The sequence below is a fragment of the Dipteris shenzhenensis genome, chromosome 25, assembly GCF_047967505.1.
Source record: "Dipteris shenzhenensis isolate YYH24624 ecotype China chromosome 25, Dip_SZ_1.0, whole genome shotgun sequence".
Lineage (NCBI taxonomy): Eukaryota > Viridiplantae > Streptophyta > Polypodiopsida > Gleicheniales > Dipteridaceae > Dipteris > Dipteris shenzhenensis.
The window spans coordinates 51,921,245-52,065,423 of NC_141620.1; the positions used below are offsets into that span (position 1 = coordinate 51,921,245).

At 44.5% G+C, this 144,179-nt stretch overlaps 2 protein-coding genes across 2 annotated transcripts in view; one reads left to right on the top strand and one right to left on the bottom strand.

Annotated features, from left to right (window-relative positions):
- Positions 1-11,341: 11,341 nt before the first annotated feature.
- On the top strand, positions 11,342-111,163 carry LOC147886038 (DUF21 domain-containing protein At1g55930, chloroplastic-like). The gene is made up of 14 exons (XM_087396308.1): positions 11,342-12,259; positions 20,631-20,728; positions 20,844-20,937; positions 21,146-21,223; positions 40,365-40,468; positions 41,161-41,242; positions 48,047-48,186; positions 48,299-48,377; positions 48,699-48,762; positions 55,229-55,320; positions 64,419-64,484; positions 88,626-88,742; positions 88,819-89,001; positions 109,910-111,163. Exons 1-14 carry the CDS (start codon positions 11,531-11,533, stop codon positions 110,558-110,560), a joined length of 2,577 nt encoding a protein of 858 aa, XP_087252434.1. The 5' UTR covers positions 11,342-11,530; the 3' UTR covers positions 110,561-111,163.
- A 32,372-nt stretch (positions 111,164-143,535) lies between these two features.
- The window catches only part of LOC147886039 (SIN-like family protein), a 33,575-nt gene continuing 32,931 nt past the window's right edge, over positions 143,536-144,179 (bottom strand). Inside the window, exon 13 of the mRNA XM_087396738.1 lies at positions 143,536-144,179. This exon is cut by the window's right edge and continues 542 nt beyond it. The gene's annotated coding sequence lies outside the window, so the exon portion shown is untranslated.

Genomic DNA, 144,179 nt, shown 5'->3' on the forward strand with positions numbered 1-144,179 from the left:
AAAGAGCAACTATGGGTTGCTTCTTGCTGACCCATGACACAACTCCAGATCTAAGTGAGAAACAGTAACCTGTCACTGATCTCCTGCTATCCACGTCTCCTGCCCAATCCGAGTCACAGAATCCGGTCAAGATGTTGCCCTTGGTATAGGTGATGCCATAATCAAGTGTGCCTTTAATGTATTTCAACACCCACATCCCTGCCCTCCAATGGTTCTCCCGGGGCTTATTGGAAAACCTGCTTAGTACACCAGTTGCAAAACTGATGTCCGGGCGCGTGTTGCACAAGTAAATCAAGCTGCCCACAAGCCTTCTGTACTTCGCTTCGTCCACCAGTGGTGATGAATCCTCATTTTAGAGCTTCACATCAACCTCCATAGGGGTACCAACTGCAGCCATGCCAAATGCCTTCAGTATCTCTCCAACATACTTTAGTTGTGAAATGAAGATCTGTTTCAGGTTTTTTTGTATGTGTGTGGTTAATAAAGTTCTCTGCCTTGGGATGTCCCCCTCAAATGATTGTTAGTCTTATGTGAGTTTTACCTTGTTAGAGCTATGGGGACTTCCCATGCATAGTCATCGTCCAGTCTTCCAAATTGTAAACCAAGAGACCAAAGTTAGAGTGAGATCATGTTGGGGTGAGGATGCCCAAATGAGTCTACTGCTAATGCATCTAGAGTGAGTACCAAGTTGTGGATCATGTGTGTTGCCACTGGAGGTGGGCAAGCCATGAAGTTTCCCATGGACTACTGCTAGGGTTTAGGTCATCAATTTGTGGGAGGGTATGAAGGACAAATTGATGTAATGGATCATACCAAGGTCTATGGTTGTGAGTGATCATGCACATGTGTGTGTAGGTGTGCCTAAGCTAAGTGTGACTGACGATGTGTCAGTTAGTAGGTGTGATTGAGTGAACATAGGAGTGTGGTGTGTGATTGAGAGATTATAGGAGACATTGTCTTCTTGATTGAGATAATTGTGGATCTAGATTCCACCTACTCATGGGTAGTTGCTTATATGTACTCCATTCTATGAATGAATCAATTGCTCATTGCCTTCATACTTGTGCCATTGTCTCTACCTCTTGTCTATCTCCATCATGCTTCCATGCTTGCACCAATAGTGATCATGTCCTTCAACTCGTTCTTTGCATTGCCATAAGGTGGAATTGGGAATGCTTGATAAATGTGCTGAATTAGATTATAGTCAAAGGAATTGGTCTAAAAACCGATGGAACCATCTATGTTTGAGTTGGTACTCCTGTTTGAAGGGCTATTGCACCTGAACCTACCATTGAAAGCACAAGAGGAGCTAAAGGAGGACATGATGGTTATGATTAGGTTAGATTCAGTGAAGTATTTCCCACCTCATGCTTTTTCCATCTCTTGCTCCTGACTCCTTTATTTGCTTGACCAGTCTGTATACGTTCAAAAAGTGGTGTTCACTTATCTATATTTTCGGTGGTTGGCATAGCCTCTACCTATGATAGCCATTCTCAAAGATATGTAATGGATTTAGAAATGATGCTCTCCTATCTCCAAATATGTATGAATCAACCTCTCCAAAGTCATGTCTCTCAAAAGTCTTGGGTCCACTCTTTATTGTTCATGTTGAATCCTACATTAGGTTTGAGGGTCTATCTCATTATCACACTCTTTCCCTCTTTTTTGACCCATGATTCCTTCTATAAGAGTCTTAAAATAATTGAATGCCAAATTATGGTGAGACTTCACCACATTAATAGAAGTGAGTGTACATAGCAACAAAAGCAAGGAGCTCAAGTAGAAGAAGTAGAAATGGGTTAGCTTTTAAAGTTTTCATGGTAGATCAACGAATGTGATGTTGAAGGGGATGATTAAGGATGTATTCATTACGATAAGTGGCACTTATCCCATGGTAACATTCGCTAGCTGGAAAGTTAGGAATACGGGTAGAAGAGATGGGTCCTTTGTGTGATGGAGATATGGCTTCAACCAATCAATTACTCCAGTGATAGGCAAGGTGCGGATGCATATTCATAGCTACATGGTCACAAAAGAGTTCTATATTATGCCATTGAATGGTTGTGATGTGTTACTATGGATACTTTTCGCGTTGGGCCTATTTAGGATACAAAGAATAAAACAATCACAATCACTCACCTTGGCAAGACCCACGTTTTGGATGCTAAATTGAAGGGAGAATCCATCCTTGTTGTATTTGCTTCTGTTATTGGCAACGTAATGAAAAAGCATCTTTCAACGCACTTAGTTTCCCGTCTCATTGTGGTCATGATGGTAAATGTTTGTTGTAACTTCCAAGCCCCTAGCATGATGGAGTTTTGTCTATAACATGCATAGATTGACATTCAAATGCTTAAGATGATGTGTGAAACCTTGGGGGAGAAAAAGTTGTAGTGGAAGTTCCAAGAGGAGAAAAGGAAGAAGCCATTTCCTATGTAATCCAAAGGGAGGATGAAGCAAACCAAGAAATTAATTAGCTTAAGGGGAAGTTGGACAAGTAGGGCAAGTGAACAGAAGGAGGATGAATAGGGTGAGGCAACAATCAAACACATGGGCCAATCAACAAGGAGAAGTTTGACTTCAAAGGTCAAGTGAAAGTTTTGATGCCTAGGTAGATGCAACCACAAACAAATTCCCATCTCCTAGTCCAAGCTAAAAGAAGTGTAGACCAAGTTCACTAATGATGAATTTGCAATCTTTAAAAAGCATTTAATAGCAAAGGGATAAGCTCCAAACCAATGTGGAGGATCTATTTTAGCTAAATATCAAATATTCTAATCCCTCTCGAATTGATGTTCAATGAAAGGATGATCAACATGTGGACATGGAAATTGAAGGGGCAATTATCAACTATGACACTGGGCACTTCTATAGTGAAAACTAAACCAACCCCAACAACAAACAGCTAACTCAAAGGGGGAATCCCATAACTACTCCCATTGGATAAAGAAAGCAACATATCCAACAACCAATATAGAGATGGAGCAACAATGCATCATCGAAACTATATGAATAGGATGCCAATTAGGTAAGTGATCTCCCCCAATGTGAGCCTGAGACTGAAATCAAAGATGACTATGAAGTCAACCCAAATGATCAACCTACTGTAACTCACACGATGTAGCAGGCCTTGATGGCAACCCATCAATCAGGGAACTTAGAGCTCAAATGAGGGAGTTGGTATCTCCAATCACGTTGAGTGGACAACAATGAAGGGCCAATGAAACAAAGCACTAATTAACCAAATGTAGAACAAGGAAACCCATTTTGCAAATGTATGAGTCTTTTAGATCAATCCACGATGAGGAGGGCATGATACCATAAAAAGGGACCTTAGGAATCACACTACATATTTTCGTGGAAGTCTGGCCCAAGTCTTAGGGAAATCTATCATAATGGTGAAAATACTAAAATGGTGTGCACACCAAGCATCAATGGCAATAACTATACAAGAAGTCTGATTCCATTTTAGATAAGGGGGATAGTTACAATTGCCATTCCACTTTCTAGACTCAAGTTGTGATATTGTGAGATCATTGAGTAGCTATTGAAATCGCTAGTTGTGAGATTATGGATCGTTGAGTAGCTGTTGACATTGCTAGTTGTATGGGTTGTGGCATTGCCACATACGGTTGAGGACAAGCATTGGTACTTGGTAGATGATGAGATGAGAGTGTATCTACTAAGGCTCTTTGTACTATGCACACAGTTGATATAATTAATATAACACCCTTTTCTTCAAGGATTGTGCTAGCAACCTTTGGGAACTAATGCATTGTCTACTTGCATACTGATTCACATTCATCCATCATTCTTCCTTACTATGAATGGGTATGGAGGAGGAGCATGCCAAGTGCATCTCCCTATAACCTTTTTCTTCCTTTTGCAATTTGGAAATAGGAATACTACATCCACAAAAGCCTGTAGATGCACATTCTACATGCCTGTCAAAAGAAAATGCATCCTACATGCTAGTAGCTGATTCATAACTAACAAAGAGAACGTTGTACTAAGAAAATCAACACAAGAAGAAGTAGAGGAAGTCACAAAACAAGATGATCAACACAAATTAATATATTGATGCAGTCTTATGTGACTTCCTCTATTGGCATAATCATTATCTATATCGATGTATTCTTATGTGACTTCCTCTATGTTTTATGCCAAACTATTCTCTGGTTTTGATAATATGTCAACACTCGGTTAGCTGCATTCTAATGTGTTTATTGTGGATTTGCCATAAACTGAGTTGAAGTGTTGGTTGCATAATAAATGTCTAGCTTTGTGACTATAAGATAGATCAATGAACCAATGCATTGCCTATATTGCCTATCATTGACTATATGTTTCCTTCTTTTTTTGGTTAACCTTAAATTTTTTTCCATAGGTGTCATTGCAATCTTGCAAGCTTGGATTTGGAATTTCTTCACTAGAGTATCTACATATTTGTCCTAACTAATGCAGGTAAAATTTGCATCTCTCTAAACTTTTAGCGTTTGGATTTGTTATGTAGAGTATCCACATATTTATACTAACTCATGAGGTGAATTTTTACAACTTGCATTTCGAATTTCTTTAGTAGAGTATGTACGTATTTTTACTAATTCATGAAGGCGATCTTTCCATCTCTCCAAAATTCTTCATAAGACCAAGATATTTAATTTTAAAGAGCTCCAAATAGACCTTGCTTCATTTTTTAAAGGCTTTTGATTACTTCCTTTGACTATCATATCATCTACATACAATAGTGCAATGTGGTCTATACCCTTGCAGGAGATTTTTGGTATCCAATATTAGTAAAGTATTTGTCAATTCAACTGTACTAGCTTCTTGGTGCTTACTTCAATCCATAGAGGCTCTTCTTTAGTCTGCATACTTAATTTGCTTTTCTAGTTTCAATATATCCATAAGGTTGTTGCATGTAAACTTCTTCATCCAAATATTCATCGAGAAATGCATCCTTGACATCTAGCTGATGCATGCTCCATTTGCTGATGGTTGTTAATTATAAGAAAACAATACAACGTCTGTGCTCAACAGATAACAGGATCTCGTACGCAAGAGAGAAAACAGATAGTATGGAGAATCAAAAAATTTGATTACTGTAAAACTGATACAATAGATGGCGCTGCCTCCCAGCCATGCGCTCCTGTGAGAGAAGCTTCGATGGTGTGCTCGAAACAGTAGAGGACAGAGGCTGGATGCTAAGGAATCAAGGTTGCTGTAGCCAGTGATGAAATGGGCTTGCTCTTAAATAGCCACTAGTCGTAGTCAGTTAGACCCAATTGGGTGACCGACCCAGTCCACCCAAAACGGCGACTGGGGGTCGGTCCCAAAATAGACCACCGACCACACGATAGAACCGGCGCGCAAAATAGAGCAACTATCCTACTGTCTCCCTTCGGCCCAGAGCCCCCAGAGCCATCCGGGATCATCTGAGGCTCCAAACGGGCCCCGCAACCCAAGAGTGGGCTACCGTGGGAAATGCTCTACCCTCAGTGCGGTCAGTCATGGGATGCCTTCCCGCACTTGCATGTAGCCTAGTTGGCAGTGTGCCAACTCTATCTGAAGTCGTCCAGCCATCAGGCCACACATGGCCCCCATCTGGTGTCCAAACCAAGATCTACCGGATAACCGAGCTACTCAAATGCCTTCTCCTCATATGGGGGGCTTACAAGTAGAGTTAGCTGGTTCCCACGTAGTTACACAAGAGTGGAGCATTGATATCTAACACCCCCCCTCAATGTCCATCTGCAAGTGAACTTACTTTTTCGGCCCAATGCCAAGTCGATGAAGATGCCTCTCCAGCAAGTCTCTTCCAAGAGCCTTCGTGAAGATGTCTGCAGCATTCTCTGTAGTCGAATAGTACACCAAGTCGACCTCTCCATCCATGATGAGCTCGCATACAAAGTGATATTGAATCTCAATGTGTTTTGTGCGAGCGTGGAACACAGGGTTCTTTGCAATCACCATGCAACTCTGATTGTCACGTGATAACTGCGTAGGCTTGTTCTGCACTGCACCCATGTCCCCAAAAATCCTCCTCAACCATACTGCCTCACAAGAAGCAAAGCATGTTGATTTGTACTCAACCTCAATAGAAGAAAGGGCAACCGTGGGTTGCTTCTTGCTGACCCATGGCACACCTCCAGATCCAAGTGAGAAACAGTAACCTGTCACTAATCTCCTGCCCAATCCGAGTCACAGAATCCAATCAAGATGATGTTGCCCTTGGTATAGGTGATGCCATAATCAAGTGTGCCTTTGATGTATTTCAGCACCCGCATCCCTGCCCTCCAATGGTTCTCCCGGGGCTTATTGGAAAACCTGCTTAGTACACCAATCGCAAAATTGATGTCCGGCCGCGTGTTGCACAGGTAAATAAAGCTGCCCACAAGCCTTCTGTACTTTGCTTCGTCCACCAGTGGTGATGAATCCTCGTTTGAGAGGTTCACGTCAACCTCCATAGGGATACCAACTGTCTTGCACTCAACCATGCCAAATGCCTTCAGTATCTCTCCAGCATACTTTAGCTGTGAAATGAAGATCTGTTTCGGTTCTTGCCAAACTTCAATCCCCAAACAGAAATGCATCAGTCTGAGGTCTGTCATTTCAAACTCTCTTCCTAGCAAATGCTTTGTCTGTGAGGTCTTCTCTTCATGGTTTCCTATTATGACAAGGTCATCCACATAAAGGACCACGATCATACACTTGCCTCCTTCTCTGAAGATATACAAATTTGCATCAGATGGGCTCCTCCTAAACCTGTTTTGTAGAAAGTAGGCATCAATCCGTTGGTACCACGCTCGTGGGGCCTGTTTCAGCCCGTAAAGTGCCTTCTTCAGTTTACAGACTTTACCTTTTAAACCAGGGATCACAAAACCTGGTGGTTGTTGCACGTATACCTCCTCCTTGAGATCTCCATTCAAAAAGGCGGATTTTACATCCATCTAAAACACGGGCCAACTTCCCTGGGCTGCTAAAGCCAAAACACTACGAATTGTGGTTAGTCGAGCTGTGGGAGCAAAAGTATCATGATAATCAAAACCATGTACCTGTGCGAATCCTTTTGCCACAAGCCAAGCCTTGTACTTATCCAACGTGTCGTTGGACTTGTACTTGGTCTTGTATACCCACTTGGTGCGATTACCTTGCGTTCTGGTGGACGATCCACAAGGTCCGAAGTGTTGTTCTTCATTATGGAGCCATACTTCGACTGCATAGCCTCCATCCACCTATCATCACCCTGTGCCTCTTCAAGACACTTGGGTTCATCAGCACGGATCACTTCTATCATCAAAGCATAGTTGATCAAGTGTTCCTGCACCCTTCTTTGCTCCTCTAATATCTTGGACCGGCGGTGTTCGGATGGTTCCTCCTCAATGGCTAGAGGTTCTCTGCTGTCCAAAAGCTGCTTTACCCACTTTAGGAATGGCTGTTGCCGTTGTGGTTCTACAGGCTCTTCTTTCTCTTCTTTATCTTGAATCCTCCCAAGCACTGTTGGGGGAGTTCGGTCTGCTATTAGTGGTGGTACTGGATGGATATCCTGGTCCTGGTTGTCTGGGAAGGAAGCATCCTCCTCCAATTGATGCGGTTGTTCTGAGAAGACCACATCGTGACTTACTATTACCTTCTTGGTAACAGGGTTATAGAGACGGTAACCCTTCGCCTCTTCACTGTAGCCCAAGAAAATACACTTCCGGCTCTTCGGTTCCCATATGGTCCTGTTAGCATCAGGGACATGCACAAAACAGTCACATCCAAAAACTCTAAAATGTGTAGCTGAAGGTTTTTACCAGAAAAGGCTTGCAGTGGAGTCATCCCATTCATAGCCTTCATGTAGCTACGATTCAGAATGTAAACTGCCGTGTTACATGCTTCAGCCCAGAAAGTCTTTGGCAAATCTTTCCCTTTCATCATACTCCTGTCCATTTCACAGATGACGTGCATCTTGCGTTCTGCTACTCCATTTTGCTGTGATGTATGTGGCGGGGGTTTCTGCCTCTTGATCCCGTGACTTTTGCAGTAACTTTCGAATTCAGTTGATGTGAACTCTCCACCTCTGTCTGATCTCAATTTCTTCACCTTCCTTCCATTATATGCCATTCCTTGAACTTACTAAAAGCCTCGTCTTTAGTCTTCAGGAAGTATATCCATATCCTTCTATTGTAGTCGTCGATCAGCGTCATGAAGTAGTAGGAACCACCCAAAGCTTCCGTCTCCCTTTTTCCACAGAGGTTCGTGTAAACGAGCTCTAGAGGAGCCTTTGCCCTGCTGGCCTCTTCAGGAAAGGGCTGCTGATGATGCTTGCCCATCATGCAAGCTTCACATACATCGGGCAGATCTGTAATTTTTGGTAGGTCTGCAATCATTTCACTTTTATGCATCTCCTTTAAGGAACTAAGGTTTAGATGACCAAACCTCTCATGCCACAGCTTAGTGTTCTTCACATTGGCTCAAGCATTGAAAGCTGAGAGTTCGTAGATGTTGTTGCGCCGTTACCTTTACCAACGACCTTCCCTTGAAGATCCAAAATCTGTGCGCCATTCTTATCGAAGTGAACTTTGAGGTCCCGATCCGTGATCGCAGAAACGGACAACAAGTTCCTCTTGATATCTGGCACATAAAGAACATCGGACAACTATTTCACAACTCCATCTGACTTGAGAGCAATTGTACCTTTTCCTTTTGTTGGACATTTTGCATCATTGCCGCCTGCTACCAAGATGTCATTCCCTACCGTAGTCATCTGATCACGCAGATTCCAAGATGTCATTCCCTACCGTAGTGATGGTGATGCCAATCGTAGTCATCTGATCACGCAGATTCTTCACCCTGGTGATGAACTTCTCTGCCGCTTCACACTTAAACAATTTCTCGTTCGTGAGTTGAGTCTCCAGATTCTGAATTCGCGTCTGATTTGTGGTCTCGTACTGATTTTTCAAGACCGTCCATGCCTCCTCCGCTGTGGTGACATGTTGAATTAATGCCATGACGGAATCACTTACACTGCAGACAATAGAACACAGTGCATCTACATTTCTTCTTGTCCACGCGAGAATCTCATCTGCAGTTGGTATTATCTGTTGTCCTGCATTGGCCGGATCCGGTCTCCGGCTTGACGTCCACCCCAGTAGTAGTATCCCAAAGCTCGTATGCACTTAGGATGGTCTTCATCTTGAACTTCCATAGTGGATAGTTAGAGCCATCCAACTTTCCACTTTCGCCGAACGGTGGGATTCGCAGTCTTGCGGGCTGGGCCATCTCTTACAATCTGCTCGCAAACAGAAACACACTACCAAATCTTCTTGCTAGAGTCCAAGCTCTAATACCATGTAAGAAAACAATACAATGTCTATGCTCAATAGATAACATGATCTCGTACGCAAGAGAGAAAACAGATAGTATGGAGAATCAAAAAATTTAATTACTGTAAAACTGATACAATAGATGGCACTGCCTCCCAGCCGTGCGCTCCTATGAGAGAAGCTTCAATGGCGTGCTGGAAATAGTAGAGAACAGAGGCTGGATGCTAAGGAATCAAGGTTGTTATAGCCTGTGATGAAATGGGCTTCACGGGCTTGCTCTTATATAGCCACCAGTCGTAGTCGGTTACACCCAATTGGGTGACCGACCAAGTCCGCCCAAAACGGCCAACTGGGGGTCGGTCCCAAAATAGACCACTGACCACACGATAGAACCGGTGCACAAAATAGAGCAACTAACCTACGGTCTCCGTTCCCATCCAGGATCATCTGAGGATTCAAACGGGCCCCGCAACCCAAGAGTGGGCTACCCCAGGAAATGCTCCGTCTACCCTCTGTGCGGTTAGTCATGGGATGCCTTCCCACACTTGCATGTAGCCTAGTTGGCGGTGTGCCAACTCTATCTGAAGTCATCCAGCCATCAGGCCACACATGGCCCCCATCTGGTGTCCAAACCAAGACCTACCGGATAATCGAGCTACTCAAATGCTTTCTCCTCATATGGGGGGCTTACAAGTAGAGTTAGCTAGTTCCCGCATAGTTACACGAGAGTGGAGCATTGATATTTAACACCAATGACTCCAAATATATGATAGAATCCATTTTGGCTACTAGAGAATAGGTTTCTTGAGAGTCTTATCCTTTGTCTACTAGAGAATAGCTTTCTTCGTAGTCTTATCTAAATTATTGTGCAAATACTTTTGCAACAAGTCTTGTATTGTGTCCTTTAATGCTAGCATTCGGATTGTACTTATCCTTGTGAACCCATTTCTTTACAGTTGCCTTCTTTTCTTACAGGATACATGGTTAGAGAATCCTCTAGATTGAGCTACATGAGGCAACCCCAATGGCTTGAGATCATCCCCTCTCCTCTCTAGAGGATCATGTTTGGGAGACAATGGCCAGCATTACTGGAACATCTGGGTTGCCTATTGTAGTCTGGTGATGGGCGACCACTTTGTTCCACCCACGACCACTTTAGTTGCCATTTGGTAGAATATCATCACACTGCATGCCACATGGGAGCGTAGGACAACAAGATCTAGAGCTATTGAAAGGCAAAAGCATTTTTGCAAGGCTTGACCTATAGGCATATTGTATAGTTTTACTCTATGAGGGATTTGTTGGTTGTATACTCCTCCTCCCTGATTGTTAGAACCTATTTCAAAGATTCCCGAGGTAGTGAGCTGGATTCCCTAAATTAGTGGGTCTCCCTTTCAACCAATTTCTTTGCAATTTTGATCAACCTCATGTCAAAAGTGTTTTGCAAGAATAGTCAACAACAACTTTGTGATGGATGTTCAAAGAGTTCTGCCAACCATGGTGAAGTTTTTATGATATGCCTATGGAAGAATGCAATGGTACACTGAAGATTGTATTAAAGCTTGATGAAAGTGAGGTGTTCAAAGGTTAAAAATTAGAAAGAGTTAGTTTGACAATGATGAATAGAATACTGGACCCTTGAGGTTGAGCTTGATGATGCAAGACAGTTCATTGAGCAATCAAAACAGCAGATTTGGTGGTACGATGGAAATTTGAATTTTAATGCAATAATGTAAAAAGATTTAGAATATTTTGAAATAACATGTGATTTGTTTTTGTAGGTGTCGAATGAGTCACATTCAATTTTGAAGTTGCCTCCGCGCAACTTATGTCGGACTCTTCATTATTGTATGCCTTCAATGGAGTACCTCGAGAGATTGGCCGATGAATGAAGAGGTCATAAATATGGGATGAAGGGATGGTGCATGATGGTGGTGATTGCGGTGCCACGTCATGGGGGGCGCCACGTCAAGCAGGGCTGCCATGTCAGCGTCTCTCTCACACCTCACCCTCACCCTCACCCTCCGAAACAAAAAAACTAACACCCTCCATTGCTTTGCTCCTGGCGTCTTCCACAGCGATGTTTTAGCCCTAGTTCAGCCATCTTTCTTCTTCATCCTTTCAGAATCACCTTTTCCTCTCGCTTCTATGAACGCCTCCGACCTCCTTTCCTGACCACCCCAGCGATGGGAGACGCGATTTTTGCCTAGTCTCAGCATAGCATGGAGCACTCCTGGAGCCCAGCTCCTGGCAGCTTTCCGTCGAGTCTCTCTCGCTGGAACGCTCGCAGTGTCGTGGAATGCGCGCTCGGTGTCAGAGAATTGAGTCCGCTCGGGCCAGATTGGAGTCGCGTGCCCTCCACTTCCAGTCTTTACCGGCGTCATAATTCCTTTTGCGGAGTTTCGGCTTTGTATTGCAACTCGAATCGTGGGAAACATGGCGATTACGGAAGAGCTGTCGTGCTTTCTTCTACGAGAAGTGGACGTGTCGAGAGACCGCCATGGCAGCAGCTCATGATATACAGGTGCCTTAGGGAGGATCGGGAACGGCGTTGGAATATTGGTATTTTGTGTATGAAAGGAGGCGTTCGCCCGGGTAGCGCTATTCATCTGCAGTCGTTAAAATGCCAATCTTTGGATGGAGGAGGACGGTGCCATGAAAGAGGTGAACTCAGAACAGGAGTGGGTCGAGCCATAGTGCATGCAGTACTGCTTGCTGTGGCATTTGCCAGCCTATTTTCCAGACGGTTAGCATATGCTGGCGATCCCGGAATTATGCGCTTTCCTTCAGTGCTCCAGCAATGCAAGGACGCGTTTGCCTTGTTTTGGCCTAAAACTATTCAAGTTCTGGGAGTTTTCAGGGACCAAGGATTGTTGTTATCGTTACTATTGGGATTATCTGCATTCTTTTCAATGGCAGAAACTTCCATTACTACTCTTTGGCCATGGAAGGTTTGTGCCTGCAAGTTGCTCTCTGTTCGTTGCATTATTCGTTATGAGCTAATGCAAATATATATTTTGTTAGACCGCCTATTGATTTAATGATTACATGCTTGCTTTTGTTGTCATCAATATGCTTATTGTCTTTTTCCTCCACTCATTGGACGCCATATATCGTGCTTCAGTAAGTCTTTTTTTTTGTGTGGGGGTTGAATCGTATATAATAGGTGCAGCTCAACAATATTTTTCAACATATGTAACTCGTTATTCAGAAAAAGACTCTTGAATTTGAAGCCAAACGATCCATTGAACTCGCTTTACTCTAAGCTCTATGTTCACAAGAAATAGACTCACGAATTTGCCATACAATCCATTGAACTCCCTTTACTCTAAGCTCTGAATAAATGCACAGATGGCTTCCTTCCATCTTCTCAAGCCCTTTCCCTTTCAAAGGGAAATTGAATGTGGCAGTTTTCATGAAGATCATCATGTTGGTTGTGTCCAATTCACTCTATGGTAGTCTCCACTCTGTGTTTCAGGGCTTCCTCCGCCATGTCAGCGCCATCTTCAGCTCCTTTCAGTCACGTGTGCATCACCGTACTGGGCCGTACAACGCTGCCGCTTGTCTCGGTCTGGTTGACGCTGTTGTCCTCCATAGTGGCTCCTCACTGCCCATGTGGCAGCCCCCTCCCTCTTTCTTTTATGGATAGCTCTAGGTCTCCCTCCACCACACTCTCCTCATTTGAGGGCTTGCAGATGGGGAGGTGACCTTTCCAACACCCCCTTTCATTGACACATCTCGGCCCAATGCCAACACGTCGATGACGTTGCCCCAACAGCTCCCGTGATGGAACCCTTGAACAATTCGGTGTCGAGTCCGGTTCCTGGCTTTTCAACCTGTGGCTCCTGCTCCTCCAGGTCCGCCGGTCTTGCACAAACAAACCGTCCCGGTACACAGGTCTATCCAAGGTAGCACCAAATGGCACCACAACCTTTAGTCTCATTCTCGCCTTCGAACTCGAGCAATCTAGATGCCAACATCATCCAGCTGTCTTTCTCATAATGAGTGAACAACCTGGAGTCTTCCAGGCACCATACTCTCAGGGTTTGTTTCAGCCCGTCCTTCCTCTGGCAAGGTCCACAACAAAAGAACCGTCTCAAGAAAAGAAATCTCAAGAATATCTTTGGATAACCTGGCCCATGAACTCTCACTAAGTCCTTAAGCAAGTACTCTTATGGCTTCAGTACACCTTGTCCATAAACACTTTCCAGCAATTTGCGTCCGAGATTTGAAGAAACACCCACACTTCCCCTTCTGCCTTTGAAGAAGGCATATTCCTTCCAATCTCACATTGCTTGAGACATACGAAGAGCAGATTCTCTCCATAGCATGCGATAAAGGCTCAAATTAATGACATCAAATACATACCAGAATGTCGCATTGCCTGTATGCTTGCTCTGAAAGCAAACCATGCACCTCATGGAGGCACATACCAATTACCTGTGTAATCGTGTAATGCCTCCTTTTGAATAACAGCATCTATCTGAACTTGAAACCCTAGAGCATTCCATGGAATCCACCCTCGTGTCAGTATGAACAGCCATGCACCTGGAAGAGTCCGAGCACTCCTTGCTGTCCTTCACCTTCACAAAGGTCTCAGACTCCCCGTTGGCCCACATCTCAATGTCAGACATCTTCACTGTGCCTTCTAGGTCGGCATATCTAACCTCAGTAACACATGGAGATGTCACCAAGAACAGTTCTTTGATTACCACATTAGCTTTAGCTTTTGTATCAACATCTGAATCTGAGTCAAACTCCTCCTCCTCCTTTTTGCAATCCTTTGCAAAATGGCTTGGCTCTTCGCAATAGAAGCACTTCTTCTTCTGCTTTCTCTTCTTGGAAGTGTCCTCTTCATCTCCAGAATCATCCGTCTTGGGCTTGCCACCACTAGGCTTGCCCTGTCCTTTGCCGGCTTTGTATATCGGAGAGAAGTTGCATGCAGGGGAGATCAGTATGATCTATGTCTCCACACATGACAATGTTGTAGATATCTGCACCAAAGCAGTTCCACGTGATCAGTATGATCTATGTCTCCACACATGACAATGTTGTAGATATCTGCACCAAATCAGTTCCACGTGAGAAGTTTGAGGCATTTCGCAATGCCCTGAACATATCTCCTTTTGGTGATTGATCTTTTCATTGTACATCATTACATTGGCACTACAGGGGGGTGTTGGAATAATCGCCAGTCAATACGTGAGTTAGGGGTACTTTTCCCTCTTTAGAGGTTTTCCCCCCTAACCACAGCTAGGATCCCTAACTACGGTTAGTGGATAGGTTTAGGTTTTGTCACTTAGACAAAACCTTCACCTCTTGTATGATTTCTTTTCTCTCTTCTATTCAGTACGTTTGGTTGCTCTCTTGCAGACAATCAACCTGAGGCCAGGCCTATAAATGGCCCCAGCCCCCATAAGTTGCTGCACTGTCCCAACCTGTCTGCAGGTCCTTCTGCTCTAGACAAGTGGTGTATTTCCTGCAATCCTGCATCACATGTCCTCCTCCCTGCGCAGACATTTGCTGCCACCCGTCCTGACTGCAGCACCTTGCAGTCGCTGCCAGGACCTGCTTGTGTGACACAACCTGACCCAAAAGTGCCACCTGGGTGCCGCATGGCAGTTTTGATGCTTCTGCCTATTTGCTGCATGCTTGTAGCTTTCCCTGACATGCAGAACACCTCCAAATAGCTCTTTCTTGCTGCACAGGTTTGCAGCTCAGTGGATGTTTCCTTCCCCTTGATCTGACCATGTGGCATCCAAATTTGATGCACACCCCGGAGAGTCTCATGCCCCCCAATCCTATGTTGGTACCATGTCCCGTGTGCTCTCCTCATGTGCGGGGTTACAGGTGGGACAATGGACTTTAATTTCCAACAGTGCAGGCTCATCTCCTAGAGTTGCAGTGGGCTGTGGAGGGGTGCTCCGTGGACACTCCTTGCTGCTGCTCTTCCTGGTGAAGACCTTTAGATGAGTGCTCCAAAAACCTTAGTGCCCAAGGGGTAGGGGCCCTTTTATAGGGCTGGAAGCCCTCCAAAGACACTGTGTAAATCTTCAGACTGGCACGACTTAATGCTGTAGACACAAGCTTGCCCAAACAGTGTGCCTTGCTGCCACATGGCAGCATGCCATTGTTGAACCTGTTGCCTATTTTGGGCCTGTCCCAACCTATCCTACAGCTCTAGTTTGCTCTAGTTTGCAGCACTGTTTGCACTTCTAAGTTGACACTGATAGTCCATGTTGACTTGTAACATGCGGGGACTAGCTGTGCGGAAAATAGATGAACATACAAGGAGAACTCAAGCACGAGAGACACAAGAGTCTTCCTAACTATAGTACACTGCTGGCATAAATGCCCTGACTACTGTTGTACATGGGTGCCAAATCGGCATACAAAATTGAGCTGTACCACTCCCCTAACTGCGACATGAAGGAGATGGAGCTATGTGGCTGAAACAGGACACCAAACCTCGACCATAGGATGGCTGAAAGGTGTTGCCGGAGGCTGGGAGCTGAGTGCTGGTTGGCTGGGCTGGTTGGGCTGATTGCTCAGCCCTAGGGGCGGACATAGAGGGGGTTGAGGCTGCCTATAAAAGGCGCCTCCCCCAGTCCACTTATTATGCTTGTTGTTGCCCTTTGGAGGCCTCAAAATCTGCCATATATGCTATGTAGGGAGCTGCGATGGCTGACAAGGCAGCCAGTTGTGTCACTGCAACCTGGGCTTGACCGTGGTGCATGTGACACTGTCTCTTCTGCTCCAGGCTGGTGCTGACATAATATCTGTCTTCTGATAGTCTTTCATGCCATCCATGCTGCCCTGCATGATGCCCATGTGGCAGCCGTGCAAATGCCTTCAGATCTAGTCCAACTCTCTGCTCACGTGGCATATTCTATGTGCTGTTGGTACACTCCCCCCATGCTCTCCTCATTTGGGGGCTCACAGGTAGGGAGGTGACCTAGATAAACCCAACACTTCTCACCAACCCACCGTGGGAGAATACGAACATGTCGATGCAAATGCTCGAGAAGCACTTTGGAACAAGTTGAAGACGTCCTCATTCATTGGTCTTTCAACTGGCAGCTCCTGATCACGAATCTACCCGTGTTTTTTAGCAATCCTGGACATTATCCTGCTGTCCCCTCAGAATCTAAGGGCAACTTGGATCCTGCCAAGCATCACGCTCTCGAGACTTGTTTCAATCCATCTTCTCCTGCCCTCTATCTGGACTCTTCTCAGCCCTAGATCTGCTCCATTCCATGCTGCAGACAGTCGCATATGATCAGCAAACATCTCGCCTCTGATCTGTGCTGATCTGGTCCTTTAGAGAGCCTCCGACATGCCAAGTACCTCTCTTTAGCACTGCCTTCAGGCAGCGCTCTAGGTACACTTTTGTTAAAAAAGTGTCCCACACACTTTGCCACGTGGCCCCCTTCTATTTTGGTTCTTTCTCTTTCCCACACACACTCACTCACACACACTTTCTTTTTTTAAGAACTCTCTCTCTCTCTCTCTCTCTCACACACACACACACACACACACACGGAGTTTGCAAATAATTCGAACTTTCCTATACACGGTTTCCATCACATGTGTTGCAAATTAATCATTTAGTCATCTTGACAATTGTTTTCCTTTGACAGAACCAACTTGAAGGCAGTGCTCACGAGTACTTGTACTCACTTGTTTGACTACTACCCACATGGCAGCCACAATGCTGCCCATGTGGCAATCTCTCAAACCCTAGGTACACCCCCCCGATGCACTCCTCGTTTGGGGGCTGGTGGGGAGATGACAAACCCTAATCCAACAGTACACCAAGAGCTGCATATCTTACTTCAGTAAGTGTTGTTACCAAGAAATGTTCCTCAGTTATTACGACATTGGCTGTTGGTTTTGACTCCTTTGACTCTTGATTGGACTTCTTTCTCTTCTGATCAACCTTCTTCTTTTGGCAATGCTTCACAAAATGTCTTGGCTGGTGGAAGGGGAAGCACTTCTTCTTCTTCTTGCTTCCATTGAATGAAGTGTCCTCATCATCATCAGTTTTGTCATTCCTTTTGTTATTGTTTCTGGGCTTGCCTTTGCCAGGCTTGCCTTTCTCGCACCTTTGCTCTTGTCTTGTGTAAGAAAGGGCTTCTCTTTGGATCCATCGTACTTTTTCTCCCGGGCGTTTCTTGTAGAAGAAGAGGCACTAGCTCCTCAAAAGTGACATTGCCGACCTTGTCCTCCAACCATGGTTGTAACAGATCCTTTATAGCTTTGGGGAGCATGCCAAGCAAAAACCTAGCAATCGCCACCAAATCCAATCTGTTGACCAATTGTTGACAATTGATCCCTAACCACCTTCATCTCGTATCTTTTCGCATGGTCCAGGCTGAAAACGCCTTGTCCGCCCGTTGTATGTGAGGGAAGACCGAGTCCATAGTCATGCCAACAATCATGGGAAGGGCCTGTATCTCGCAGTACCCAATCCCTGATTGCTACTGGATCCTCTGGTGTCACCAGTTCCCTAGCTGTAAGGCAATGTTGAACTCTGCACTGCTTGATTTGTGGCCTCCCTGCTGCTCCACCTGCAGCCTAATCTGAGGCGCAAAACCGAATATTGGAGTGCCCTATCCAGGGACGCTTTTTATTGTTGGGTTTATCTAGGTCACCTCCCCACCTGTAAGCCCAAAATGAGGAGAGCATGGGGGAGGTGTACCAACAGCACATAGGATTTGCCACGTGGGCAGAGAGTTGGACTGCCTCGGGGGAAGATCTGAAGGCATTTGCAGGGCTGCCACATGGGCAGCATGCTAGCTGCCATGTGGGCAGCATGGACAGCCTGAAAGACTGTCAGAAGACTGTGATTATGTCAGCACCATCCTGGAGCAGAAGAGACAGTGCTAGGACAGTCAACGTAGACTGTCAGGGTCAAGTTAGAAGTCTGCAACATGTGCTGCAGGCGTGCACAGCAGACAGGAGCACTCTGGAGCTGCAGGACAGGTCGGGGCAGGCTGGAAATAGGCAACAGAGAGGGGCAGCAATGTCGTGCTGCCACGTGGCAGCAAGGTGCACTGTTTGGGCAAGTTTTTGTCTGCAACGTAAAGTCAGGCCTGTCTGTAGATTTACAGACTGGGTCGTGTGTTTTTGGAGGGCTTCCAGCCCTACCCCTAGCCCTGGGGCCAAACCATTCTACCAAGCCACTAGTGCTGGCTGTCTACCAGGGCAGCAGGGAGGCTGAGGATCATACAGCAGCTGTGCATACAGTCTGCTGCCGATCACCTACAGGTTGAAGAGCAGTATCCTACACTTACGGTTTACAGGTTCTCAGGTTGGCTGCAGTTCCAGAGCAGCAAACACATCTGAGGTTTGTGAAGCACACCTCTACAAGTCTTCATCGGGAAGAGCATCAGCAAGGAGTATCCACGGAGCACCACTATGCAGCCCACTGAAGCTCTAGGAGAGAATGCAGGCTGGGAGTGTTTTGAAGGTGCCATGAGGAGGTAAGAAAACAGTTTTGGAGCACCCTCCTGCTGGATGATGGTACACTGTGCACATATTTTGTATATGGTTTTGGTCCATCTTTTGGAGAATATATGTTATTGTTTCTGCTTTGGCTGTCCACCGGAGCAGCAAGGAGGTCTGTTGGAGGGGCATCTACTCAGCCCACTAAAGCTCCATAGGAGCTCGCAGGCTAACAGAGTTTTGGAGGTGCCAAGAGAGATAGGAGAACAGTATTGTGGTGCCAGGGGTCTACATATACGCAGCACCATATCTGCTAGATGGTGGCACACTGCACACACCTTTGTATGAGGTTTTGTCCATCTATTAAAGCAATCTATTTTGCTGTTCTACTGAGTAGAGCATGGTTTGATAACTGTGTGTGCATCTATCTCTATCTACATTTACTTGAGTGCACAAAAGGAAAAGGTGTGAGATCTGAATTTAGCACTATGTTTTTCGTGGGCTACTTTCACACACAATCGTCCGCTCTATGGAGTGTTGGCTACAGCAACCAACCTGTCTCTGTGTTTTCTAACATGACTCCTATGGTCAGCCATGGTCAAGGCAGAGTCTTGTGCCTCCTCTCCTATTAGGCCTTCTCTTGATTTATGCAATAGTAGAGGCTGCCAACACAGATGGAGAACAGCTACGGCACACAAGGCGGCAGCTGGTACTGGCTGGCTGCCATGTGGCTCCCAGGTAAGTCACAACAGGCAGCAGCTGGCTGGCTGGCTGCCATGCAAGTCACAACAGCTGGAGCATCAGCATGGAGCTTAATGGGCTGCCACATAGGCTCCACATGAACACCACAATGTTTGCCAAAAATGTGAATGATGTTGACTGGAGCATGATGTGTTCCATGACCACCTCGGTTCTGAGGGTGAAAGCTGTGAGCATGATGCATAGCAAGGTTGAGAGCTCTCTGATATAATCTAATCGATGCATGAGATATAAAACATGTTTGGCCACTGCTGTGTGGAATGCCTGTCAGGAAATAACTCACATAAATTTAAGAATATGTGTGTATAATAAGAAAGAAAAGCATGATAGTATTCCATGGAAATGGTACCTGTAACAAAACTTTTTTATTACAGAAAGCACAAGAATAAATTATCTTCACTACTTGTTTACTACAACATGTGTGTTGCTTCACTACTTGTTTACTAGAACAGATTATCTTCACTACTTGTTTACTAGAACATGTGTGTTGCTTTCAATAGACGACTTCTATAAAAAATGTAAAATTTCATGTGAATGGCTTTAGTGACTAGATGTATAGGGCATCTAGGCAAAGTAATTCTTTGGCTGCAAGGTCTATTTTTTTGGTCCCTGGTGAATCAAGGTGTGGCATTGCAGGTATGCTTCTTATCCCGTGTAGCTTGCCTTGGAGGTCTTGGCATATTTAATGTATTCCTACCTTAAAGAGGAACTCTCATTATCAAATGGAACCCCGAGTTGCCAAATTATTTAAGATTAGCATGCGGTTCTGGCTGGTAAAATACTTCACAATTGTGCTTTACATCTTGCTTAATGGAAAATATTTGCTGTATAGTGCTCTTTATGAAGGCAACTTGCCATCATATAAACTCAGATCCTGTGATGGTGTATGTTAACAGCTTGAAATCATGTGCATCCTTCAAACTCTGGATAAGTCTAACACAGTCAAATTATACTAGAAATGCAAAGTATAAACAAGTTTGTTCTTTTAAGTTGTGAGATCTGGCCAATTTATATTGTAAATATGCACTTTATGATGATAATGGTTTTAATACACTACTTGCCATGGATTATTCATATCTGAGCCACTGTCTTTGTTGGGGCGTGATTGTTTTCCAGGTTCGTGAGCTAGCAGAGAAGGAGACAGAAGGAGGTGTTTTTCAAATGCTAAGAAAGGATGTTACGCGGTTTCTTACAACAATTCTTATTGGAACAACGTACTGCATGCTATTTGTTTCTTTTCATCTTGTCATCTCATGTTTAATTTTAATATGGCTGCTGAAATGGGAGTGGTTTCTATGGGAGATGAACAACTCAGTTTGATTTTCACAGGGTTGCCAACATAGCAGCAACTGCTCTAGTGACAGATGCTGCAACTGCACTGTTTGGTGAAGCAGGAATAAGTGCAGCTACTGGAGTAATGACTGTAAGTGCTTAAAAGTGCTCACTCAGTGACTCAGTCTGGTGTTTTGATGAAATGATTCTACTGTTATAACTTCATACATAGATTATGGTTGCAAAAACCTTTCTCTGCTACAGTTCCCATCTTTAGTGCCATGCTTTATGAAATTTGTTGGCTTGGCTGGTCTTGATCCTCTAAAAATGACCTTTTGTGCTATGTTTCTTTCTTCTAGGTTGTGATTCTGCTGCTGACAGAGATTACTCCAAAGAGTATCGCTGTTCATAATGCAACTGAGGTAGCACGTGTAGTGGTAAGCTAGTAACTTAGTCTGGATATTGCATCTGGTTTACTTTTCACAGATTTGGGTCATTAGGAAGTTTTGGATACATATATAGCATAAAATAAGTTTGTGACAGCCATTGTGTGCGACCTATTGCTCTAAGTTTGTACGCTGCCCGTAATCCAATATGTTGGAGCCCTAAAACCCTCATGCGGAAGATGCCACGAGGATGCACATGTGGCCACCTTGGCTCAACCGGGTGATTCTGAGCCTCGTGGCAGGAATCCTGCGTGTAATACTTCTTGAATCAGAGGTGGGATTTTTTTGGGGTTCAGGCCATGCGGCCTACATATACAAAGACATACGCCCGGATGCAGGGGGTGGTGGTTGATCACGTTTACAGGGTTGATCAGGCTTGGGTTCAGCTACAGAGAGTCCTTGATGTTCTCACACATGCTGAGTATATTCATGCAAAGCTTATGCTCTCGTGTAGAGGTGGTGTTTGCTTGTAATCTTTCTATGGGTCACGACTGCTTGCTAATAAATTAAGTTCAGCATTTTTTGGTTTTTTTTTCTTTGGTTATATAGTAATTGCATCGAGTAATCATTAGTAAAATCAAGCTTGGCAACTGAGCATGTTGTCCCTCCATACCTTTGCTCATTTTTCCCTGTAGCACGAACGAAAGGAGAGGTTGATGGACATTCTTCTCCCATGTGTGCACACAAGTGATGTCCCATGAGTGAGTAGTCAAGCATGCAACGTTGCAACATGAGAGTGCATGCTGAGAAATTAAATGCCAATGTTTGGCTATCACTTGAGGTACACCGCGATGATGTGAGTGAGGTGTGCCTGTTGGCAGGATTCATGTCGTACTTCCAAAGATTTGCACCAGTTGCAGCCATGACGCACATGTTCTCACCAATTATGCATAAGGCTGACATCGGCTTTGGATGGAGTAGTGCCAGATTGAGCATAGGCAAATGTCCGATGAGAGAGCTAAAAGGTTCCAAAGATATATAGGTCGGCGCATGGAGCTCTTGGAGCTTGGCCAAGTAGACTTGGAGGACCAAGAGTAAGAGAGATAAGAAGCTATCCAGGAACTTGGTGTAGAAGGCTCCGAGACCAACTGAATAGAAGTGACAATGGCAGTGATCCAAGTGTACTACGAGGCACATGCAGGCCTGATACGACTGTGATTGGGGTGCAATTCAGGCTACCTAGTAGACACCATGAGTGAACCAATACTTAGCTCAAGTCCAAGAAAGCACTAGGAGCCTCCACAATAAAAATTGAGAGAGCCCTCAAGAGAGCTTTGGGTAGGTGGTGTTGTGTGACAGGCAGTGAAGACGAGACTATCACAATACTCCACCCAAGAGGCTAGAATACGAAACAGCTTGAGTCACGAGCCAGGACACACAAATAGAAGACCATAAGCTCGGATAATTGAGTCAGTCTTGAACAAGTAGAGGAATGTGTCCCCGCCGAGAATCAAGGTGCCAAGATTTTCGGGGACACAAGGATGAGGCTCTGTACCGTGTAATGCTGAGGAGGATTGTCCTGTACACTCTAAGCAAGATAGCTTAGAGATGGTTCAACATATTCTCGATAGGCTATTTTGAGGGCTGTGAGCAAATGAAGGATGCATGGATGCGACGGTTTCGTCAGGAGAATCAATGAAGAAGATGTCCGAGTGTTGGAGAATAGGAGGGAATGAATCACTCAAAACTCCACCCAAGATCTCTCCAACTCTTACACACACTCAACTCAGATAGATGATCACAGATGCAACAAACACTCACTCAGAAATAACTTGGACGGAGAGAGAGAGAGAGTATATTCATCCACCGGATGGTGGGCAGAAAAAACAGCTCAGAGGGAGCAATACAAAATACAGCAAAGTGCTGGAGAATACTGAAGGACTCTCTCTCTCACAAACTGCTCCAGAACTGAGTGCACAGCACAGCCTTGGAAGGAGGCTTTCAGTCTTGCAGGAGTGGGCCTTTTATAGGCACTGCCCAGGCCCCTTGAGTTGACCGACCAGCAGGGTCGGTACCCTGTCTGGCGGCCGACCAGGTGGGCACTAGAAAACCGACCAGGGTTGGCCCTGGTCGGTGGCTCTGGTTGGGCCGACTTGGCCTGCCACAGGCCCCTATTTAAGGGAGCCCTGTGCAGCCAGTCTGCGCAGCTGCAGAAGCCTCCAAGTGAGGCCTAAGGCCCCTTATATTCCTGCTGTTGCAGGCAGCAACCAGCCCGTGTGCTGGTTGCCTATGATGCCGGCCTGAGTCTCTCTCTTTCCCCAGCCCTCCTACCTCTCACTGCCCCTTGTCCCCTCAAATCGGGGGCTCACAGGTGGGCACAGTGAGTTTCTAACACCCCACCTCAATGTGAGAATTGTGGGCCAATCCCCATTCGTTTGATGAGGTGCTCCATCTGTTCTCGAGGAAGTGCCTTCGTGAAGAGGTTGGACAAGTTGTCGGTGGTCGGGCAGTACATAAGCTCGATCACGTCGTCGATGATGAGTTCTCGAACAAAGTGGTAATGAACTTCGATGTGCTTGGTCCGCGCATGGTACACTGGATTCTTGGCAATGGCTATGCAACTCTGATTGTCGCACATCAGTAGTGTTGCGTCCTCCTGACATACATCCATGTCCTCCAGAATTCACCTCAACCACAGTGTCTCACAAGTTGTTGTACACGCGGCTCTGTACTCTGCCTCTGTAGATGAAAGGGCCACTGTGGGTTGCTTCTTACTCAGCCAAGAGATGGCAGCAGATGCAAGTAAAAAACAATACCCTGTTGTCAGCATCACCCGCCCAATCACTGTCACAGAACCCGCCTAGTTTGATGCCTTTGGTGTAGGTGATCCCATAGGTGCAAGTACCCTTTAGATACCTCAACACCCGTAAACCTGCATCCCAATGACTCTTCTTGGGAGAAGCAGAGAACTGGCATAATAGCCCAAGTGCATAGCAAATATCAGGTCGAGTATTGATAAGGTAAAGCAAACTTCCTACCAATCGTCGGTACACGGGAGTATTGACCGGCTGAGATGTGTCGTGAACACTTACCTTGAGCCCGACCTCCATGGGAGTTACTGCTGTCCCCTGCAATCCTCCATTTGAAATCTCTTCAAAAGTTCTCTGCAATATTTCTCCTGTGAAATGAAGATCGTGTCTTTGGCGTGCTTTACTTCTATCCCAAGGAAGTAGTGTAATAACCCAAGGTTAGTCATCTCAAACTCAGACATGAGTAGCTCCTTGACCTGTGAAATCTTCTTGACATGGTCACCTATCAAGATAAGATCATCAACATAGAGGATAAGTACGAGTTGCAACCCCTTCTCAATGAACAAGTAAAGGTTTGCCTTAGGAGGACTCCGACTTAGCCCTATCTTTTGAAAGAATACATCAATCCTTTGGTACCAAGATCTGGGGGCCTGTTTTAGCCCGTATAATGCCTTTTTCAACCTGCAGACCTTTAATGGGGACCTTCGATCTTGAAAGCCCAGTGGCTGCTCCACGTATACCTCCTCCTCCAGGGTTTCATTAACGAATGCAGACTTCACGTCCATTTGAAAAGTGGGCCACTGGAATTGGGCAGCAAGGGCAATTACTGTCCGGATAGTAACCATGCGAGCTGTGGGAGCAAAAGTTTCTTCAAAATCCATGCCTTCAGTTTGAGCAAAACCTTTGACCACTAACCTTGCTTTTTACTTATCCAAGCTGCCGTCTGATTTGTATTTAAGTTTGTATACCCACTTACCGATGACTTTCCGTTGCGGGGACCGGGCCACTAAGTCCCAGGTATTGTTCTTCAGTATAGCATCCATCTCTGCCTGCATGGCAGCTTGCCATTCTGGATTGTCCTTCGCCTCCTCAAAGGTCCTTGGCTCGTCAAGCTGAGCCACCAATGCAAAATTCACGGATGGGGTCTTTTGAAGACGTTGGGACCGACGCAATCCGAAACTGTGACTCTCAGGTAATTCGGTGACCCAAGAGTCTTCCAATGTCCGTAAGTACCATTGGGGCAACCTCTTCTGCTTCTCAGTGGGAGGAGGAACTGGAATTGCTTCTGGAACATCCTGCTCTTCCTTAGTACCTTGTGGAACATCAGCTTCTGATTTCGCCACCTCTTGGATGGTCAACCTGGGGCGGGGTGGGTGGGTTCGGGGGTTGAACAATCTCCTCCTCCTCAATCTGAGGCTCCTCCTGGAGTTCAAGTTCCTTTTCCTCAAAGACAACATCCCGACTGATAAGGATCTGCTTCTTTACTGGGTCGAAGAGTCGATAGGCCTTGGATTCTTCACTATACCCAACAAAGATACATTTTTTGCTCCGGGAATCAAGCTTGGTCGTGTCTTCCTTGTGCACATGCACCCATGCGTTAGAACCAAAAATGCGAAGATGAGTGATAGAGGGCTTCTTACCATAAAATGCCTCATATGGAGTCTTGTCCTTGGTAGCCTTCGTCTTGGTCCTGTTGAGAATGTGTACGGCTGTATTGATAGCTTCCCTCCAATAGGCTTTAGAAACGTTCCTCCCTCGGAGCATAGCAAGCCCTGTCTCTGTGGTGGTTCTATGCTTCCTCTCGGCTACCCCGTTTTGCTGAGAAGTATGTACTGTGGTGAGTTGTCGCTTGATCCCATGCTTGCGACAAAATGTGTTGAATTCATTTGAGGTGAATTCTTCCCCCCTGTCTGTGCGGAACGTCTTGACATCCTCCATTGTCTCCTTTTCAACTCTGGCCTTTCAGTCCTTGAACTTCTCGAAAGCCTGTGACTTTTTAGCCAAACAATATACTACAAAAAGAAGGGTTTTTGTCACTACTGCAAAAAGCCAGGTCATCACATAGCAGAATGCAGGAAAAGGATTGCAAAAGAAAAGAAAAACAGCTCAGGAATGGCTGTTTCAGATTCAGCCCCTTGTGCATCTGACAGTGGGGATGCTTCAGCCAACTTTGTTGGTCAAGATTATGCCTTTTTATCTTGCATTTCAGATTCTAGGTTGGCTGTTCCAGATGCTCGGGATAGTACAGCCTCTTGCAGTGATGATACATATGCATTTCTGACTTGCAGCTTTGACTCTTCTACAGATGCATCTGCTTTCAGTGTTAATGAAACACTAAACACATGGTATTTTGACAGCGGTGCATCCAAGCACATCACTTCTAGGAAGTGTCTTTTTAATTCCTTGCATCCACCTCCTGTTGGTAAGAAAGTCACTTGTGCCAACAACTCCTCATATTCAGTACGTGGCACAGGAGAGGTTGAGCTCACTGCAATTGATGGCTCAATTTTCAGACTTTCAGATGTCTTATATGTGCCTGGCATAACCAAAAATCTTCTTTCAGTGTCCACTCTTAACAGAGGGGGATTTCAGGTCATCTTTGAGGATGACAAATGTGCTGTCCGAGACAGGGAAGCTAACTATGCCTTAAGGTTATCTGGTACTTTGCTGCGTGGCCTTTTTCAGCTTGATATTTTTGAGAAAAGAGCAGCCCATGCTCTGGCAGTTTCTACTCCTACAGCTGCCATGCAAAATGCAGAATTATGGCATGCCAGATATGGCCACATGCATTACAACAGCTTAATGACACTTCAGAAAATTTCAATGGTTGATGCATTGCCACCTCTTGAGATACCTCCTCCACATGCCTGTGAAGGGTGCATTTTAGGTAAAATGCATAGATTTCCCTTCAAGAAGGATGGTTCAGTTAAAACTGTTCGCAAATTGCAGCTTATACACAGTGATGTCTGTGGTCCCATGAGGACTCCGTCATTGGGTGGTCATCTCTACTTTTTCACATTTATTGATGACTACTCCAATTTTACTTGGGTTTATGGGCTGAAAAAGAAATCTGAAGTGTTCACAGTGTTTAAACACTTTTCAGCCATGGTTGAAAATGAAACCGGACTCAAGATACAGACATTACGCACGGATAGAGGTGGGGAATACCTATCTGCAGAATTTGATGCTTTTCTCAAGCAAAAGGGTATTGTGCATCAGCTCACTGTCAGGCTGACCCCTCAGCAAAATGGCAAAGCTGAGAGGAAAAATAGAACCCTCATGGAAATGGACAGATGTATGCTGAAAAGCAAACACATGCCTCATAAATTTTGGCTAGAGGGTTTGATGTGTGCCAATTACATTTTGAACAGGGCTCCCACTAAGGCTTTAAAAACAAAAACTCCTTTTGAGGTTTGGAATGACAGGAAGCCTTCAGTGGATCACTTCCGAGTCTTTGGATGCCTTGCCTATGCACATGTGCCAGTTGAATTTAGACACAAATTGTCAGATAAAGTCATCAAATGCATATTTGTTGGATACAGTGCAGAAAGCAAGGGGTATCGTCCCTACAATCCTGCTACACGCAAAATCATTGTAAGTAGAGATGTGATATTTTCTGAAAATTCAGCTCACACTCGGGCTGAATTTCAAATGCCTTCATCTTCAGAGGATGTCTTTCAAGGGTTGCTACCCATTGCTTTGGGTTCCCCTGCTGATTTTTCTGATCCAAATCAGAATTTACAGCCACCTTCAAATGCTTCAGTTCCGCCACAGGATGTCTTGCCTCCTCCACAAGCAGTGGAACAGGTGGTGTAGCAAGAAATTGCAGACATACATGCAGCAAAAACAGTCCCAAATTGGCTGTTACAGACTCTCAGGGAAAGTAAACTTGATGCTCCGTTACCTGGCAGGACTCGCAGTGCAGCAAGGCACATGGAAGGTGCTAATTCAGTGGAATCAGCATATGCAGGTACTCTTCTTGATGAAGAGGAGCCTGCCACATTTGAAGAAGCAAAAGGCAATGTGCATTGGATGAATGCCATGCAAGATGAGTTGCAGTCCATTGCAAATGTTGTGGACTTGCCACAGGGTAAACATGCTATTGGCACACGATGGGTATTTAAAGTCAAACGGAAGCCAGATGGCTCCATTGACAGATATAAGGCCAGGCTGGTTGCTAAGGGCTATGCTCAGAAAAAGGGCATAGATTATGAGGAGACATTTGCTCCTACATCCCGGATGACCACCATCCGATCAGTAATTGCAATGGCTGCACATTTTGAGTGGAATGTTCATCAGTTGGACATAAAAACAGCCTTCTTAAATGGGGACTTGCTGGAAGAGATGTATGTCAAACCACCTCCGGGCTTTGAAATTACAGCAAATGCACTTCAAGTATGCAAACTCAATAAAGCTATATATGGGCTGAAACAGGCCCCTCGTGCATGGTATGCTAAGATACATGCCTTTTTGACCAGCAAGGGGCTGCACAATAGTCCTACTGAGAGCACCCTCTACATCAAGATGGATGGGGGGGAAATATTAGTCATCCTTCTTTATGTCGATGACTTACTGCTCACAGGGTCCAATGAAGAAAAAATTGCAGATTTCAAAGCTGATTTGCAGACCAACTTTGACATGTCAGATTTGGGGCTGCTTCACTTTTATTTGGGGATCCAGTTCTCTCATGAGAGACGTGGCACTGTTATGTCTCAGTCTAAGTATGTTCAGAAACTCTTGGACAGATTTAACATGCAAGAGTGTAAGCCCATAGCCACTCCTATGGAGTCGGGGCTGAAACTCACAATGCATGATGCAGGAGAATCAGTTGATGCCACACTTTACAGTCAAGCTGTTGGATGCCTCATATATCTCTGCAACACTAGACCTGATATTCAGTTTGCAGTATCTCAGGTGAGCAGGTACATGCACAGCCCCAAAACTATGCATTGGCAGGCAGTTAAGCGCATCTTCCGTTATTTGCAGGGCACCAAGTCTTTTGGCTTACTATTTCCCAGGGGGGGTGACTTGCAGATGCATGCCTACAGTGATTCAGATTGGGCTGGTGATTATGACACTAGGCAGTCCACTAGTGGCAATTGTTTCTTTTTGGGTAAATCTTGCATTTCATGGCTGAGCAAGAAGCAATCTACAGTGGCTACCTCATCATGTGAAGCTGAGTACAGGGCAGCTTTCACAGCAACAGTTGAATGTGTCTGGCTAAGACGTTTATTTGCTGATCTTCATCTGTCTTTGGAGGGTCCTTCTCCAATTCTCACTGATAGTCAGAGTGCCATTGCAGTGGCAAAGAATCCAGTGTTTCATGCTCGCACGAAGCACATTGAGGTTCACTCTCATTACGTCAGAGAGAAGTTGCATGCAGGAGAGATCAGTATGATCTTTGTGTCCACACATGACAACGTTGCAGATATTTTCACCAAAGCACTACCACGTGAAAAGTTTGAGGCATTTCGCAGTGCCTTGAACTTATATCCGTTTGGTGATTGATCAGCCTTGTACATGACATTGGCACTGCAGGGGGGTGTTAGAATTATAGATATAATTCATCAGTGACCAATGTAATATAATAAGCTTGTTAGGGGCACTTTTCCCTCTTTAAGAGGTTTTTCCCCCTAACCGCAGTTAGTTCACTAACTATGGTTAGTGACTACTAAGGTTTTGTCACTAGGACAAAACCTTATCTTTTCTCACTTTTGAGTAGTACTCTCTTGCTCTATTCTATTGCAACTACGTCTTCAGCTTCCAAGCTTCCTGCTCTCTAAATCTCTCTTGCTCTCACTCACTTCCTATTCCTTCAATCCTCTGGTATGGTCCCCTCATGCTGCTCCCTAATCTGTCGTAGCAAGGTCTCCCTGTGGCGGCGCATCTCAAGTAGATAGAGCCCAATGTAGAATTGGTCATGGAAGTGGATCAATCGCGATAGCGGGCCGAACCCACTTCCGTCCTGATAAAGATAGTGGTATCGCCCCTAGATCTGGTAGTAGGTTGGGCAGGCGCAGAGAAAATGCTCCTCTGTCTCAATCTCTCCTAGTGTGCATAACATGTAGATCCGGTGCTCTGTGGGTATATGTGCTGCTCTCCCTGTCTCAATCCTCAGTTGATGAGATGAGACTCACATCTGCCCAATGGCGATCTTCGGTGTGTGTGAGACTCCCCTATCCTCGAGGTACTGGGGTCTGACGATGAAGCCCTTCTCCGAGACTCTCAAGAAATGGTCGCGGTAGAACTGGGTCTTGGTGGGGAGCTCCTAATCTCCCCCCCAAGCCCAAGATGTATGTAGCTGGAGGAGGCCTAATTGTATGATACGGTTAATCTCATCTCGTGGAATAGACTCAGGGGGTGCATCCATACTGTACAGAAAGGGAGGGAGCCTGTCCATTTGAATCCCATGTCTCGCAAACCATGTGTCCGCCCCGCTCTCAGCTAGTCGTTTGGATGACTCCAAAGCTAGCCTCGGTAGTCTCCACTGGGATAAGTTCCAGACTCTGTGAATGAAAGTCACTGTTGGAAGATAGCATCAGTCTGTAGTGGTGTCATGGTGAACTCTCCCTGTACTATCTCATGCGGGATTGAGGGCTTGCTCCGAATCACTCTAGATCCCATAGTTACCTATAGCTGCTCAAATTTCCTCCACTCTGCTATGTGTCCCATGATTTGAAGGTCAACCTGGGTAAAACCAAGGTTATGATCTTCCATACCTCCAAAGCACTTGCACACAAAAAGCAGTTCACTTTTGACGGGGCATCAGTTGAGATCGTTTCATCGTACACATACGTGGGGGTTCTGTTCTCTGGACCTATCTTCACGATGAGACCAGCGATGCAGGCCCGCCTGAGTCCCTGCCCCGACTGGAGATTTCACACTTTCAAGACCCGTGGACCAAGGTTCTCTTCTTTTACTCCTTGGTCCGACCTGCAGGCGTGTATGGTAGCACTTGTTGGGGACCAGACTCTCCGACATAGAGTGGACTCAAGTGGAGAGATTACACTTCTCCTACTATCACAGATGATACACAGTAAGCCATTTGTCCCTAATCAGATCATTCGGGCTGAGTTTGAGGCATCCCCGCTGCATTTAGATGCATCATTCTTGACTATCACTTACCTCTACCGCGTGAGCGCTTATGGCTCATGTACCACAGGGTGACGCAGGCTACCTTGGGTGACACTGGCATCTTCTATGGCATTAGCAACTCAAGGTGACCAGAGATGTTGGTACGCTTGCACATGGGTAGTCTAAGAGATGGGGTTTTCATATAGATAGGCTACCACCCTTCCAGTACAGCATTGACACTCCATTTGTCCCATTCCAAAGCAATGAATTCAACCCAATCATCCGGGAGGACCTCCTACAGATACACACATTTAGGACCTGACTAGCACATGCAGAGCTTCTTATGAAGCTCAGTTTCTATTGAGACCACTGCTTGCACATTTCAGCAGAGGGTTTCATCATCCCACCACACAGAGTTCTTCCAGGAAGAGGAGGTTTCTCTCCGAGCCACAGATAGCAAAAGAGGTAGAGAACCTGAGACCGAGACGCAGCACACCCGAGAGAGGACAGACGCACGGATCACTCTCACTGACATCTCTATTTTCAGACCTGGAGTGTTGCCAACCAAGGTTACCGTTGCGCTCGTCAGGCGTTGGGTAGCGGCCAAGAGGGCACGACAGATTACTCACCTAGATAGCAGACAACGATCCATTATGCGCTTCCGTCCTACACTACCTAGTCCGTCATTGGGTGTATCTTGACGTTCTGTATACCTATTGTATTGTATTGGATCAGACTGTGTCTCCACATGACGATGATGACGCCAGGATGGCTGGATATGCTTATGGCCGACATGTATGATGACATCATTGACTATGTCTACATAGTTTTCTAGCATGGGTTAGGATGCTCGCTTAGTAGCTCCACCCTTTTGCTCATTGTATCAGGTTTTCTTTCAGTCTCATAAACCCATTGGTCTTTAGCAGACTTTGATAAACTTTCTTTCTTTCTTTCTTTCTTTCTTTCTTTCTCTGTCTCTCACTCAGCGACATTTCTGGGGGAGTGATATTTCAGCGACAGAGTGGAAGAGATTTGATAGGCCCTTACATCGACCCCCATAGCATCCTCCACATCGGTTTCCACATCATCACCATCACCAGTGACATCGCTCTTGTCACCTCACTCAGCCGTGGGGGGAGCAGCACCATTGTCCTTGAACTTGGTAACGCCGACATCAAAGGTGATAGCATCAATAGGGACTCCCCCATATTCCTCCTTCCTATGACCACCACCTCTCAGCCAGCCACCCTTCCCTTCATCAGCCAGTCTCACCACACCGACACTTCAGAGGCCCCATCACCCTCCTGTGTCACCTACTGCTCAACTCACCTATCCCACACTCCAGCCACCCACTATTCAGCCCCACCCCACCACATTTGTACTAGCTCCTTTTGAGTTCCAGCTACCATGGGGGCCCGGCTTTCCAAGAGCCACCCCACCCGATGCCTGGGAGAATCTCTTGGTGGAGTTACATAGTGTTCGAGCATGAGAGGTTGAGCTGACCCACTTCACTAAGGAGCAGGCCCGCTTCGCCCAGGAGTTGGCTCGCATCATGCACAAGCAAGGGGGGCTCAGACATAATATCATGCAGCTTAGAGAGGAGGTGACCACCCTCAGGGCGGCACCCCAACGACTATAGAGGCTCAGATAGCCACGATGTAGTCAGCCATCGAGGAGACATCTAGGTGAGTGGATATGGCAAAGCAAGTACTTGCAAAGGCAACCGTTTTGGCCACTATCTTGGAGCAAAAGCAGAGGGCCAATAAGGCCCTTAACCTCAAAGTATGGGGGTTCCCTCACATAGACAACATGCCCATGGATGGTGCGATTGCCTTTGTGACCACTACTTCGGGGGTCTCAGAGCAGGCAATTGATGGGGCCTGGCGAGTGGGGAGAGATCCCAATCGGGAGCAGCCACTTGTCATTCGATTCCGTAACACCCAAGAGAGACTAGCAGCACTCCGACGTAGATCAACCCTACGAGACCATCCAGAGATATCTATGGATGAGAACCTGACCAACGTGATTTGGCCTGCAAGGAGAGGAAATGGGCTGTTGTTCGTGATGGTAGATTCCTGACCGGCCACCACCGGGTACCTACCCGCTCTCTCGCATAGGGGGGCGGGGTCTATGAGAGCCAGGATATCGAGACCCTATCATGTACCATTTGGAACTATAACGGTACCTTATGGTCAGATCCAAGGAACTTCTCGGAGTCATACACAGGATGAGACATAGTCTTCTACACAGAGACACATCAGAGTCCAGAGCACTTGTTGCCAATCATCAGCGGCTACACATGGGAGTCAGCGTTCAGAGACGAAACGAGGGAGATAGGTGGAGTATGAGGGTCCGGAAGAGTGGCAAGACTTTACTTATCATCTCTCCTTGGAGTCATCTCAGTGGAGAGGAGGAATGTACACTCTAGGTTCTTATGGGTCCGGATCTGGAGTACAGATAACCTTGATCTTTATATAAGATTATGCTACTTCCCGCCTCAAACATCCCACTTTGCCAGAGGAGGGCGAGACATCGCCGTACGCATCTCTTCATCCAGACATCCTAGACTTCTCGAGCTGCGGGAAAGTCCTTCTAGTCGGGGACTTCAACCGAGGAATACCGCTTCTGGACTTCCGAGATGATGTCTTATTGCTGCCACATATTGACCTTGATGAGGCAAGTCTTGGCACGAGTATCCGCTGACAGACGGGGACCATTCACATCATTTGGTCACGCATTTTTGGATATGGGCAGGATGCACGATCTTGTCATATATAATGGTCTTAAGCTATGGCCCTCCTCTGGTGGCTTCACTTGCTTTCTCCATGGGGGAGGGTTTAGCGTTGTGGACTACGTCATGGGATCCCCTACCTTCACATCGCACATCACGGACTTCTCCGTTTCATCACCCCCCCCCCCCCCCCCCCCCCCCAAGGGCAGCATGACACCTACCTTTTGTTCAGCATCTCCACACTCTGTCTCACGGCACCATCCATCACTTCGATCACACACACCACTTATCATGATATTGGCAAGACCAAGGTTATGATCTTCAACACATTTGGAACAACCATGCACAAGGAGCAGTTCACATTTGACAGATTCCCGGTTGAGATCGTCTCCTCACATACTTACTTGGGCGTCGTCTTCTCTGGCCCAATTTTCACGATGAGACCGGCGATGCAGCCCCACTTGAGCACGGGATATGCCTCGCTTGCCCGACTGGAGAGACAGTGCTTCCACTCACACTTCCAGGACCCTGGGACCAAGGCTCTTCTCTTCTCTCTCTCTCTCTCTCTCTCTCTCTCAAGCTCTGGAGGAAGAGAAAAGAAGGAACAGCAAGGCTTTAAATGTCTTAGTCAGAGGCGTAACAGTTGGAGACACCCCCATGTCAGATGCCAAGATTTTATTCACCAAAATGGGAGTCAACCTCACATGCGAGGCAGCATGGAGGGTTGGTAAAGTTGAGGCCCCAACAAGACCCCTTGTAATGAAACTCCGAACCACTGTGGACAGATCTACTCTCATGAGTATGAGGGAAACCTTGAAGGGGACCAGAATATACTTGGATGATGACCTCACACTGCTGCAGCAGGAACATCGGAAAGAGGGAATGGTTCGGGTTATGGCAGCAAGAGATGCAGGAAAATGGGCTGCCTATAGGGATGGAAAAGTGATTATCAGAGAGAGAGCAAACAGGGGAGAAAGGGAAGGAAGAGAAGAAGGAGAAATAGACAGCACATGATGGTGTGAGACCCAGGGGAAGAGCGGAACATCGGAAAGAGGGAATGGTTCGGGTTATGGCAGCAAGAGATGCAGGAAAATGGGCTGCCTATAGGGATGGAAAAGTGATTATCAGAGAGAGAGCAAACAGGGGAGGAAGGGAAGGAAGAGAAGAAGGAGAAATAGACAGCACATGACGGTGTCAGACCCAGGGGAAGAGGGCACAAGGGGGCTTGAAAATGGCAGTTTGGAACTGCAATGGCACCCTTTGGTCCGACCCAGGAGGTTTCTCGGAGACATATGCTGACAGGGACATAGTTTTCTATACCGAGACACACGAGAGCCTAGAGAAAGGGCTGCCCACTGTGACAGGATACACATGGGAGTCTGCCCATAGAAGGGAACTCAGGAGGGATAGTGGAGTACGACGCTCTGGGGGTGTGGCTGTCCTCTTCAAATCAGCTCTCAGGCCACTCCTTTCACTGGTTAGGAAAGAGGAACATGCACGGCACATGTGGATTAGAGTTCAGATACCAGAGGCACGACCTATCTTCATTGCTTCCCTTTGGATACATCATCCTATGCACGTGAAGTTGCCACAGAAGGGAACAGCCCGTATGAGAGTAGACATGAACAGGGTGACACCCTCCTCCTTGGTGACTTCAATGCACGCACAAGGGACAACCAGGTGGGGCTACTTGACTTTGCATCCGATTCCCTCATAGTACTAGAGTTAGATGCAGCTGAGCTCGGGATAGTGAGACACTCAGCAGATGCTCCGCACGTGACAAGGTATGGGCGGCACCTACTTGCCATGGGAGCAGTATATGATCTGATCATATACAACAGCCTTCAAAGATGGCCATCATCCAGTGGACTCACTTGTTTCCCACATGGAGGGGGGACAAGCGCAGCAGACTACCTGATGGGCTCCCTTGCCTTTGCATCTCAGATTCACGACTTTGTAGTACCCCCCCTCCCACTCGGGGCTGATCACTCATACCTCACATTCTGTATTTCTGCTATCAGGTCAGTGTCAGAGAGAGTCCTCCATGTGCCCACCCGGACCCATGTTCACTTTGTCCGAACCCTCGATCCAGTTTATGTGAGTCACTTAGCTCGAGAGCTTCCGACTCTACGCGGAGGGGAGGTAGACCTTGCTCAGGTTTCAGCCACTTTGGCTTCAGTGGTACACGAGGCTGCCATCATATCTTTCCCTACAACTCGACCTACACATGCCGCGGCTGGGAAGATGCCTCAGAACCTCTGGTACGATGATCACCAGTTATACGAGGATCATGGATAGTGGGCTCTTGGGCGGGCAGGCCTCCGGAGACAGCACTCCACATTGGACCATATTTTTATGCTGAGAACCATCATCGAGGAGGCGAAGTTGAGATGCGAGAAGGTCTACACTTGCTTCGTGGACTTTCGGAAGGCTTTTGACAGAGTCCCTCATTCTTGCCTGATCAGGCGACTACAGGAGTTGCATCTCCTAGAGGTCATGATCTGGGGAGTGATGAGTCTATGCGAGTCCGTCAGAGGGCGAGTTTGCATTCCTGGGGAGCTATCAGATTGGGTTGAGAGCACCATAGGGGTGAAGCAGGGTTGCCCCCTCTCACCGACTCTCTTCAGGCTATACATTGATGAGATCACATCATTTGTTGATCGCCTAGGAGCAGAGGGCTCCCTATTAGCTGATTTGATGGTACAGATACTACTATATGCAGATGACATAGTCCTCATTTCGTCCTCAGCCGAGGGTTTGTAGAAACACTTGAGATGAAGTTGTGGCTCGCTCCTTGATCTAAGAGTGCTTTGATGCGCATGCGTGAAACCTGCAGTTGAACAAGCAACCTAGCTAGCTCCACTGTTAGCTCATCCGTTAATTGCATCTGTTCAGTCGTTGCCTTAAGTAGTGTCATTTGCTTACGCTATCGGAGCTTAGCATTACGAGCTCTGGCTTCCTCGATGGCCTAGCATTTCATCCTAGCCACCTCCGCATTGACACGGTCCCAAGAGCCCACCTCATACGGCGCCTACACGACTTGGGTTATGACCAAGAGATCATTTGGGCTGTCATGGCACTTTACGAGAGAGTTTCAGACAGAGTTCAGGCAGGATCCAGGTGGACAGACGAGATCATGAGCACCGTCATGGTCAAACAAGGGTGTCCTTTCTCGCCCACCTTGTTTGGCCTCTACATTGACGAGCTTGAGACAGTGATGCAGGCCTGACAGTCAACCTTGGGAAAACCAAGGTTATGATCTTCAACAGCACCCTTCTGGGGATGTGACCTACCCGCAAAAATCCAGTAGTGCATCTAGATGTCTCTGGAGCCCCTCAGTGGACGAGGATAAGCGCACCACATCATTAGCGTACAAAAGAACCTGGAGCAAGTAACCGACTAGAGAACAACTAGCTCCTTCTAGTGTCCTCATAAAAAATTTAAGCTCGTCTGTGTAGAGGTCAAACAAGGTCGGTGAGAGTGGACAACCTTGTTTGACCCTAATGGTGCTCATGATCTCATGTGTCCATCTGCCCCTTGTTCTAATCCTGTGAGAAACCCTCTCATAAAGTCCCATAACAGCCCAAACTATCTCCGACCCATAGCCCAGCTTCGGTAACCGTTTGATGAGGTGTGCTCGAGGTACATGCTTTGCAAAAATCCACAAAGCAGCAGTATACCCTGTGTCTCCGTGTCCTGGCCTCCTCTATGATACTCCTAAGTGTCAGGATGTGATCCATGGTCCCGTGGTCAATCGAAAGCCTACCTTTCCATGTGCTCTGAGTCCATGCATCTTTGCATAACGACTGACCTCCATATCTAGCATTGAAGCATATACCTTGCACATGGCATGCCCGATCATAATGGTCTTGTAGTTACTTGGATCCATGGGATCCCTTGCCTTGTGGATAGGTGTGAGTGTGTTGAGGGCCCAAGTGTCTCAACTATACAGGTACATGTTAGAAAGTATGTAAGTCTGCCAAATCTATTGCGATGGTTTTGTGTTTGGATATCGTATGCTATCCCGGGATGTGTAAATCATATATATATGCAACACCAATTGTGCAGTGCAAGTTGAAGCATTGTTTATGATGCTAGTGTTGCATGTATTTCTGAGACAGGATAGCATACTGCGTTCACTGCTATCGTCAAGAAGCAGGATGACCTACTTGCTAGAACAAAAATAGGAAGTGGTAAACTCCGGTCACTGCCACTTAATTCTAATGGCATTTGATGCCAAAGTGTTGGTTCACTTCGGTGAATCTTTTTGTTTTGGATTGTGAACTTTTCTGTGTTTTGTTCCTTATGTCCCACGGATTATGAACCTTCGAGACAGGCCATAAGAGGATGTGAGTTCATTTGAGAGGAACATGTCTGGAAGGAATGCATGGGATGTATGTTTGCATGCATGGATTGATTTTGTATACTCATGATGTACCAAAAGTTGTGGGTCCAGATGGATGGCCATAAAGTGGATAAATCATCTTGAGAAGTGCTTGTTTGCATGCATTGAGTGCTTGCATATGCTCTTGATGTACCTCGTGCTTTGGGTCCTATGGGATGTCCATGAGAGGATAAATCATCTATGTGGATCCTACGGGATGGCCATACGGAGCATCTTGTCTGTCTGAGCATATATATATGTTGTTTGTGTAAGGATGCTCGGTTGTGTTTTTGAACTAACTGAGGCTTTGAGCTTCTACTTGCTTTGAGACTTTGCAACAGGTTCTGATGGAACAAAGCAAAAAGTTCGGTGCAAACGGGGACGTTTGCAATTTTTCTGTCATGGGGACCGGAATTTCTAAGCTTTAGGAATTTATGGTGATTGCCCTAGCCTCCAATTGATTAAAATAGTTCAAAGGACACTTCAATGCAATTAATTCCATGGGCCAAGGCAAGGGTTTGAAGGTTAGAAAATCGCTTTAGCTAAATATACCTCCAAGAGCCACGTTTGTCAAGCTGGCTTTTGGGACAAGGCAAAAAGTCAAAATTTGCTTTGAGGCTTTTTCTGGATGACAAAAGAATAGGGAGAGGCAAGTCACAGGCTGGGAAAGTGCTCCATGGCTATTCTATCACATTGCCTTGCTGATTTTCGACTATCAGGATAGTCTGTGGGCTGTGGGTGGGCTGCCAGAAGCTCAAAAATGAAATTCGTTTTTGTGCTAGGAGGCTTCAGATCAGCTGGTTTTTGCTGCATGCTTGCTGTTCGTGCCTTCCCAGAGGCCCAAATCTGATTCGCACTTATTCTAGGAGCCTTCTAGGCCAGGTGCCTATCAAAATCGCACTTTTCAGGGCAGTTTGGAGTTTCCAGTCAATTTGCTTCCAGGCGGGAGGATTTACTGAGTCACACTTGCCAAAGTCTTTCCAGGGTTGCCAGACCCGATTTTCATGTTCCAGATCTACTCTAGGGTCACTAGACAGGGTTTTGGGGTGCCAGATTTGTACCAGATCCATTTCACATACTAGGATTGGACTGCCAGGGGCTAGAAGGGTGCCAGAAGGACATCATTTTTGTTGTTTTTCACCTCTTCTAGGGCTGTTGCTACTTATTTAAACTGCCCGATTGCATGGGAACTGCTCCAGATCAATTCGCCTACTTGCTTGCTGCTGTTCCAGGGTTCCAAAGCCTTCAGATCAGTTGATTGCTTCCCAGAAGCTTTCCTACTGCCTCAGAATCTTCAGTTCCTATTGCCTTGTTTGCAGCTAGCCTTTCTGTTTGCCAGGAACAGCCAGGATTGGTTATTTTGCTGGCCTTTGTCCTGCCGGGTTCCCTTGAAGGGTATCAAAGCTGCCAGGACAGACTTGGCTGATTTCTCTCCTGCCAGGATTCCCTTGAAAGGTATCAGAGCTGCTAGGTTAGAAATATCAGCAAGAATTGGAAGAACCACTACCATGGGATATTGCATTGGACTGGGATGCCTTTTTGAGACTGAAACTGATGCATAACAGGCCGTAAGTGCCTGTGAATGGATTATTCAGATGGCTGATTTTGGGCCGATGCACGACAGTGCTTTTCTTGTGTTTGGATGCCTTTTGAATAAATGATAAGGAAATACCGAAAGGGGCGCTAAGTTAAGGGCGAATCTGGTGTTTGGTGCAGGATAGGGGCAATCTAGCTCCTGATTTTGGTTTCTTTTATTCATATGGTTGGCTGTAATAATTCTCTAAGTGGCTGTAATCATGGTTTTTGGTTGTTATTTATTGTTCACCACCCTTTGGATTCTCCAAAGGACGGTTTCAATTGCTTACAAGCAGGCTGTAGTTTGGATGAAGAGTATGTGGTGGACTTTTTTTTCTGGTTTTTGAAAACTTAAGCCCTCATTCTGGAGTTTTGATGAAAACTTGTATATACTTGGGTATGTGAATATCCTAAATGTTTGTGTAAGGTTCAACATTCATATATACATGATCTACATGGATAACTTGGTGCTGGGGAAGTTGGTGGGGATGTCACAGCAGCTGAGTCTTGTTATGCAGACAGATTCTATCTTTTGTGGCATCATGGGATACTTCTGTACGTCAAAAGATATGCTCCAAAATTCATTTGATGTAATAATAATGTTTGATTATGTGGCAGGTGAGACCTGTAGCTTGGCTTTCATATGTTCTTTATCCTGTTGGGCGTATAGTTACTGCTATCTCAATGGGTCTGCTGAAGCTCCTTGGATTGAAGAGCAGCGGGTAATAGTGCCAACCTTGTCATCGTTTGATGCTTGTAAAGGTCATTGTTTTGTGATTGACATGTGCACATAATGTTTTCTAAGGATTCAGATTTAGCTATTATGGAAGAAAATTGTTTCTGTTAAAAGATTCTGGTTAAATTCTGCAATTTCATGCAATTCATACTTTCTGTATTCTATACATCTGTGCCCTGAGTGTTTTACTTCCTGGTGTTTAATAATGTCTCTTGTTTGAGTTTGAAGAGTGATATGAGAGTTTAATTTGTTAACATGACAAGAATGCCACGTTTATTCAATCGGAAGGAGTGCAACTCTTGCACCATCGGCACCACCTTCACTGAATAACTAAATGCATATGAAGGCCACCATATCTAATGATCCCTTGGACAATAAATATTTTTCTTATTCACTTGGCACTATGATCCCAGATCGTGCTCTTGAAGGGCTGAATTGACTGCTAGTTTTTTATGATATGTATTGTACCACACAGCACCAAATTTGGGATGTCAGAAATATTTCTGTCTGTAATTTAGGAGCTGTATACAGTTTTTGGAATGTAAAGCTCAAAATGTTGTCCCAGAACCAATTCTTGTTTCAGTATATGTGCACACTTCTGTAGACTGGAGGCTTTGAAACAAAGTTTTCTTTTTCCTTGCCTTGTCTGGCATTGACGGATGTTATGTTGGTTGAAAGTGAGCCCTTTGTTACTGAAGAGGAGCTGAAGCTGATGCTACGAGGTGCAGAATTAAGCGGATCTATAGAGGAGGAAGAGCAGGTAATATTGAGAGGCCTGAATGAGCATGTCATATGGGACATTTTGTTTTTGAGATCTCAGACTCGAAATTTTGGAAGCAACATGAGAAAACTTTAAGTTTGATTGTTGTTGGTAATTCTTTTGAGAGAATGCTTATGACCAAAATTTTAGATGAGTGCTGGTCCGATTTTCTTCTCTTTGCTTGTCTGTGATCTTTATAAAGTTTCTGTTACGTGCGATAAGGCATAACTCAAAGGTACTTGTCTTTTGTAAAGTTGACTTTGTGTAGGGTTCCTTCAATTCAGTCTTGTAAACAAAGCAAAGATTGGACAGAAGACAAGGCTACATGATGCAGAAGCACTTGAATGATACTGCAAGCATCATAAGTGTTTTGAAAGATAGATGCACCAGGAAGAAGAAAGGGGACGCCAGTCACTAGGGCTTGTGTTTTAGCAGAGTGGTCCCATACAGCATGCTGAAGGAGCAGCAAGTGTGATGAGCTGGAAGGCAATCATTAGACCAATTGGAGGCTGCTGGAACGTTGGGAGCTTCTCATGGCCCTGGCACTTGTGGAAATAGGAGGCCAAGAACTGCTTCTCAAACTGATGAAGAGGTGCAGGATGTGTGTACTCCACACTAGATCACTGGCCTCCCTACTGCTCTGGATACATCCAATGTTGAGCCACTCTCGATGCTGATCCCTGGCCTGCCTGCTGCTCTGAATGCAGCCAAATAGATGGAGTGAAAGACCCCCAGCAATGCGGCTTTATGTAAGATTGGCCCACCACATCCACAGACTGAATCTGTGCAGATACCCGACCAGTCAGCCCTACTGCCAGCTGGTCTGCCACGTGGCAGGCCCCTAATGGATCCCGGTGGACCTGAACTGCTCCTGTACTCTGCAGACTGCTGCCAACCTGTTCTTGTGGGCAGACTGCTACAGTCTGCTCGTAACTTTCTTGGTGGAGAGATGAGGAGCGGGTGTCACTATGAATAGTGATTATGGTGGGGAGCCATATAGTTGAGGATCTTTCAGAAGGTAAAGTAAGGGGCTAGCATTTAAGAGAACACGGAAGGTTGCATACTGATGGGAGAGTATCTTGAGGAGAGTAGAGGTACTCAGAGTAGAAAGAAAGAAAGAAAGAAAGTTTATTAAAGTCTTCGGAAGACCGATGGGTCTATGAGACTGTGAAAATCCTGATACAACAAGCTATGGTAGTGGAGCTACTAAACGAGCGTCCATACCAATGCAAAATGCAAAAATGCAGAATGACAGTACTAAGTCCTAAGTACAACATAGTCATGTCGATGGTGGACTATATATCAATCTCAGCATCGTCATCAATATCATCATCATCATCGGCAGCAGCAAGATATCAGGATGGATGAGGCAGTGGAGGCATGAAGTCGGCAATAGAGTGCTGGTGGCCACTCAGAGGTGCGGTCCTGGTACGTCTCCTGGTCGTAGCTCTGCGTCTGACCAGGGCTCCTGTGACCTCCGTTGGTCGGGCTCCGACTCTAAACAAGGAGGGGATGTCCCCAAGTGTGATCTGTGTGTTGACCCTGTGTCTGAGTTGTCGGGTCACAGGCTCCGGGTCTCGGTCATGTCAAGGCCTCGTCTCGTGGGAGTCCATGTGATCTAGCTGAAAGAACTCTGTGATAGAGCTCTGAGAGGGATTAGCTGAGGAAGAAGTCTGCTCCTGTCTTCGTGCTCGGAGTATCCTCTCACGGTGTCTAAGTGCCTCATGAATGAAACCTGCCAAACACCGCTGGTCTGGGTAGGAGAGAAAACATGCCAAAATCCCAAAAGTATCCATGAAGAGGCAGTGGAAACGCCCTCGGATCTCATAGTACACAGGACACCTGAAGATGAAATGCTCATGTGTCTCAACCTCCTGCATGTCACACAGTGTGCATATGCGCCTCTCCCTGGGTAGTCGCTCCGCTCTACCGCTCTCAATGCAAAGACCCTTAACTGCCCAAGAGAGATCCTCAGCGAGTGGGGTAGGTGAATCTGCGTGTATCCTGGTGGGTCAATGGAACCCTCCGTTGTGATATGTAAGAAGTGATCTCTGTAGAAGCTGAGCTTCACTGGGAGTTCACTCGGTCCCAACCAGGTACGAAATGTGTGTAGCTGTAGTAGATCCTCACGGATAACCTGGTTGACCTTGTGTGATAAGAGGGGAGAAAACGGAGCATCCATGCTGTACTGGAAGGGAGGTAGTCTATCCATGTGGAGCCCCAATCGCTCAAACCATCTCTTTGTACGTGCATACCAGCACCTCTGGTCTCCTCTTGTTGCAAGTGCCATAGAAGAGGATAGAGCTATCCATGGTAGCCTGCTACGCCTCGAGGTATAATCCCCATATTCCCTAACTCGGTACAGATACGTGATGACCTGAAATGCAGCATCTAGCTATAAAAGGGGTGACCCAAACTTAGCCTGAATGATCTGGTGAGGAACGGATGACTTAATACAAATCATCCGTGATAACATGAGAACCTGTAGCTGCTCCACATGGGCCCACTTTGTATCCGACAAGTCTGGCCCCCAACAAGGGCTGCCGTACATCCTTGTTGAGCGAACCAAGGAGTCAAAAAGCAACCCCTTGGTGCGTGGATCTTGAAAGTGCGAGCGGAAGCACTGCCTCTCTAGTCTGGTTAATGAAGCATATCCTCTACTCAAGCGTGCCTGCATCGCGGGTCTCATAGTGTAGCTGGGTCCGGAGAAGATAACCCCAAGATAAGTGTATGATGAAACTATCTCAATAGATGACCCCGCAAATGTGAACTGCTCCTGACGCATGATGGCTCGAGATGTATCGAAGATCATGACCTTGGTTTTACCCAGGTTGACCTTCAAATCATGAGACTCACGAAAGGACTGTAGTGCGTCTAGGTGTCTCTGAAGCCCCTCTGCTGAGGAAGACAAGAGAGCCACGTCATCTGCATAGAGCAAAATCTAGATGAGCGTGCCTGCAAAAGAGCAACTTACACCCCCCTGTGTCTGCATCACTGTCTCAAGCTTGACAATGTAGAGGCCAAACAAGGTTGGTGACAAAGGACACCCTTGTTTGATCCCGATGGTGCTCATGATCTCGTCTGTCCACTCGGATCCTGCCCGAACTCTGCCTGAAACTCTCTCGTAAAGTGCCATGACGGCCCAAATGATCTCCTGGTCATAACCCAAGTCTTGTAGGTGCCGTCTGAGGTGGGCTCTGGAAACCGTGCCAAATGCCTTGCGGAAATCCACAAAGCAACAATAAACCCTCTGCTTTCGTGACCTCGCTTCCTCGATGATACATCTGAGCGTGAGAGTGTGGTCCATGGTTCCATGATCACGCCGGAATGCGGCTTGTCCTGCTGCTCTAAGTCCTCGACACTCTGCAAGTGTGCTAACCTTGGAGTCAAGTAGTGATGCATAAATCTTGGACATGACATGTCCAATCATAATGGTCCTGTAGTTCTGCGGGCTCATGGTATCCCCTGCCTTGTGGATGGGTGAGATAGTGTTAATGGTCCAAGTGTGTGGAAATCCCAAACAAATAGCTTCATAAAAAAGCTTTGCTAAGATCGGGGCTAGGAGGTTAATCCCATATGCAATGAACTTAGTGCATAGCCCCTCATGATCCTTCGCTCGGTCATTATGAAGTTTCATTACGGCATCCTTTACCCCTCCTCTAGTGAAGAGGGTGCAGGATGTGGGACGAGGCATGTGTGAGAGGTTAGGGACTGGCTGATTTGGGATGTCATAAAGTGTGCGTGCATAATCAAACCAGATTTGAGTGTCGATGAGTGGCGGAGGGGATCGTCCTTCTAGAAATCTCCGCCAGAATTCCTTAGAGTTGTTACTAAACAAAATGTTCAGTAGCTCCTCCTCATTCCGACGAACGAAGTCTAGTTTCTTCCTCCGTACCAGTCTACGGTATTCGCATAGCGTATCTGGTGCGCTTGGAAGACTGTTTTTGGTTTCGAATTTGAGTTGATGGCGTAAAGCCTTACACTCATCATTGTACCAACTATTACATGGTACGGTTCCAGGGGGTGGTGGGCGGGTGGAGCAGGTGGTGTGGGGGAAAGTGTGAATGGCAGCCTCGCGTAGTGAGCAGGTGACAAGGGCAGCACGATCCTCTAAAAGGGGTAATAGGTATGAAGTCAATATAAGCGAGAAGTATGTACAGACGGCCAGAGTAAGAAGGTGAGTGATCCTGATCAAAGCGTATATCGTGGTAGGTGGAGTAAGCACTGAGCGGGTTGGAAGGTGCTGTGCGAAGGGAGGTGGAGATGCTAAGGAAAAGGTATGTATGATCAGCCCTTGGGGGGAGAGGTGCTATAGTCAAGTCAGTAATGCGAGATGTGAAGACAGGGGATCCGATGATGTAATTAACAACACTGGAGCCCCCCCCATGTGGAAAGCATGTGAAACCACTTGAAGCGGGCCATCTGTCAAGACCATTATAGATAATGAGATCATGTATCCTGCCGAGGTGTAATAGGGCCTGCCCATAAGATGAGAATGGACCTCGCTTGTCAATTGAAACCCGTAGCATACCTGCCTCCTCAAGGTCAATATTTGGTAGTAGAGTGGAATCATCTTTGAAGTCAAGAAGTGGTACTCGACGAGCCCTTGTCCTCGCATTGAAGTCCCCCACTAGGAGGACTTCTCCGCGGCTAGAGAAGTCAACGTAACCGTATGATCAGGGGTTGCTCTCGGTTGGGATCTCTCCCCACCTGCCATGCCCTCTCTATCCTGTCCTTAGCCACACCCAAGGTAGCGGCCACGAACACAGATGCACCTGCTCCTGTGCGAAGCGAGTCAGCTCCATCTCACGCTCACGGAAACTATGTATCTCCATGAGCAAGGTCTCACGGGCCTCTGGTGTATCAGCCCACCCATGTCCATGCTGAGACTGTGGTGACTGTGGCATGAAAGTGTGGGATTGAGAAACTGGATGGTGACTGGGTGAACTGGGTGAGGAACGGAGATGATAGTGGAATGGATGAGGCAGTCCCAACGGGGTGTGGGGGCGTGGGCTGACTGAGAGGGAGAGGGGAGAGTGACACCTCTGAAGTAGGGGTCATAAGCGGTGCGAGAGCTGTAACAGGAGATCAAGAAAGAAAGAAAGAAAGAAACAAAGAAAGAAAGAATGAAAGTTTTATGAACATCTGTAACACGCAAAGTGGCCTAGAAGTGGCATAACATATCCATCATGTGGCCTTAGACCCCCTTGATAAGAGAAACTAGGAGTGTCTAGAGCCTTAAAAGAACTAAGTTAGAGTGCAATAGTATGCTGAAAACCGCATGCTCATGGTGAGTGAGGTGCTGGAAACAGGCTGCTCCTGTTGCTCTACATGCTGCTGTTACCTGCTCTTCTAAGGTCAGCTGATCAGGATACACCTCCCCTCCTATAGATAGGGCTTATTTTTCCCTTTGTGTTTTATCTTCCAGGGGTGCAGTTCAGCGTTTGTTTGTATTGTTAGAATTGGTTTTTCTCAGCAGTAAAGCAGAGGTTTTCCCAACATGCCTCTTACAATCTCTTGCAGTCTGCTGTGCATCTCTCTCTCTCTCTCTCTCTCTCTCTCTCTCTCTCTCTCTCTCTTTGCATGATTCCGCTGCATGTTTGAATGATGTAAATCTAGCTCAAATCCTAGTATTCTGCTACCATGTTAGAATCTGCAGCAGAAGATCTCATTTGAGAGCTTTAGATCCTATTGTGATGTGTGCGCACACACATGTAAATGTAAACTGCACTCAGATTTGGAATAGACGGCAAGATATGGCAATCATTAAGTGAATATGAGTATCCAAAGAGAGGAACCAAAATTGTCCACCAGATCTCATTTGAGAGCTTTAGATCCTATTGTGATGTGCGCACACACATGTAGATGTAAACTGCACTCAGATTTGGAATAGACGGCAAGATATGGCAATCATTAAGTGAATATGAGTATCCAAAGAGAGGAACCAAAATTAGATACAAAAGGTGAACTCACATACCACACATTGTGTCACGGGATGTGAAAAGTCTAATGTAACTCAACCCGGGGTTAACCGTGGTTAAGTCAAGTAATAATTTGGCCATGAGGGACTGGCTAGAGGAAGTGCAAACTTCCTAGAAGCTCCTAGGGGCAAATTCTAGGTGTACCCACTAGGTCCTAGGGGCAAGGCAAAGGCATTAAAGCTGGGTTTTAAAGTTGGGCCCAAGGACAACCAACGCTGTCCTTGGTAAGGTGGGTTAGGGCTTTAATGAAGGGCCATTTGTCATGCATGTGCTTCCAACACCTACCATCTTCATCCCTCACCCTCCTGGGGCACTCCTAGCCTGCAGAAGAAGCTGGTACTGGCTTGCACACACTTCTTGCTGATTTTGACGATTTCTAGCTGTTCTTCCTCCTGTTGGCACACAATTCGAGTTGCTGGCTGTCTCTCCCACGCTCTAGGCTGCTGCACGCTCCCCAAGGCAGTCCGTACAGTGTGTATGGACTGCAGTACGATGCTTTTGAGCAAGTCAGAAGTGAATGCCTAAGATTGCCTTACCAGTTGGATCTTAGTGGTGCACTATGGAATAGATGCCCACTAAAATGCAGTTATTATGGCAATTTAATGGTTGGTGTGGAGAGTTTGTTGTTGACTGTAGCGTGTTATTCATCTGCAATTATAAAGAAGAATACAGTAGTAGAGAAAAAAGGACATAGAGATACCATTCATATTTTATTGTAAACTGCTTATTGAGCGCCTTCCTTTTTATGAGGGTGTGGAGTTTGTGGAGTTACAGAGAGATTCTCTCTATACTGTTATGAATACCGATGCATGTTTGAATACAGGACATGATTGAAAATGTGCTTGAGATTAAAGACACATATGTCCGGGAGGTGATGACACCCTTAGTTGATGTGGTGGCCATTGATGGAAGTGCTACTCTAATGGATTTTCGGAACCTATGGGTGACACATCAGTATTCAAGGTAAAGTTTTCTACTTTTTATGCTGAAGCTAGTTGGAGATGATCTCTTTTGAGAACTATGTTAAATATTTGCAACATGCATCTAAGCCTGGACTGTGGCATTGGACTCACAGGGTGCCAGTGTTTGAACGCCGTGTGGACAACATTGTTGGAATAGCATATGCCATGGATATGCTTGACTATGTGGAACAGGTAGGTGCACAGTATTTGATTTGACCTGGCATGAATTTTCAATATTGTGGTCTTCTGATCTAGATCTGTGAGTTTTCTGAGGGAGTGCCATTACCAAAGGTATTTTGAAATCAATGGTGCAAGATTTAATCTGAAGGGATAAATCTATATGAATGTTAGGAACAACTGAATTTGGAAAGAATTAAGGGACGGATATCTTTTGGTAGCCTATCTGTAGCTGACAATAATTTCTGGGCGATAACTTCATGGACAGAAACAGGGTTTGTTGGCTTTCTGTTAAGTTTAACATATTGTATTTCTATTGTGACTACTTGTTTGCAGGTTGAGTTATTGCAAAGATTGACAGTTGGCCGAATTGCTCACAAGCCTGCTTATTTTGTACCTGGTAAGCTTTATTTTCCTTTGTCCCTGAGAAGACGTTTGTTGTCAAGTAAAATTGTAAGTCTCCTTAGACTACAGAGTTTCAAGATACAATGCGAGACAGTATTCTATTTTGCTGATTTGGCTTGTCTAAAAGTCAGGGTCTTGGTCCCCGCGTCTCCCGACCCTTTTTTTTTTTTGATTTGAGAGCCGGCTCTTTGTTTAGGCACATACACCTGCTGACGAATTCTTCTGTTGGAAAGAGTATGTGATCTGTTTGGGGCTAGGGCCATGAACTTTAGTATATCTCATGAGTCTAGACTTGAGTCATGTGACCTCTTATACAAAGTGTGCATTATAACTCTGATCCTGGGTAGTCCATGTCTTTGCTTTGTTAGTGTATCCATGGGTGAAAAGGCAATGACATCTCCCTCGGATCTTGTAGGATAGCAGCACATCAAGACATGTTCCTCAGTCTCCCCCTCCACCTTAGGTGTGTCGAAAATCATTGTAGAAGGCTCTCATGGCTGTGTGAAGAAGCTACAAGAGAATTGACTTTAAAATTCATCTATCTGTGTCCGTAGCTGGGTAGACAACATTACATCAGGTATCCTCCACTGTAATATCTCTTTTGTTCATACGTGAAAGCTGGCCACACAAGCACTGTCTACAGTCTTGTAAGTATGGTGCCTACATGCATATAGCTTTTTGGTCCTTTCATTCCCAACATCACAACCAAGTAATTTGAATACTGACTTCAAACACATGACTCAGTAGCATAATTTTCAATGATTGTATCACGGTTCACTCACACCACCATAGATATCGAAGGGTTATCTCATATCGAAAGGGACCAATTTTTTGAAGCCTCCAGAAATTGTCCCCTGTTATATTGAGAAGCCTTTGTTAAAACCACAAAGTGGGGATTTGTATGTTCTTTGCAGGCTTTTGGGTCCGTGCCTTTGTGAGAGGGCACTCACGATCCTAATGAGATGTCACCGGGATGTGAAATTCTACCATGGAACTAATTCTTAAAAGGCCACTTCAAGCCTCAGCTAGGAGGGCTTCTTTCTTCATGGAATGGAAGGATTCTCCTTTCTTCTCTGAGACTCCTACAGGGTTGAGGTGGCACTTTCAGTCTCAGCCTTGGTTGTTTTCCACCTCATTCTGAGGGGGTTTATTTATCCTCATGATTTCATGATGCATTCCGCTTTGAGCTTGCTCTCGCGGGTTTTTTCTCTCACTTCAGTGCAATTAATTCCAAGGGAAAAAAAAAAGGCCACTTCAGTGCAATTAATTCCAAGGGACTGAAGGTTAGAAAGGGGTAAAAATCCCACTACTAAAGATAGCTCCATGGGCCACGTTTGGCTAGCTAGCTTGGAAAGCAAGCAGAAAAGTCGAAATTTGTTTTTAGGGCTGGTTTTTGGTCCATAGAAAGACAGAGAGAGACAGGTCACATATTGGGAAAGTGCCCCAGGGCTGTTCTAACAAACCGCCTTGTTGATTTTTGACTACCAGAGCAATCCGTGTGATGTTTGAGAGCTACCGCGGCTGCCAGAAGCTCCAAAACGAATTTGTTTTTGTGCCAGGAGCCTCCATAAGAATTCGTTTTTGTGCTAGGGAGCCTCTAGAAGAACTCGTTTTTCGATCAAGACCAGCTAGGGAATTTCGTTTTTTAGTCAAGGACTTGCCAAGGAATTTTGCTTTTCAGTCAGGGACCGGTCATGGAATTTTATTTTTCAGTTAGCGACGTGCGAGGGCAATTCGTGTTCAGATAGGGAGCAGCTAGGGTGATTTGCAATCTGTTGCAGGGTTTTGTGTAGCCAGGAAGATTCGCCATCCACAGTGAGTTATTGCTAGAAAGGATTCGCCTTCAACCAAGAGTGCTTTGGATGAATTTCGCTTACTTTGTTAGGCCAATTTATGGGTTTGTGTTGCGTGCTAGCTCCGGAAGCTTTTGCCTTGTTACTGTGTGCCAGGAATAGGCAGGGTTAGTTGTTTTTCTAGTCTCTGCCCTGCTTGGACTCTTTTAGAGTTGCCAAGACAGACTTGGTTGGTTTCTATCCTGCCAGGGCTCATTTAGAGCTGCCAGGACTGACTTGGTTGGTTTCTATCCTGCCAGGACTCTATTGGAGCTGCTAGGTTAGAATTGAACAACCAAATACTTGACAAGGGTTGCCATGGAGTTTTGCACTGGACTGGGATGCCTATATGAGACATGAACTGATTGCATAGCAAGACGGAAGTGTTATAAACATGATGTGAGTGACAAGGAAAGAAAGAAAGAAATATTAACGTCCTCGGAAGATCTCGCACCAAAAACTACAGCATCAGTTTGAGATTGAGAGTCTGTGGGGGAGTACAACAACTCAGCCCCAGATTATTATAATAGCATAACATAACTACATTCATGTATTATGTAGGAGGGATCTGAATAACATCAGTTTATGAGAGAGAAAGGCTAAGGATTGAAGAAGTGATACTCAAATGAAGACATAATGAAGGCTTTCGTTCATTCATCAAGTATGACATGACAAGTAAAGTACAAGCCTTATATAGGCTACACACTCACACTCACACACTAGCACCAAGTGCATATGGGATAAGTCCCATAGTGACATGTGGCACTCACACATGACACACACATGAACTAGTACTAGATCCCACACACTCTTTGGCTATGATATCTCCAACACCCCCCGTCAGAGCAAAGAGTGTGAGACCCAACACACAAAGAGTGGACTGATCCCCCCTCCACGGGAATACTGCAAAGAGTAAGTCCAACTATCCAACACCTCCCGCGTGATAGTGACTTCTCAATCAGCTTGCGACCGGCAAGGGAAAACCATCACTCGACACCCCCTCTTACTTTGAACTGGGTGGTCAATACCATCAAACCAAAGTAAAAGACAATACATTCATTTTTGGGGGACAACCCAGGGCAGAGAACCTCTTATTGAATCCAAATACATTTAGTTTAGAGGGACAACTCAAGGCTGAGAACCTTTATTTGACTCAACACAAAAACACATAGAGCTAAGCATCATCTACCACCTCAGAGTGGAATAGATGATGCAACATAGCAGATGAAGCTTCCTACTCAGGTCTAGTACATGTAGCATAAATGTTCTTGAGCTTGTCTAGGTTCTCCTTGGCTGAAGTAGAGAGGTCAAGTTGATGAAGCAATTTGTTGACCAATCTCACACCAATAAGCACCAGTGTTGTGTCATGGTACTACTGATCCCTAGCTGACAGTGATGCTGATGAGTCTTCACCACTAGGACTAGGCTCCATAGTGTCAAATTGAGGTAGCAAAGGCAGCAAGCTGAAATAGATAACCAGCCACTAAAGGAGCTTGTCTAGGGCTCTGAAATGAATCGGCAGCTTGAGAAAGGTGTGAATAAAGGTGTCCTGCTGCTGGTGGATGATCTCAGAGGTTCCAAAATACAAACCCTAATGGAAAAGCGGCAAGAATACTCTTCGAAATAGAGAACTGAGTGAACCCAAGTCAAATAACAGCAAGTAGATACCCTAAGGTGCAAGAATGAACCAATAGAAGAGCACTTGTGGGCGTGAAGACTGCTCTGGGTGCTGTAGCAGGTCCAAAATCCTCAAAAAGGTAACTGGAGGGGTGTCAAATGCAATGATGTAGCTCGAAATTTGTGAAGTGCTTCAGCAAACCAGCTCCGAGCTATATTGAGATGCTGTAGTAGAGGTATAGGTGAAACCAAAATGCACCAGCAGGTCACCAGGCCAAAAGTCGCGGCTATTCTAGAGGGTTGGAGGCTAGGAGCAGCCCCAAAAACGGCTCTATTGAAGTTGGTTCTTCAGCAGCAATCTCAAATCACTACAAGAGCAGCTCAAAAACTGGTCGAAAATGCCTCCAGAAGTGATGAAAACTGCAATAAATGCTCACTAATGGTCGAATTCTGCTGTAACAGCCTGCAAACCCTAAAACGGAAATGGAACAAGGCATCTCTTGGAAAATGTGTCAACCAGCAGGCTTTGGAGAGGCTAAATGGGCAGAAATGAACACAAGAAGCTGCAAAACAGAGACGAAATGAGGGTAGTAAAGAGGGCGGTTATGCAGAAAAAGGGCTTGAGCAGAATTAGAGTTTAGGGTTAGGGTTAGGTCTCTGATGATGTGGCAGGGCAGCTGTGGCAGGGTGAACCTACTCAGGTACCATGTTAGAAACATGGTGAGAGAGAGAGAGAGAGAGAGAGAGAGTGAAAAGGTGATACTCAAATGAAGACATAATGAAGGCTTTCATTCATTCATCAAGTATGACATGACAAGTGAAGTACAAGCCTTATATAGGCTACACCTCACACACTAGCACAAAGTGCATATGGGACTAGTCCCATAGTGACACGTGGCACTCACACACATGAACTAGTACTAGATCTCCTAGTACTACACACCGACACATCACATCAACACACTCTTTGGCTATTATATCTCCGAACTGGATATTCAGTTGGCTGGTTTTGGACAGCTTCAAAAGAGTGCTTTTGGTTTAATATGGTTTCCATTTGAATAAAGATAAAGAAATGTCGAAAGGGGCGCTAAGTTTTAGGGCCAATCTGATGTCCTGGCTTGACAACAGGGGCAGTCTAGCTCCTTGTGTTTCTTCTGTGATTATTTGTTTGGTTGTTATTACTTTCTGGTTGGCTGTAATAATTCTCTAAGTGGATGAAATTATGGTATTTGCCTGTTATATTAATTGTTCACTGCCCTTTGGTGTTCCCGAAGGCTGGTTTTGTGAGCCATCAATGCCTGAAGTCAAATTACCTTTTACATCTTAGCCTGGGTACTGTTTGGAAGTGTATGTCAGGGTGTTGGATTGGTCTATTATATGCCTTACAAAGAGAGAAAAGGCTATGAATAGGTAGCATCAGCATATGCTGCATTAATTTCTATATTTGAATACGGATGGAATTGGCTTGATTGGATTGGCAGGTTTGTGAAATCTGCTTCCTTGGTGTCAGTCTTTAGAGAACCAGTGTGGTAAATGTCTCTGAAATTTGAGTTCTGCAATCTGAGATTTTCAACTATGGCATATATACTCCTGCCTCCTGAAGAGTGCCCTGGTCATAGCGTTTTCAGACCTTGCATGGGTATTGTGAGAGTTAGCTAATTATAAAACCATATTCAGTTTCCTGGAAAACCCTGCTGCAAGCATTTTAATCTTGCCTTGTACACAGCTTGAGGAAAAAGTGCAGTTGTGCACATTCCTGGTTTTTCTGGAGCCAGATGATGGGCATCTGGCATTGTCGGTCTGGTTCCTATTATGTTGTTTTTTGAGCCAGAGGCTGATATGGCATTATGATTTTGTAACTTAGAATTTTAGGACCATTTTTGAGACATCAAAGATGCACCTGGTCTTTCTCATTATAAGTTAAACAAGCATGGAAGGAAAGAACTTATTGATGGAGTTGTATCAGTCCAAGCCCGTGAGTTGCATTAGCGGATCTAAATAAAGACTCAAAATTGTGGAGAGACATCAAACCAGATTTTCTGATTCACCCTGCCAACAGTGTGCCATACTGTCAGTAAGATTGCCTAAGTTGTTGGCTTGTTTGCTAGCTTGATCCTTGAACGTTAGCTTATTTTTTTCTTTCCACAAGAGAGTGTTAGCTAATTACAAAACCATATTCAGTTTCCTGGAAAACCCTGCTGCAAGCATTTTAATCTTGCCTTGTACACAGCTTGAGGAAAAAGTGCAGTTGTGCACATTCCTGGTTTTTCTGGAGCCAGATGATGGGCATCTGGCATTGTTGGTCTGGTTCCTATTATGTTGTTTTTTGAGCCAGAGGCTGATATGGCATTATGATTTTGTAACTTAGAATTTTAGGACCATTTTTGAGAGATCAAAGATGCACCCGGTCTTTCTCAATATAAGTTAAACAAGCATGGAAGGAAAGAACTTATTGATGGAGTTGTATCAGTCCAAGCCCGTGAGTTGCATTAGCGGATCTAAATAAATACTCAAGATTCAAGAGAGACATCAAACAAGATTTTCTGATTGACCCTGCCAACAGTGTGCCATACTGTCAGTAAGATTGCCTAAGTTGTTGGCATGTTTGCTAGCTTGATCCTTGAACGTTAGCTTATTTTTATCTTTCCACAAGAGAGTGCATGTGATTGTGGTCTAAAGCTATAATTTTTCGGCAAGAAATCTCACAATACTAAGCATATTTGCATGGAAAATTTTACATAGAAGTTTCCTTTTGTGACCCTGCCCTCCTCCACATGCCCTTCCCATATTTGTAATGTTCATTTTCGGAATTGAGCCATTCTGTTAAAAAGCCTTGCTGTAAAGGTTGTAAATGCTAGTTTCTGCTTCAAAGACATTTGAACTGCGTTCTTTTAGTATATAGATTTGCTTGGTTTCAAGAGCTTTGACTGCACCGATCCCACATAAATGCATTAGGAACCTTGATTGCCATTTCTCTTGCTAAAGAAAAACCATTTGGCTGTGCTTTAGCAGATTCTATGTCTGTGTGGAATCTTCTCAGAGAATTTCGAATTAGAAAAGTTCACATGGCTATTGTGCTCAATGAATATGGGGGAGCAGTAGGGGTAAGCAATGCTTTGTTCTTTTGCTTTTTTAGTGTATTCATACTTTCAGCAGTTTCTTTCTTCTAGGTATAATATTTCCTGCCGAAAAGCTGTGAAACTGTAAGGATGAATATAGCATTCCATAGCAGAGGAACGTTTCAGATTCACAATCAATGCATGGTGCTCAGGTGGATGAAATGAAATGCAACCCATTAGGGTCTTTACAACAGCCAGGGAAATTCAACAATTATTAGTATTTGTGGCCACTTATGACCTGACTCTATTCTATTCAACAAGCAGTGAATTTGGAGAGCCAACAAATCGCAAAATGCATATAAGTTATAGTGCATAGTGGACATAGCACTTTTCAACTTCAAATGTAGATGCTTCCATAACATTCTTGAAGCTTTACAAATTGTTACTCATAAATGCCTTTATAGAGGGGCCCAATATGTTTTACAAGAAAGATTATCAATTAATGGAAACATTATCATCATCTTCTTTGGGTCTTACTTCGAAGTGTTTGAACTGTCCCAAGGTCTAACATCCTGTTAGAACTTTCCAGAGTTCAGCATCTTCTTCTTGGTACTTGAGAACTCTCTTAGTGTTCTCTTTCTTCACATCATAGCCATTTCTGTTCATAAGATAAACTAAAAAGGCTCAGGAAGTTTAGAAGCATAGATATGTCTTTAAGCATGCTAGGAAAAAATCTTGCTAAGACTTTCTTAAATATATTTATATGTAAGGCAGCCCACAACTCGGTGCTCTTTACTTAATTGAAAAGCTTCGAAAGGTCTTCCTTTTCTTTGAGAGACTATTCAACATAAGAATCCTCATTTCCTCCTATCGAGTGCCTAATACCAGCCATAACGTCCTGTAGGAGAGTACATGTGTGTGCAGGAGGGTGCAGCCAGAAGAGCTCAACCTGCAGCTATTGAAGCCTGTATGAGGCTCCTTGTCTTCCTCATAAATAGGAATCCTCATGAGAAGACCTTACAACAGGAGTTTGTGTGCGTACACAAGCTCTCGCGGTTCTTTAAAATTGTTGGCTAATCTACCTGTTAGTGTAGATTGTCTTCTGGTGCATAGCTTAGTGCAAATTGACATTTGTGGATTGTTCTTTCCTAAGCTCTTGTTGCACCCACAATTGGGTGGTGCCCTGGAAATATGCTCCAATCCCCCATCTTGGGAATGAACAGGAGTCGTCAGATTAAGCTCAATTTACTGTATTCAATGAAGTCATTTCTGGACCAACAAATGCTGGTTTTTAAATTCTGACATCAATTACGCTTAGCTAGAGCAGCTTATAATTACAACGAGTTAATACTTTTTTTTGACTGGCCATGTGGTACAAGAGAAAAATTGGAAGATGCAAACTTGGTTTAGATAGTCTTGAATAAGTTGAACCATACTTTTCAACAATGTATATCAAGTCTTTGCTGCAAGAGAGAGACTACTTTCAAACCTTGAAGATAGGATATCTTCTTCAAGAGGAAAAAAGGAAACTGATGAGTGTTCAATCGGAAAGAATAAATGAAGATAGGGCTTTAGTTATGAAAGGCAAAAGCCGATGCAATTACAGAAAATCAAGGAAAGCAGAAGAAGGGACCATGCTTTTATCATGGAAAGCTAGGTCATAAGGCTTCAGAATGCTGGAAAAAGAAAGCTGAGATAGATGAAGGCCACTCTATTGGTAGTGGCAAAGGTAGAAGAAAACATGCACATAGAGTTCAAGGTAGAGTTAGAGGCTTAGAACGCAACACCCGAGAGCTACATTGCCCCGTCTTGCACCAGACACCAGACTGGCCCTAAACTTAGTGACCCTTTCGGTATTTCTTTATCTTATATTCAAAAGGCATTTAAATACAAGAAAAGCATCGTAGTGCGTCAGCGCAAAGACAACCAATTGAATAACCTTTCACAGGCACTTCTGTCTTGCTATGCAATCACAATAAGGCATCCTAGTCCAGTGCAACATCCCATGGCAGCCCTTCTTCCGTTTTTGACTGAGGGTTCTAACCTGGCAGCTTTGATACCCACTAGGAGAGTCCTAGCAGGAGAGAGATCAACCGTTTGATATATAGACGCACAATTAGACGCGGGTCTCCAGACGCGAAAATAGACGCGCAAATAGATGCGCCCGTAAGTTTTTTATTTAGTTCATGAAACGCGTCTGTGCACGTGTCTATGGGTGCTTTGTCTTGTTGTGAAGTGTAAAGGTCGGTATATACCGACTTTGTGAAGCTTTCCTATACCGACCTTTAATAGAGAGTATTTTCCCTATACTGACCTTTAACAAAAAGTGCTTTTCCATGGTAAATTTTTTTCCTTTTCATACATATTTGATCCTTTGAAAGAATAAAATACAAGAGCATGTATATCAAGTTTGAGATAAAAAAGCTTATATATTCATGTCCAAGTTTGAGATGAAAAAAATCAATCAAGAGCATTTACATCAATGGCTTCATCCTGAGCCAAGTCCTATGCACCAAACAAGTCTATCTCCAACTCTATGCCGAGTTGATCTCCTATATCATTATCATACTTTGGCATCGTATGTTCACCTAAGACTTGATCTTGTAATTTCCCTTCTCCAATAAAGTCGGGTGATTCTTGATCGTCATCTTCTAATTCCTCGATATCATGATCTCCATCTTCCTCCTATTATGTGCAAGCAATAAGATCTGAAGGTTCTGAGGCAGTAGGAAAACTTTCGGAAAGCAAACAACTGATTGGAAGGCTGGGGAAAACCCTGGAAACTTGTTGGAGGAAAATCGCCAAGCCTGGAGGCTTGCTGGAGAAATTCGCCAACCCTGGAAGTCGTGGATTGCCCTAGCAGATGATAAAACGTGAAGGCGATCTGATGGAAGTCACCGGAGCAGCCCAGGCAATTGCAAAACTGAAAACGACTGACCATAGAGGCCCTCTGGCGAATTGCAAAATCCCAGAACAGCCCTGGTAGGCTCATGCAAGTAGTGAATCTGCTAGATCAGCTTTGGAAGCAAGCTTATCAGTGAATCATCCAGTCTGGAACCTAGAAAAGTGCGCAATCAAAAAAACGCATGCCCTAGATGCACCTTGATAAATTTCGATTTCAGAAATCATATCTCAGGAAGGCTCGTGCGAATTGCAATTCATGTAGCAGCTCCCGGGAAGGGCAATTTTGCAGTCTGGGACTTGGCATAGGCTCCTGGATGATGGCAGATCAAAGAAATTGGCTCTTGGAAGGTGTGTGGATAGCTGCCTTTGCTTGCCCTACAGGTCATTGGATTTTTACCCCTCTCTAACCCTCAGATCCTTTGCCTTGGCTCATGGAATTAATTGCACTGAAGTGTCCTTAGGATTTTAATCAGTTTGAGGCTAGGTCAGTCACCGTAAATTCCTAAAAATTAGAAATTCACAGGATCCTGAGGTAGGTCACCTCCAGGGCAGACTTTCTAGGTGCATCCTCTATAGCTCTTTCTTGTCTTCTCTCCTCTCTCTTTTTGTAGGGACAGCAAGCCCTTCCTCAGCCCACGATGCATCCAATGATATTTCGGAGGGGGATCAGTTTTTCAGGCAATGGTGGCACCATCCGCAGAGGCACCCGGAATGCTAGGTAGCTTTATGGGCAGCACGTAGCTTGGAATGCAGAATTTCTAGTAACCTATGATGGGTGGAATACCCTCTGCAAATGCCAATATGTACTCGAACATTGGGATGCAGCCTGGAATGCAGACATGAATGACTAAGACAATGGGCAATACTTGGAATATGCCACGGATGCAGGGTGTGGGACCTGGAATGCCAAGCCCCACCATGGGGACGGCTGGAATGGTTCAGTATGTGGGAGCAATGATGGCCCCACCGTTTTTACAGCCCCCCGTTTATGACAATCTCACCCCTAAAGGCAAATTGAAAGATTACAAGGAGGGAGGGGCAACTGTCAAGTTTGAGAACTAGCACTTCTAGGAAGTGCCTGGAGCCATTTTTCAACTTTTTGAAAATTTTTGTACGGACTGTGCGGACGTCTGTATGGCTGTACGGAATCCGTACGGACCTGTATGGTTGCCTCCAACAGGTGCATGGGGTTGTCTTTTGCTGTGTTGGACCTTTCTGCACGTGTTTCTGGCTGCGTAGTGGCTTGTGGAGCTGTTCTGGACGAGTGCAGGTTGCAGGAGGAACTTTTCCTACCGCTTTTGGCATGCTCTCTTAGGAGGACTCGGGCACAGATCTCGAGGCAATCATTTCGGGGCGGATCTGCACCTTGCGAGGAGCCTGAACAGAGGATAGGTGCAAGGAAGGAGCTCGCCCCTCTACCACAAACAGCGGGAATCGGTTCCAGGTTCTGTTTTTCCTTGTTCTTTCTTGCTTTGCAGCTTTTTGCAGTGCATGCATGTTGTTTGCAGTCCTTTCAAGATTCCTACAGGTTCTAGCAAGCACCTAGAGGCAAGAGTGATCATGTGGTAGGCCTAAGGATAGTGTGGATGCATGTGATAGCCGTGAGGCTGCTGCCTTGAGCTGAGTTTGCAAGTGGTTGGGATGCCTGAATGCCTCTCAGTTGGGTCAGATCAGAAGTGAATGCTTGAGAATGCCTTGCCAGTGGGAATTCTAGTGGTGCACATGGATTAGATGCCTTGAAGACAGGTAGAGGATTTGCAGAGAGGAATAGTGCAGGGTTGAACCCCTATTGTAAAGCATTTCCATTCAGAAGCATTAAATAAATACTGTAAGGGGCGCCGAAGCATTTCGGGCCAGTGGGTGCACTGTGTACTATTTTCATTGAGCAGGGGCATTCTAGCCTCACCTTTGCTATTGTTGAAGTTTGTTTCTAAGTTGTGCTAAGTGATTGAAGTGACCGAAGCTTGCATTGTGGCTATTTATGAAGTTTATGACTGAGTAGAAGATCACTGTCCTTTTAGTTATTGAAGGCCGGTTTCATTGGAACACTTTTTGATTAGCCTTCTCCTTGACGTCTAGCCTTCATCATGGCTGAGTCTGCCCTTCACCTCCGAAGTGCTGACAGAAACTTAGTACAAAGACTTTGTATAAATGGATGCTCAAGTATGTGTGGGTGTGTGGATTTGTATGTGTGAGAGCATATTTTTATGCTATGGTCTACAACCACTTGGGCGTTGATTAGGTCAGTGGGGATGTCAAAATAGCTAGTCCCTGCTATGTGTGATGGAGTTTATGGTTTTCAATCTTATGAGTGACTATCGTGAGATTGAAACTGCACTATGTTCTGTTTTTAGAGGATGAGTTTGGGAATGTTCCTGGTTTCATCTAGGTATAGGGATGCGTGGAATGATGGACAATACTTGGAATATGCCACATATGCAGGGAGTGGGATTTGGAATGTTTAACCCCACCATGGGTACCGGTGGTATGGCTCAAAATGCGGGATAAATGATGACTCCGCCGTTTTTACAGCTCCCCGTTTATCATAATCTTACCCCCAAAGGCAAGTTGAAAGATTATAAGGACGAAGGGACAGTTGTGAAGTTTGAAACTTTCAATGGCGCAGGACAGAGTGAAGGCTTTGACATTTGTGCAATAGCTTGATGCCGCCTATTCAGGTGGGTATTTCATGGAGTCTTCCAAAGCTTGAAAGGCAGCCACCTTCTTGAAGGGAAATGCATCCAATGGTTGACCAATTTACTTTTGCAGGGTAGAGCAACTACTACGTGGGTTGAATTCAAATAGGAGTTCTCAGCCGCATGGTTACCCACCACTTTCGAGGTGGATATTATGACTGCTTGGTACAAGGTGGATGCGGGGAATTGTAGAAATTTGGAAGAGTACAATAAGAAGTTTTGGGAAGCCTTGTTGCCAGTGAACTCCTACAGGCATGTACCGCTATCCGAGCAAATTGAAAGATATTGCTGTGGGCTGCCAAAGGAGATTCGGGACTACTGCACAAAGACAAAGGTCTCCAACATGTCTCACTTAATTGAGAATGCCACTACAGCTTATGCACTCATTCAGGGGAAGGTTTCTGGGTTCAGAGGTAGCCACCAGGAGGTACCACAGTCAAAGGGCAGCAAGCTGGAATTCCCCAAGAAGTTTAGAAAGTTCTCGCAGCCTATGAAAGCAAAGTTTGTTGCAGGGCAAAGGCCAGTACCGTCTCATACCCGTATGTCACATGAAGAAAAGCAAGTTTATGATGCCAACAAATGTTACATTTGCAAGGAGGAGGGCTACAGGTCTTACGAGTGCCCACACAAGAAGAGGAAGCCGTAGCTGCAAACTCATTGCTCATAAGTGGCAGGGCCTTCCTAATCTAGGCTGACATGTGGCACACACGTGGCTCTCACACACATGACCATCTCATTGGATAAGTGGCAGGGCCATCTCTGGCACATACCACCCACATGTCGAGATTAGGACCAAGAGTCCTAACACCCACATACAATCATGGGAACCCCCCACAACTCTCCAAATGGGAAAGGGAAGTTTCCGAGGACCACCAGACCTAGCCCAGGCCCACACATGCGAGTTTGAAGCAGCTCCACTCTGCTTTCTTCCTTGGAGAACCAAGCCTCATTTCTACACTCAGAGGTACTGCTACTGTGCCTCTTTCCTCCCTTATTGGAACAGTAAACCAGCCAGCCGCAAGCTCCATCAACAGTCCGCTAACACTCTCTATTTACAGCCTACAAGGTTGGTAAGCCCAACATTCCTCAGTTCTGCAGCCAAAATTAGTTCAGTCGGTAGCCCAGCATTGCTCAATTTAGAGCTACGCTTGAGCTCAGTTTTCCAGTCTGAAGCTAGTCATTGTTGGTGTTGCAGCCAGTAGTATCCTATCTGAGAATGGTCCAGGAGTATCAGGGCACTAGTTGCTTGGTAAGAGTTAAATTCTATGATACTGCCTTCAAGGTATAGACTCACTCTCAACTCCCACTCTTTGCTTTGCACTGAGGAGACAGTTTTAGGAATGGAGTCAGTTATGAGGAGATGTTGGAATAGCAAGAAGCGAGTCGGAACACAAAAAGCAAACAGCTTGTATTGATAAAACTATCACAAACAGAGAGGGACAGCATACATGGCGTGTGTAAGAAGTACAAACAAAAGAACAGACATGCTGGCTACTTTGAGAGATAAAGCAACTCTTTGTTGCTTTTTAATGCTCCAAGTAACACCTGAGACAAGAGAAAATGCATAACTTATTGCAGACCTTCTATCATCCACTAAGCCTGCCCAGACTGTATCAGTAAAAATGTCTTTGCGTTTGCATAAACAAGCCCATAATGCACAGGCACCTTTAGATATCTTAATCTTATTGGCTGCTTTCAAATGTGACTCCCTTGGTTCCAGCATTAATTGACTCACTTTGTGGAATGCATGAGCAACATCAAGCCTTACAGTGGCAAAACAAGATGAGGCTGCCCACAAGCTGCCTACAAAGAGAGTGGCATCAACCAAACCTGAGCTGTCATTTCACTGTCCGCTTATCACTGCCATCTATGGAAGTCTTTGGAAATATACAATGCTGCATGTTTAACTTCTTCAAAATATCCTTGACTTCTTCAAAATATCCTTTAGATCTTTTAACTCCGAAATAATGTTTTTATTGGGCAACTGCCACACTCTGTACCCAAACAATAATGCATTAAGCCAAGATGGCCATGAGTGTCAATTGGTTAAGTATTGCAACATTTTATTGACCTCAGGTTAGCTCGTCCACCGAGGATGGAAACCATGCATGCAGGATAACTACAGCTAGCTCAGATCCAGACCATTCGGGTGGAGTTGAGCCAATGCTGACAGTTGCCGCAGTGCGTCTCTGAGTTAATAGGAAAAGGTAGAACAGGCCAACATAGGGAGGCCAATCAATAGCAGTGGTACAACATGCATGCTTATGAACATCGTTTTCTTCCTTTCGTTGGGGGGGGGGGGGGTAGCTCTGGGATTGAAGAAATCATCTCCTTTTTGCATATCAGTAAATTCTCTGCGTCACATTGTCCTCTTTTATCTTGTCACCCTTGAAATCTCTTATTTCTATGTGCACATTTATGTACACATGTGGGTCTACATGCATGCCTATGAAAGGTGCTTGAAACAAAGAAAGGTAGCTCTGAACTCTTTAGATTCTCTCTTTGCTTATCAATACATTTATGACAAAATTCATTGCTTGGGCCTAGATCTTTCTCTCAAGGTTGCGGCCTTCTTCTAAAAAAAGACTGAGTCACTTGAACCAGATAGCCCTCTTGACCTGCCTCAATCTTGGTCAGATATCAAAAGTCACACCCAAGCAGTGCAATCCTTAAGGACATGCTGTCCCATATAGAGCATGGTCTCAAAACTTGGTTTTACTACCTATGTTTCATCACATTCAGTCTTGTAATTGTTCCATATTTGCCACCCACGAGTTGTATTTCTGTTTTCCTTGTTCGGTATGCTACCCATTGTTTTGCTGAGCTTTTAGGGGCAGTCTAGGACTGGTTAAACTTTTAAAGTGTATGGGATTAGACTCCTAGGTGTGCTTATGAATGAGATTAGGGTAGGATTGAGGATGAGGATTATTTTGCAATTGGGTATGAGAAGTTTCTGCATGTAACGAGAATCACTGAAAAAGCTGATTTCATTAAAGTTCGAGCTTATGTCCTGAGGGAGACCTTAAGGTGGAGTGTTTGATGAGCTTGTTATTTGTGACATGTCATAAGTGCAGCCCTACATGTCTAGTGCTACTATTTCACTTCATTATATATAACATTATGTTGCAATATATGTGCTTTGGTCAATATATTCTGCTGTCATTTGAAATTCAATGCTTCTTTAAGCTTGACTTGCGATATATTGTCACGTTTGTGAAACTCTTTTTAAATGTGCAACTATGCTATTACTAAGGTTTGTACTCCATGTTCTAGTACTTGTGTTTTTGTTAAAAATATATGGATTGGTCTTTTGATACAATATATACTCATACTTCCAAACGTGTTTTGTTGTGAGACTACTAATGTTAGCCTTATGTGCTTCAAAGATATTTGAGATTTCTAAAGTTGTTGGTCTTATGTGCTTCAAAGATACATAGCTATTTTCTTTCAGTTTTTCGGGTTTACAATGCAGGTTTAAAATATATTATTCTGATGTATCTTTCAGATTTATGAGTTTACATTGCTGATTATTCTGATGTCTAGGTTGTCACATTGGAAGATGTTGTTGAAGAAATTGTCGGTGAGATTTTTGACGAGAATGACTCGAAGGTGAGTATATTTATATTTCCCTTGGGAAATTTCTCTTTCTTGTTGGGGTTGGAGGTGACTCACTTGATATTCGTGCATGGGACTCAGAACTTTTTACAATTACAAGCTCAAGTATGACCTTAAAATTTCGTTATACTTTTTTCTATATTAGGAGACATGCAAGAATGATTCACTTGTTCACCCAAGCTGTGGCAACTGAATAGTTTAGTTGTTCCTTCCGTAGAAGCTACTTTGTAACAACTTCAATTCCCAATTCATTTAGTGTTCTTATTTGATTTTGATTTCTTTGGTTTTATGCCACCACAACAGTCTCACACACTGCCAACGCCCTCTTATGCTCGACGTATCCTTCATGAGCCCTTTGCAGATGGTCATCACAGTGCCGCCAGCCCTCACCCTCTCCTTGTTTAGAGAGTTGTCTCTCTTTATGTATTGGTATCGCTATGATCATGGCTTTTCTCTTGTGTTCATTATGGGTGTTGATACCTGTTTAAGGGCTCCACCCCTTAGCTCATTGCATCAGGTCTTTTTTAGTCTCATAGACCCTTTGGTCTTCCAAAGACTTTTAATAAACTCTCTCTCTCTCTCTCTCTCCCCACACACACACACACAGTGCACTCCTCTACCTACCTATCTCATTGCCTACATATCTTAGATGAGGGTTTTATTGAACCACCAGGATATTCACGGATTTATTTACCCCATTCACTAAGGATTCCATTGGGCAGTTTCGGGTCTCTTCACATATATTGTGTATTGAGAGTGGTCGGGTGGCAGAGGGGACTATGTGGCCTACAGGAGGTTGAGTCGGAGGAACATTTCATCTTCAGATGCCTAGCTTACAATGAGATTAGAGGGCGATTCTATTGTCTATTTAGAGATAGCTCTAGTTTATCATCCCGATTTCTCTCCTTTCCAGATCAGAGATGCTTGGCCGCATTCATTCATCACGAGGCAATCCGGCATTCATTCACGAGGCAATCCGACATCGTGAGCGCCTACTGCGATCTCAGAGACAGGAGGATTGTACCCTGGTAGACTCTTCTCAGAGCATGATCACTGAGTTCTTCCAGCCAGAGCACATAGACGTCCCCCCTACTGGCCCTGGGCATGATCGGGACCTAGAGCCAGGGACACGGTAGCTCAGATAGAGGGTTGATGCACAGATCACGGTTGGGGACATTCCCTCCTTGTTTAGAGTGGGAGCGTGACCGACAGGGGTGATTGTCTCCCTTGTTAGACCTACAACTGTGACCAAGAGAGATCGAGGATTGCATCTAGAGGTGGCCGGCAGCACTCTATTTTGGATTTCATGCTATCGCTCCCTCACTCTTGATTAGCAGGGGGCCATAGTGACCTTGGAGCATACTTCACTTTGTATTATGATGACAGTCGCTTTGATGATGATGTTGATGATAGTGATGTTGTAGATGACCATTATTTGATACGACTATATAGGATGTAGTTTTTTGCTTCTTGTATGGGTGTGGATGCTCAATAAGTAGCTCCAGCTTGTATTGGGTTTCTCACAGTCTCATAGACCCATCGGTCTTCTGAAGACTTTAATAAACTTTATGTTTGGCACCTTCATATGGGATGAACCTCAAAAGAGAAGTTTTGAAAAATTAAAAGTAGCTATAGCAGCAGCGCCTATCTTAAAAGTAGTGGATCCCAATGAACCATTCGTGGTTGAGACAGATGCCAATGATTTTGCTGTTGGGACGGTACTTTTATAAAAAGGTCCACCAGTGGATTTTGAAAGCAAAAAGTTAGATTGTGCCCATCAGAATTACTCGGCATATGAGAAGGAAATATATGCTATAGCATATGGGATTGACATCTTGGCCCCGATCTCAGCAAAGCTATTCAATGACGCAGTTTGCCTTGGCTTCGCACATGCATGGACCCTTAACACTATCACTCCTATTCACAAGGCTGGGGATCCCATGACCCGGAAAAGCTACAAGATCATTATGATTAGGCATGCCATGTCCAAGATCTATGTATCTATACTTGACACAGAGGTTAGCTCGGTTGCAGAGATGGAGGAACTTAGGGCAGAGGGGCATGCAAGATTTCGGCGAGAACATGGGAACATCGATCACATACTCACACTCAGGAGTGTCATAAAGGAGGCCAGATCACGAAAGTAGAGGATGTACTGTTACTTTGTGGATTTTCGCAAAGCTTTTGATCTGGTTTCACGAGCCCGCCTGCCTCATTAGGTGCCTGCAGGAGTTGGGGTATGATCAAGAGATCATCTGGGCGGTTATAGTACTTTATGAGAGTCTCAAGTCGAGTTCGGACAGGGAAAGATGAGATTACGAGTACCATTGGGGTCAAACAAGGTTGTCCGTTATCACCAATCTTGTTTGGCTCTACATAGATCAGCTCGAGAACTTCATGGGGGCACTTGGGGGGACTGGGTGCTCCCTTGCTGGTACCCTGATTCAGATCCTCTTGTATGCCGATGATGTGGTACTGATGTCCTCTTTCCCCGAGGGCCTCTAGAGACATTTGGATGCATTGCAAGCTTTTTGTGAGTCACATGATTTGAAGGTCAACCTTGGCAAGACCAAGGTTATGATCTTCAACACATCTTGAGAAGCCATGCAGAGGGAGCAGTTCACATTTGATAGATTACTGGTTGAGATCGTCTCCTCATATACTTGGGTGTCGTAGCGATGAGATCATGAGACCAGCGATGCAGACTCGGTTGAGCAGAGGATATGCCTCACTTACCGAACTGAAGAGGCAGTGCTTCCACTCACACTTCTAGGACCCTCGGACCAAGGCTCTTCTCTTTGACTTCTTGGTTCCACTAGATGGCATGTATTGTAGCCCTTGTTGGGGACTCGACCTCTCAAGCACATAGTGGGCTCGAGTAGAGGGACTACAGATTCTCTTGCTCTCATGGATGATCCGAGGGAAACCATCAGTGCCACATCATATCATTTAGGCCGAGTTTGGCGCTTCACTACTGCAGCTAGATGCGGCATTCCAGACCATTACTTATCTACACCACGTTAGAAAGTATGGAGACTGCTCATCGAGGAGACGCAAGCTGTCATGGCTGGCTCTGGCATCGCCCATGAGTCTTGCAGATGGAGGGGATGAGAGAGTCTGGTATGCATAGACACGTAGGTGGTTCGAGAGATTGGAGCTCCACATGGATAGATTACCTCCCCTTCCAGTACAGCTTAGATGCTCCATCTATCCCACTTGGGTACCACGAGAACCAGGTCTACTGAGGGGATCTCTTACAGCTCCACACATTCAGGTCCTGGTTGGCACCGAGAGAGCTTTCAGTGAAGCTCAGCTTCTACAGAGATCGCTGCCTTCGCATCTTTGAGGAGGGCTTCATTGTCCCGCTAGAGTACACTCGGATTCACTCACCGCACTCATTGAGGATCTCCATTGGGCAGTTTCGAGTATCATCGCACCGGCTCCATATTGAGAGCCAACGAGCTGAGGGGGTACCGAGGGAGTACTGCCAATGTACATTATGTGATCGGCAGGGAGGTTGAGTCAGAGGAGCACTTTGCACTTCGATGCCCCATGTACTAAGCGATGCATGATCGCTATTATTGTCTCTTTTTAGATGGCTTTGGGCCCCTCTCCAGACTCCTTTTGTATCCGGACCAGGGGTGCCTTTCTACTTTCATTCATGACGCAGTTTGACATAGAGAGCACTTACTCAGTATACAGAGGCATGCCTCAAACACACTGCCCGACTCTTCTCAAAGAGAGATTAGGGAGTTCTTCCAGCCGTACTGTATGGATTACAGAACCACTGACTATAGACACATTAGGGACGTGGATCTCGAGGCACGCCATACTCGAAAGCGGACGGACATGCATATCACATTGGATGACCTCCCATCCTTGTTCAGACATGGGACACGACCCATAGGGGTTATAGTAGTCTTGGTTAGGAGCAGAGCCACTGCCAGAAGATCGAGACGGACAGTGCCCACGGACAGCTGCCAGCGCTCCATCACTAGTTATGCATCAGCAGGACCCTGCCCACTTTCGAGCTCCCTTTGACATTTACATCCTATGAGGTCGCATTATACTGGCCAAAGCCGGCATGGCCTGGTGAGGTGGATTGATCGACATGATGATGAGGATTGTGGTGATGATGATGCCGATAATGATCGTCTTTTTTAACTAATGATATGACTATGTACTAAGGACTTTGGGTGATGATGCTTGCTTGGTAGCTCCACCCTTTCCGCTTGCTGTATCAGGTTTTCTACCAGTCCCATAGACCCATCAGTCTTTCGTAGACTATAATAGACTATAATAAACTCTCTCTCTCTCTCTCTCTCTCTCTCTCTCTCTCTCGCGGATGATTTTGAGTAAGCCCTCGGTCCCCCATTAGATGGTACAGGCAGAGTTTGCCATGACCCCTCTGTAGGTTGATGCCATTTTTCAGACAATGACCTTCCTCCACAGAGTTTGGAACCTACCTCGCGAGAAACTTTCGAGGCTAGCACTAGAGTCCTCTATACGACTATCTGAGAGTGGGGCAGGTACAACATGGTTTGCACGCGCCACCGCATGGTTTGCCAGTCACGGCATTCAGATGGATCGGCTTTCCCTGTTTCAGTATAGCATGGATGCACCGCCCGAGTCCATCCCACGAGATGAGATTAACCGCATTGTACGGTTAGATCTCCTCCAGCTCCACACATCTTGCACTTTGGGGGGGGGGGGGGGACCAAGAGTTCCCCACCAAGACCCAGCTCTATTATGACCACTTTCTGAGAGTATCGGAAGATGGGCTCATCATCAGACCTCAATATCTCGAGGACAGAGGAGTCTCACACGCACTGAGGATTGCCATCGGACAGATGCAGGTCTCGTCCCATCAGCTGAGGATCGAGACAGGGAGAGCTGCACGCATATCTAGAGAGCAGCGGACTTGCAGGTTGTGCATGATGGGGGCGGTCGAGACGGAGGAGCACTTTGTGTGTGTGTGCCCAGCCTACTATGAGATCCGAGGGCGCTACCACTGCCTTTTTCAGGAGGGGTACGGCTTTGGCCCACTCTCACGACTGATCCACTTCCATGATCAGGTTTGTATTGGGCTCTTCCTGATGGAGATGCGGAGACACAGAGAGACACTACTGCGACGGATCAGAGAGCAGCAGGATGCGACCACCATGTCACAGGACATTGAGGTGGATCGAGCACAGAGGCAGGTCACCGACTTCTATGCATTTGAGTCAGCTCCAGGGCACTCGGGAGTAGAGGAGGAGGAGCTAGCTGACATGAGAGATAGATGGGTCAGTAGAGGGAGTCGCCACAACACCACTACTGGACGAGAGTCACGGGGGTCTCACATGTGACAGGAGACCAGAGCTCACATGATTGAGATTCGACCTATCTCAGCTCTTCTCAGAGGCAACCGACAGAGACGTGGCATTACACTTGACATAGCCCATCGGATCCAGAGATCGAGGAGACCACGCCCCCCACCACAGCGCCAGACAGCTTGACATATGCAGATACGTGAGCTCTTTGTGTCACACCAGAGAGCTATCACGGAGCCTGGATACATGGAGCCAGATCATGTTCTTGGAGCATTAGCCCTTAGCGCCTGACATGCCCCACTCATGTTACATACTATTTGGCTTTTCTGGCCTGACGTGATATGATGTACTACATTAGTATTTCAGTTTATGTGTTTTCTAGTACTCAGCGAGGGCCTTAGTGAGCCCTTCGCTCCAGCCCACTGTGGCTTGTATGAGTTTACTTTGTTTCCGCACTTTTGTCCCATAGGCCCGTGAGGCCTCCCGCGGACGTTAATACATCTTTCTTTCTTTCTTTCTCACGATTGTTCCACTTCCAGGACCAAGTCTGTATTGGGCTCTACCTGATGGAGATGCGACGACACCGAGAGATACTACTACGACATATCAAAGAGCAGGAGGATGGGACCACCGCACCAAAGGTTAGCGAGGTAGACTGAGCGCAGAGGCAGGTCACATATTTCTCTGCATTTGACTCAGCCCCAAGGCATGCTGGTATAGAGGAGGAGCTAGCCGACATGAGAGATATATGGATCAGTGGAGGGAGCCAACACAACACTGCCAGACGAGGGGCACAGAGACCGTATACGGTGCGAAAGGCGACCAGAGCACACATGATCGAGGTCCGACCTATTTCAGCTCTCCTTAGGGGAGATCGGAGACGAGGCATCACCCTTGACATAGCCCATTATTTCCAGAGATCGAGGGGACCACGTCCACCACCACAGGAGACATCCTGACAGATGCAGATACGTGAGCTCTTTGCATCTCATCAGAGAGCCATCATGGAGCCTGGATACGTGGAGCCGGTTCATGCACTTGGGATTCTAGCTCTGAGCACTTGATATCTTCATGCCACTCTCATGCTATTTTGCTACGTTTTTTGCTATATTGTACTAGTATAGCGTTTTAGTACTCAGCAAGGGCCTTAGTGAGCCCTTTGCCCTGGCCCACAGTGGTTTGTATGAGTTACTTGATTCCGTACTTTGTCCCATAGGCCCGTGAGGCCTCCTGTGGACGTTAATATCTCTCTCTCTCTCTCTCTCTCTCTCTCTCTCTCTCGCTCATCCTCAACCCTCAGCCACGCTCAGCCTCAGCTCCACTCAGCCCTCAGTTTCCCGCCCAGCGCGTCGAGGAGTTTTTCTTAAAGCAAAGTAGGCCGAGGAGGTCACCGAGGCCAAACCCTGGCCGCCGCTGTTATCACCGCCTCCAAGTCTTCACTGCTGCGCGAGCCCTAGCCACCGCTGCCTCTAGGTCATCACTGCCTCAGGTCTTCTACCAGCAAGGGCAAACCCACCCCGGGCTGGGATGAAACCTCGGCCCAGCTTGGGGCTTAGCCTTAGCAAAGGGGTTTCTTTAGCATAGGCCAGCAGATGCAATTCCCTAAAACTAAGCTTGTTGCTACGAACCCAACCAGCAAGCAGCCCTCCTACGCCTCCATAGCCTCAATGCCATCTCCCTATGCTTTGACCTATCATAGATTCTAGAGTTAACTTGATCCACATGAGAAGATTTATTTTCTACCGAGAACTCAAAAATGCAAAGCTTTGCATTGCATCTCTGGAAAAGACAGTTTCAAAAATGAAAAGCAAGGGCAATGAGGGAATAATTCAGGAAGTTCTACAGTAGAGCAGCACCTGCACCACAGCTTGTAACCAAGGTACAAGATTTGATTACCACTCAGCTCAAGTCTGTAAAACAGGAATTCACAGCAACGGTGAATACCAAGATCAACAAGTGTGATGTCTATGAGGAGGTAAAAGAACAAGAAACCAGGGTTGGGAGTAATCGGATTATACGCATAGGAGGGCTGCCTGAGGACCGGACTCTAGAATGTGAAGTATGACAACAAAGATCGAACATCTCAAGAAGACCATTCCCTAGATTGAATGGGATCATCGTCCCCCTGACGCCACGCTCCCCACTCATCTTCAGCTCACGTGTCCACGCAGACCCACGTATGAAACCTCTGGGGATGTGCTGATGTACGTATGAAGATGAGGCGCTCCATGGCATATTAATTAGGGCGATTCTTCAAAAATAGGGCGTTGGAAGAAATTAATCTCTCGCTGTTATTTTTGTAGGGCTTTCTTTTCGAACCCTATTCTTGCTTTTATACAAAAGCAAGAAAGTCAAAATCCTTGCTTTTGGGGTAGATCGTCAGAAAAGCATCCTGAAGCAACTTGACCAATAATAACCAGCAAGCGAATTCCTCCTTCGCCCCGATTCTTCAGCCCAATCCAGACCTGGATAACTGCACCCAGCTTCTCTAGCACTAGGCAGACTAGTCCAATCTTTCAAGCAAGAGAGCAAGGAACAAAGTCCTCAGCCGAACCCACAAGGTGAGAGGTAGTAGAATATGGATTTCAGAGGAGCTCACCCCGACTCAGTTCAAGGCAAGAAATGCTGAATTGCAAAAAGTAAAAGAAGCTCAAAAGGAAGGAAAATGGGCTGTTTATCGAGATGGTATAGAACTAATCATAGATTTTAATCCTAGACCCAAAGACTCTTAGTCTAAAAAAGATTTAATGAAGGCCACTTCACAACAATAGTATTAGACTTTAATAATGTGCTAAATAATTCGAGTTGAGATGCCTTGTGCATTCCTCGACTCTCTCTGACACTCAGAGATGCAAGGGTTTCCCTTTTTTGGATGTGTACTTTGTCTCATAGTCCTATGAGGGCTTCTCAGATGTTAATATATCTTTCTTTCTTTCCTCTCACTTCCAGGACCCTCGAACGAAGGCTCTTCTCTTCGACTCCTTGGTCCGACCAGCCGGTATGTATGGCAGCCCTTGTTGGGGGCTTGACATGTCAGAGATAGAGTGGACACGGGTGGAGCGCCTACAGATCCTCATGCTCTCATGGATGATCCGTGGGAAACCATGTGTACCACATCACATCATTCAGGCCGAGTTTGGTGCTTCTCCACTCCAGCTAGATGTAGCCTTTCAGACCATCACATATCTACACCGGGTTAGATCATATGGGGACTGCACATCAGGGAGACAGAGGTTGCCATGGTTGGCTCTCAATTCCTCCATGAGGTTGGCAGCAGAGGGAGACGAGCGATGTTTGTATGCACGGACTCACAGATGGTTTATGAGACTAGGGTTCCACATCGATAGGATACCTCCTTTTCAGTACATTTTAGATGCCCCTTTGGTACTCCCACCCAGCATCTCGATCGGGCCACATACCAACTAGGTCATTCGAGAGGATCTCCTACAGCTACACACCTTTAGGACCTGGTTGGAGCCGAGGGAGCTTCCAGTGAAGCTGAGTTTCTACAGAGATTACTGTCTTCGTATTTCGGAGGAGGGATTCATCACACCACCGGGGTACACTGAGCTTCATATGCCTCACTCACTACGGATCTCCATCGGACAATTTAGGGTCTCATCACACTGCCTCTGCATAGAGAGCGGCAGAGCAGAGGGGATTCTTAGGGGAGGATCGCTTATGCATATTGTGCGAGCGTCAGGAGGTTGAGTCGGAGGAGCACTTTATTTTCAGGTGCCCAGTGTACTACGAGATCCGAGGTCGCTACCACTGCCTCTTCAGAGACGGCTCTGGGCTTCTTTCCAGATTCCTCTCCTATCCAGATCAAAGATGCCTCGCGGCCTTCATTCATGAGGAGGTCTGACACAGAGAGTACTTACTCAGGCGACGGGGCTTGGCCACATCATCAGACACCTCTCAGAGCAGGATCATAGAGTTCTTCCCACCGAGTGACATTGATCGTCCAGTCTCTAGCCGCAGACGTGACAGAGACCGCGACCCGACGACGGCCGCACGACACATGAGACATCGAGGGGATACATAGATCACTCTGGGGGACCTCCCGTCATTGTTTAGACCCGGGATACGTCCCTTGGGAGTCATGGTGGCTCTGGTCCTGCGTTGAGCCTGGTCTAGGAGACCGAGACGCATGGCACTCCTTGATGGGCACCAGCGTCCCATCACTGGCTATGCACCAGCCAGGGCGACATGACATACGGAGGATTCCGCTCCGCTCCAGTCCTTTTCTTTTCATTGTTACATTCAGATGTATTTGATTATGTATGATGAGACTTAGAATTCAGCACGGGTGATGATGCTCGTTTCAGTAGCTCCATCCTTACTGTGATTTGTATCAGGTTTTCTTTCAGTCTCGTAGACCCATCAGTCTTCCGAGGACTCTAATAAAATTTCTTTCTTTCTTTTCTTTCTCTCTCTCTCACACCGCCACTGCTGGGAGGCATCTTGCACCTCGCACAGGTCCTAGGAGCTGGCGCGATTGAGGCACCTGCCCCCCTAATGAGCTACTGTTGCCTGACGACCCCTTGCTTCTACCTCTGCTACGCCTCCCCGCTACCTCTGCTAAACCCCCTCCCCCCTCCGCTACCCCCTCGCTAAACCCCCCCCGCTACCCCCCGCTACCCCCTCCACTAACCCCCCTGCTACCCCCTCCACTAACCCCCCCGCTATCTCGCTCACCCCCCCGCACGTCGCTACCCCCCCCCCCCCAAACCCCTTATGCTACTCCCTGCTACCCCTCTCGCTACCCCCTCCGCTACGCCTCTCTACCCCTTGCTACCCCCTCCGCTAACCCCCCCGCTACCCCCTCCGTACCCCCCCCCTCCCCCGTTTTTTTTCCCCCCCTCCTTCCCAAAAAAAAAAAAAACAGCAGCTTCGACCTTTTATTGTCCCTTCTTTGCCTCCATAATGAAGGGAACAGGGGGATGAGGACAGGAGACCAGGTGAGAGACCCCTCGATCCAAATTTGCATACGCGTGGAGATGGGGAAGGAGAACGGTGACAAGGCGAAAACACAAAAGCAACTCAATCTGGAGGACTTCAACAAACGCAGCAACCGGAGTGGTTTGACAGTGGACAACACCGCGGCCCAGAAGAAAGGGGCCCACCCAAAGCCCATGCCGCTCACCACATCCTCGACCTCTATGGTTACCACCACTATTTCACCACCATCATCCGCCTCATCATCTACGCCACCTCTCTCCTCCCCCTCTCCTGCATCATCATCACAGGTCTCCTCTCCAGTAGCCTCACCACTGGTCCCACCAGCCACGGCTCCACAATACTTTCCCCTCGTATCACCTCTACCTCTCAGTCAGCCACCCTTCATCACCTCGTCCGGCCTCGCTACTCCTACATATCACTCCCCGGCTCAGATCATGCTGTCCCCACCCTCAGTACAACCTCAGCAGCCCACCTTCATTCGAACCCCTCTTGAGATCCAGTTCCCACCTGGACCAGGACATCTTAGGCCCCCGCTAGATGTTTGGGACTCCCTATTGGCTGAGATACACAGCATCCGGGCCTGTCCGGCAGAGCTGACACATTATACTCACGAGCACGCCCGATACACCCAGGAGCAGGCCCGCATTATACACGAGCAGGGCACCCTTATCTAGGGACTCAGGCACGACATCACACAGCTTCGAGAGGAGCTCGGGACCCTTAGCAGCGCCTGGAGGGACCCCAATCACAGAGATGGAGGCACAAATAGCCACGATATAGTCGGCTATAGCAGAGACAACTAGATGGGTGGATGTGGCGAAACAGGAGCCTGCAAAGGCAACCATTTCAGCCGGCATACAGGAGTAGTAGCAGAGGGCTTCGAAGGCTCTCAACATTCGAATACGAGGGATCACGCAAGACAGCACCAGCACCACTATGATGCCCATGGAGGAGGCGATCACCTTTGTGACCACCACCATGGGGGTCCCCGACCATGGCATAGAGGGAGCATGGCGTGTTGGGAGAGATCCCAACCGAGAGCAGCCCCTAGTCATTCGCTTCAGAGATTCACATGCTCGACTAGCGACACTCCGACGCCGAGCCTCTCTACGAGAGCATCCCACCCTGTCCATGGATGAGGATTTGACACCACTACAGATTGAGGAGCGACGAGTTCTTCTGCAGCAGCGGGATGTTGCCCGCAAGGAGGGGAAATGGGCCGTGGTCTGGGCCGTGGTATGAGATGGTAGGCTGTTGACCGGCACCCGTCGGGCTCCCACTCGTACCCCCTAGGGGGACGGGACCTATGAGACTCAGGTTTTCGAGACCGTAGACTGCACCATTTGGAACTGTAATGGTACCTTATGGTTAGACCCAAGGAACTTCTCGGAGTCTTATACAGGACCAGACATAGTCTTTTACACGGAGAGACACCAGAGCCCAGAGCGTCCACTACTGATAGTCAGTGGCTACACATGGGAGTCAGCCTTCAGGGATGAGACGAGGGATACAGGAGGAGTTCGAGGATCAGGCGGGGTCGCAGTATTGTACATGTCTTCCCTCGCTGGAGCCATCTCCATTGAGAGGAAGGATGCACACTCCTGATTCATGTGGATCCGGATCCGACGCACAGACACCCGTGACCCTTTCATAGCAATATGCTACTTCCCGCCAGACACATCCCACTTCGCCAGAGTGGCACGAGAAGAGGGTGAGACATCGCCATATGCACCCTTACATTAGGATATCCCAGACCTTTCAGCCCACCGGGAAGTTCTCCTTGTTGGGGACTTCAACGCCAGGACGAGTACGCGACAGACACCACTCCTGGACATAGACCTAGACGGAGCAGGTATGACCAGGATCTTATCAGACCGACATGGGCCTGTTACACCATATGTACACGCGCTCCTTGATTTGGGAAGGATGCATGATCTCATCATCTACAACGGCTCGACCTATGGCCCTCCTCAGGTGGTTTTACTTGCTTCTCACACGGGCGGGGGCACTAGTGTAGTAGATTACATCATGGGATCCCCTACCTTCACTTCATGTATCACCGACTTGACCGTAGCACCACTCTCTCTAGGAGCTGATCACACATACCTATTCTTCACTATCGCCACCCCACGCTTAGCCACACCACACACACCACATAGGAAGCACGACACCTATCACGACATACACTTTGATCACAGCCTTTCACCGGCCTACTCTGGACGCCTAAACAGACTCCTAACCTACATTGATCATATACCACTCATAGAGGACCGTGCTGCCCTGATTAGTCGCACACTCCATGAGGCTGCTCTCCAAAGCTTTTCCCACACCACACGGTCCACTAGACCACCACCTCTTGGTTTTGTACCCTGCAACAATTAGTACGATGCGGAGTGCAAGGCTTATCGCCGACAGCTCCGACTTGAAACCATATGTCACCTCCCGAACACATCAGACACGGTACGCAAGTATCGACATCTCGTACGTCGAAAGAAGCAGGCATTTCTTCGTCAAAATGAGGAGGAGCTGCTACACATCTTGTACAGCAACAACTCTAAGGAGTTTTGGCGGAGATTCCTTGAGCGTAGGTCCCCATCACCTTTCACCGACACGAGAGTCTGGCACATGTATGCACACCATCTATATGATGTCCCACACCAGCCCACTCCAGATCTCATACACACATCTCATCTCACCACTTGCACGTTGTTCACCAGAGGGGGAGTCAAGGACGCGGCATTGAAGCTGCACAATGGTCGAGCTAAGGATAACGAGGGGCTATGCACTGAGTTTATCGCATATGGGATCGACACGTTAGCCCCGATCCTAGCCAAGCTATTCAATGACGCTGTTTGCCATGGCTTCCCTACACTTGGATACTCAACACCATCACCCCCATCCACAAGGTAGGGGATCCCATGGACCCGAGTAACTACAGGACTATCATGATTGGACATGTGATGTCCAAGATCTATGCGGCTGTATTGGATGCATCGGTTAGCCTATTCGCAGAGATGAGAGGGCTCAAAGTAGAGGGTGAGGCCGGCTTCAGGCGAGACCATGGGACTATGGATCACATACTTACAGTCAGGAGTGTCATTGAGGAGGCCAGATCACGGAAGGAGAGGATATACTGTTGCTTTGTGGATTTTCGCAAAGCCTTTGACACAGTTCCTCGAGCTCGTCTTATCACACGCCTAGAGACACTGGGATTTGATTAGGAGATCATCTGGGCAGTCATGGCACTGTATGAGAGTGTCTTAGGCCGAGTTCGTACAGGCGTTGGTTGGACAGATGAGATCTTGAGTACCATAGGGGTCAAATAGGGTTATCCCTTATCACCGACCCTGTTTGGCCTCTACATCGATGAGCTTGAGACTTTCATGGGGACATTCGGAGGGACCGGTTACTCACTTGTCGGGATCATCATCAGTGTTCTTCTTTATGTAGATGACGTGGCGCTCTTGTCATCCACACCCGAGGGGCTCCAGCGACACCTGGATGCACTTTGCAGGCTTTTTGTTTATCCCATGATTTGGAGGTCAACCTTGGCAAGACCAAGGTCATGATCTTTAACACCTCGAGCAAACATGCAACAGAAGCAGGTTAGTTTTACTTTTGGTGGGTCACCAATTCAGATCGTATCCTCATACTGTTACTTGGGGGTTATCTTCTCCGGCCCGATCTTCACGATGAGACCCGCGACGCAGGCCAGACTGAGCAGGGGATACGCCTCACTCGCTCGGCTAGAGAGACAATGCTTTCACTCCCACTTCTAGGACCCTCGGACCAAGGCTCTTCTCTTCGACTCCTTGGTCCGACCATTCGGTATGTATGGCAGCCCTTGTTGCCTGACATGTGAGAGAGAGAGAGTGGACATGGGTGGAGCGCTTGCAGATCCTCATGGTGTCACGGATGATCCGGGGAAACCGTCTATACCACATCACATCATTCAGGCCGAGTTTGGTGCTTCTCCACTCCAGCTAGATGCAGCCTTTCGGACCATCACATATCTACACCGGGTTAGATCATATGGGCACTACACATCGGCGGGGAGACAGAGGTTGCCATGGTTGGCTCTCGATTCCTCCATGAGGTTGGCAGCAGAGGGAGACGAGCGATGTTGGTATGCACGAACTCACAGATGGTTTGTGGGACTAGGGTTCCAGATCGATAGGATACCTCCTTTTCAGTACAGTTTAGATGCCTCTCCGGTACTCCCTCCCAGCATCCCGATTGGGCCACATACCAACCAGGTCATTCGAGAGGATCTCTTGCAGCTACATACCTTTAGGACCCGATTGGAGCCGAGGGAGCTCCCAGTGAAGTTGAGTTTCTACAGAGATTACTGTCTTTGCAATTCGGAGGAGGGATTCATCACACCACCGGGGTACACTGAGCTTCATATGCCTCATTCACTACGGATATCCATCGGATAGTTTCGGGTATCATCACACCGCCTCCGCATAGAGAGTGGCAGAGCAGAGGGGATTCCTAGGGAGCATCGCTTATGCATATTGTGCGATTGTCGGGAGGTTGAGTCGGAGGAGCATTTTATTTTTAGGTGTCCAGTGTACTACGAGATCCGAGGTCGCTACCACTGCCTCTTCAGAGACGGCTCCGGGCTCCTTTCTAGATTCCTTGCCTACCCAAATCAGAGATGCTTCGCGGCCTTCATTCACGATGGAGTCCGACATAGAGAGTACTTACTCAGGCGACGGGGCTTGGCCACATCATCAGACATCTCTTAGAGTAGGATCACAGACTTCCTTCCATCGAGTGATATTGATCATCCAGTCTCTAGCCACAGACGTGACAGAGACCCCAACCCAACAATCGCAGCATGACACACGAGACATCGAGGGGACACACGAATCACTCTGGCGGACCTCCCGTCATTGTTTAGACCCGGGATACGTCGCACGGGAGTCACGGTGGCTCTGGTCTTGCGTCGAGCCTTGTCCAAGAGATCGAGACACACGGCACCCCTTGACGGGCACCAGCGTCCCATCACTGGCTATGCACCAACTAGGGCGACATGACATACGGAGGATTCTGCTCCGCTCCAGTCCTTTTCTTTTCATTGTTACATCCATATGTATTTGATTATGTATGATCAAACTTAGGATTGAGCACAAGTGATGATGCTTGTTTCAGTAGCTCCACCCTTATTGTGATTTGTATCAGGTTTTCTTTCAGTCTCATAGACCCATCGGTCTTCCAAAGACTCTAATAAAATTTCTTTCTTTTCTCTCTCTCTCTCTCTCATAAAATGCAAGCTGTTGGGACAGAAATACAGCGACTAAGAGAGATGCAAGGAACAGCGGAAGAGGCACATAAGCAATGGAAGAACTGAAATCTGAGAATGCAAAGCTCAAGAGAGAGGGGATGGCAGCCTTGTAGACAACCATGCAAGGAAAGCATGCTGAGTTTACACAACAAATCACCTAAGGGAAGCATATATGCTAGAATGGAAGAATTTGGTTAAGAGGGGTGCGGCAGCCCCCAAGAAAGAGATCATCTCTGAGGCTCTGGAGGAAGAAATGAGAAGGAGCAACAAGGTTTTGAATGTCTTGGTTAGAGGCTTAACAGTTGGGGATACTCCTATGTCAGATGCCAAGACCTTGTTCACCAAGATGGGAGTCAAGCTCACATGTGAGACAGCGTGGAGAGTTGGCAAAGCCGAGGCCCCAACAAGACCCCTTATAATGAAGCTCTGGACAGCAATGGACAGGTCTACCCTCATGAGCATGAGGGAAACCTTGAAAGGAACAAGAATATACTTGGATGATGACCTCACATTGCTACATCGGGAGCACCGGAGAGAGGGAATGGTGCGTGTCATGGCAGCAACAGATGCAGGTAAATGGGCTATCTACAGAGATGGAAAGGTGATTATCAGAGAGAGAGTGGAATGGGAGGAAAGGGAAGAAAGAGAAGAAGGAGAGATGGATAGCACATGACGGTGTTAGACTCATGGGATGAGGGCACAAGGGGGGCTGAGAATAGCAGTGTGGAACTGCAATGGTACCCTTTGGTTCGACTTTGGGAGGTTCTTGGAAACATACACTGAGAGAGACATGATCTTTTACACCAAGACCCATGAAAGCCCGGAAAGAGAGCTGCCGATAGTGATGGGATATATGTGGGAATCAGCTCACAGGATGAGAGGAGATAGTGGAATACGAGGGTGAGGAGGGGTGGCTTTCCTTTTGAAAGGACATTAGGGACCACTCATATCGGTGATCCGGAGAGATGAACATGCACGACATATGTGGGTGCGAGTTCAGCTATCAGATACACGCTTGATCTTCATTGTAGTGTGTTGCTTTTCCCCAAACACATCCATCTTATGCACGAGAGGTCACTATTGACAGGCACAGCCCACATGATGACATCATAGAGCTCTCTAGACAGGGGAACACTCTCCTCCTTGGTGACTTCAATGCACGTACTGGGAACAGACAGGTTGGCGTGTTAGATTTCAATGAGAATTCCCTCATAGTACAAGAGATGGATGTAGCAGACCTGGTGATCATGAGGCAGTCCGCAGATGCAGATGCACCAGTGACATCATATGGGAGACACTCGAGTTGGGAGCTATCCATGACTTGATCATATATAGCGGTCTCCGGAGATGGTCATCATCTGGTGGGCTCACTTGTTTCTCACATGGCGGGGGGAGAAGTATTGTGGACTACTTGCTCGGTCCACTAGCCTTTGCCCCACGGATACACGACACCTCTAAGCTTCCAGTATTACTTGGAGAGGGGATGTACATCGCACATGCATAAGATACCCTTGTCTCAATGATACGGGATGTTGACACTAGATCCTTTCCCACGACACGATCTTCACGTGTCCCAGATGGGAAGATGCCCCAAAACCTCTGGTTCGAGGATGAGTGCAGAGAAATGAGAGCCCACCTTACACGTGAGCGAACACTGGGACACTTGACTTCACCAGAGGCACAACGGACCTCACTCGGAGTAAGAGGCGGGCTTTGCTCATACATAGGATGGATGAGGTGATCAGATCCTTTCGCGGACGAGATCCTACTATGGAATGCGGGCTCTTGTCGGAGGGGATGTCGGAGGGGAAGTCGCCCATTCCCATCACAGATCTAGGAGTTTGGCGTACATATGCATGCTCTCTATATGATGTCCTAGGTGAGGCACCACCTGATATGTTCTCTATGCCCAAACCCACTACTTATCATTTGTTTACTACGCAGAATGTAGGGGCTGCCCTTCCCCGGCTTCATAACAAGAGATCACTAGATCATGAGGGACAAGCACTGGGCACTTTGCACATGGACATGAGATTTAGACCCCGATTTGAGCACACTTGTTTAACCATGCCGTATGCCATGGTAGTTAACCTTAGGAAAACCAAGGTTATGATCTTCAACACCTTGCAAGCAGTGTCCCGTCGCCATAGTTTCACATACCGTGACGAGCCTGTGGAGATAGTGCAATCTTACACATATTTGGGGATAGTGTTCATCGGACTAGGTTTCACGATGACCCATGCAGGTACATCACGACTCACACGAGGATGGGCTGATCTGGCCCGACTAGAGAGGCGATGCTTCCAGGCACACTTCCAAGACCCTCCGAGGAAGGGTTGGCTTTTTGACACGCTGGTGAGACCGATTGCCATGTATACATCACCTTTCTGGGGGAGTGATATTTCAGCGACAGAGTGAAGGAGATTCGAGAGGCTACAAGTGATTATGGGATCGAGGATGATTCGGAGTAAGCCTTCAGTCCCTCATTAGATTATACAGGCAGAGTTCGCCATGACCCCCCTCCAAGTTGATGCCATCTTTCAGACATTGACGTTTCATCACAGAGTCTGGACCTTACCCTAGTGGAGATTATCGAGGTTAGCATTGGAGTCCTCTAGGCGACTAGCAGAGAGCGGTGTTGATACAGCATGGTATGCACGGGTATCAACATGGTTTGTTAGTCATGGCATTTAGATGGACAGAGTTCTCCCCTTTTAGTACAATCATACGGTTGAACCTCCATACATCTAGGGCCTGGGGGGGAGAGGAGTTCCTCACCAAGATCCAGTTTTACCATGATCACTTTTTGAGGGTCTCGGAGCATGGTCTTGCCATCAGACCTGAGTATCTCGAGGATAGGAGAGTCTTACATGAATTGAGGATCGCCATCCGTCAGTTGCGAGTCTCATCACATCAGCTGAGGATTGAGGCAGGGAGAGTAGCGGGCATACCCAGAGAGTAGAGGACTTGCACACTATGCCAAAGGGAGGAGATTGAGGAAGAGGAGCACTTCCTATGTTTGAGATCTGAGGACGATATCACTTCCTCTTCCAGGAGGGGCATGGATTTGGTCCACTTACAGGGTTGATCCATTTTTTCAATCAGGTCTTTGTTGGGCTCTATCTGATTTATATGCGACGATAGAGATATATTGATGTGACAGACCAGAGAGCAACATGGATTGAGGTGACAGGTCACAGAGATTGACAGAGCACATACACTTGTTATACATTGCTATGCATTTGAGTCTCTTGCAGGCGAGGCTGAGGGAGAGGAGCTCGATTAGATGAGAGCATCATGGACTAGCATCGAGAGTCTCCACCATGATGCTGCCAGACGAGAAACACACGCTCCACATGCGACACAAAGAGGACCACGCATGATCAAGGTCCGGTCCATCTCAGCCCTCCTCAGAGGTGACCGCTAGAGACGAGGAGTCACAGCCCTTTGGATACAGAGATCGAGGAGACCACACCCTCCACCGCATCGAGAGACAGCTCGACAGATACAGATACAAGAGCTTCTCACATCTCATCAGAGAGCCACTAGGTTACCTGGATATATGGAACTTGGGCATGTACTAAGAGCGTTAGCTCTGAGCACCTGACACACTCTTGTTGTTTTGCTACTCCTACTACTTTGTTCACTAGCTTAGCACTTTAGCTTTCAGCAAGGGCCTTAGTGAGCCCTTTCCTTCAGCCCTTAGTGGCTTGTATGAGTTACCTTTTGGCTTTGCATTTGTCTCATAGGCCCGTGAGGCCTCCTGCAGATGTTAATACATCTTTCTTTCTTTCTTTCTTCTCTCTCTCTCTCTCTCTCTCTCTCTCTCTCTCTCTCTCTTAGATGTGAGATGCGACGACAGAGAGAGATACTGATGTGACATACCGGAGAGCAGTAGGGATTGAGGCCACAGGGCACCGAGATCGATAGAGCACAGAGACTTGTTACAGATTTCTATGCATATGAGTTAGTTGCCGGCAAGGCTGAGGGAGAGGAGCTTGATGAGATGAGAGCATCATGGACTAGCAGTGGGAGTCTCCGCCACCATGCTGTTAGACGAGACACTCTCCACATGCGACATGACATGGAGAGGGACACGCACGATCGAGAACCGGTCCATTTCAGCCCTCCTCAAAGGTGACCGCTAGAGATAGGGAGTCACCCTTGATGTAGCCCTTCGGATACAGAGATCGAGGAGACCACACCCTCCACCACATCGAGAGACAGCTTGATAGACACAGTTACGAGAGCTTCTCACTTTTCATCAGAGAGCCACTAGGTTACCTAGATATATGGAACATGGGCATGTACTAGGAGCCTTAGCTTTGAGCACCTGACACTCTTCTGATATGTTGCTACTCGACCATTTTGTTCACTAGCTTAGCACTTTAGCCTTCATCAAGGGCCTTAGTGAGCCCTTTGCTTCAGCCCTTAGTGTCTTGTATGAGTTAAATTTTTGGTTATGCATTTGTCTCATAGGCCCGCAACGCCTCCCGCAGACATTAATACATCTTTCTTTCTTTTCTTTTTTTTTGTGTGTGCAGCATAGGGACTCGAGACCCTCAGGATCAAAGTGTGGAACTTAGGAGGATGGACCTTGGAGAAGGTGGTCACATTGGAAGATGAAATAGCTGAAACAAACATACTCGTTGTCTCGGAGACATGGGAGCATGAGGGGAACACTTCCCTAGAAATTTAAGGATTCTTGTTGGAAATCAGCATTTGCAGTGGATGTTAATGCCTCAGTTCAGCCTATCGTTGATCCAAGCACTTAGCAAGATATTGCGGATGAAGTGGCACAAGAAAGTTCAGCAATGCAAGAAGCTAAGACAATCCCTCGTTGGTTGCTCTATGCTCTCTATGAGAGCAAGCTCTTTGCACCTCTTCCCGGCCGCGGATGTAGTAATGCTAGAGATGTTGAGGATGCCAAGTGTTGTGACTGAGCTTGGATAGTAATTTGCTGGAAATGTATGAATTCGCTTGAGAGCCATTGTTGTGGTGCAAAATCCTGTGCTTCATGCATGTATGAAAGACATAGATATATTATTATTGTCAGGGAACAATTATATGCAAGGGAGACCAGTTTGGTCTTCAAATGCAGTAGATCTCTTCAACAAAGCTTTACCCTCTGAAAAATTTGAAGTTTTTCGCAAAAGTTTGAACTTTATTCATTTGGTGATTGATACTATTCATTGTACATTTTTTGTCACTGTAGGGGGTGTTAGAAATCGTAATCTCCAAGGCAGTGGCCAATGTAATAAGGCTTAGGTGTTAGGGTCCATCCTAGGGTTCGCCTCTATGACTACCCTTGTTAGTGGTTGAGTTTGTGGTTTTTTTCCCGTAATCATAGTTGGTGGTTGAGTTTGTGGGTGAATTAGACCCTAGTTATGGTCCATCCTAGGGTTTGTCTTTATGACTACCCTAGTGTTGTATCTCATTTCTGGTTGCTGCAATCTCAACGCAGCTTTCATTCTCCTTCTCCCCTTGCACTTTTGCTTCCAATTTTCTCTCAACATTTCAGAGGATAATAGAGGGAGCAGGAGCTAATGAGTACGTGGTTGTCTATTAGGTTGTGCGCTCAAAAAACTCTCTCAATACTCAAGAATACAAAGAAGAAACTTGCAAAAAGATGAACACTAAAGATAAGCTCCATAAGGCAGAATGAAGAGTTTTCTGTCTCAAAACGAAGATGAAGGTTAGTTGTACAAGATGAGAACTAGAAAAGATGAAGATGCCTCAAGGGATGGGTGTGTGCTTCAATGGAAGCGAGGGCTTGTGCCTTGGCAAAGCAAGGGCTTACACTTTCACTACAATGGATTGGCTCTAATACCAGGTCCGACTCCGCTGAGGATAAAGGGGAGAAAGAAAGAAAATTTATTAAAGTCTTTGAAAGACCAAAAAGGGTCGATGAGACTAAAAAGAAGCTGATACAATGATATGAGGGGTGGATCCACCAAGTAGCACTCAAAGAAAATACAAAAAGAAAGCCCACAAACCTGATCATAACGGTGTTAGTACATAAAGAGAAGAACCCTCTGAGCTCATGTAGTGGAGGCCAACGGGAGCGTCAGCCCTAGGAGCGGGGGCGTCGGGGTGTGATGCTATTGTGGTGGCATAGACCAGGGAGAGTGGGGTGTGCAAGAGATGATTAACTGTACACTATGCTGTATTACAACCAACCTGAAAATATATACATGTTCACCCCTTAGGGTTAGAGTTTGTCCCTATTTCCTATCTCTATTGTGCAATTTACACCATTCTCAAAATTTCTTGGCTGGAGGTAATTGGATTGTAGAATTGTGTAGCTGTGTAGTTAGTGTGTGTGTAGTTGTATGCCTTTTTTTCGAACAGTTTTGGATGCACCTTGGGATGTGAAGCTGCATGGAGGTGAAATATGTCATAGCTGCAATCATACGTGTTTGGAAGAATTCCAAAGAATTCCAAACATTTGATCAAACTTCAAACGTGAACTTGGACACTTCCAAGTTCCAAACATTACAATTTGTTGCAGGTCCCTACAAAAGAGGACAAATGTGTAATTTTTGGGCCTTAATGTCATATTTGACATATCCTATACACCTCGATTACCCTGGCAACCTGTAGAGGAGAATTGGCATCCGTACGTCGGTACAATGTAGCTTGTGATCTGTACATCGTTCACGCCCAACTTTTACGACAATTTTCATCGAAAATGCACTCCTTTGCATCATTGTACAACATTTCATCTGCTGTACAGCCTGCATCACTCACTATACAACTTGCGTCAACTATTGCACGGTCGTCAGTATAGCCCTTGCCCCCTCTCGTCCCCCCTCTCTTGCTTTCACCCGCCACACATACATTTCATACAGCTCTCTCTCCTTCCCTCGAGTCCCTAATCTTGACTCTCTCCTAAGCTACCATGGTCACCATTAAGATGCTACTTGGAGCCACATTGCTGTTGTGGCCACCTAGGGCACCAGGGGTATGAAGAGGATGGCTGGCAACTACTGTGGATTGGAATTGGGTGGAGGCATGCAGCCAATCAAGGCACATTTGGGGGGTGTATCAGCCAAAGGTGTTGAGGTATGCAAGCAAGTACCACTTGAATTGGCTCGTTTTTTGCATTTGCACACCTTAGGTGGATGACAGGGATGACCTTGAGCCCCCACATGTGGAAGCGGTGAGGGAGGAGAATGACGCTTTGGCAGAATTTGACATTGAGCCTAAAGAGATTGATGATGCTAGTAGAGGAAGCCATGCAGGTTTCAATGGCATCAAGAAGCCAATGAGAACAATGTACAAGAAACATGATGTTCTGCATTTTCGAAATGCCTATCTTGTTTAGAATCCTTCTATCCATGAGTGCCCTGTGCCCTTCACAACATCAGGTTTGTTATAGTATCTAAGTCAATGTTTCTTGATTCTTTTTAGGACTCAAATCCCAGTAAGTGTTCAAAGCTCTTATCCTTTATCCTTTAGTCTTTAAGTATGTGTGCTTAGATCGTATCTCCTGTACTTCCTAGTATCTTTAGCCCACACCTACGACATTGATTATTTAATGGCCTATGTGAAGTCCTGTTTGTGTCCTTTTGTAGCTATGTTACGACTGCCAAGACCTCAACTGAGAGAGTAGTTCATTGGGCGTTTTGTATATACTGTCAAACGAGAAATAGCACAAACCGGTCAAATAAATATTACATGCTGTGTTGATCAACTTGTGGTTGGCCTAGGTGATTAGACATGGACTCCTAAATACATTTAGATGTAACATCTTGCTGGCATCCCTTGTGATCTCACCATTTTAGGAATGACATTGCAAGGATGCTTCTTTGATGTTCTTTGGAAGCAGATTTGGCAGACTACTTCAGGTTTCTAGGGTGCTTCCAAGTTACAGCCACAAGAGAGTAGAGAAGCATGACAGAAATGCCATATACTGATTTAGAGAGAAAGGAGTAGAGAAGTGTGACAGAAATGTCATATACTGGTGAATGCGAAAGAAGATCTCTTTTAATTTAAGGATGAAGGTTATGGTTATGGTATTTTGGTTCAATGATGCATTGTAGTCACTGAATGCTTTGGTATAATTTGTTTTTGAGCAAGCTGCAAATTGTTCAGTAGTCTTACAATTCTCTTATGCTGAAACCTTGTGTACATGCTCAGGATAATGAGAATCTGCTGTATTTTTATAATATTCAAGTGTAAATAAACATCGATGAATGCTGATTCATTCTTTGATTGTAATTAAGTGCAAACAGCAATAGTATAACCTCTTGTTTCTCAAATGTAGATAGAAATGACATCAGAAGTGCTACTGATTTCCCCGGATTACTCATCAAGATCTTAGGGGCACCCAAAATTAGTTGGCAAAGCCTCTTACTGCAAGAAGGGGATACTTTTCTCTGCCAACAACATAGGGTGTGGAGTTAGCATTTCAATACTGTATTCAAGAGATCGCTTATCGGCTTCTTTGATTTTATTTGCTTGGAGTTGAATAAATTTGAGAACAGCCCATTCATGTTCGGGTCCTAGCCATGACTATTGCCAAGCTCTATTTTCCTCCTTAAGTCATATTTTGAAATTGATGGCCAGGAAGAGATCCGAAGGAAAACTGGATATATCGTGCAAAGAGCTGATGGTGTTTTCGATGTTGATGCAAACACATCCATTGAAGATCTGACAGAGGCACTAGAGGTGAAAGACCCTGAGGTAAGCATGGTAGCATTGCGGGGATGTTTGTTTTTTTGTCAATATGTATTCTTTGACAGAGGTTATATATCTGCAGGGTCCCTACCACTACGAAACAGTGTCTGGGTTTGTATGCGAGGTTTTTGGCTACATACCACGCACAGGCGAGAGTATCAAAGTGATTCTCCGGAAATCAGAAGATGAAGTATCAGATCGCAACAAGGCTGATGCTGATAATCAAGAGGATCATAAGGAGAAGTTTCAAAAATATAGGCTTGAGGTACTTTTTATCTGTTTTATTTTGTGTCCTCCTTTTGTACCTTTGACACTAGCTTGTCTGTAGGGCAGGGCCTTCTGAGTTGTTCCATTTATTGGGGCATCAAAGTTGAATTTGAAAATGGTCCTTTGATCGTCAATGTCCGGTTACTTTTGCATATCCCATCCCAGTATCTTTTGGTTGAACACAACACTCTTTCTTTGTCACAGGGAGTTGGATAGAAGAGGCAAAGCAAATGTGCTGCAAAAAACCACATTCAGATAAAAATCGTATATCCTATTAAAGAAAGTCAGTCATCTCTTTTCGACAGCCAGGGTAATGATTGATGTTTAGATTAGTTCTGAACCAGTAGAGGCTTCAGATTCAGTCTTCTGAAGTTCTCACCCTTGACTCCAGACAAAAGTACAAAATGACTCAGCCGCTTCAACAAAGGACATGCCCTCTTCATGTGGAACACTCCAACGAAGATCTTCCCAAGCAGCTCTTATCTCCAGGCCTCCCTTTCTCTCCTTACCTCAACTCTCACTTCTGAGAATGGCTGCCCATTACTACCCATGTACCTTCCTTCAGTTTCCAGCCCTGCCTATGTAGAAGTCGCCATCAATCTGCAGGTTTTGCCATATCTCGCTTGGAGCCAGTATCTCCAGTGAGCGGTTTGCCTCTCCTTTTACTGCTCCTGTGTGGTTGCCCAGGGCCTAGGAGAGTACGCCAGCCATCGCCAGACCTTCAGACCTGTCCACTGCTGCTCCAGGCCTCAAATCTGCTACCCTCCATCTCGCCACTCTCTATTACTCCTTTGGTCGACTGACTGCCTGTGCACAGTACTGCAGAAACTATGGACTTGGGTAACCTCTGCAAGCTAGTGCCCACAGGTCCAGAATTACTATCATGTGCAGCCCCACAGTGCCGCTTGCTAAAAGACATCTCTGCAGTTGACGAAGCAAACTGCAGCAGCCTCATCATCCTTTAGTGCCCCCCGGAGACAATTTTCCACTGTTGGATGAAAGGTCGATTGGATGACACCTAGCAAGCTAGTAAGACATTACCTACGTGGTGGGCCCCCATTTGAGCCCCATATTATGCAGGCCAAGCCTTTCAGTTTTATGTGAGAAGCCTGATAGTACGTGAGAAGTGTTGGAACATGGGCCTAAAAAGCTCCATGGTCCCCTTGTGTGGCTTGGTGGATTAATGGACTTGTGAGAGCTCTAGCGCGTTGTTGACACATGTACAAAAAGGGGGATAACCATCCCATAATCACTTGTGGCCCTTGGAGAACCTTGTATATAATGCCTTGATTCAGCCCCTCTCTCTAATCCCTCCCGGGACTTTTTGGGAGGAGAGAGAGGCTTCTTGCACGTGGCTATGGGGCGGGGTTTGGGATCCCCACACCCGGCGTGTTTCCCGGGGTGACACATGGCATTTGCTGCGTGTCCCTTCAGTTGGTATCAGAGCTGGAAATTCCAGCGGACTTTGCGCTGCTCACGGGATGTGATGACCCGTGGTGTTTCCTGCGGAGGTGTCGTGATTCGTAGCAGATTTTGTGACAAGTGCGACCCTGCACGGAGTGTCGTGATCCGTGTCTTGTATTCAGTACGACTTGATGTTCGGCGGTGGCTCGCATGCACCAGCGGCTGATGGCTTCGTTTGGTGGTGACACGTGTTTGTGCATGTTGGGGGTCTTTGATTTGTCCTCCTCGTGCGGCTTGTCGTGTCCCACGATTTTCTGGTTGGGCTGGTCTTTGATTTGACCAAGCTCACCTTCATGGTGCTTGGCCCACGAAGGGGTGTTGGAACATGGGCCTAAAAAGCTCCATGGTCGCTGGCTTGGTGGATTAATGGACTTGTGAGAGCTCTAGCGTGTTGTTGACACGTGTACAAAAAGGGGGATAACCATCCCATAATCACTTGTGGCCCTTGGAGAACCTTGTATATAATGCCTTGATTCATCCCCTCTCTCTAATCCCTCTCAGGACTTTTTGGGAGGAGAGAGAGGCTTCTTGCACGTGGCTATGGGGCGGGGTTTGGGACCCCTGCACCCGGCGTGTTTCTCGAGGTGACACGTGGCATTTGCTGTGTGTCCCTTCAAGAAGCTCTCATGATTGTAGGCCATCTTCTGGTGGTTCTAGTGATGCCCTATAGGCCATGGCATGTGCCTTGTAGGCATAAATATAGGCACAAAGGCACATGCCATATATTTATGCCTATAAGGCACATGCCATGGCCTATAGGGCATCACTAGAACCACCAAAAGATGGCCTACAATGATTTGAGAAGTTGACTGGTTCATTGTTGGAAGAAGCAAACTGAAACCTAGAACTAATCAGCTTGAGAATAGATCTTGTGATAAGGCACTAATTGTGAAAGGGATAAACTTATGCCATCCCAGAAGAATGAAGATGGCAAACGAAAGGAAAGACCATGATTCTAGAGAAGCCTAGGCACTAGGTTTCAGGATGCTAGAAGAAGAAAGTAGACATGCCTTGTTGGCAGAAGCAGAGGAAAGGAAGAGATGGAAGGAGGACCCCTAGAGGCAAACATGCTTATGCACGAGTTTGTGTGGGTGAGGTGGCTCAGCATTGCCTAGGTCCTACTTCCTAAGATGAGCATGCTTTCACTTATGGAATGAACTTTTGGTGGTAGAGACTTAAGTTTTTTTTTTTAGGGGGGGCAAAAAAAAGACTTCTGTTAAGTATGGAAGAATCTCCAAGAGCAAAGCTCAAGGGAGGAGTACATCATACAAAGACATTAGAAAACAAACACCCTAGGAGGGCAACATCAAGCTCTTGTAATAGAGCTAGAAAAAATCCAAGGTGAGGCTGAAATGCCACGTGCATATGACCAGGCATATTATGTCCTGGCTGCGGAGCATCATGGAAATCCCCACAAGGAAATGCATTTTGCCTCTAAGGACACGAGTTCATAGCTGGCTAGATTAATACTCTGTGTTGCGATTATTGCGGGCATATACTTGGGCTAACTCAATTCTCTCTCCTTGCTGAAGACATTGCATGACACTCCGTCGACCTTCTCAGTCATTGAACGACGTTTCATAAGAACTACCATGCAAGAAAATGAGATGACAACGCCATAGAAAATGTAAGGCCCCACTATATCAGGCGGCATCTATTGAACATAAGCCCATATAATTTTCCATTTTCGCAGGTCACATAACCCTTGGACATTGTAAGTCAGACGTTTTATTTGTGCCAGCATATTTACACACTCTATGACACAAAGGCAAACCAAGGCTACATGTCAACCTCAAGATCTAAGAAATGATCTTGGTGTGACACCACATTCTGTTGACCAAGTAGTAAAAGGGAAACTTCATCTTGCGGGAAAGGGGTATGACTCGCAGTCGTTGTAGTTGTAGTAATACCAATGCCAGAATTCTCAGGAAGTGTATATCCATTAGAGCATGCCCAGTACCCCAGTACATGTATGAGGTGGTAGGGACCTTCTAACTGAGACTATTTTTCTCGGAGTTTGCCAACCTTCATTTGGCATTTGGCCATTACCATTACTAACAAGAGTCATTTTGGCCTTTCCTTTGTCCTCGACAGCAATAGTGGTTTTATTGATTTTATTTTGAAGCCCAGAGGTCCTAGGGGCATCTTTGTTTTGCATTGAGGTAGGCATTGCTTCCGGAGGCATTTTGTGCAAAGCCAGGGGACATTGTGAGGTGATGAGCCAAAATTTTCAGCATTCAAAACAGGCACCGGCAAAGAGACCCCAATAGAATAAGATTCCGGAGTGGGGACATTCGAGTCCCACAATATGCAAAATCTGTCAAAATTTCCATTTTGCCGGGGTGGACACACCACATTGCCCAAGGATGCTGTAATATTTGGCAAGAGTTTCTCCAAACATTGGGGAAAATCCACAACTTCTATCCAATCCGAGCAGCGATGCCTATTCAGCCTGATGGGTAGTTTCATGTATGAGACCAAGGCAAGACATGTAAACATCTGCTGCTCGTAATAAAGAGGAGTTGTTCATCTGCCATAATAACTTCATAAAAACCTTGGGTGCATAATGCACATTCTGCACAAAAGAACCCCCCAATATCCGCGTGAGCTAATTTTGAATGGAAAAAAGATAATAACAGTGTTTTGGGCATATTCCCTAATTTAGGATCCACAATTTCATCAACCTCAACTGTGATATCCACCGTAAGAGCGAGATGCTCACAATCTAGATTCAAATCCATCATGCATAAGCTCAAAGACCAAGTGTGCCTCATGCGAGACATGAACAGGGCCATCTGGACCCAATACTTCCTTTTGCTTCTTATTTAGGGATACTCTTTCTCTGCTATAAGTCTTGTCTATCTAATTGGCGGCCATCTTGACACAGAAGACCGCTCAGATACAGCTATCTACACACAGCCTGGGAACTCCAAGGCATAAATGAGCCAGGAAACCAACACACAGCGAGCAGAAAACAGCAAAGGAAACCGGCTCAGAGCAGAGCATGAAAGAGGTCACTGTAGGAGAAAAAAAAGAGAGAAAATGCTGCACCAAAGCGACTCTGAAAGTAAAATGAAAGAGGTCTGTGGAGAGTCAAAAATGTACACACAGAAGAGAAAAACAACAAAGGGAAAAAGCCCCCTGATTTCGATTACAAGACAGCACACATAGAAGTGAAAGTGAAACTTAAAGTGCCCACAGCAGACAGACACAACACACAGTGGGCAGCAGGAAATGGAAGGAAGAGTGGTTTGAAGAGCTCGCTGGAGGGGGAGACTTTGCTGAAGCTGCTCACGACAGAAGTAGAGCCCCAAAGCGGGGTGTGCGCGGAGAACGCACAGCAGGTCAAAGCAGGAAGATTGCAACAGAGGGAGGTAATCTGTGTGTGTGTGTGTGTGTGTGTGTGTGTGTGTGTCCTTCCATAGTCCATAGTACTCAGCAAGGGCCTTAGTGCGCCCTTTGCTCCAGCCCTTTGTGGCTTTTATGAGGTTTTCCCTTTGGTTGTCCCATAGGCCCGCGATGCCTCCCGCGGGTGTTAATCTCTCTCGATGCAGGCACGTTAATCTCTCTTATTGGCCAGACTAGAGAGGCAGTGCTTCCGCTTGCACTTTCAGGATCCACGGACCAAGGGGCTGCTCTTTGTCCAGAGTAGAGGGCACGGGCTGCATCATATCCCATAAAATACAAAGGCGAACATCCCGGGTAGGCCTGCAAAAACTCTTGTCTCGGAACATGTAGAGGCCTCCCCAAAAGCGCTGCAAGAGTAGGAAGATGCTGAAGAAGAGGCAGAGGCAACGCTTTGAGGGTAATCCAGACCAGACAGTGAGTCAGAAGAGAGGCAGACGGATCAAAAAGTGGATCCCAGGGCATCACATAAGCAAAGAAACAAGCCCCATGAATACCAGCAGAACTGACAAGTCGCTCCACCACATCAGTCAAAGAGCAGTGAGCATAATAAAAACCTTTTCCCAGAAAGGCAAAGGAGGAAAGGCAATCCTGACCCACTGCAACTTCAGCCCAACGACGAAGTTGAGCTACAGATAAAACCTTGCCCATGAAGCAGAGACAGACCCCAAACTGTTGAGCTTGTCGAAGACCAAAAACCAGAAGGGCAGAATCCAAAGAACAAACAAGCGGTGACCCCGATGAAGGAACATCTGTGACGGAAGCAAAACACATCTGGCGAAGAAGGTCCAGCTGGAGGGAAGACGAAGGACCATCCGCGATATCCAGCTTTGCCGATTTAACCAAAGTGGAGGGAGGCAAACCACCACGCTTCCGCCGAAAGAAGACACATGCAGGAGGAGCAGAGGCAGAAGGGGGGGGGGAGGGGTGAAGTAGAGAAAACGAAAGAGCCATGTGTCGGAGCAGCAGGAAAAGGGGAGGAAGAGACATCAGGAAGAGATTGTACAGAACCTGGCTGATCAGACATGGGAGCAGAAACAGATGAAGGAACCTATATGGATGGGGGGGCCTGTACAGACATCCGTACAGCCTGTACGGATGATCGTATAGCAGGTACGGACTGTGCGGGGGCAAAGGAAGGGGAAGAGCAAAGGAGAACATCGAGGGGACAGGCAAAGATGGTACAGATGGGGGCGGCTTGTGTAGAGGCTGCTTCACAGAAGGTACGGGCAGCAGCAAGACTGGTACAGAAGCAGGCGGAAGGTGTACAGGGGCTGACAGAGGGGGTACGGATGCAGGCGGAGCAGCAGCAGCAGGCTACGGGCAAGGTACAGGGACGGGTGAGGGAGAGGCTGGGCTTGCCATCGCTCCTTCACGCTGCACCATCTCGCTCTCTCTCTCTCTCTCTCACACACACACACATGCGCCGCACAATGTGTACACACTTTTTTTTGGGGAGGGGGTGAAATCTATTTATCCATGTGTACACACACGCATGCGTGCACGTGCACACACAACACATTTTTTGGAGAAATCCATTTGTTTTTATATTACTCAAATTAGTCCCCAAAGAGGGGGCACGTAGCTACAACATCAAAAGCTCTCATTATATGACAAGAAAGTAGGATAGTCAAGATCCCAGGCATGTAGACAGTGGAAGAACGATTGTCTTAAAGATGCCCGGATGAAGTGATGGCAAGGGATGGGTCACCAAAGGCCCTATGGTTCCGGTCCTTCCATAGTCCATAGTGCCCAATAGCGAAACCATGTAAAGAATAAATCATATCTTCATAATAGAGTGAAATAGGTGCGAACTGCCACACTACCTTAAAGCAAGCACCAAAAAATCGTGTGAAGATGTTGCTATAGGAAAAACAAGAACTCACAAGTTTTAGGACGGTGCCAAGAAAGATGAGGCGGCAATAGGCATTGGCGACAAATAGCAGGAGCAATATGCCGATGTACCAAGATCTATCCAAAAGGAAGCACGCCAAGCAGAACTCGCCATATGAAAATATGTTGAGGAAGGGGGGGTTTGTGCAAACACCTTTGACCAATGAAAGCAGTTAGAGCATCCCTGCCATTCCATTTTACGTGAGAAAGTATGTGCTTCTAGTCAGAAAGCATGCGAGTGTTACAAAAAGTATAGCCCTTAATCCTACCATCAATGTGTCCTAGGAGAGGCCGCTAGTGACCAAACACTGCAGTTGGCAAATGTAAAAGCAAGTGTCGCATCATGTCGAGCCCCATTCACTCCTTTGCACTCTTTTCTCTCGTGCAGGCTGCTTCAGCCCTCGAGCAAAGCTCAAACTCCACTCCTTCAGCCCTCTTTCAACCCTCCTTCAGCCCCCTCTTTCAGCCCTCTCTTTCAGCCTTCTAAGTTAGCTTCTAAGTTCTAATTTGTAACTTGTTCGAATTTCTAACTTCTAAGTGACATTGTGGTAAGTATTATGCACTATATTTTAAGTTATTGGTAGGTTGTAGGCTGTAGCATTCTAAATGTGTGTTCTCATCTCAAAACCCCCTTTTCTACCCCTCCCCCTCCCTCCCCTTGTTGGCGTGGCATTTCCCCGTTTCAGCCCTCCCAGAAATCTCAACGTTTGCGTTCTATTTCCATTCCCCCTAAATATGCCATGCCTGTCTTCAAAGCCACAACCGGCCAAAGGGCATGTTGCACAAGAACTACCCCCAAAAAGGAGTTATTATCTGGCAGCCGAGGTGTGCCCATTGGAGGAAGCACTTGTCCAAGTCCGAGAGGAAAGTGGCCACTGGACTGCAAAATTTTCCTCGCGGTTCGCCAATCGTCATTCGAGGATTTCCTTTTGCTTTTGCTTGAGGCACAGGGGACATTTGGGTATTACCATTGTTTATAGAAGAAACCTTAGCCTTTCCCTTGTCTTGAACACCAGGAATTGGCTTATTGATTTTATTTTTACGCCTAGAAGTCTTAGGGGGATCCTTGTTTTGTACAGAAGCATGCCTAGCTTTAGGAGACATTTTATGTATAGCCAGAGGGCATTGCGAAGCCATATGACCAAATTTCTTGCATTCATAGCAAGCTCCTGTAAAAAGTCCCCATTTGAGTTTATAAAATGCATTGCTCATTGCCACATTATTCACAACATCCCCCCTTACTCTGAACTGGGTGGTCAATACCATCAACCAAAGTAAAAGACAATACATTCATTTTTGGGGGACAACCCAAGGTTGAGTACCTCTTATTGACTCCAAATACATTCAATTTAGAGGGACAACTCAAGGCTGAGAACCTTTATTTGACTCAATAGAAACACACATAGCATAGGGGCCTAAAGCCCAACCTTGGTCAAATGGATCCTTGTCATCAAGAGAGAGGCCATGAACCTCTGCTGTAGCTGCATGTATCTCCTTCGGGGGCTCTTTAGGTTCAGCTTCGTCTTCAGCTAGAAGATTGGCATGATGCTTCTCTTGTTCCTATGCTTTCTTCTTGAAGCAATGGGCTTCAATGCGTCCTTTCCTTTTGCAAAACCTGCAAATAATGTTCTTGTTGGTCTTCCATTTGCTTGTGAAAGCAAATGCATGATCAATAGGAGAGGCAAGAGCGGCTTTCTTATCGCGACGATCCTTCTCAATGAGAAGGGCCATAAGGACGGCCATCTTATCTCCATCATCAGGGACACTCTTCAAACTTGAGAGTTGTTGAACAAGATATTGAAACCGGGCTAGATGATCACTCAACTCATGACTCTCTTCCATTTTTAGATGTAGGCCATCTTTTGGTGGTTCTAGTGATGCCCTATAGGCCATGGTATGTGCCTTGTAGGCATAAGTGTAGGCACTTATAGTGTTAGTGCCTTCTATGCCACATAGGACACTTAGTCCTATGTGACACCTAGGACACTTAGTCCTAGGCCTAGATACAAGTACTTTGTACTTGTGTTTTGCAACCTTATCTATCTAAGTTTGACGTGACATCTTTTTCGACTCATCTTGTACCTGCACTCTCTCTCTCTCTCTCTTTGACTCGTACCTTCAGTGGTATCAGAGCAGGTATTGCTCTAGCCTTCCAGCTCTCCTCAGCCCCGAGTCCTCCATTGCTCATTGGAGAGTTTTCTGCCCTGCTGGTCGACACATTCCCAGATCTGGTTGGAGGCCCTTCAGCAGTGTCGTACGTACCTTCATTCTGCGCATCGAGGGTCGCCGTACTGAAATCGCCGTACGCCGTACTGAAGTCGTGCATCGCAGTACACTTCGCCGTACCTTCAGTGGGTCACCGTACTGAAATCGCCGTACGCCGTACTGCAGCCGTTGCATCGTCGTACTTTGCACCTGTACCTGCATTGTACTCGTACTCTGTGCCGTACCTTCAGTCGTCAATTGTACCTGCCTCGTAACGTACGCTGCATTGTACTCCATCCGTACGTCGTACTGTACCGTACGCCGTTTCGTACCTTCGCTGGAATTAGGTCCTTGGTCTCACTGCAGTCATCTACAGACATTTGCAGATTTGGGGCTTTTGCAGGACATTGGAAAATTTGGGGTTTTCATTTCCTTTCACCTCCTTTAATTGCAATTTCTTGCAAGAAATTGGAGTTTTGAGATTTGTTCTGCAATTTCTTGTTTAGATTGCAGTACATTGGGTCAGATTGCAGGACATTCAGTTACATTTGCAGGACATTGAGTCAGATTTGCATACATTGGGTCACATTTGCAAAATTTCAGCAAAATTTGGGGCTTTTCTGAATTTGCCCTCTTTTTGGCCTATTTGCCCTCAATAAATTTGGGGCTTTTGCCAAATTTGTTGTTTTTGCAGTGAACATTGCCTGTCACAGTCACATTTGGGTCAAATCTGCATTTGCCCTTTGATTTGGGTCAGAAATTTGCAGATATTTGCTGTCATTTTTTGGGACAGCCAGCTTTTTGCAGTGATAGCCTTGAGGCTTTGGGGTTTTCAGGTCTTTTACAGGTTATCACAGTTGCTATGGCTGGGAACAATCAAGATTTATTTGGAGTTCTTCGTGAAGATGATAAGTTGGATGGCACCAACTATCCGATGTGGTCTTATCTCATGAAACATATTCTTGTTGCAAAGCATTTGTGGAATATTGTTTCTGGGGCTGATCTGAGGCCAGCCAATGCTACAGTGGTTGGTTCTGCACCTTCTGCAGGTGGTACTCCTCCTGATGCCTCTTCCTCTAGCACTCCTGTTGCTGCTCTTCCAACTCAAGAACAGTCAAGATGGGATGCAAGAGATGCAAATGCACATTCATGCATTGCTTTATCATGCAAGAGAATCATTATTCCACACATCCGGTCTTGCATGACGGCAAAGGATGCTTGGGATAAATTGGCTTCTCTATATCAGATTCGCAATGAAGCTCGTGTTGCATATTTGAGAAGGCAATTACAGGAAGTGAATATGAATGAAGGTGAGTCAATGGATGCATATTTGACAAAGGTCAAGGACCTCATGGAACAGCTTGCCAACATTGATGAGGTGGTGCCAAATTCACAGCTTGTCAGTACTACATTGAATGGACTACCAGATACATATCAAGGGTTTTCTACAACCCTTCGATTAGTGGCCATGGGTAATCCAGACCACTATTCTTTTGATCACCTAGTTACTTTGCTTTTGCAGGAAGAGCAAAGTAGAGCTAACAGACAAGCCATTATTCCTGGTCATGCATTTGCTTCACAGCAGACAGGAAGAGGCAAGGCTTCCAAGCCTATGGGCAAGCCAAAATCTGCGCACAGCAGCTGCAATTCCTCTACGCATAGCAGCTGCAATTCCTCCCATGCATCTAAAAATACAGCAGATAAGGGAAAGAAGAAAAGATGCAACTATTGTCGCAAGCGTGGACATGACATTTCAGAATGCAGGAAGCGCATTGCTTCGGAGAAAAAGAAAGCAGGATTGACAGTTAATGCCTCACATTGCATTGAATCCCATGAGCGAGCAGATGCTTCACATGCACATGCTCTTCAGGATGATTGGGCATGGGCTGTCCATTGCTCATTTGATCCCTCCAAAGCTGATGCACTCTTTGCTGCTAATGATGCTCAGTCCTGGTACTTTGATAGTGGAGCTTCCAAGCATGTCACATCTTGTAGACAGTTGTTTCATTCTCTAGCTGATGCACCTCGAGGGGGGACTGTTATATGTGCCAATAATGCTTCATATGCTGTAAAAGGAGTTGGAGATGTGCAGCTCACATCCATTTCCAGCCATCCTGTCACTCTGAAAAATATTCTTTTTGTGCCTGGAACTGAAGTCAACTTGATTTCAATTTCAGCAATTGCTACTTCAGGTTTCAGAGTAATTTTTGATGGCTACAGATGCCTAGTATATGATCTTCGTGATGACAATGCCATAGTTCTCACTGGCACTTTGCAAAAAGGGCTTTATCACCTTGATCATCATTCAGCTGCACTTTCTATTGAAGCATTGGCTATTTCAGATTCACAGCTTGCTGAAACTCATCTTTGGCATGAGAGAATGGGCCATCTCAATTATAGAGCTCTTGCAAAGCTACATTCACAGCAGATGGCAAATGATGTACCTCAGACTCACACAGTTTCTAAACATGTGTGTGAGGGTTGTCTTTTGGGTAAGATGCATCGATTTCCTTTTCAAAAGAATTGTCCAAAACTCTCACAAAGGAAATTGCAGCTAGTACACAGTGATGTCTGTGGCCCAATGAGGACAAATGCCCTTGGAGGATACAAGTATTTCATGACTCTCATTGATGATTTCACAAGGTATTGCTGGGTATATCCTTTAAAGGCCAAATCTGAAGTTTTCTTATGCTTTCAGAGATGGCTGAATATGGTTGAGAATGAATCAGGATGCAAGCTTGTCACCCTCAACAGAGATAGGGGGGGTGAGTATATGTCAAAGGAGTTTGATGCATTTCTATCCTCACGGGGCATTATTCACTCATGCACTACTCCTTACACTCCTCAGCAGAATCCTGTTTCTAAAAGGAAAAACAGGTCCACAATGGAGATGGCCAGATGCATGCTTACGGCCAAGTCTTTGCCCAATAAATTTTGGCTTGATGCAGTAATGTGTGCCAACTATGTGCTGAATAGATCACCTACACGGGCATTAAAGACTATTACACCTTATGAAGCATGGAAAGGCAAGAAGCCTTCACTTTCACACATGAAAGTTTTTGGGTCTCTTGCATATGTTCATGTACCATCTTAGCTGAGACATAAGCTTGATGACAAGGCAATCAAATGCATATTCATTGGTTACAGCCAGGAGAGCAGAGGGTATCGGGTATATCAACCAAATACTGGGAAGATTATTGTCAGTAGAGATGTGATCTTTGCTGAACATTCAGCTTCTCCTCTTGTGGACTGCAAAGCAAAGCCAGATATTGACATGTTTGATGCCTTTGAATCTTGGTTACCTCTACCATCATCAGAAGAGGATTTTGAGCAGCAACATGAGCCTCCTGCAGGCCCTCCACTAAGCAATAATCAGCCACCACCTCATGCTGATTTGCAGGTTTCTCTTACGGCACAAAATGATCCCACTACTCATGATGCAGTCATTGAAGAAAGAGCTGTCAATAGACAGCAAAGGCAAGTTCCCAGATGGCTTCTTGACACATTGAGGGACAGCAAACAAGATCAGCCTTTTGCTGCCCGGACAAGATCAGGGAATAGACAGCATGGTCACTTTCTTGAGTTTGCACTCCTTGCTACAGCTTGCAATGAAGAGCCTTTGTGCCATAAAGATGCTTTTGACAGCAAAGAGTGGATGGATGCAATGAAAGCTGAGTTACAATCTATTGCCAAAAATGACACTTGGGAATTAGTAGATCTCCCACCTGGCAAGCATGCCATTGGAACGCGATGGGTCTACAAATTAAAAAGGAAATCTGATGGCAGCATAGATTGATACAAAGCCCGTCTTGTTGCAAAAGGGTATGCCCAACAACAAGGCATTGACTTTGAGGAGACATTTACTCCCACATTCAGGATTACTACCATTCGATGTGTCATTGCCATTGCAGCCCATCATCATTGGCAAGTGCACCAACTTGGCATCAAGACTGTCTTTCTTCATGGGGATCTGCAAGAAGAAGTCTATGTCACACAACCTCCTGGCTTTGAGGTTGTTAATTCTGAAAATAAGGTATGCCGGCTTAGAAAAGCCCTTTATGGTTTGAAGCAGGCACCCAGGGCATGGTATGCCAAAATTCATGCACACTTACTATCCCTTGGTTTTCAGAATAGTCCCACAGAACCCACTCTTTATTTCCGTGGGAGTGGATCTGATTTTTTAGTGCTGATTTTATATGTGGATGATATGCTTATCACGGGCCCAGATACTCAGCAAATTGCAGCTTTCAAGGCTGATTTGCAGCAGATTTTTGACATGTCAGACATGGGACAGCTCCATTATTATTTGGTCATTCAGTTTGCTCATGTTGAGGGGGGTATCATGATGTCTCAGTCCAAGTATATTGGACAGCTCCTTGATCGTTTTCAGTTTGAGGATTGCAAGCCAATCTCTACTCCAGTGGACCCTGGCTTTAAATTCTCAGCTCATGATGGGAGCCCACCATGTGATATCACTCTTTATCAGCAGGCTGTTGGATGCCTTATTTATTTATGTCACACTAGACCTGACTTGCAGTATGCAGTATCTCAGCTCAGCAGATTCATGCACATGCCCAGTTCACAACGTTGGCAGGCAGTGAAGAGAGTCTTCAGATATCTCAGAGGCACTCAGGATTCAGCCCTCTTCTATGGTGATCAGGGTTCACTTACCATGCATGCTTACACGGATAGTGATTGGGCAGGATGTTCCGACACCAGAGTGTCACATACTGGCAATTGTTTTTTGCTTGGCAATTCATGTATTTCTTGGCTCAGCAAGAAGCAACTGACAGTTGCCACGTCTAGTTGTGAGGCTGAGTACAAGGCAGCCTTCACCGCTACAGTAGAGTGTGTTTGGCTTTGACAGTTACTTATAGATCTTGGTATGTGCCAGACATCCTCCTCTATTGTCTACACTGACAGCCAGAGTGCTTTGGCCATTGCGCGTAACCCAGTGTTTCATGCGCGTACCAAGCATATTGAAGTTCACTATCATTATGTTCGGGAGCGGTTGTCAGTAGGAGACATAGAGTTGTCCTATCTTCCCACAGAGGATAACATCGCAGATATGTTTACAAAGGCACTTCCGCGTCCCAAATTCGAAGTCTTCTGACAGGCTTTACACTTGGTTCCCTTTGTTACATGATCTGACATTCCTTGTACATTCATAGGTGGCTATATCCTTTTGGATGAACATGTGCCACCATGACCAGAAACTACCAGGTATTCTGAGACGTTTTCAGAGTACTTCAGCCCATCCCATGGAGGGGGGTTTGTAGGCCATCTTTTGGTGGTTCTAGTGATGCCCTATAGGCCATGGTATGTGCCTTGTAGGCATAAGTGTAGGCACTTATACTGTTAGTGCCTTCTATGCCACATAGGACACTTAGTCGTATGTGACACCTAGGACACTTAGTCCTAGGCCTAGATACAAGTACTTTGTACTTGTGTTTTGCAACCTTATCTAAGTTTGACGTGACTTCTTTTTCGACTCGTCTTGTACCTGCACTCTCTCTCTCTCTCTTTGACTCGTACCTTCATCAGATCATAAAATTTGAGCTTAAAAAAGACTTTAGAGTTGGTGATTTTATTACCAAAGAAGGTCTCGAGGTGACTCCAAACCTGCTTAGCTATTGACTTGAAATCCACATGATGGATGAGAGAGTCAACTAAGCAAAGACCAATGAGGGCAATGGCTTTAGCATTCTGTCGCTTCCAAATCTTTTGGTGTTGTTGATCAAGTAACTCAACCTGGTCATCTCAACAACATCCCAAACTCCTTCACGCATAAGCAGCAATTGCATCTTGGTTTGCCACGTCGGAAAACCTTCCCCCTTAAACTTCTCCACGAGGATAGAACTTGAAGACAAAGAAGTCACGATTAAAGAGAACTTCGTGAAGGCGGGCAGCAAGCTAAGATGAAGGACCAGCAATCTCCTTGTGTGCAAAAGAACATATATAAATGCCTAGAGATGCTCCAAATATGGACCCGAATCTGAGAGCAGCAAAGATATGCCTCGAAATTTGTAAAGCAGCTCAGCAAAATAGCTCCAAAGTACACCGAGATGCTGCAGCAAGTGTGGAGGTGTACCAAAGCACAACAACAGGTCCTAAATGTATCAGGCGGCTCTCTAGAACAGCTCCGAATGCTGTAGCAGGTCACCACAATGAGAAACGGCTGCTGTAGGTGATGAGGAATCCAAGAAGCAGCCCCGAGATATCTCAGTTGAAGGCGGCTATGAAGGAGCAGCTTAGAAACACTCGGAAATCCCTTCAAAGCCTCGAATAGGTGGTCGGCTATGCTGCAGCGGCCTAGGAACCCTAGATTCAAACTGCAAAACAGCCTAAGGGAACCTTACGTGCAGACATGCCTTGTAGAAACTGTTGACCAGCAAGCAATAAAGGCTGTGAAGCAGCGCCCAAAGCTCCAAAAGCTCTCGAAGAAGGCAGCAATCGAGGCGAGCTGTGGGCTGGCAGAGACGGAAGCAAATGACTGCAAGAAAGGAGGTAGAATAGGGCGAAATGGAGCAGGGCTGAGGCTGTTGGGTGTTGGAAGCAATGGAAGCTAAAAAATGGAAGCACAAAAGAGAAAAACAAGATGCTGTAATAGTTTGCTGCAAAGCTGAAGTGTGGAGGCTCAAGGGAGACCCAACATAACAAAACCCTAGGGCTAACCGCCCTAACCGGACTAAGTGTCCTAATTGACCTAGATGGTACATAAACTAACTATACCAATAGTCCTAACTGACTATAACTAGGCCTACAAGGCTCATACCAAGGTACAAGTGGCATCTATTGATAGCCCATGAGATGGCCTACAAACCCCCCTCCATGGTATGGGTTGAAGTATCCTGGACATGGCTCAGGACACCTAAATATCCAGTGTCATGGTAGCTCATGTTCGTCCCGTAGGGATATAGCAACCTATGACTGTATAGAGTACAACAGATCAAGTTACCAAAGGTACTAAGTTAAAAGCTTGCCGAAAAGCCTCAAACTTAGGTCGAGGTAGAGCCTTCGTAAAAAGATCTGCCAAGTTGTCTTCAATGGGAACATAAGACAACTCAATATCACCTGCTGATAATCGCTCTCAGACATAGTGATAGTGAACCTCAATGTGCTTTGTGCGAGCATGGAAAATTGGATTCCGTGCAACAGCCAAAGCACTCTGACTATCAATGAAGATGATGGTAGGAGCAGTCTGACATGCACAAAGATCTGCAAGTAGCCTCTGAAGCCAAACAGACTCAACTGTAGCTGTAAAAGACGGAACAGAAATAGGCTGGAATGAGGCGGCTGCAGCAGAAAAACGTTTCAAAATGCTCCAAAATAGGTCCTCCTTTGCAGTGGGCACTCCAAAATTCGAACTTTCCGCGACAGAAATGCTTGGAGAGGCCACAGATGCTCACGGGTGAGTAGAAAACCAGCAAACCAGCAAGAAACAGGCTGCCAAACAGCTCCCAATGGCTCCAGAAGGTCTCCGGGTGGCTGGAAACGGCTAGAGGGTGGATCCTTGACTTGCTCTCATACCACTATTGGGTGTTGGAAGCAATGGAAGCTCAAAAGTGAAGCACAAAAGAGAAAAACGAGATGCTGTAATAGATTGCTGCAAAACTGAAGTGTGGAGGCTCAAGGGAGAGCCAACATAACAAAACCCTTGGGCTCACCGCCCTAACTGGACTAAGAGTCCTAACTGACCTAGATGGTACATAAACTAACTGTACCAATAGTCCTAACTGACTATAACTAGGCCTACAAGGCTCATACCAAGGTATAAGTGGCATCTATGGATAGCCCATGAGATGGCCTACAGAGGCGGCTACAGGAAGAAGGGCTGAAGCAGAATTAGGGTTAGGGCAAGAGTGACGTGGCAGAAGCTATGGAAGGTGGCTCTGATACCTTGTTAGAAACATGGTAAAGGAAGAGAGAGAGAGAGAGTTAGGGTGTGAGGAAATAATGCTCAAATGAAGACACGAAGAAGGCTTTCATTCATTCATCAAGTACGACAAGACAAGTGAAGTACAAGCCTTATTTGGGCTACTCACTCATACACTAGCACCTAGTGCACATGGTATAAGTCCCATGATGACACGTGGCACTCACACAAGACACACACATAGACTAGTACTAGATCACCTAGTACTACACACCAACACACTCTTTGACTATGATATCTCCACTATGATATCTCCAACAGTTCTTTGACAAAGAAAAAGTGTGTGTGTAATATAGTGATACCCTCTAAAACTAAGATATTAAGTTTTGTCTATTCCATCACTTTTATAGTTGACTTTATCAGGGAATTTGGGTATTATGCTAGGCACACAAGTTTGATGCAGCGTGTATTTCGAGTCTTTTAATGCTTAGCGCAGAGTCCAACAGGCAAAAGAATCAAGGTCTTTACGTTTGATATTGGCTAAAAATACCAATTCAGTTATTTATTAGGATAAAGAGGCACTACAGAACATTGTATACCTCCTGGAAAATTTGGATGGATCAAAGAAAAAACAGTTTTCAATACTGGAGTTTGCAGTGCACTAAGGCGAAACTAAATGTGCTTGAGATGTTTGGGCTGAAGCTATGAATATTGTGTGCAATAGAGCATAACACGTATCCGTGCTACCTAGGACGTGAAACTTGAGGAGGCATTCTTTGGGATAAAGCCTACATTGAAACACGTGAGTGTTTGGTGGCATAGCTTATGTGCTTGTACTGGACTAGAAGAGAAGAAAGCTAGATGCAAAGTATCTCAAAGGCATATTTGTCGGTTATGCAGAAGAGAAAAAGCGTGCAAGTTGTTGATGTGCAGAGGAGAAAACTCATGATCAGCATAGATGATGTGTTTGATGAGGGTGATGGTTCTTAGGCTAGAAAACAGGAGAAACATCATCCTATTACTCTTAGATGGACAACCTGATGATCAAATACAACAGCCCAAACATTTGGATAAAGGGAACACTAGAAAAGAATTTGGCCAGATGATGTCTACATCTCGTGAAAGATTCACAAATGAAAGAACCTCTAGAGGCAACCAGTGAAGGGCCTAGGAGTAGCTCATTCTGAAGTAATTTAGTTTGTGTGATGAAGCTTTTGTGAGAGATGTGAGCAAGGCAGAAGCCTCGGTTTTAAAAGAAGCTAGCCAATGTGGAGTCTCAATGTAATTCAATCATGAAGGACACCAACTGGGATCTGTGCAATTTATCATAGCGTAAAAATGTTATCGGCACAGTGGATATGTCGATTAAAATAAATTAAGCCTGTTGGCTAAAGCTTATAGCCAGTTGAGGGTATAGAAACCTTTGGTCAAGTGTATGTTGAGCAGCCAGAGGGTAGGAACAGCAAGTGTGCAAGCTGAACAAGTCTCTTTATGGATTGAAGCAGGTACATAGGGCTTATCAACCATTATTTTCTTTAAAAAGATTTAAGGAAAATTTTTGCAGATGCAAATCTATACTAGAGGAAATTCAAATTTGGAAATATGCAGTCCATGAAGTAAGTCAATAGATGGTGTTGCCAGGGAAACTTCTAGTAGAGCAGGAAAGAAAATATTGAGGTATCTAAAAGGTACTATGCATTTGAGTTTAAGTTTGTTAGATGTGAAAGCATATATCTTCAGGCTTTATTGATGTAGACTGGGCAGGCTTAGTGGATGAAAGCAGATCATGTACAGGATACATGTTCTCGCTTGGGTCAGGTGCAGTGACATGTAGTCTAAAAAGAGTAGATAGCTGCATTATCCTCTGTTAAAGAAAAGGACAATCCAGCAAGTATGGTAATGTGTGAAGCCAGTGGATTAAGGCTTCCACTGAAAGAAATCAGGATGTTGCATAAGGAAAGTACAGCTGTGTTTTGTAACAGCAGAAGCTGTATTTGTTCATGCAACAACTAAGCACACAGATGTGTAGTTTCATTGCACAGGGAGAAAGGTTGCAGCAGAGGAGCTTTGAATGGTGCAGATACATACTAGGGCTGCGCACAACATAAAGCTCTAAGGAAAAGTCTGTGAAGTTATTGAAAACTTTTTTGCTATCTGAAGCCATTTTTGGACCAATCAGTGATTGTTTTAAAGATCTGAAATTAGTTGATCTCAGCTAGGGAAGTTTATGTCCTACAGGCAAATAATTTTGGCCTGCTGCATGGCATTGCCACATCATCTAGGGATTTGGAAACTCTGATTTGTGTGCATTGTTCTAGAATGGTATTGGTTTTTGTGTCACACTCATGCACATGCTGTCCCTGTTTGATTGTGAGAGATTTATCAACGAAATTCAAATGTTGTCTCCCTCTTTCGGCTCCACATATCACCTCGATAAGATGGTTTACAATGGTGCTTTATCAAAGCACTAAGTAACACATGAGGTAATGCCTGTTGGACTGTCTGACAGACAGCAGTTCTGGGCATCACATGCTTCTTCAGACAAATTCTCGCGGTCAGCACGAATGAGAGATTGCAACCGCTTCCATGGTATTTGAGGCCTCTTAAAATATCATATACCTGCATTAATCCCATGTTTCTAGTTTTTACAATTCTGCCTCCATTAATACTTTCATGATTGTGAGTGTGGTTAGCTGGGAATTGAGATGATTGACGTGCTTTTATGTATTTCACACTAGGTTGTCGTTTGCATCACTTAATTCTGACTCCATTAATGCTTTCATGATTGTGAGTGTGGTTAGCTGGGAATTGAGATGGTTGACATGCTTTTATGTAAATTTACACTATGTAATTTGGTCAAGGAAAGCATCTAGGCTCCTTTGTGTTCTATTATGATCTATTATGCATCAGTTTCTGCACTTTTTACACCATTTAGGTATTTTGAAGACAATATTAGATGATTTCTTTTGTTTTTGCTCTGAAGTCTGCGTTTAAAGTATATTTGAAGAACCGGCAAAAACAAAAGAAATCAGATTGCTCCGAATTCTGCATTTGAAGTATATTTAAAGAAAGCAGAGAATACACATTCTGCTCAGTCTTATAACATTTCCGTGCACATGGCCCCGAGAATACTTCTTGTTTTAGAATATTAAAGAAGCTTTCATCTGATATTTCCATGAGTGATTGCCACAATGGACAGATAAGAAGCCAAACTGAATAATTGAAACATAAGAACTAGCGTGAATACGGAAGTTCTGCTTGCTTCAGCCACAGACACTTGCACCTTATTGTCCAATCCAGGAGAATAGGTTTGATGAGAATCGAGATCTAGGTTCTTGGCCTTTGGTATTCACTCTTGCCAGTGCCAAGCTGGATTTTTCATCCAAACCTACATAAATCTCCACTCTCAACTCCGATATATGGAAGACTGAATATGTTGTACCCTTATGAAGGTAACTGCGTCCAAACCATCTCTTTTTTTGTTCACTGCTGTACGCATGCTTGGAATACCCTTAAGCTCAAGTTGACCCCAATCTAATTGTTGCATCTCCTTTGCCACTATTTTGAATAGGTCCATTTGAAAACAGGATGGTGTCCTGAAACCTGTTGGTTTGTGATGCAATTATTGGACTGATTGTGTATATCTGGATCTTTTCCTGCCTAGATGATTGACTGACTGCTAATGTTTACATACATTTATGAGGGGTATACTAATGTACAGCTCTATACCCTGAACAAAAATGATGATGTGTCTTGTTTGAGTTGAAAAAGTTAGTTCTATTATCATTTGATGCATTATTATTTACCCAAGGTGTAAGAAGCATCACAGACACATACTTTCAGGATTCACAAATTTTACTGGCCATAGTGTGAAGCTTGAGTCCCTCTAGAGCATTAACATGTCTTCTGCAGGACTTCTTCCTATCTTTTCGAGCCATCCTGAGGCTAAAGCGTTTGATATAACTTTCTTCAAACTTATTACACAATCTCTGCTACAGTCATTTATTTGTTTTCCTTGATGTTGGTAAACCTTAAAAGAAGCCCTGACATACTGGGTTGGCAGATCTTGGCAGGGAATGCAAGAAAGGTTGGCTCTGTACGCTTTGAGCGTTTGGGTGGGTCTGAACACAAAGTTGATGGTGACACAGTACCTCGTGTTGTTCCACGCATCCTCAGGCCCTGCTGGGAAGGCAATGAAAGTCCAGATTATGATAAAATAGATAAATATGATACGAGGGGTCTCCCACTGGGTTCGGATGAAGAATCTGATGAGGCATCAGATGCTGAAGAGGACGTGTGTATTCCCGATAATCCTCCAGCTAAGAACCGCTACCTTATTGCTGAAAGTATTGACATAGACAGTATAAGTGATTCTGAGGGTGCTGGTACAAGTGAGGTTACTTGTAATGGGGACCAAGAATGGGATTCCAATACAGGAGATGAATGGCACAACTATTCTTTGGAAACGGACGATGTAGATCTGAGCACAGCGAGCACAGTTGATACATTGGACAAAAAATGGGAGAAGCACGAAGGGTTTGCAGAGAGGCGGCGCCAACGAAGGAGAAAACAGTCTGCTGAAGCAGCAATTGAACTCGATAAGCGTCGGAAACTTTATGTCAAGCGTAAGGAGGTTGACATGGGAATGAGGATAGGTAGAAAACAGGATCACGATTCAGAACAAAGACAAAATTTTGATTACGACAAAATGTAGTCAGAATGTAACAAGTTTATATATGAAGGGGTATTTCCTTTCTTAATTCTGAACAGATACATGCATTGGGTATATCTTCAGATTTGATGCGGAGAGGTACAGAGTTCCTTGAACAGAAGGGGAAACTGGAGGGAATGAAACCGTTCCCATGGTCTTGTATCTCCACCTTGCCTGCAAGGAGGGTTATGACAAGGAAAAATCAAACTAATCACGTGCAATATGTCAGGTCTTGGACATCATCTCTCCCTATATTTCCATTCTTTTTGGGATATTGATGGAATTACTTTTTGGTGGATGTCAAATAGCAGAACCTTATTTGGAAGGCAGCTTGTACAGGAATGAGCATAGGTTGTGCAGAACCAGCATGGAAAGGAGCACGGGGAAAGTTATATGTGGTAAAAATGCAAGTGGTGCTTGTGCAAGGAGATTGGGGAACTGGTGTTGAGAAATGGGTGAGGAGAATGAACTCAATGTGTGTAATGATGAACGCTTTCAGAAGTCCTAATGTTCGTAAGCACACATTTCTCAAAGACGTGTACCCCTCCCCCTTGTGCTAATTTATACCATGATTGTTTTAAATGGATATCTTCAAGTGTATGTGTGTGTGTGTGTGTAAAAGAGAGAGAGAGAGAGAGAGAGAGAGGGAGGGAGAGAGAGAGAGAGTCCAAGTTATCGGAGCATTTATCGGTATTGTTTTCTGTTGGTATACCTTCACAACACCTTCATATAGCCAAGTGATAAGACCTTTATACCTCCCCTCGCCTTTCCAACCCCTCCCCTTCTCATTTTTTCAGTAATTATTACATTTTTGAATTTTCTGCAATTGGAGGAATAATTGGTTGGTAATTTCAATGTAAATTTGCTTAGGTGTTTGTTTTAAAAAATCCTCATCCTGTATGTTGCCTGCGGTTTGGCTTCATATCCTTTCTTTTTATGGCAAGATGTATCAAAGTATGATGGTTCTTTTCATTATCAGCAGTTACTGAATGAAAATTCTCTTCCAACATATTGAATTTAGTATGCATCCGTTTGAGCTTGTTTAAGAAAATGCCTACTCTTTTATCTTTGGCACATGCTCTCCTTTCATTTCTTCTTATGAAAGCAATCTTTTTAACTCAATGAATTGTTCGAACACATTTAAACATTTGGCATACAAAAAGTATGAAGAAACTTGATTGTAGAATCAAAGTCCAAACCTGGGGAGCTTCATATCCCATTTTCTTTTTAGTTCTTAGATTTGTTCTATTTTTGGAGTTCATTTACTCCTAGGTAGCTATTTAGTCAGTTCTTCTCTCATTGTGTGTGTGAAAATAGATATAATTGCTTTTTATATTTTTTCTTCCACTTGCTTATTTAATTAATTATTATTATTTTAAATTTAAATAAACTAATTAAAAATAAACTAACTAAAAACTAATGATGATAATTGTTGCATTGTTGTTTCATATGTTTTCTTGTGTGAACGCCAGTTTATGTTTCTATCCTTGCGTTAGCACGTTAATTGTTGTTTCTTTCTTTTTCTTCTTTTTTAATCAAAAAAATGCATAAGAATCAAAATTAAAAAATAAATATTTTGGGTTAGTTGGGTTGTGATGGAAATTTAACCTAATGTATCATGAGGTCAGATCTCCTCCAACTCCACACATATCGGACTTGGGGAGGGGACCGGGAGGTCCCCACCAAGATCCATTTCCATCGCGATCACTTCTCGAGAGTATTGGAGGAGGGACTTATCATCAGACCCTAGTATCTCGAGGACAGAGAAGTCTCACATGCATTGAGGATTGTCATTGAACAGATTTGTGTTTCTTCACATCAGTTGAGGATTGAGGCAGGTGGAGTTGCACGAGCAGAGTATTTGCATGCTATGTACGCTGGGGGTGGTTGAAATTTTGGGTTAGTTGGATTGTGATGAAAATTTAACCTAATGTATCATGAGGTTAGATCTCCTCCAACTCCACACATATCGGACTTGGAGAGGGGACCTCTTGGGACCAGGAGGTCCTCACCAAGATCCATTTCTATCGCGACCACTTCTTGAGAGTATTGGAGGAGGGAATTATCATCAGACCCAGTATCTCGAGGACAGAGAAGTCTCACATTCACTGAGGATTGCCATTAAACAGATGCGTGTTTTGTCACATCAGTTGAGGGTTGAGGCAAGTAGAGCTGCACGAGCAGAGGGTTTGCATGCTATTTACGTGGGGAACGGTTGAGGTAGAGGAGCATTTTCTCTTTATTTGCCTAGTCTATTATGAGATACAGAGACGTTACCACCGTCTCTACTTGGAGAGGAGTGGCTTCAGTCCATTATTATGATTGATTAATTTTCATGACCAGGTTTGTTTTGGGCTCTATCTGATGGAGATGTGTCGGCACAGGGAGACATTTCTGCGGCGGATCAAAGTAGCAAGAGGCGGCTAAACCATAGGACATGAAGACTGATTGGGCATAACGACGCGTCACATACATCTATACATATGAGTTAGCTCCAGGACATAGTGGAGTAGAGGAGGAGGAGCTAGTTGATATCAAGGTATAGCTTGGATCAACAGAGAGAGCTAACACGATGCCATTGAGAGGGACATAGAGATCATGCGTGAGACAGAGTGCCAAGAGCACATTCTATTAAGGTCTGACATATCGAAGCTTTCCTTAGAGGGGCCTTCATAATGGTCGAGCATAAGATCATGAGGGTCTATGCACTGAATTCATTACATATGGGATTAATCTCCTAGCTCTGATCTTATTAAAGCTCTTTAATGAAGTTGTTTGTTTGGGGTTTCCATGTACCGTGACTATTAACACTATTTGATCCATCCACAAGGCAAGGGATCCCATGAGCCCAGAGAACTACAGGACCATTATGATTGGACATGTCATGTCCAAGATTTATGCATCAGTGCTTGGTTTTGAGGTCAGTCGATTCGTTGAGATGCATGCAGATGGAAAGGTTGGATTTTGATGCACACCTATAGGGGATACTGCTCAACTTTGTATTGACAATCAATTTTACGAAGTAGTAAAAGAGGCATTGGGCAAGTGGAAACATTGCTTGTTAAGAAGGAGCCGGTTGCAAAGGCTTTGACACTCTTCACAATGACATTTTGGATCTTTTTTACCATGGCTATGAGCCACGAACTACAGCGGATATACTTGTTTCCTCGTGATTTCGATCAAGGACCCAAGGTTAATTCAATTGTCATTTCTAGAGTAAATTCTTTCGACTTCATCTAGGGAAACACAAACTTTTTTTTTTTAGTAAAAGCTTTGATTGATTATATTACAAGAATAGTCACCTCAAAAAAGAAACACACACACACATGTACGTACGGACGTATGCATGTATACGGGATACTTGGAATGCATGTGATCAACTTTTTGGAAAGCATATATACTTTTGCCCTATGATGTACTATTAACTGCTAGAGAAGATCTATGCCTTTATGATGATAAGTGGCTTAGTGGCTTCCCAAAGATTCACAGAGTTCTATAGGCTACTTTTTACAGATTACAATCTATAGTGCACCCTACTATGACTCATGAGGACCTATTTACGTCAAGGCATAATTTCTTGCAAGGTTTTTACAATATACCCCTCTAATAAGTAATAACGAATTGCACAATATAACGTGTAAATAAATACATACACAAAGGAAGAGGAACCAATGATACACACTCCAATACCCTCCTACTACTAGCTTGTCTCAATCTCAAACAAACCCAAAAACAGTTTTGAATTTTATAACTCTCTCTCAAGGCGATGCTTTGGCAAAGTGACATAATCCTTTACCTTAAAGAAGTAATAAGCTGACTAGAGAATCCTTCAATCCAACCCATCTTAAATGAAGTGAACAAATGCCAATATGCTTAAACCTTTCATGATCTTTTGATTTCTCTACCAGTGGAATTTGCATCCAAAAAGAGCATTGTGGCTCAATCTTGGTTTGCAACAAGATTCTTCAAGATCTATCTCGACCATAAAACGTCCAAAAACAAGCACACCTAGAGGTGAGACGTACTCAACCTCCTTTCTGATGGTAGACATACATCTTGTTCATAAACTACCTCACACAATTGTATGCATAATAAATGTCCATGCTTATTGTTGTGACTAAGCACTTAGACCTCAAAAGAATCATGTCTATCCAATATAAGTGAGTTGACATGGCAACCTAATTGTAAGGTAGAGAAAAGCCTTCCTAGAGGAATAATTTTGAAGGCCCTTACCTTCTCATGACAAGAGAGAAGGCTTAATCTAGCATTGATCAACATAGGAGGAAACAATACTTTTAACAATTTGAAAGACAATCAATGTAACACATCGGTAGGCATTCTGCTTATTCGTCATTTAGCTCACAAGTTTGTATACACAATACATGTCAATACTTATTGTTGTCACTCAGTAGTCAGATCCTAAAGAGATTCGTATCCAATTGCAATGCAATTGATAGGATGGCATGGCACACTACTTATAGAGAAAGATTATTACAAAAATGAACAGGGTAGTGAAAATCCTTCCTAGAGGGCTATACAAGTATTTAAAGGCATCTCATAACAAAGAAACCTCATCAAGATGTCATGGGGTGTCCAAAAATGCCAAAACCCACCATGGCGCAAATTTGACCATTTGGAGGGTGTCCAAAAGGCCAAATTCATGCCATGCCGGGTTTTGGCAGTTTTGGACACCCCATGACATCCTAATAAACTTTTCCTTCTGCACCGCACTGCACCGCAGTCAAATTCCTCCTACATTTGCCAAAAATGGACATTAAAATGGCCGAAGTTGTCAAATTCCTTCATCTACCCCTTCAAAATCTATGTTTCAAGGCCCTTTACTAAGGAAGATAAGAGGGCCATGTCATCCGCTAGCGAGAGAGCATCCCTCCCTCCCAGTGTCTATGTAATTGTCTCAAGCTCACGAATGTAGAGGCCAAACAAGGTTGGTGATAAAGGACACCCTTGTTTGAATTTTTGAAGTACTTGTATGAAGTGTCATTGGTGATAAGAGTGTTTGTAGTTGTAAACTTGTCTTTGTAAATCAGACCAAAAGTCCTCTAGATGTTGGAATATGACTGGATTTGAAAGAACAATGATCAAATCTTTCCTTGTACTCACCAAAGTAGGCATCCAAAATCCTAAACAACTTGGCTAACTTGTAGAAACTCTAATTAAAAAATGAAGAAATGCTTCAATGCCACCAAATAAAGAGGCATGCATTGCAACAAAAAAAATAGCTTTTGAAAATGATCTCCTTGTCATAACCCAAGTTCTGTAGACGCTTGATGAGGTGGGCTCTTGGAACCGTATCAAAGGCTTTACGAAATCCAAAAAGCAGCAGATTACACTCTTCAAGCACCAAGGTTAGGTTTTCTTGTGCCTTTAAAAAAGTATTTTGATGGACATGATCCGATTGGCTGAAAACTCTTGACTTCACCTGCTTGATCATCATGGACATTCTGGTTATTTTTGCAATGATCTTCGTCCAATATTCTGATCATAGCATAGATTGATTTACTTCCTCAGATTCGTCTCCTTCACAAACTCATTGGGCCTACTTCCAATTGTAAGGTTTGGCATCACATCTAATCTATAAAGTCTATTTGGGAGATAGGGGATAGAGTGCGAGCACTCGTGTGAGAGAAACCACAATTTTGTTCATTTGTTGGTTTGAGTCTTAGAAGCTTTTGTCATCGTGTTCAAGTTCAAGGTTCGCCGAAGACTCGTTGGTTCAAGATGAGCTCTCAATTCAAATGGAGATATGAGTTCATGATATCATGTAGGGAATCTTGATGGTTCTATGCGTAAAAGAAAGGCATTCGACATGCTGAGCTTCGAAGCTCAGGATGAGCTTGGCTAGCCAAGAGTCACCAAATTTGGAAAATTTTGCATGCCATGAATCTCAACGTGGCTACATTTTCCAAAGCACTTTCATGGTGTATCTTTGGTTTTAGTTTCATTTGGGGTCGATTTGATCTTCATATGTGCTGAGAGTCTAATGGGGTGTCCCTTAAAAGAGGTACACACATGTAAAGGTGCCACCATATGTCAACATAGCTTTGTAGAGCTCATTGAGCTGAGCATTTTTTCATCTTACTTGACCTTGATTTGGGTTGTAGATCAAAAGACACATGCATATGAGTATTTTGCTCAGTATCCAAAGGCAACCACTTTCAAAGGGTGTCTAAATCAAAGACTAGATGCCAAATGGTGAGCATCCAAGGAGAACATCTTATGGATCAACAATAGCTCTTTTGAACTTTGCAAAAGAGGTTGAAGGCAAGGGGAAAAAACGGGTGAATATTAGCCAAATGGCAAATCTAAAGCCTTCTCCAAGTTGCGTGGCTAATATTTACATTTTTAAATTTGATAAAATTTCCAAAAGGCTCCAAATTTAGCCCCCTAGATACTCAAATCAATTGGCACCCATTTATAAGGTTATTCTAGCTTATAAAAAACCCATTAATGCTTGAAAATGGTAGCATGGGCTAGTATTTGTAACTCTATATTAAGGAAAGTTTCGCCCGATGACATACATTTCCATAGCTAAGATTTACACTAATTGGAGGTGGTTTCAACGATTATTATTATGAGAGAACCTCACATGATCAAGAGGGTTCTTAGTGATCAAAGGGTGGAGAAGTGTAAAGGCACCAACGTCTTGCTTGTTATTTTATCAGGATCCCTGTTTTCTAGAAATTTTATTGGTCTGTTACTTTGTGGTGGCTCTTTTTGGGTGAGTGGTGGCCTTTATGGCGTAGGTCGTAGGTAGCATGCCCTTATAGTTGGCCAAAAAGCCGCTTATTCTCTCAAGAAAGAATCACGATTGTTTCCCACTCTGTTTTTATGGAAAAAGATATTATTGTTATATAGTATATAGCAAGATAAAGTAAAAGATACAACCTTATGTAAGGCAATTACAGCATGTAAAAGCATTTATCAACTATCATACTAAGTGGTCTCGTAGGTTGGTTACTCAAGCTCTTAAACATCATCCTAATAGAGCCGTCTAGTTTTGTGTTCCACACACGACGATCTTGCAGCTTTAAGAATTCTTTGAGCTGACGCCCTATATGGGTATGGTAGCTCTAGTCCGACCACCCGCCGGTTTATGGAGTTTTAGAGTGGTGAGCCCGAGCTCTAAGGGTCAAAGGCAAGTCCCGCATGCCTGGGTTCTCGTCAAGGCCTTGGTAACTTCTGTGGTGTGATGTTTTGCAGAGAGTCCACACTTGAGGTGGCGCTAAATAAATAAGGTGGGGGGAAAGAGTTCTCCATGAGATGTCTGGTGGGTGTAAGCCTCACACAGAAAACAATGCTTTCCTATTGCGGGCCTTCCAAATACACATCAGCACTGTAGTTCTCACAACCTTCCACCCTTTCCATAAGTCATCGTTCAAACCTCCTGTGTCTCCTAATAAGGTGACTTTCCATCTTAGTGAAAAATGTATGTGCATCTTGTTAAACCAATACACTACCTACCTCCACACCGGCTTCACAGTAGTACAACCCCACAAAATACGACAATGGTTCTCTTCTTTGGTTTTACAAAAGTAACGCAGAGCGGAGACACCCTCTGATTCCATTTAGCAATTTTGCTCTTAAAACCTGTAATTCCCCAATCACAACCCTCCAAAACATTACATTATACATGAAATAAGGCGTCGTCTTGCAAACCGCCAGAAGTCTTCTTCTCCAAACATCCAAACTGTCCCTCAGCGCATTTTCCTCAACCAACTCTTCTTAGCTATTGCTGCAACCCACAGATCTCGATCATTTCCCAAGTCATCAAGGAGCATCTCTGAAGCTCCTTCCCAACCTCATTAACAAAGCCTTTCATATTTCCATTATCAACATACACCTTATTACTAGGCCAGCTGTCCCTTAACTTACTGAGTTAGCACAATTGTCTTCTGCACACTAGAGAGGATGTTTACCCTACCAATCTCTTCCATGTTCATCCAGATCCCTCCACCAGGGTCACAAATACTTTGAAAGTAATCATACATGTATTACACAAACTCTCCACATGCCTAGCTGCAACCACCAATGGTTTAAACTGTCCTCTATAAGGTATTGCCTGATCAATGGCTAGCAGGGCATTTATAACAGCATCATGGATATTCATACCGAAGACAACAAATCCATACTGTCTGCCGTGAACAATTATGCTGAGAATGAATTTAGTTTTGTTGGCCATAGCCTTTGCCATAACTTTGTACACACAATTCAGCATCGTGAGTGGCCTCCAGTGCCCTAGCATCACCCTATTCTGGTTTTTGGGGATTAGTTTCACTATCCCCGTGTTGAAACTATGTGGCATATACCCTTTCAAGGAACACTGGTTAATCATTGTAGTCATATCTCTGCCACATGTGCTCCAGTAATGAATGACCTCTATAACTGAATTGCCGCATACGGCATTACTCTTCTCTGGATATTGCTCAAGAAAGCATCCAACCTCTGATCATGGTCTCACACTAAGGGAGGTTCAGAGCCAGCCACACTAGCCAAATACTTGATGAATATTTCTACAATCTCTTTTTCCTGTTATACTATAACCCATCACTATCCATGACTGCTATTATATTCTCACGCATTGTTTTCTCTCTAACTTCTTGGGAAAAAAATGCAGTTGAGTTATCTCCCTCCTGCATCCACCTTAAACTCGATTAAATCTTGAGAGAGCCAAACCCTCTCAAAAAGAGCTCCACTATACTTAAGAGAGGGGGCTACATGCAATCTTCAAGGGCCTCTACAATTGCCGGCAGACATCTTCATTAGTCTTGCTCTATTGCGACCAAACTCTTTGGCCAATTGGGCTATACTCTTAATGCATGCATTCCATCGTGCAACTGCATTCGGATATTTTCTTGAATCATCAATCCACTTCCTTTGAGTAGCATCAGCAAAAGACTGAACTCGAAGGAAAGAAGTGTTAAATTTGAAAGATATTGGACCTTTGTTTTGTGTGCCCAATCTTAGCTACGTCAAAGCTGGCCATCGATCTGAAGACAATTCATCCGTTAGCACCTGTCCTCTAAGCTCAGGGATAACCCACCATCCACCTTCCGTAAAATAGATCCCATCTAACGTAGCAGCTCTCCAGCTCATATCAGCATGCCTATTATGCCGTGTCAGTCTTCTACACTCTTTTAACATTGTCATACTCTACCATCAACTGATACACACATGACCTAGGTTGTCTCACTCATCTATTTCATGATTCAATATTGGCATCACCTAATGTGATCTATCTATAGCATCAAATGAATTATTCTAGTCACCCAGACATACTGCATGTTTACCTGCAATAGCATTTCTAAGTCTATTCACAAAATGGCCCTCTGCATTGAATTATTAGGGGCATACGTCGAAGCAACAGTCAGTTATTAGGGGCATACACCGAAACAACCGTCAGTTTAGTGCCTTGTATATCGATTTCCACCAACTTCATCCTTTGAAATCAAAACCACAGAAAGGTTTGTGGATAGCGGCATTGCTATACCGAACAGTTACAAACCAACTAATACCTGGGAAGTTTCCAATCTGATAGTTCATTATTGCCTACCTTAAGCTTTTGCAGAGCCACAAGCTTTTCAATAAGATGATGGTCATTTCACTTCCCTTGGATAGATTTATGTGCACCTAACTCTTGTGAACCGTCAACATATAAAGCACTTTGTTTATTGCGTGTTCATTTCTATGTGCAATTTCAAATGCTCAATTAGATGTAAGGCTGGGCTGAATCGAATTGAACCAGCAATGCAATGCAATAAAGACATCCCTCACTTCCAAAACTCCATTTTAAGAACAATGCCTCAGTTGTCAGGCCCTTCAAACCACCCACATCTTGGGACGTTGCCCACATCTCATCTCATACTATGAATTGACGTCCCTACATCTTGGGACATTGCATGTATCTCATCCCATACTATGAATTGACCTCCCCAGAGTATGCATCGCACCTATGTAGATATATAGATAAGTCCTCAATACAAGTTTCTCACGTCTCCAATGGTATGTGGAGATTTATGCCTTAGTACATCCAACTCCTCGGGTTTCATTTTTGCATTCATCATCACTGATTCTTTCACCTTAACATAGAGCATATTTTATCCTTGTCAATTCCCACCAATTGTGATCAGTAGATCAATTTCATTCGAATATTATGGCATCAATTTAGTTATGCCACAATTATCAACACCATAGAAGATCAACAGCTCACCCCTCACCATAAGGCCATTTATGCTCCAATGCAAATCGAAAGCCCTTCCTCACCACCACAAGAAAATTTATGCACTGGTACAATCTTAACCCAGTGTAACGGACATGATCAGGTTTAGGCATAGAGCAACCTGGAGAACCTTAGTGTTCCACATGCACTTATTGTTGTAGTATATAATCCATCCTTGATGTAAATTAGTAGTTAGATCCTAGACTTAATGTATATCCTCATGGTAACATTTGATAGCTCACATGTCTTGAGGATAGTTATGCCTTTTCAATCATATTTCAAGCTTCTAGAGCCTTTTACTATTACCTCCTTAATGAACCTATAGAGATGCTATACTTATTGTTGATGGATGTTCATCCATATACATAGAAGACCACCTTTAGCTCATGATGGTTGAGCACATAAGTTTGAAAGGTTCCATGTCTTATCAAATTTTTGAGCCTCTTTAGTGCTGACATGACAAGCTCAATGATAGCTAGAGCTAGGCATGAGATGTGCTGGCATAGTAGATAGTGTAAAATCTTGATATGCTATGCATTGTGTGAGAGTTGTGAGGCTATTCTTATATAATTATGATGGATTAGTGATGGTTTGCTTCAGAGCCGATGTGCTTTCTCGCTTTGCCTTATCTTTTGTCCTGGTATAAAAGCCTGTAGAGTTGGTTAATCTTAATAGAAAAGCATAACAATCTGCTTGCCTCTAATTCTTATGAAAAAAGGCGACATTGCCTATAGAAGAAAGAGTGTGGAGAGTGAAGATTTGTCTTGATATGGTCATTTACCCATCATTTGAAGGATTGGGCATGCTTATGGAATCCGGCAACCATTGAGAGTTGATGATTGATCAGTCCTAAGAAAATAGCCAATGTCTTGATGAATCTTGCAACCATTAAAAGTTGAGATTAATCAACATTCTTGTCGAATCCGAGAACCATTGAGTGTTGATGATTGATCAACCCTAAGAAGGAAGAAAATAACCAATGTCTTAATAGATCTAGTATGAAGAAAAATTATATAGCTTTGTGTTGCCATCAAGCCTTGTGATCTCCAAGAATCTTAGACTAGCATTCACATAGGGCCCAAGAGCATTGCCATTTTAGACAAACTCTAAGGCAAGATTTCCACTAAGTTTATGACATCAGTTATGGTAGAATGTTAGTTTGTGCTACTATGAACAACATAGTAAGCTTCAGGAAAATACAATGCTTATTCTTAATGGGTCCATTGTATATGCTATTAGCTAGCCTTGAGAGATCAAAATATCTATTTCAAGATTTTGTTAACTCCAAGATCTTGCTATTCATGGAGCCCCATAGCTTAAAGGCTACTCATTGAGCTTGCCTTGACAATAGAAGGGTGAAGTGATACTGGTGGTGAAGTATGGCATGTTGCAACGTAAAGCCCAAGAAGATACTTAACAAGATTTGCAAGGGACCATGCTACTCTACTTTATTTGATAAAATAAAGCTTGTGTAGGGTGTAACTAACTTAGCATAGGGCCAATTATAACTCCAAGAAGCCCCCACCAAGACTACTTTATCGATTGTCTAGTAGGCTCTTAGAATGAAGACACTCATCGAGGGATTTCACCAGCTCTATGAAGAAGGCTCCATGTTACTCAATCGGTTTGTAGGCATTGAAAAAGCAACTGAGGAGGTGCCCATCTCCTCTAAACATACCGTGCCAATACACCAAAAATTATTGTCCAATATACCTCAAACATAATCAACCTCTTTTATTTTACCTTGATAGGATTCACAAGAGGACATGTCCAAGGCATATGGGACGAATTCAGTTAACAGGACAGATGAGAGATACAAGTTCTATAGCACATGGCACAAAACTAGATGCCAAGATAGAGAGCATATGTCAACAAGATAAAAGTAGAATAGCAAAAGATAGGCTAAGGCTTGAATCACTAAGATGGCTACACAATTGGATACTCTCCAAGAAGAATTTGACACCTACCACACATGACATGCCAAGCTCTAGTGTCAGCACTCAGCTTTGTGAATCATAAAGACAAGGTCATGGGGCAGGGAATGTGGCCCAATAATAAGAACTAAAAGTGGTAGCAAAACCTTAGTTCCAAGCCCTAAACTTTGAGGTGAAACGATATTGCAATAAATGCAAAGCATAAAACAATAAGATCTACAACCTCAAGATTGATACAGTTGCAAGACCAAGGCCGGCTTACCTGATAGACATCAATGAAAAAAGGGACATGCTCTAAGCATAGTTAAAGTAGTATTAAGACAAGTGCCTCTTGGATGAGCACCCCTTCAAGATCCCTTGATGTCATGGCCGAAAGAACCTAGAGGATGGCACTGGATTATAGGCTCATGGACCTATTACTTTGAATGTCATCACTCCCACTCATTGTGCTTTTACTCAATAGGTCGAGTCAAGCATCCATGGGTTTTAAATAGCAAGCGTGCTTGCCTTACTACACTGACAACATATGGGTTCCCAACAACATTCATACTATCAAACACAAAGTTTGAGTCCCCTCAAGACATGGAGCCAACGAAATAGGAATAAGTAAACTTTGAGCAATTCAAGTTAGCTAGCTATGATCCTTAACACTCTTTGCCATTCCAATCCATTAGGAAACAATGGAGCTCATTTTGGGGATTTTAGGTTGGCAAAAAAAAGAGATCCTCCAATGAGAGAGAGGGGCCAATGTTACGTTGGAAATGCTTTTCTTTTTTCAAAAAATAGGTTGTCTCTCTCTAGAGATGCCCAACACACTGACATTTTTGAAGTTCTCGCTCTTGTGCTAAATTGACATTTCAAAGTTCCTACTCTCATTTTTCAGTGTGTCATAAATTCTGCGTCCAAGGACCCTAATGGATTTCTACTATTTTTGTGCAGAATTTAGTGTTTTTGACATATCCACTGTGTACAAAGCAGGTAAAAACTCCCAAAGCCACTTTTGAATCACTAAATTTGGACATGTAGAGGGGTCAAAATGATTAAAAAAGGTGCTAAAGAGCACTGTACTAAAGAATGCAATTTGGGCACTTGACCAGAGACCATATAAATTTATGCTTCTCACTCTAAAACTTTTTAATTTTGAGCCAAGGAAATAAGAAAATCACGGATTTCTTATAAGGCCCCAAAATGAGATCCATTTTTTCCTAATGCCTCGATAGCTCCCTCCCCTCCTCATTGAATGTTTTAAATGATGTGGAAAATGCTAAACTAATGTGGGAGAACTAGGCCTAAGCTCTAATACAATGTTAAAATGAGGGATCTCTAACATCAGACTCCAAGCCATAATGGTTCAAGAAATCTTATCTATCCAGATAAAAAGCTCCCCATTTCGTCCGCATATACCATCTCCATTCAAACAAAAGGCCTTCAATACACCATTCCATTCTCTTACCTCCTTGGCCACTATAAAACTCTACAATTACATGGAGTAATCTTGTAACTATAAGAGTACTCCATTCCATCCCCTTATCTCGTTGCCCCACTATAAGCCTCTACAACTACATGGAATAATCTTACAACAAAAAATGAGGACTATGGCATAGAGGGAGCAACTAAATCATAAAATAGACTAGAAATCGTTCCAAGCCTAAATCCTAGTGCTCAAGAAGCCAAACAAAACAAATATTGTCAAACTAATTCACCAAGCTACTTTGGCAAATTGCGAAGCTCCTCACCATGAACCCCACCAAGTCTCAAGCTATGTTGGTGAAAGCCTCCAACTATTCTATCGAGATCCCTAAGAGAAATGGGTCCAGGGACATGCATGGATGTACCTATGGAGATAAATTCCATCTACCCTTGGCTACCCAAGGTGACATTAGTAGAGGTAGACCTGATTGCCCCATTTCTCACCACCAAACCAAGCACCTCATCCCCATCCCACCATACCCAACTCAGCTAGATGGTGGCTACAATATGCTGCACCAAGTACCAACACTGATACCCCAACCCACATCACGTACTCCCCAAGAACCCCAAATTAGTCATGGCTCAGTCACACCTACAATGAAATTTCTATAGCCATAGTACAAAGACTCTAACCTTTGTTCCTACTTATGTTTGCACCAGCCTCGAGCTCCCTCTAAGCTTTGGACTATGAGGACTCAATCAAAGCTAAGCCACCAATGTTAATCCACAACAGTCACATGCAAGAAACTCACAACTAGGGGTCAATGTTTGCTTGCGTGTAGCCATTTTTGGTGAGGTCTAGGGCATTTTTTGTATATACATATCTTGCTTGACCCATAACTTATGCATTGCTCAATGAAATTTGGCAAACTTGGTCTTCAAGTTGTAGTACACATTCCAAAATTTAACATGAGACCAAAATAATATGGAATAAATATTTGGAATTAAACTATTAAGCATTACAAGTGCTATGTTGTGTGTGAAGCATGCATCCTAAAGAGTATAGGATATAAAAATTCATTCAAAAATATCAAAATTTTATTCTATAGATACATGCAACCAAGTAATTATTCAAAATTACACTATGTGATCTCCTTATCAAGCAAAGGACACACCTAATTGAGAACATTAGATGTGGTTTAAGAGGCCTCCAATGTCGAGCTAAAATTATGCACACCCATTCAAGGCTAGGCTCCATAACTTTTTCTTGACTTTTTGAAACTTGTGAGACCACTTATCCTATACTACCACCATGTTGGTTGCAATACTAAAACAACCATCATGCTAGTTGTAATCCTAAAATAGCTTGTTCGTATAAAGGAAATGTGTATTTGAATGGCTACAAACTTTCAACAACTTTGGCAATATATAAAGAGTGGTTTCATTAATCATTAAACAGATACATCTCATACATTCAGGTCTTTTAGCTACATCTAATCACTTGGAGTCCCTGATGGGAGGATCGACCCTTCTCACTCCTTCAAGGGGCTGGTTCCACATTTTACTTTCTATTTTGAGCTCTTTGGGGTATGTTCACTCCTTGATGGGAGGATTGGTCCTTCTTCCTAAGGATTTGGGCTTCTTCCTTCAGGCTCCTTTCTTGCAGGGGGACGGTTCTGCCCTCCAAGGCTCTTTCTTTTTGGACATCCAGCCTAAATGGCAAATGCTCTTGTAGTGTCTATTTTCTTACTTTGGATACCTATAATAGGTAGGCAAAATTAATGTTTCCATGACCTGGGTAGTGACAAGTTACAATCTTTGTATTTCAAGGCTGCATCCACAAACACACCAAAACAAAACACGTGTAGGGATTGGCTAGACTGGGGCCATCAGATCATGCACTCATCTATGATGTACCCATGGCAGACCCAACATGTATGACCTTGCCGATAGGATAGTCATTTGGTTTAACTATTGCGGCGACTGTCAATACCACAATCTGACCATGTTCATTAGTTTCTTGATTCCTTCCTCCCTCGTCCTGGGGGCATGGATGGTCTCCTTTAGCACCTCCACTTGCTACTCACTCACTAAAACAACTCTATTTGATTCTATCCATCTGCTCTTGAAGCTAGTGAAATTGTTTAGAAATGTTTGCATAGGCTTCTTCCAAGACATCCACTTTATGTTGGGTTCTAGTCAGGGTGGAGGACTGCTTTTCAAAATCAATTATTACATCTACCACTCTTTGCACTTTAAATTTAGGATGTGCTACTTTAGCATGCCAGTCCCTTCCCCTATGTTCAACAAGCCTCTTTGGCCTATGATCCCCAACAAGTCCCTCTTTTCTAAGACCTGACGCCTATTCCCCAAGTGTATGCTACTACAAGGTCCACCCCCCTCCTTAACCTTCAACCACAGGCTTATCACATGCTTTAGGTTCAAGAGTATGGACATTTTCAAGAAGGAGCTCCTTGTAAAAATTGTAGAGAGACCAAGGATCATTATACAAGGATTGCCCAAAAGTGCAAAATCAAGCAACCATATAATCTCTCCTCGACATTCCTGGCCCATCCAACCCCTCTATATACTTATGAAGGAGTGTCTAAAGGACATTTTGATCCCCCCTTAGTGGCTATAGTCATTGTTGAGGGGTATTTAGGCACCTAGGCTAAGTCATAGGCTAAGTAGAGCCATGTGGAAGTTGGAAAGTCACAAGTCATATAGCTGTGTGGCAATTATCAAGGACCATGAGGGGCAGTTATAACTCCTTTTGGATAATGGTATCTTGATGTATGAAAGTTAACTGCTATCTGACTAGGATTTTCAGACCATGTATTCCCCTTTGGTAAGCTGGATGTTAATCGAATGCACAATTCTCCATGCTCCTGTGTTGGGAGAAAAAAGCTTTTGCATCTATCTTTCTCTGTTGTATCTACTTTTGCTTTGAAGGATACATTCGTCTGGCTAGCTTCTGTCTGACTAGCTTCTGTTTCTACACTGTCTTGTTGTCTTTGCATTGCTTATGCATATTTCTGTTCTGGGCAAGCTTAGCCCACAACACATTTGGCGATCCTGCAGTTTAGAAGGCATTGGCATTGAGGCAAATGGAAGAAATGAAGAGAATGATGATTGTTCAAGCTTTGATGCTGTAGAGTGAAGACTGCTACCAAGAATGGAGTCAAAGCAAGGTACTCTTAGTGGAAACATTGTTTTTTTTTTTTTGAAAATTAGTGCAAACATTGTTGAGCTGATCAAAAAAGGAGGGGAATCGGCAAGCTCTCCCTCTGATCATTTGCTCTCAGCTGCATGAACCTTACCGCCTTCAAGACCTTCAAGGACCTATGGAAACAATCTCGAGCTTTCATGTCCAACTGGTCTTTGTGTCCTTGTCGATATAAGTAACGTCACCCTCTTCAGACCTACTGCAGTTGCATGATTTGCTTTCTTGCGATGACGAAGATCCTTGATAGAGTTGCATCTTATGGACGCCCGAGCCTTTGGAAACAAGTTGCTGCACGATGATGCCGATCTAAGAACTGAAGTGTAAGATCTGTTGATGTCAATGCCCCCTTCCAATTGCTTTGTGTTTCTGGCCCTTGTGTATCGATAGCAACCTGTGTCAACTCCACAACTTTTGCCTCTCATCATTCCCGTCAGAAGAACCTTCCAACTCACTACTGAGCCGCACTAGCTGCATTGAGAGGTTGAAGAAATTTTTTCTTTCACCACACACGGCTTCTCTATGCATCAGCGCAACGACAGTTGATCCTTGGGGCAACCACAGTGCAATGTTTTAGGCCACGATACTATTCCGTAGTGTTGACTATTAGCATGTTTGTAATGCTACTACACATGATAACTAGTGAGAAGCACCGCCTATGCCAAAGTCTCTCAGCAGCTCAGAGCAGCCTTAGTCCTATTAGTTGCAGAAGAAAACCTGGAGGAAGGCACGACAAAAGCTTCCGATAGGTCACTATAGGACAAAACGCCAGACGAACTATGGGGGTGATATGAACGCGCGCTACAGCCTTGTTGGAGCAAGCATATTCCAAGCATATGAGGGAAGACAATGCATAGGTTGCAAATGCTATAATTGTTGCGCGATCTCTAGGAGCCACCTTGATGCTACCGACAATAATGGACGCTGCAAAAGAAGCTAATAGCAATTTGGACAAGATTTATGATGTGAATAGCTTCATATCCAATCTGAAAGATGAGGACACCTTCCAAAGAATGTAAGATCAATGAGTCCAGCAATGGTGAAGGGCCCTACGCTTTCATCCGCAAGTGCAAAAGCTTGGACAACAGCTGATTAGTAGAGAGAAAAGCTGATGAGCTAGCAATAGCCATTTTAATGCAGTAGATTTGTGGGTAGATCTCTTGAAGCACAAGGGTTGCAGACAACTAGAAAACACAAAAAAGAATTAATGTTTCAATGCATATGATGTGGGAAATTTCTTGAAAGAATTAGGGTTTTCCTCCAATACAACAATTTATCTAACTCAATCAAGGTGGGATCAAAGTCTTGATCCACTTAAGGACTTCTTTCCAAATGTTTTCTTGGCATATCAAATTCCATAGAAGAGATAGGTCAAATGCAGATTTTTCAAAGAAGAATGATGGATTCCTTTAAGGAATTTATACTGACATATGTTGTGTGGATGTTGTAGCTTCATCAACATATTGTTTTTTGCTTGATTGGAGTGGCGTATCCATTCCGTTCCAATGGAATGTGAACATGTTGATTCATGCATGGTTCTACTTATTCATTTTGTATGAACTAGCATGGATGACATTATATTTCATGGGTTCCCAGCCTTGGCATGTAGCCATGAAATGGTACAATTGTAATCAGTAGAACATAATCCATGGAGGTTAAGAAGGGTTCGTGTCTATGCCTTTTTGTTCCAAAAAGAGATTCCCACCAGAAGTGCCAGGTGCTGAGGGGTATTTAGGCACCTAGGCTAAGTCATAGGATAGGTAGAGCCATTTGGAAGTTGGAAGGTCACAAGTCATATAGATGAGTTTGAGTTACCAAGAACTATGAGGGGCAATTATAACTCTTTTGGATAACGGTATCTTGATGTATGGCAGTCAGGACCAGAATTTTTAGACCATGTATTCCCCTTTCACAAGCTAGATACTGATCGAATGCACAATTCTACATCCTCATGATTATGTATTTGGGAGAAGAAAGCTTTTGCATCTCTCTTTCTCTATTATATGTACTTTTTCTTTGAAGGATACATTTTGAGCTCGTAATACAGTCCAACTTCTATCCACCGACTATCTTGTTTCTTGAATGTCTTGTTGTCTTTGCATTGCTTATGCATATTTTTGTTCAAGCCCACAACAGTCACTACAAGCCAAGCTATGACACATCAAGATTCCATGCCCTTATTTCCCACCTCCTCAACACTTGACCAATCGGTGGATATAGTGTTATTTCTTACAAGGAACCAAACCCTCATGACACCCCCTCACATGTCACTCTCGCATGGTGGTCTTATTTTTGTGAGATTTGGTCAAGAAAAATTAGGGACACCATTTCTAAGCATAGGAGCTTGAGCTTCCTAACCCAAATGAGGTCCCTCTCCATCTCAACATGGAATGAGCTATACCTCACACAAATGGTGTCCCTCTCCAACCCACTATGGGATGGGGGCCGAGCTCAATGTGTAGTGTCAAACTATGAAATAAGGAGGCTAGCCCAACAAGAAAAAGGAGTGATGTGAAAGCATCCATATCCAATGCATGAGTACAAGTCTCCCTCCCTTAACTCTATGCATTGATTCCCAAGGTTAGTAAGGAGCTAACCTGCTTGGATAAGAAATGGGAAAAACTAGGAGTTTCTAGGTAAGGAAAGAAAGACGATGAGGTAAGTGGTCTCTCTTTACCTATTTAGGCTCAAGAAAGTGGTCTCTCTTCACCTATTGAGGCTCAAGAAAGTGTGAGGGTGTGCTTCTTAGGACCCAAGGTGGTGTTGTTGCCCCCAAGTGCACTATTTTCTAGAAGGTTTTACATCAAAAGAGTGATTATATATGTTGGAGAAACCGTGAATATATTCCTAGAAGCAAGAAGGGAAAGAGTTGGACTCCCCATGACTAATTCATCTCCTTTTGTCTTTTGTCTTACATATCAAAGAACTTTGTGACACCTAGGGCTAGTAAAGTGTGCAAGAGTGCATGTAAATGGTATAATGAAATAGACAAATCACAACATGCCTACCCCTTACTCATTGGTTGTTTGTGGTTGAGAGGGGCTTGGGTGATCCATCAAGTGATTGGACCAATCCATGGTACCTAGTATCAGCTCAAGCTTCCCCTAACAATGTAAGTGAAGCCCAATGGACCAAATGGAGAACCTCACAAATGTGCAATTATGGACAACAATGGAGCACCCAAGTGGTACCTAAAGTGGATATAAAAGCCTTTGGGCTTGAAGGACTGGTGGATTGGCAACTAGATAACCAAATTGATGTGTTAGATAGGCTCATCACTTTAGACATGGTGGAACTCTCAGATTTACCTCCAAAACCACAAGCTTTGAAAGGATGATCAGAAGGTAACCTTGACCTACTAGAGCACATTGGTTTAGATGAGGTTTAGGTGATTGGGATACATGATCAAACATCGAAACAAAAGTGTTGGGCCCCCCAAATGATTTAAAATATCTAAGGGAAAGAAAAGTAATCCCTTTCCATCTTGCTTTGATTCTAGAAAATTTCTTTCAAAATGGTGCAAAGAGAGGGTGGGAGGGGGGAGATTTTTCCCCAAGTCACAAGAAAGAAATAACCAAAGAGGGAGAAAGGGAGGGAAGATATCTTCATGCAATGGAAAATATGTAGTCAAGAACCCCAAATTTGGTAGATTAGAGAGCCCGAGATGCATCTTCATTAGTACTTGGATCCAGGAGGAGCTTGAGAACCTTGAAACTATAAAGAGCTTCTTCCAAGATCTCAGAATTGTTTCTCTTTAAAAAAAAAAATCTCAAAATTGTTTTTTCTTGGTCTTGTAAGGATCTAGTAGGAATACTCAAGAACATCAACTCTCATCACATACCCCTCAAGTCTTTGATACCAAGCTTGAAAAACTCAACTATGCCAAGGCAATATAAAAGAAGAAACTGTTAAAAATGGAGACAAGTAGACTCATAGTTTTGATGAAGCATTCTAAGTGGTTGTAAAAAAGGGAGACAAGTAGACTCATAGTCTTGATCAAGCATTCTAAATGGTTGTCACCCATAGTCATAGCTCCCAAGAACAAAGCCAAAAATATTATGGTATGGATGGAGTGTTGAGCTTTGAATGAGGCCACAATTTAGGATGGCTTTCCACTCCCCTTCATGGATAGGGTGCTCAAGAACATGACAAGATAGCCCTCCCTATACTCTTTTATGGATGGTTTAGTGGGTACAATCAGGTATCCATTGCACTTCCTTCATGGACGGGGTTCTCATGGATGTGGCAAGACGTTCCCTATACCCTTCAATGGATGGGTTTAATGGGTACAACTAGGTGTCCATTGTAGAGGAGGACCAAACAAAGATTATCTTTATGACTCCATGGGAGAGCATGTAATTTTAAGAAGATCGCTTTGGCATTACTAATGCCCTATCGAAATTTCACTGGGTCATCTCCAATAGACTTCATGTTATTAAACGACTTTGCTTGCAAAATAAGTTGGAGGTATGAAAGTAAAGAGTTATCTCTTAAGGAGAGCACCTCCATATTTTGCTCTTTTGTTTCAAAAAGTGTTGTATGGTTGGGTCTTTGCTCAACCTGATGAAGTGTAAGTTCTTAATCACAAGGGGGGCATTGTTGGGTTGTGATATCTTACATGAGAATGTTCCCTAAATCATAGAAAATTATGGGTGTTGTTGATTCTCATGGTGGATCCCCCTACTGATGTCAAGGGAGTGTGAGGGTTTGATACATTCAAGTGAGCATTCGTGTACACCCAGGATGATCCCTCAATCTACCCATACACTTTGCAAGTCAATAGCTCAACTTGGCTAAGATGAACAATACTGCACTATTGATAGGGAAGAGTCATCATGGTGGTTGCTTTGCAAAAGTTTTGTCACTGTCTTTTGGCAAATAAGTTTGTAATGATTACAAACGATGAAGAGCTCAAATATCTACTCAATAAGGCTATGGTTTAGGAAAGGTGTGATGGTGGTTATTGTTATATTAGAAGTTTTGACTTTGAGGTGGTGATCTATCTTAACAAGCAACACTTTACAATAGACCTCCTTTCAAGGATTGGGTTTGGGGAACCTCACACACAAGAAAGTATCCCATACAATCAATTTGATGTAACCCTATTCCAAGTAGAAGCGATATCAAATTTAGATAAGCATTTAGCCAACTTGTCTCCATTATCACTTTTGCTAAAGGAATGATGGCTAGGAAAGTGTCAATGATGTGCATGGCATCAGATGATATGTCTACAACTATACCAAATTGATAGAGATGGCATACTTTGGAGGTGTGTCACTCTTGAAATCCCCCACATATTGGAGGATGCCCTTGTAGGCGTGACACATGGCCATTGTTTTGCACTTATCACACCAAGGAAGATGCTAGAATCTAGGCTATTGTGGCCCTATCTCTTACATTTGGGTGGAAAACTAGCAGTTTGTTAGCCATACCTCATGTGTGACAAGGTACTAGGGGGATATCTCCACCCCTTCGCCCTTCCTCTTCCCAAGGCTTATTCGGCATAGGAAATCCCTTGTGATAAATTTGGGTACCAAGCCAAAATGGTACCATTTGTTATAGCTACCAATGGAATGCCATCACGCATACCTTCATTGGGACAAATTTCCAAGTAGACAATAACAAACATGCAATTCTATGTATGTACAAGAAGTCACTTTGAATCATGTTTTGATGATGATAAGTAATAGAAATCAAGGAATGTTTGAGAATTAAAAATGGGTTGGAAAGTTTCCTCTTTCTCCTAGGTTTGCAAGGAAAGAGAAGATGGGATGGATGAAAGTGATGGCTAGCATAGATTAGGGAGACATGTTAATCTTGGTGTGAAACAATGAACATCCTTAAAATGGCTCCTAATGTGGGAGTAAGATAGGTATATTTGGTTTGTGCCTTAAATGCTAGTGTGCAAGGGTGTTTCTTGATTTGGTGTGGCTATGCCACCTGACATGATACGTCCTAACTTCATTAAGAGATAGCTAGTTGACAAAATGTTATCCTCAAGGATTTGGGGTGTATTTCTCCCCATGTTGCCTATGTGTAGAAGGTAAATATTGGTTTTAAAAAACTGAGATTTAATGTTAGGTGAATTGTAAAATTTCAGAATTAATCTTGAAGAATAAAACTAGATGGTTTTATGGATTGCAATTTTAATGTTACTAGATGAGTTTCCACCAAAAATTGAGATTCAATGTTAGGTGAATTATTCAATTCAAGAATTAATCTTGAAGAATAAAATTACAAGGTTTCATGAATTGCAAGTTTTGGGGTTTGTGATTTTTTTTAAAGAAAAATGTGAAAGCACCATAAGTCAATTCAAACATGTGACTCTACATCCTTTGCTAAGGTACAATTACATGTGAAATTGCTTGGTTTGGGGTGGGATAGTTATGTTGGGTGTTGCAAATTGACCAAGGAGTAGTAGTGGCCTTGTTGTTCCATAAGTGTTGCATGCGTACCCAATTTTGCAACTTGGCCACCCTGTATTACAGCAATCTGATGGGCATTTCTGATGGTGGAGTTGTGGGAAACAATGATGGTGGTGTAATGCAAAGTCAATCTATTAAGTTAAGAGCATCTTGTATCTTCTTTTTGAAATCCAAATGCAGTGCACGAGTCGTGTCATCACAACAGGATGGTCAGATCTATTAGAATGGCTCGTGAAATGGATATGCTTTGCTTTTTGCCCCCGTAGTTGCACACCTCCCTCTCCAACCTATACAATGTGCAAATATGCTCAATTGTAGACATAGAAACATTCGGCTAATTTATTAAATGGTAGATGAAGCGGTTCATTTTTGGCACTACCTGGGTCTTGTAATCTTTGGGTAGTGAGCTGATGTAGGCATGGATGCTAGTAGAGCTAGCTGCGTGCTTGACCTCGGTAAGATGACAGCATTGGGCTTGCCATGGGCAATGTTATTGTGGATTGAATATGAGAAAATAACCAAATGTTGGCTTACTAGTGCCATATTCTTCCTTAACCACTTCAAGTTGAGCTCGCGCAGATCCACTCCATCAAACAACACCTTGCCATGGTCAAAATTGTAGAACCTCTCTAGCAGGGCTAGGATGGTGGACTTGCATTGCCACTAGCACCCATGAGTGCGGTGACCCTACTGGCCTTCATCTTAAGGCTCAAGATTGTGTAAGAGCTCTCGTATGTCACAATTTTAAGACTGGGGGAGGAAAGATTGTGTGAGAAGCTCTTGCATTATGTAGAGGTGGAGGAAGGATTGTGTGGTAAGCTCTCAGAATGTGTAGAGATGGAGGGGTAGGATGACACGTTTTGAAGCTTGACTTGTATTCCGAATGCATTCACCTTGTCTAGGTCACCAAAGTCTCTAGAGGTTTTGGCAGATCTGTTCAAACCTTTTGACGTGGAAAACTGGATCTCCTTCACTTAAGAACTTAGTGATGAGCTTAGAGATTATGATCAGGATACTGCATGAGGCATTCATACCCCTCCCCACCATGATTACTAGCAGTGCCGCCCCCCTTCCTAGTGCTTGTACTAGGATCCTCGTCACCTCATCAGTGAGTACCATCTATGGCACAAGCAGAGGTGCTTGGGATATTGGTGCAATGCCAAGGTTGGGTGGTCCTTAGGGTCAATTATAAAAGCTCATCGGCCTGATAGGGTTCGAAATGGATTCTCCTTGCCTCATGGGACCTGGAGCCAACATACATAGTGGGCTTAAGTCTATTGGTCTTACTGGTGTAGGCCTTGGTAAGCATATATTCATGTTTGGAACTAGCCCTTAGGATGAAGATGTGGGTAAAGAGGTGCTTTCAGGAGCACCTCCTCAATTTGCAAATAGATTGGGCCGAGGGGCCATTGATATTAGGAAGATGTTATCACCGAAGTTCAATTGATTGGCCCTCTTCTAGGAGGCCAATACCTAGGTTCATAAGTCCTTGTGAAGGAGGATTACCCCTCATAGAACCGTACATGAGGCCATAAGGGTCCCTCAGCTAATGTGGGTACGGAGTTGATGGGTGCAATACCAAATAATGTGGTTGGTGGTGGGTCTTGTTGCTCCTTAGCCACCCTATTTTTCCCAGCAAATGGATTGATTTGGTCGTGATTAGCCAAGCCAAATTGCCCCATGAGATTGGATAATGACTCCCTTATTTGTGAGGCTGTGGTGGATGGGGTGGGGGATTTGGGGCCTTACCGAGCTAGAGTTGGGAGCCATAGAGGCCACTGGATTTAAGTTCATGTTTTCCCCCATCTCTGCATCAAATCATTATTATAAGCCTAATGCGATGACTTTTGAATTGCTACGCTATTAACACTGACTCGTTGCCATATATCACCATAGTTGTTGCTTTACTTCTGACGCAACGACTGTTAAGGCAATGAAACACTTTCACGTTAACTTTAGTTGTTGCTATTATAATAATGCTGAGTCATTGCTATAATAAAGATGAGTCACTACTATAATAACACTGAGTTGCTACACTAATCCACTGCTAATGCTAGTCGCTACACTATTAATGCCAGTCACTGCACTAATACTAATGCTGACCCGATGCATTACCAAGTCCACTACATAAGCAAGCAACCTCATTCTGCAGGTTCTCACTTGGCGGTGTATGAAAACTCTATCAAAATTTTCTTTGAATTCTCAGAGCCTCCAGCAACCTCCAAAAATAATCCTATCCCCATACCTACTTGATGTCCAGCCACGTTTTCCCCCTCAGCACATAGTATCTATTTTTCACAAAAGAGCTCAATCCGAGCAACGAAGCCTCCTCAGCCTTCACCTTCTCTTACTCCCTCTTCTTCTTGAACACTTTCTATCCCTCTCAATTGGAACCCCATCCTTTAGCCCAACAAGCTACCAATGAGCTCGAGCCATCTGCTCTACAATCCACCACCTGCACCCTTTGAAATCAAGAATTATGGACACATAAGATGTCCAAAATTACTCTGAGCATGCAATGCAGGTGACCAAGTTCTCCCCATTGGGATAGAAATGGCTAGAGTAGCTACAAGGAGTCATCATCCACTCTAATACAAATGCAATGACAAGGACTACCACCTCTGTTATCATAATCCGAGGCTTACCAAGCTCTATAGGATTCTGATGTGGTGCCACTCATATAAGAAATGGGTCTATACACAGTGCTAGCAAGTTCCCCTGCCATTTGAATTTGTGACAAGTTGTTGATTTCATGGACAGATACAAGAATTCATCGAGCACCACCAACTGGCTTCAAGCGGATAGGGAATATCATCATTATCACTTTACAGTGGAAATAGTCTGGCGTCCTTTTGGGCTACCCATTGTCACCAAGCCAGATGTGACCTTATGGGGCATGCATAAGCGGCTTGCAAGGATGGTGAAATACAACACTAAGATGCATAGGGGTGGCGTCCCTATAAATCAAATGCGGAGATGGGGGAAAACTACTAATTAGAGTGTCCAATTTACCTCAAAGCTACTCTCAAGACCAAATAGAGAATTGGTAGTTGTAGTGGTCAATTGTATTACTCTTATTCCCTTAATGTCCTAATTGGCTAAGGTTGATTAACCAATGCTTAGAGTTTAAAAGAACTCACTTTGGACATTCGTAGCTTGCCTCCTAGACTTCTTCAAAAATGTTTTATACGAGACTCCATTTGCATGTGCATTGAGTACTATAAGGAACTAGTTCTACTACTAATCAACATCACAGAGCTCTTACTCATTGAGTGTTTGCAAGTGCAGAGTCAATTTCTAGTGACCACATGTGAGCCTAAAATGCTTAAGTTTAATGTTATCAAGTGCTTATTGGATGAAAGGCCAAGGTAACGCTGACATTAGCTGGACTTATCATGTCTATCGTGAGTGAAGGCATGCTTCATGAGTCTAGTGTTGTTTTCCCATAAATACCCCTAGAAAAAGGAGTGCCTAACTGGGCTATCTTACCATCCTCACCCTTGAGAAATGATGGCTTGAAATGGGTGCCCGTGCTTTAAACTTGGCAAAGAAAATTAGCTATAAGTTTATAAAATGTTTATTTTCATGCAAGTAATGTTACTAAAGTGTGCAAAAAACATGATAATTATTGATATGCTGCATGACCCAATTTGGATTTGTTAATCGAAATGTATAGTTGTCAAATTTTGGCTGTATTTGGCACCAACATAGATTTCTCACAAAAAAACTGAATACCCTACTTTTTGTTCCAAACTCAAATGAGCGCCTAACTTTAAATTGCTATTCAACAAGGGGAAATGAAATAATGGTCGCAATGGTACATCCAATGCTGATGCCAATGTTGGAACACAAGACAAGGTTTGTATAAATGTAACAAGTTTCCTATTCTCTAAAGTCCATGACTCGATTGAAAGGGAATCCAACATGCAAGAAGTACTTGTAAGTATTCTAGAATTATGTGCAAAGTGATATGGGACCTAGTGAGTCTCATCCATTAGTGATGTTGATTCTCATGTTGGTCAATGTGGTTGAAATGAATATGACAACAATGGAAGAGCCTTGTCTTCCTTATTTTATGGGTAGCGAAAAGTTATATGAGCTAGAATGTGAAAACTTTGAAACCAATCCATGGGGAGACTTATTTGGCAAGGGCATTCATGTGTTCATCGAAAATCCTTTAATCGGGTTGATGGACTTCAATATTCATCACACGAAGTGCGTGGAAATTGATGTGTATAAATTTTAAAAAAGTGCCTTTGGGTGTTATTGAATTGCATTTAGAAGCAATTACATGCATAAAGTTTGGGATTCAAGCATGGCTGAAACCTCTCAAGTTATGCAAATTGTGGGAGAGAAACTCACCAAAGACAATTATAGTGTTTGGTTCTATCACATGGAAAATTTCCTCATGGGCAAAGGATTATGAGGCTTGACTGTGGAAGAAGATGGATGCCATGAATTGCCATGGGAGGACCCATTAGATGAGGATGAATTGGCATATAGGACTTGGGTTGAGAAGTCAAGGAAGGTGTTGCATTGGATATCAATATGTATTTCAGAAACTCTCATTCCACATTTCGAGAAGGCCAACGCTCTAAAAGAAGCTTAGGATATAATTCAAAAAATGTATGGTAAGAAAATTTCAGCTTATGCAAAGACTCTCGATTATGTTGTAGAAATTAGACAAATATTGGAGGATTTGGCTTCCATTAATTGCAATGTGGAAGATGATGACTTGGTGTCCATCACCTTGAATGGATTGGGGCCTCAATATAAGTCTTTGGGCACATATATCTTCGTGAGAAGTTGGTCCATCTATACTTGGGAGAGGTACTATGCCCGATTTTGAAAAGTTGGTTTCTTTATGCATGACAAAAGAGGTCTAGCTTGGACTAAAAGGATGAATTAATAGTGGAAGAGACCATTTCTTCTACCATAACAAAAGTAGAAGTGGTTTGAGAGGGCAGAGTGGACCCTCAAGAGGCTGTGGGAGAGCCTCATATGCTCAAATGAATATGTGCCAAGAGGCCCTGGTTACATGTAAAGAGGAATAGGGAGAGTCCCAAACCGTGGAAGAGGAAGGGCCAAACATGTGCAACAAGCTAGAAATTGCCATTTTTGTGAAAAATATGGTCATTTTGAGAGAGATTGCTATACCAAGCAAAATTCCAATCATAGAGGCCATGGTGGAAGGCATCAATATAACAATTATGTTGGCCAAAGGGAGAATGATTATGAGAAAAGGCATGTAGCTCACCTATTTATCATGGAGCATGTTATTGAAAGCATGTCAGCTCCTTCACAAAGTGATAATTGGTTTGTTGACTCGGGTAATGGTGTTGAGAACACTTTAGGGAATGTGGTTGTGAGAAAACAAGAAGCAAGAGCAAGAGTGAGCAAAATGGAGAGAGTGAGCTGAACGTAGTTCACTCCCCAAAGTGTACTAAACTAAAGTGTAGTAGTACAATGAAAGAGATGAGGGTTTTGTCTAAGTGACAAAACCCTATCTAATCACTAACCGTAGTTAGAGATTAGATTGTGGTTAGGGGGAAAAACCTCTAAGAGGGAAAAATTCCACTAACCCACTTGTTACATTACATTGGCCACTGCCTAGAATATAATAATAATTCTAACACCCCCCTACAATGTCAATGTGGTGTACAAGGTAGTGATCAATCACCAAAAGGAGATAAGTTTAGGGCACTGCGAAATGCCTCAAACTTCTCACGTGGAAGTGCTTTGGTGAAGATGTCTGCAACATTGTCATGTGTTGACACATAAATCATACTAATCTCCCCTGCATGCAACTTCTCTCTGACATAATGATAATGAACCTCAATGTGCTTCGTGCAAGCATGAAACACAGGATTCTTTGCCACTGCTATAGCACTCTGACTATCAATGAGAATTGGAGAAGGACCCTCCAATATGAGATGAAGATCAGCGAACAAACGTCGCAGCCAAACACACTCAACTGTCACTATGAAAGCTGCCCTGTACTCAGCTTCACATGAGGAAGTAGCCACTATACATTGCTTCTTACTCAACCAAGAAATGCAAGCATCGCCCAAAAAGAAACAATTACCACTAGTGGACTGCTTGGTATCATAGTCTCCAACCCAATATGAATCATTGTAAGCATATATCTGCAAGACACCCCCCTTGGGAACCATCAAGCCAAAAGACTTTGTGCCTTGCAAAATACTGAAGATGCGTTTTACAGCTTGTCAATGTGTCGTCTTTGGGCTGTGCATATATCTGCTCACCTGAGATATTGCATACTGAATATCGGGCCGTGTATTGCACGAGTAGATGAGGCATCCAATAGCCTAGCTGTAAAGTGTGACATCCATTGATTCACCTACATCATACATAGTAAGCTTCAGCCCCGGCTCCATGGGAGTGGCAATAGGCTTACAATCATGCATGTTGAACCTATCCAAGAGCTTCTGCACATACTTGGATTGAGACATAACGATGCCACGCTTGTCTTGTATAAACTAGGTCCCCAAATAAAAATTTAACATGTCCAAATCTATCATGTCAAATTCAGCTTTCAACTCAGTCTTAAAATCTATAATTATATCCTCATTTGACCCTATGAGCAGCATGTCATCTACATAAAGAATGATGACTAAAATATCTCCCCCCATCCTTCTTGATGTAGAGGATGCTTTCCGTGGGACTATCATGTAACCCCTTACTTGCCAGGAAGGCATCAATCTTGGCATACCATGCACGTGGGGCTTGTTTCAGCCCATATAAAGCTTTGTTAAGCTTGCAAACCTGAAGTGCATTGCCAGAAAGTTCAAATCCAGGAGGTTGCTTGGCATAAACCTCTTCCTACAAGTCCCCATCAAGGAAAACCATTTTTATGTCCAACTGATGGACATTCCACACAAAATTTAAAGCCAGTGCAATAATTGACCGTATGGTGGTCATCCGGGATGTAGGAGCAAAAGTCTCCTCATAATCTATGCCCTTCTTTTGTGCATAGCCTTTGGCAACCAGCCTTGCCTTGTACCTGTCAATAGACCCATCTGCTTTCCTTTTTACCTTGAAAACCCACTTGGTACCAATGGCATGTTTACCTGTTGGCAAATTCACAACATCCCAAGTCTGATTTTTTCCTATGGACTGCAACTCATTGTGCATGGCATGCATCCAATGCACATTATCCTTTGCTTCTTCAAAAGAGTCAAGCTCCTCTTCATCAAGAAGAGTCCTTGCATACTATCTCAACTGAAAGAGCCCCCCCTGCGTACCTTACTGCACTACAAGTCCTGCCAAGCAATGGGGCCTCAAGCCTACTCTCCCTGAGAGCCTGTACCAACCAATTCGGGACCTGAATCCCTTTTCTCTTTAGCTATGCGCTTCTTGCATTCTCCAATATAATGACCTGGCTTCTTGCAATAGTGACAAATGCCCTTCTTTTGTTGTTTATCTGCATCACCCTAGACTTATAAGAGGGCTATCCTGAATCAGCTTTATGCTGATGTGTGGGCTTACTTTAACTGCCCTTTTTTTTGGGCTTGAACTTCGAAAGCATGGCATGCTCGCCAGCCCGGGTTGCCATATTTCTTCGTGTCTACTCCTCCTGCAACAGAAGTCCTACCAACTCATGAAAAGAGAGGATTGCTGCCCCCCCTCAATGACAAATACAGAATGCCCCAAGTTCTCTACAAGATCTAAGCCAAACAATGGCTATCTGCAAACAATGTCAGTCTGTACGTTTTACGGACGACCTTGGAGCTGACGTGCGAAATCTGTACGAATGGGAGCTAAGAGCAGGAAGAGGAGAGCAAATGCGGAAGCAATGAGCAGGTCCGAGAAGGGAGAGCTGCTCTGATACCAAATGTGAGAAAACAAGAAGTAAGATTAAGAGTGAGCTGAACATAATTCACTCCCCAAAGTGTATTGAACTGAAGTGTAGTACAATGAAAGAGATGAGGGTTTTGTCTAAGTAACAAAACCCTATCTAATCACTAACCGTAGTTAGAGATTAGACCGTGGTTAGGTAGGAAAACCTCTAAGAGAAAAAAGTGCCCCTAACCCACTTAACTGCCTAGAATATAATAATAATTCTAACAGTAGCATAGGTTCCCACCATTACTAAGAATCTTGCATCAATAGGTCAAATGGCTAACCAAGACTATCAAGTGAGATTCGATAAGTTTGAAAGCTTTGTGGAGGAATTTTACAATGGGAGAGTTGGAAAAGTGGTTGGAAGAGGCCATAAGAGAGGAAGACTATTTACTTTTGATGCTATAACACCTTCTTTGCAACAAGGTATGTTTGCACAAAGTAGACACAAACAAACAAGATCACGAAGCTGAATTATGGCATAAGAGGCTTGGCCATATCAATTATAGAAGGTTGTCTCATATCCATTCTCCGACATGAATTTACTGGTAAGGCATTAATCCAAGTGCTCAAATGCATTCACTCCACCAACTGCGAATTTAACCTCCAGTATTAGGCGCTTTCTTGCTCCCAAAGCTCTATTTTCTTAGTTTTCAAGTGAATCCCTACAAACAAGTTCTAACCCCCGGTAAATATCAACCACCATGCTATCCACGGTGGGCTATGCCAATCCGTTGCAATGCAAAACTGAAATAAATGGCAAATGGAGCGTGGAAGAGTGATTTCTTACTTGGTCTCAACTGGTATGGAGAATGGTTCCTCCTTTACACTTTGTTGCAAATCACCGTATGAAAATAGGCATCCAATCCACCTATGTACTTGAGCCCAACCACATGATTTTTTGGTTGATCTAAAACTTGCAACAACGAATGTGTTTGAAGCTCAAACTGGCCCAAGCATCACTTAAAGCCACTCTAATATCCACAATATTTAGGGGCTTAAATTGACCTTACAAAAAACACGTTCCAACTCTCTAAAATAAGGCCTCTCATAACCGATTCATGAACTGGATTTCTGGTTCTTTTTGCAGATTGATGAATTCTCTCTTTGTTATCACATAGGTTCTTGAAGCCTTGACTTTAGGTGCATTCGAGGGCATGCAATTACATTGACCACTCAAAGTACTATTTTGATCAAGACTCTCACGCTCTAGGTGTGTCTTGTACGGCTGCTCAGGCTGACCACTTTTGTTGGCTCTACTCCAGGCTTCGCATCAGATGCTCTTCATTGCTAATGCTAGATCATCAGCATCACTATGCCTTTAAGATCACATGTCATCAACCCTATACCACTCTATATCCATAGTATATCTATACGTCAACAACAAAGTCTCTTTGGAAGCTAATGGAAGCTGTCCAATAGCCAAATGATGAGTGCAATCTACTAAATGAAGAGGTGGATGCCTTATTTTTATTTAACGCATGTATAGTGGCTCAACCAAGCTTCAGAAAGTTGATTGACACAAAGAGATCATGTTCTTTGTCTTTATGTTTTGAAAATTTTCAGTTGAAGTGTCTTGAAACATATACATCATAAAGGCAAGTACAGAGTAGATACAAGAAGCACAACTCCATATCATGACTATTATGACAGGTCTTACTTGCATAAGGAGCTTAAGCAACAAACTGTCCAACACAGCTTGGGGAATACCATCTTGACATCTACATGAACAGCATAAACATGCGATTAACAAATCAAGCCTTCACCTTGTTGGAGTCAGATGCATGAAGTTTAGGAAAACTTCTTTGATAGCAGCTCGGCTTAAAACACACCCATACAAACAAAAAATCAAATGAGATGGTCACAATAAACATGATTTCTTCCCTGAAACGAATTAGGCCAGTTGAAGGAAGAAAATGTAAACCGTATTCAAACTTCAGGGGAATTTTTCAATCCCAAATCTTTTAAGTATCTTCAAAAAAACAGAGAGTCTAGAATAGGATCACTAAACAAATCACTTTGGACACCTAAACCGCATAAATGGGAAGCTTCCCTACCTATCTATAAAGTGAACAGTATGCATCCCTCTAAGCTAAGGGCTTCTGGGGTCACTCCAATTATATTCATTCTGATGATATGTTCATGCCAAGTACTCTTTGAATGCCTGGCCTTGGAATTGCGTCAATGTCTGACAGCTGGTATGATCCATGCTCTTCTAACTAAATTCAAAAATGGCTAACCCGATAAAAATCCAAACTGGAGGATGATAGCCACTTTTTTATTCCAAAACTTGTATCAGAAAATCTATATACTTCAGAAGCACCACAGCAATCTTTGAAACACCGAGTCTTCTACAGAATAAAGGCAGGGTACCTTTGTCTTGAGTAAACCATGGTCTGTGCCCTAGATGTAAATGCAGGAACTCACTTCAGTGTCTCGTCGTCAACCACACTTGCAAAAAAGCATACAAACTCAGAGGGAACCCTGTACAAGGCTTCTTGTGTCATTCCCTCACAGTAATCGGCATCTT

Excerpts from the sequence above, each read along its gene's own strand:
- LOC147886038 (XM_087396308.1), top strand. The coding sequence starts at position 11,531 with ATGGAGCACTCCTGGAGCCCAGCTCCTGGCAGCTTTCCGTCGAGTCTC. Across the intron at positions 20,729-20,843 it reads ACAATTCTTATTGGAACAAC|GGTTGCCAACATAGCAGCAA; the intron begins GTACTGCATGCT and ends TGATTTTCACAG. Across the intron at positions 48,378-48,698 it reads TGCTTGACTATGTGGAACAG|GTTGAGTTATTGCAAAGATT; the intron begins GTAGGTGCACAG and ends ACTTGTTTGCAG.